Source organism: Haematobia irritans, chromosome 3, assembly GCF_050003625.1.
Source record: "Haematobia irritans isolate KBUSLIRL chromosome 3, ASM5000362v1, whole genome shotgun sequence".
Classification (NCBI taxonomy): domain Eukaryota; kingdom Metazoa; phylum Arthropoda; class Insecta; order Diptera; family Muscidae; genus Haematobia; species Haematobia irritans.
In genome coordinates, this window is record NC_134399.1 from 134,933,819 (window position 1) to 135,077,997 (window position 144,179).

General features: G+C 32.9%; 1 protein-coding gene and 1 long non-coding RNA gene across 3 annotated transcripts; both read right to left on the bottom strand.

Annotated features, from left to right (window-relative positions):
- Positions 1–17,610: 17,610 nt before the first annotated feature.
- LOC142229896 (uncharacterized) lies at positions 17,611–117,221 on the bottom strand. 2 transcript variants are annotated; one of them, XM_075300482.1, is made up of 4 exons: positions 116,758–117,221; positions 20,432–21,676; positions 19,080–20,364; positions 17,611–19,016 (listed from the first exon to the last, which is right to left on the bottom strand). In XM_075300482.1, exons 1-4 carry the CDS (start codon positions 116,758–116,760, stop codon positions 18,472–18,474), a joined length of 3,078 nt encoding a protein of 1,025 aa, XP_075156597.1. In that variant the 5' UTR covers positions 116,761–117,221; the 3' UTR covers positions 17,611–18,471. The 2 variants fall into 2 exon arrangements, with proteins under 2 accessions (XP_075156597.1, XP_075156596.1); XM_075300481.1 differs by having other exon boundaries at positions 17,611–20,364.
- LOC142231653 (uncharacterized) lies at positions 28,501–29,337 on the bottom strand. The gene is made up of 2 exons (XR_012720850.1): positions 29,126–29,337; positions 28,501–29,064 (listed from the first exon to the last, which is right to left on the bottom strand). It is a non-coding gene; the product is annotated as an uncharacterized LOC142231653 (long non-coding RNA).
- Positions 117,222–144,179: the final 26,958 nt, after the last annotated feature.

Below are 144,179 nucleotides of genomic sequence, written 5' to 3' on the forward strand. Positions count from 1 at the left end.
ATTTGCTTCTCTTAGAGGCCTCGCAAGCCAAATCGGGGGATCGGTTTATATGGGGGCTATATATAATTATGGACCGATGTCGACCAATTTTTGCATGGTTATTAGAGACCATATACTAACACCATGTACCAAATTTCAGCCGGATTGGATGAAATTTGTTTCTCTTAGAGGCCTCGCAAGCCAAATCGGGGGATCGGTTTATATGGGGGCTATATATAATTATGGACCGATGTAGACCAATTTTTGCATGGTTGTAAGAGACCATATACTGACACCATGTACCAAATTTCAGCCGGATCGGATGAAATTTGCCTTTCTTAGGGGCCTCGCAAGCCAAATCGGGGGATCGGTTTATATGGGGGCTATATATAATTATGGACCGATGTGGACCAATTTTTGCATGGTTATTAGAGACCATATACTAACACCATGAACCAAATTTCAGCCGGATCGGATGAAATTACCTTCTCTTAGAGGCCTCGCAATCCAAATTTTGGGGTCCATTTGTATGGGGGCTATACGTAAAAGTGGACCGATATGGCCCATTTGCAATACCATCCGACCTACATCAATAACAACTACTTGTGCCAAGTTTCAAGTCGATAGCTTGTTTCGTTCGGAAGTTAGCGTGATTTCAACAGACGGACGGACGGACGGACGGACGGACGGACATGCTCAGATCGACTCAGAATTTCACCACGCCCAGAATATATATACTTTATGTGTTACAAACGGAATGACAAAGTTAATATACCCCCCATCCTATGGTGGTGGGTATAAAAATCTGCCAGAACAATTTCGTTTTATTTTTTGAACAAGTAATACGCTATTTGTCCGTTTTAAGTAAAATTTTAAATTGTGAACATTTAAATCTTACAAAAAATAGAAAATCAATAAAAAGTAAATAACCAATTTAAATAAAATTAAAAATTTCACCATGGTGAATTGAACTGTTTGACTTGCTCACTTCCCTGGAAATTCTATTGAGAAAGTTTTGCATATTACGAGAATTATCAAAATTGTCTAGTATGTAAATGGTCAAATAGAAAGTCGGGCGAGGCCGACTATATCATACCCTAAACCCCCCCCCCCCCCCCCCCCTACTGAATTAGTAAACATAAGCATTTGTGGGGTATCATCGGTATAGGTTTTGGGGTAGCATTGGTATAGGTTTTGGGGTATCATTGGTATGTTATATGTTTTGGAGATTTCCATATTTAAGAACATAAAGGGGGGTACATGTTTATGGGAGTTTTGTCGCAATCTGAGCAGAAATGTTTGATATTAGTAGTTATAGTTTATGTTGCATCTAAAGAGTTAGTATACCACTAATATTGAGTCCATTATTAAAAAAGAGGAAATCGGTCAATTAGTTGTGGGTAATAAATCCAAATTTGTATAAATCGGGCAATATTATTATGTAAGAACTACATGTAAGTCTAAATACGATCAACTAGTACATCAAAATTTGAAATTTGAATAACATTGGTATTATGGCCAAATATGCCAAAATCGAGCTATGCATATATATGGGACCTATATCGAAATCTGAACCTATTTGTATAATATTTTGAATACGATCAGTTAATAAATGAGGCCCCTATGGTCAAAAATAAGGTTATTAGGGCAAATTTTTCAAAATCGGGCGATACATATAAATGGTAGCTATATCTAAATTTGAACCGATTTCGATGACATTTCGCACATACAGTTAGAGCTATAGAAGATTACATTTAGCCAACTTTAAGTACGATCGGTTGGTAAATAAGGGTTTTATGTCCAAATTTGGCAAAATCGGGCGATACATATATATGGGAGCTATATCTAAATCTGAACCGATTTCGATGATTTTTAGCACATATTGTCAGTACCACAAAAGATTATAGTAAGCCAAGTTTGGGCAAGATCGCTTAAAAAATAAGGTTTTTACGGCCAAATTTGGGAAAAAGGGTAATATATATGGGAGCTATATCTAAATCTGAACCGATTTCGATGAAATTATGCAGACAAACTGCTATAACAGTTTTTTTGAATGCAATGTAAATTTGAATGTAAAATTGGTTGTACAAATAATCTCATTACCAATCGAATAACTTCAAATTGATTTTATAATGGATAATTGTCCGCCGCCGAATGGACAAATTTATATCGGCTTACCCGTCGCCGACAAAAATGAGTGGCTTCATTCTCTGTAAATAATGGCAGTAAAAATCTACAGATTTTAGATTTCAAATCAAGGCGTAATTAAATATTTTTCTTGCTAACTTACGTGAGATGTTTAACATACGATTCCTCTAAAACCAAAATAGAAATGGTTCTTATAAATCCATAATCTGATCTAGTCTTCATAGGTAGTATCATTATATTTGTCATTGGGAAGCGTACTGGTTGAACTGCTCTGCCCAAGAGAATAACAAGTTGGCTGATAAGTCCCCGGCCTGACACATAGATGGCGTCGCTAGTATTAAATGCATATTATTTTTATATAGTACCAACCTTCAAATGATTCGTGTCAAAATGTGACGTCTGTAAGTCAATTAGTTTGTGAGATAGAACGTCTTTTGTAAAGCAACTTTTGTTATTGCGAAAAAAATGGAAAAAAGGAATTTCGTGTTTTGATAAAATACTGTTTTCTGAAGGGAAAAAATACGGTGGAAGCAAAAAATTGGCTTGAAAATGAGTTTCCGGACTCTGCCCCAGGGAAATCAACAATAACTGATTGGTATGTAAAATTCAAGCGTGGTGAAATGAGCACGGAGGACGGTGAACGCAGTGGACGCCCGAAAGAGGTGGTTACCGACGAAAACATCAAAAAAGTCCACAAAATGATTTTGAATGGCCCTAAAATGAAGTTGATCGAGATAGCAGAGGTCTTAAAGATATCAAAGGAACGTGTTGATCATATCATTCATCAATATTTGGATATGCGGAAGCTCTGTGGAAAATGGGTGCCGCGCGAGCTCACATTAACCAAAAACGACAACGTGTTGATGATTCTGAGCGGTGTTTGCAGTGGTTAACTCGTAATACACCCGAGTTTTTCCGTCGATATGTGACAATGGATGAAACATGGCTCCATCACTACACTCCTGAGTCCAATCGACAATCAGCTGAGTGGACAGCGACCGGTGAACCGTCTCCGAAGCGTGGAAAGACTCAAAAGTCCGTTGGCAAAGTAATGGCCTCTGTTTTTTTGGGATGCGGATGGAATAATTGCTATCGATTATCTTGAGAAGGAAAAAAACCATCAACAGTGACTATTATATGGGGTTAGTGGAGCGTTTGAAGGTCGAAATCGCGGCAAAACGGCCCCATATGAAGAAGAAAAAAGTGTTGCTCCACCAAGACAACGCACCGTGCCACAAGTCATTGAGAACGATAGCAAAAATTCATGAATTGGGCTTCGAATTGCTTCCCCACCAACCGAATTCTCCAGATCTTGCCCCCAGCGACTTTTTCTTGTTTTCAGACCTCAAAAGGATGCTCGCAGATAAAAAATTTGGCTGCAATGAAGAGGTGATCGCCGAAACTGAGGCCTATTTTGAGGCAAAACCGAAGGAGTACTACCAAAATGGTATCAAAAAATTGGAAGGTCGTTATAATCGTTGTATCGCTCTTGAAGGGAACTATGTTGAATAATAAAAACGAATTTTGACAAAAAATGTGTTTTTCTTTGTTAGGCCGGGGACATATCAAACAACCTGTTTTCTGCCATCAAACCCCCCTGAAATTCTCTATATTGTCAAGTAACCAGCTAAGAGTTTTCAAATGAAACTACTATATTTGATTCATGGTGGTGGGAATTTATGATTCGGCCCGGCCGAACTTGTTTTTTATACCCTCCACCATAGGATGAGGGGTATATTAACTTTGTCATTCCGTTTGTAACACATCGAAATGTTGCTCTAAGACCCCATAAAGTATATATATTCTGGGTCGTGGTGAAATTCTGAGTCGATCTGCATGTCCGTCCATCCGTCTGTTGAAATCACGCTAACTTCCGAACGAAACAAGCTATCTACTTTAAACTTTGCACAAGCAGTTGTTATTGATGTAGGTCGGACGGTATTGAAAATGGGCCATATCGGTCCACTTTTACGTATATAAACGGACCCCCAAATTTGACTTGCGAACCCTCTAAGAGAAGCAAATTTCATCCGATCCGGTTGAAATTTGGTACATGGTGTTAGTATATGGTCTCTAACAACCATGCAAAAATTTGTCCACATCGGTCCATAATTATATATAGCCCCAAAAATATAAACGGACCCCCAAATTTGGCTTGCAGACCCCCTAAGAAAAGCAAATTTCATCCGATCCGGCTGAAATTTGGTACATGGTGTTAGTATATGGTTTCTAACAACCATGCAAAAATTGGTCCACATCGGTCTATAATTATATATAGCCCCAATATAAACCGATCCCCGATTTGGCTTGCGGGCCTCTAAGAGAAGGAAATTTCATCAGATCCGGCGGAAATTTGGTACATGGTGTTAGTATATGGTCTCTAAGAACTATGCAAAAACTGGTTCACATCGGTTCTTTATTATATATAGGCCCCATATAAACCGATCCCCAGATTTGGCTTGCGGGCCTCTAAGAGAAGAAAATTTCATCCGATCTGGAGGAAATTTTGTAAATGGTGTTAGTATATGGTCTCTAACAACTATGCAAAAATTGGTCCACATAGGTCCATAATTATATATAGCCCCCATATAAACCGATCCCCCGATTTGGCTTGCGGAGCCTCTTGGAAGACCAAAATTTATCTGATTCAGTTGATATTTGGTACGTGGTGTTAATATATGGCCTCAAACATCCATGCAAAAATTGGTCGAAATCGGTCCATAATTATATATAGCCCCTATATAAACCGATCCCCAGATTTGACCTCCGGAGCCCCTTGGAAGAGCAAAATTCATCCGATTCGGTTGAAATTTGGTACGTGATGTTAGTATATGGTATCCAACAACTATGCAGGAATTGGTTCATATCAGTCCATAATTATATGTAGCCCCCATATTAACCGATCCCCAGATTTGACCTCCGGTGCCTTTTGGAGAAGCAAAATTCATCCGATCTGGTTGAAATTTGTTACGTGGTAGTAGTATATGATGTTTAACAACATGCCAAAAGTAGTCCATATCAGTCCATAATCATATATAGCCCCCATATAAACCGATCCCTAGATTTGGTTTTGGAGCCTCTTGGAGGAGCAAATTTCATCCTAGTCAGTTGAAATTTGGTACATTGTGCTAGTATATGGCGGTTAACAAACATGCCTAACTAGGTCCATATCGGTCTATAGTTATATATAGCCCTCAGATAAATCGATTCCCAATCACACAAAAATTAGTCCATATCAATAATTGTATATAGCCCCAATATAGCGACCCCCATATTTCAATTCTGGCTCCCTACGTACTGTGCAAAAGTCCAATTCGATTCGTAATTATTTGTAGACTTACCTACACATACCTTTTTTGTCTAATATATACCACGTATGGACTAACTCACAATTTAGAAAACGATTTAAGATACCACAACCCAAGTAATTCGATTGTGGATGACAGTCTTTCGTAGAAGTTTCCACGCAATCCATGGTGGAGGGTATATAAGATTCGGCCTTGTATCAGTGTTGCACATTTTTGTTCGTTTGTAAACGTAAACAGTGTGGTTTGGTTGGTTCACCACAAAATATTGCACCATTTGAATACAACACTTTTTTCTCTAACGAAATCACAATAAAGTTGCATTATTTCCAGAACTCAATTTTAGGATTCATACTGGTTTTTGAAAGTGGTTTTGTGTGAATCGGCCTCTTATTTGTTTTCACTATCCTTGTGACCGGATTCCCAATATCTCGTTTACCTGGCCGATAAAACAGCTAAGTTAATTACTACTTGGTGTATGCTAGACCCAAAGTTTCTATATAAAATAAAAATTGTGACAATATAATTTCGTTTAAATTTTCCAATTTAAGCCTTAAGGTTTTTGTTGTAAAAACAAAAATATCTGCAAAATGTGTTTCCACCTTCCATACCTTCCACTGTTTGTTTTTCATGTCAACATATGTTTTCGACTTTTCTTACATCCACAGCCAATGTCAATAAAATTACCAAAAATCACTTTTGCACTTGACTGCATTTAAGCTTTTGTATCAACACTTCATTGAACGTGGAAAAAAATCCATAAGCCTAAGAAGGAGAAATATATTCGATTATAAACTTTGGGAAAATTGGCTTTAATATGTTTGCTTTTAAAGGACCAAAAATCCTTTCTAACAGAAAAAAATAAATAAACCTTGAATTTTTTTTGTACACGACCTGAAATGAGTTTTAAATCATTTATAGATGACTTTGTGGTTTATGTTAAGCGTAAATGGTTCAAATTGATTGGAATGAAATTACATTTTGGAGAATTAGCTTTTGAATGTGGTTTTCAAAGTTAATTGTTGTTTTGAAATTCTCCATTCGAACTATTGAATCAGTGAGGATACAAAAACAACTCATTCGAGTGGAAATATTTTAAATGTTAACTGAATAGCTGGGTGTCACCAGGGCTAATGAAATGGGGACCACTATGGCCAAAACATTGTAGGTATAAAATGTACGACAACTGGAGGTGGTCAGACTCTGGTTTAATTTTATAGTCGTTCACCTATTCATCAATGATATCTTTATGAATCCATACTTGGCAGGAATGCTTTCTGATCTGGACGCTTTTTTCTTTGGGGAATGGATCCTAACTTACCTGGGAGATTGTTATCCACAAAATGGCCCCAGAGGCGACATATCGAAAAATTGGTTTAGACTCCATAATGTATATATTCTTGGATGTGGTGAAATTTTCAGTTGCCGTAGCAATGTCCGTCCGAATGTCTTTTGCTATCAGGCTATCTTTCGAACGAAATAAGCAACCGGCTTGAATCTTGCCACAAGTAGTTAATATTGATTTAGGTGGAATGATATTACACACACGGTCAGGGCTGTGGAGTCGGAGTCTGAAGATTTTGCTGGAGTCGGAGTCGGAGCCGGAGTCGTAGAAATTTTGCTCGACACCGACTCCGGCGAAACAAACTTTGAAAAACACTTTCTATCTTTGTAACTAAAGAAATATTTCGACAAATTAGATTCCATTAGGGTTTTTAATCGAACAACGAAAAACGAAGTAATGGATTTCAGGTCATTCAAAGTGTATTTATATAGGTGAAATTTCACGGTTATATAAAAAGTAGGTTTTACTAGAATATGGGCTGAATTGATCAATTGTACGTGCCATCTGAGCTGGTCTTTTGGGAGAATGTTTGTTTCATCAAAGCCACTCGAAATTCTTTATATTAAATTAATGACCTCTAATGTCCATAACTGATAGACTATTTATAAATCGATGTTTCACCATTTTATTTCTATAGAAACATTATTCGTAAGAGTCCAGCTATTCCTGTCATCTGTTGTATGGTAGTGGTTTTTTAAAATTCCGCCCGTGCTAATTTTTGGCAGTTTATGTTTCTCTTCTACATCCGACACATTACATTTTTATACCCACCACCATAGATTGGTGACGGGGGTATAATAAGTTTGTTATTCCGTTTGTAACACATCGAAATATCGATTTCCGACTATATAAAGTATATATATTATTGATCAGGGAGAAATTCTATGACGATATAACGATGTCCGTCTGTCTGGCTGTCTGTCTGTCTGTTGTAATCAGGGCTGTGGAGCCGGAGTCGGAGTCGGAGTCGGAGTCTGAAGATTTTGCTGGAGTCGGAGTAGGAGTCGGAGTCGTAAAAATTTTGCTCGACTCCGACTCCGGCTAAACCACATTTTTTAAAACACTTCACATTTTTGTAACTAAACAAATTTTTACGCAAATTAGTTTCCATTGTGTTATTCATTCGATCAGTGTACAGCATGATTATAAATGAAAATCAACTTCCAATTACGTCTATCTTTTTATGTTTCCTAGAATGTTAGACTAGCAGATGGGCTGAATCGATCCATTTTAATGCCCATATCAATTTATTTGAAATATTTCGAACAATCGAAATTATTTTTTTTTTTTATTTTATTTTAAGGCCATATACATATGTGGAATGTTGACAGAAAATTTTTTCAAAGTTGTTTTTTATAGAAAATTTTGTCAAAATGTTATTTCTATAATAAGTTTTGTCAAAATTTTATTTCTATAGCAAATTTTGTCAAATTTTTATTTCTATAAAAATTTATTCAAAATTTTATTACTATAGAAATATTTTTTCTATAGAAAATTTAGTCAAAATTTTATTTCTGTAGAAAATTGAGTCAAAATTTTGTTTCTATAGAATATTTTGCAAAATTTTATTTTATAGAAAATTTTGCAAAATTTTGTTTGTTATACAAATTTTTTTTCAAAATTTTATTTCCATTGATAATTTTATTTCTATAAAAATTTAAGTCAAACTTTTATTTCTATAGAAAATTTTGCCAAAATTTTATAGTAATTGAATTTTTTATTAGAAAATTTGGTCAAAATTTTATTTCTATAGAAAATTTTGCCAAAATTTTATAGTGATATATTTTTTATTAGAAAATTTGGTCAAAATTTTATTTCTATAGAAAATTTAGTCAAAATTTTGTTTCTGTAGAATATTTTGCAGAATTTTAGTTACTACACAAAAATTTTTCTAAAATTGTATTTTTATTGATAATTCTTTCAAAATTTTATTTCTATAAAAAATTTTGCCAGATTTTATTTCTATAGCAAAATTTTATTACTATAGAAATGTTTTTTTTCTATATAAAATTTAGTCAAAATTTTATTTCTATAGAAAATTTAGTCAAAAATTTGTTTCTATAGAATATTTTGCAAAATTTTATTTCTATAGAAAATTTTGCAAAATTTTGTTTGCTACACAAATTTTTTTAATTGTATTTCTATTGATAATTTTTTCAAACTTTTATTTCTATAAAAAATTTTATTTACTAGATAAAAAATTTTCCAAAATTGTATGGTCACAGATACTCACTGCTAAGTCGAAAACATGTAGAAATGACTCAAATTTTCAAATTTTCCAATGAATGAATCATAAATGCATTTTTGCGAAATTGTCTAAACAATTATAAATATTTCCCAAATATTGCCCGAGATTTTGTAGAAGTCTGATTTGAGATTTTATCAAAATGTAGATCTAAATACAAAGTTGTGCCGAGTATATAATAACCCGACTTTAGACTGTCCTTGCATTTTTATTTTTTGTAAAATTGTGTTACGTCCAATAACGTTAAATTTTAATTTTAAGTACATAGATTTTGTAGAAGTATATACAAATTTGTCTAAATCGATTCAGATTCAAATTCATGCATATGGGAATATAAACCTTTATATAGCTCGCAAAAAATTTAAAGGATTTGAGATAGTAACAATAATTTTGGTCCACAAATACATATACTGTTGGTATCTTCTCATATTATGATGGGTATTTATATCATTATTTTATTTATTAAACATTGCCCTAGATTTGAAATATAGAGTTCAATTGGTATCTAATGTGAAATTAAGACATTTTTTTGCACACATAAATATATACGATACTTTATATCGATCCACTTACGGTACCCCCACAATAGAACTACAAATTAGTGGTATTAAAATGAGATTTAGTTATATTACACGGAGTCGACTCCGGAGTCGGAGTCGGAGTCGAGTTGATGAGAAATGCTGGAGTCGGAGTCGGAGTCGAGCAAAATTGGCTCGACTCCACAGCCTTGGTTGTAATCACGCTATAGTCTTCAATAATGAAGCAATCGTGCTGAAATTTTGCACAAACTCGTCTTTTGTCTGCAGGCCGGTCAAGTTCGAAGATGGGCTATATCGGTCCAGGTTTTGATATAATCCCCATATAAACCGACCTCCCGATTTGGGGTCTTGGGCTTATAGAAATCGTAGTTTTTATCCTGAAATTTTAAATCTAGAGTTATTTTATGACCATAAAGAGGTGTGCCAAAAATGGTGAGTATCGGTCCATGTTTTGGTATAGCCCCCATATAGACCGATCTCCCGATTTTACTTCTTGGGCTTATAGAAACCGCAGTTTTTATTTAATTCACCTGAAATTGGAAATCTAGAGGTATTGTAGGACCACAAATACGTGTGCCGAAAATGGTGAGTATCGGTCCATATTTTGGTATAGCCCCCATATAGACCGATTTCCCGATTTTACTTCTTGGGCTTCTAGATTCCGAAGTTTTTATCCTATTTGCCTGAAATTGGAAATCTAGAGGTATTTTTGGGTCATAAAGAGGTATGCCGAAAGTGGTGAGTATCGGTCCATATTTTAGTATAGCCCGCATCAGAACGATCTCCCGATTTAACTCCTTGGGTTTCTAGAAACCGTAGTATTTATCTGATTTGCCTGAAATTGTAAATATTCTGGTATTCTGGTAGGCTAACAAAAACGTGTATCGGATTAAGTTTTTATCGGTCCATTTGGTAATGCCTCCATATAGACCGACTTCACTTCTTGAGGGTGTAGAAGGCGCACTGATTATGAAAATTGCTTCAAACTCAATGTAAAATTTCCAGATTTTACTTCTACAGATTTAAGATTTCAAATCAAGACGTTATTTTATAATTTTCTTGCACACTTACAAGAGATGTTAATGATTCCTCTAAAACTCAAACAAAAATGGTTCTTATAAATCCAGAATCTGATATAGTCCTCATAGGTGAAATCTTTAAATTTATCTTCGGGAAGTGTCCTCAAGTCCTCAAGCCCTCCTGAAATTTCAAAGGAAACCCTAATATTTGGTTCATGGTGGTGGGTATTTAAGATTCGGCCCGGCCGAACTTACTGCTGTATATACTTGTTTAACATCTAAACGTTCTATCCGATTAGCCCGATATTTTGATTTTTGTGTATTTTTATACCCTCCACCATAGGATGGGGGGTATATTAACTTTGTAATTCCGTTTGTAACACATCGAAATATTGCTCTAAGACCCCATGAAGTATATATATTCTGGGTCGTGGTGAAATTCTGAGTCAATCTGAGCATGTCCGTCCGTCTGTTGAAATCACGCTAACTTCCAAACGAAACAAGCTATCGACTTGAAACTTGGCACAAGTAGTTGCTATTGATGTAGGTCGGATGGTATTGCAAATGGGCCATATCGGTCCACTTTTACGTATAGCCACCATATAAACGGACCCACAAATTTGGCTTGCGATTGCTCTAAGAGAAGCAAATTTCATCCGTTCCGGGTGAAATTTGGTACATGGTGTTAGTATATGGTATCTAACAACCATGCAAAAATTGGTCCACATTGGTCCATAATTACATATAGCCCCCATATAAACCGATCCCCCCCATTTGGCTTGCGATTGATCTAAGAGAAGCAAATTTCATCCGATCCGGTTGAAATTTGGTACATGATGTTAGTATATGGTATCTAACAACTATGCAAAAATTGGTCCACATCGGTCCATAATTATATATAGCTCCCATATAAACCGATCCCCCGATTTGGCTTGCGGAGCCTCTAAGAGAAGCAAATTTTATCCGATCCGGTTGAAATTTGGTACATGATGTTAATATATGGTATCTAACAACTATGCAAAAATTGGTCACATCGGTCCATAATTATATATAGCTCCCATATAAACCGATAACCAGATTTGGCTTACGGAGCCTCTTGGAAGACCAAAATTCATCTGATTTAGTTGAAATTTGGTACATGGTGTTAATGTATGGGCTCAAACACCCATGAAAAAATTGGTCGACATCGGTCAATAATTATATATAGGCCCCATATAAACCGATCCCCAGATTTGACTTCCGGAGCCCCTTGGAAGAGCAAAATCCATCCGATTCGGTTGAAATTTGGTACGTGATATTAGTATATGGTATCCAACAACCATGCAGGAATTGGTTCAAATCAATCTATAATTATATATAGCCCCCATATAAACCGATCCCCAGATTTGACTTCTGGTGCCTTTTGGAGAAGCAAAATTCATCCGATCTGGTTGAAATTTGATACGTGGTGGTAGTATATGATATTTAACAACCATGCCAAAAGTGGTCCATATCAGTCCATAATCATATATAGCCCCCATATGAACCGATCCCTAGATCTGGTTTTGGAGCCTCTTGGAGGAACAAATTTCATCCGAGTCAGTTGAAATTTTGCACATTGTGCTAGGTCCATATCGGTCTATAGTTATATATAGCCCTCAGATAAATCGACCCCAATCACACTAAAATTGGTCCATATCAACTTCATAATTCTATATAGCCCCCATATAAGCGACCTCCATATTTCATTTCTAGCTCTCTACGTTGTGCAAAAGTCCATGTCGATTCGTAATTATTTGTAGACTTACCCATACATAACTTTTTTGTCTAATATTAACCACGTATGGACTAAATCGCAATTTAGAAAACGATGTTATGAAGTTTTAAGATACCACACCCCAAGTAACTCGATTGTGGATGACAGTCTTTCGTAGAAGTTTCTACGCAATCCATGGTGGAGGGTACATAAAATTCGGCCTGGCCGAACTTACGGGCGTATATACTTGTATGTCTATTCTATTTTTATTTCAGTTCAGATTTAAATAAATCCTCCCTATATTTGATCTTCCTAACTTGACGAAACTAGCCAATATCGTTTTAAAATCGCCACTGCTAAGTATCAAAAATTGTAAAAGTGCTTCAAATTGTCCTATTCTTCTAATACATATATATCGCCCGAACTGGAGCATGGAGCATTTTATCTTGACTTTGTTTTGAATAAAATATTATTTTTTTTAATAAATCTTGATAAATAACTGATTCAATGAATTTCTATTTTTTTTCTAAAATTCCTAAGTTCTTAGAAAATACAATAAAAACAAGATTATAATGTGCTTAGATATCTTCCATTGTATTTGAACTATGAATACCTTAAAGAAACTCTATATCCTCTAAGTTTGCTTTCGAATAACCTTTAATTATTGATGCCAACCCCTTATTGACATGATGGACATTGTGAATTTTCAGGTGAAAAGATTAAATGGATTTCATCCCTTCCGATTGCAAAAATTAATTTGACTTTGACCTTTGTATGCAATTTGACATTTTAGCATATTTGCTTTCACAAAAAAAAAAACTCTCCATCCCAAATCCAACCCATAGAGTCATGAACCATAAATTATGGTTCGGGTATACCTTTGTACAAGCAATAGAAGGAGATTTATATACACCCACAAAAAGTGAACCCACCATTAGAGAACATGCTGATTTTTTTAGAAATGTTTAAGTATATTATAATGCCATTAGCGGCTTGATGCAGATGTGTTAATACCTTAGGGGAAATTGGTGCAAATTGCCACTGACGGACCTATTACAGAACTGGTACCGGTGCTCCAGGTTGTCACAATTTTTAAATAGTCATAATTTATTTATTTCCATACTTAAAATCTTATTGGATCTACACATTTATTGAAATAGAATTATCAGAATAACTTATTGTTGAACGTATTTAAAGTATTTTAATTTCTGGTGCGGTTCGGATGCCCGAAATTAAATAATTCGTCCAAGACTAGTTAATGAGGATCTGCGTATGGGGTGCTCCTACTAAATTGTTCCAGGACGTATCGTTGGGAATGAGTCCAAGACTTGACCTAAAGTGTAAATTCACCCCCGTCAATGACAAACCCGGTCTTTTTCTTAGATTTTGACCAGAACTGGGACTGGTCCACACTCATCAGGGACTAGCCCTGTACCGGTCCTCTGACTGATCTAGTAAAGTTGAAAAAAAAAAACAAGTAAATACGGCCGTAAGTTCGGCCAGGCCGAATCTTATGTACCCCCCACCATAGATTGCGTAGAAACTTCTACGAAAGACTGTTATACACAATCGAATTACTTGGGTTGTGGTATTTTAAATCGTTTTCTAAATTGTGAGTTAGTCCACACGTGGTATATATTAGTCAAAAAGGTCTGTAAGTCTACAAATAATTACGAATCGATATGGACTTTTGCACGGTACGTAGGGAACCAGAATTGAAATATGGGGGTCGCATATATGGGGGCTTATGTGTAGGGCCATTGAACTTTATACCCAGGTTTTGTTCATAAAATTTTTGAGACATACTTGAAAAAAGTTAAATTTTATTAAGCTGTGGAATATTAAAAAAAAAAAAACAAGTATATACGGCCGTAAGTTCGGCCAGGCCGACTCTTATGTACCCTTCACCATGGATTGCATAGAAACTTGTACTAAAGACTGTCATCCACAATCGAATTACTTGGGTTGTGGTATCTTAAAACTTCTTAACATCGTTTTCTAAATTGTGAGTTAGTCCATATATTAGACAAAAATGGTATGTATAGGTCAGTCTACAAATAAATACGAATCGATATGGACTTTGGCACGGTACGTAGAGAGCCAGAATTGAAATATAAGGGGGTCGCTTATATGGGGGCTATATACAACTTGATATGGACCAGTTTTTTGTGATTGGGGATCGATTTAAATGAGGGCTATATATAACTATAGACCGATATGGACTTAGTTAGGCATGGTTGTTAACGGCCATATACTAGCACAATGTACCAAATTTCAACTGACTCCGATGAAATTTGCTTCTCTTAGAGGATCTGTGGCTCCAAAACCAAATATCGGGATCGGTTTATATGGGGCCTATATATGATTATGGACTGATATGGACCACTTTTGACATGGTTGTTAAATATCATATACTACCACCACCTACCAAATTTCAACCAGATCGGATGAATTTTGCTTCTCCAAAAGGCACCGGAGGTCAAATCTGTGGATCGGTTTATATGGGGGCTATATATAATTATGGACTGATATGAAAAAATTCCTGCATGGTTGTTGGATACCATATATACTAATATCATGTACCAAATTTCAACCGAATCAGATGAATTTTGCTCTTCCAAGGGGCTCCTTAGGTCAAATCTGGGGATCGGTTTATGTGGGGGCTAGATATAATTATGGACTGATTTCGACTAATTTGTGCACGGGTGTTTGAGGCCATATATTAACACCACGTACCAAATTTCAACTCAATCAGATGCATTTTGGTCTTCCAAGAGGCTCCGGAGGTCAAATCTGGTGAGCGGTTTGTATGAGGCTATATATAATTATGGACCGATGTGGACCAATTTTTGCATGTTTGTTAAAGACAACATAGTAACACTGTGTACCAAATTTCGACCGGATCGGATAAAATTTGCTTCTCTTAGAGGCTCCGCAAGCCAAATCTGGGGATCGGTTTATATGGCGGCTATATATAATTATGGATCGATGTGGACCAATTTTTGCATGGTTGTTAGAGATCATATACTTACACCATGTACCAAATTTCGGCCGGATCGGATGAAATTTACTTCTCTTAGAGGATCTGCAAACCAAAATTTGGGGATCCGTTTATATGGGGGCTATACGTAAAAGTGGACCGATATGGCCCATGTGCAATACCATCCGACCTACATCAATAAAAACTACTTGTACCAAGATTCAAGTCGATAGCTTGTTTCGTTCGGAAGTTAGCGTGATTTCAACAGACGGACGGACGGACGGACATGCTTAGATCGACTCAGAATTTCAGCAATATTTCGATGTGTTACAAACGGAATGACAAAGTTAATATACCCCCCCATCCTATGGTGGAGAGTATAAAAATGCTTGATTTATTTAAATTTCAGTTTCGTTTTATTATACCCACCGCCATAGAATGGTGATGGGGGTATAATAAGTTTGTCATTCCGTGTGTAACACATCGAGATATCGATTTCCGACTATATAATGCATATATATTCTTGATCAGGGAGAAATTCTAAGACGTTATAAGCATGTCCGTCTGTCTGTCATAATCACGCTACAGCCTTCAATAATGGCGCTATCGTCCTGAAATTTGGCACAGATTCGTTTTTTCTTTGCAGGCAGGTCAAGTTCGATGGTCTATATTGGTCCAAGTTTTGATATAGTGCCTATATAAACAGATTTCCTAATTTGGGTTCTTGGGCTTATGAAACCAGTAGTTTGTATCCAATTTACCTGAAATTGAAAATCTAGAGGTACTTGAGGACCATAAAAAGGTGTGCCGAAAATGGTGCCCATCGGTCCATGTTTTGGTATAGCCCTCATATAGACCGGTCTCCCGATTTTGCTTCTTGGGCTTCTAGAAACTGTATTTACTATCCGATTTGCCTGAAATTGGAAATCTAGAAGTATTTTGGGACCATAAAGAGGTGTGTCGAAAATGGTCCGTATCGGTCCATGTTTTGGTATAGCCCCCATATAGACCGATCTCCCGATTTTGCTTCTTGGGCGTCTAGAAACTGTATATTCTATCCCATTTGCCTGAAATTGAAAATCGGGAAGTATTTTTGGACCTTAAAGAGGTGTATCAAAAATGGGGTGTATCGGTCCATGTTTTGGTATAGCCTCCATATAGACCGATCTTCCGATTTTATTTCTTGGGCGTCTAGAAACTGTATTTTCTATCCGATTTGTCTGAAATTGGAAATCTAGACGTATTTTAGGACCATAAAGAGGTGTGTCGAAAATGGTCCGTATCGGTCCATGTTTTGGTATAGCCCCCATAAAGACCGATCTCTCGATTTTGCTTCTTGGCGTCTAGAAACGGTATTTTCTCTCCGGTTTGCCTGAAATTGAAAATCGGGAAGTATTTTTGGACCTTAAAGAGGTGTATCAAAAATGGGGTGTATCGGTCCATGTTTTGGTATAGCCTCCATATAGACCGATCTCCCGATTTTACTTCTTCTAGAAACTGTATTTACTATCCGATTTGCCTGAAATTGAAAATCTAGAGGTATAAAAGAAAACACTTCTTTCAGGGTATAACACTGATTATGAAAATTGCTTAAAATTGAAAATAAAATTTGCAGATGTTACTCATCGTATACATTTAAGAAATGTAGGAAAAAATCTACAGATTTAAGATTTCAAATCAAGAGGTTATTTCATCATATACACGATATGTTTATGATTTCTCTAAAACTCAAACAAAATTGGTTCTCATAAATCTGATCTAGTCTTCATAGCTAGAATCGGGTTGAACTGATTTGCTTGGGAGAAAATTTGTTATCAAACCCCCTAAAATTCTATATATTATTAAGAAACCCGCTACGACGAAGAGTTTTCAAAGTAAACTATTATATTTGATTCATGGTGGTGGGTATATAACATAAGTTTCGGCCCGGCCGAACTTACTGCTGTATATATTTGTTTTTTGTTATGTTTATTTATCTCTCCGGATTCTTTACTTTTTATTTTGAGTTTTGTTGTTGTTTTATTTAGAATTGAAGAAGGAATAAAGACCATGATGATGTTAAGCAGTTTTATATACCTTGACATCCGCAATTGATGCCACAATCCAAGTAATTCTATAGATGTCAATGTTTAGTAGAACTTATTAAAAAATCCATTGTGGAGGATATATATATAATTCGACGTGGGCGATCTTACGATAGAATATAATTCTTTCGAAATAAAATTAAATTGGTTTTGGAAATTCTTATTTTTGAGCCTATATATAGACCAAATCATCAATAAAAAAATGCTTGATTTATATAAATTTCAGTTTCGTTTTATTATAATTTTTGTTTAATATTATTTCAAATAAATTAATTATTTATACATATATAAATATACATCTACTGCATATATATAATACAAAAAATGAGCATGATTAAAAATACATAATTGTTGATGGATTTTTACGGTAGTCATTGAGTGTGTTTTGGATGATCCCTGAAGGGATTTATTTTGTTATATGTTAAATTTCTGTGTGTTTTATGTGTTTTTTTATGGTTATTTGTTATTTTATAGTGAAATATTACAAAATTTTAATATACTTTGTATATATATGTGTGTGTGTATGCGATGTAAACTCAAAGGATTTACACAACTAATATACATAATTTATTAAAAATTTTTAACACAATCATTATAGTTATACACAAAATTAATTCATTAAAATGGTGTTTCCTTTTGTGTTGTTGTTTGTTTTTTTTGCAATTTTTGTGGGCAAGGCAATTTAATAAATTATTATTAAAAAAAAAAAAACAATAATTATTAACAATTTATGGCAACTTTAGATAGCATCATTCTTGAATAAGCGGAATATTTTATGAAACAGCTCAATTGTGTGACAATTTTTTAATGGGTCATGAGAGGGATTTTTTTTGTTTTCGTTCAATAATAAATAAAGTAGTTTTTGTTTTTTAAATAATTATCTTAAATTAAATTTAATATTTTTGTTTCATTCGAGTGATGATGGTAATAAATAGTAAAATCCTATAACTAACTAAAAACGAGGAGAGTAACTAGAATCATTAAATGAGTTTATGCTCTAAGTGACTAAAGAGAATTGTGAGGGGAAAAGCATCTTTCAGCTATTCACTCTCTCACTCTCGCTCTCTGCTTATGTTTACTCATTAATACTCATTAATGTTTAGCTTCGTCTTCTTCTTTAACAACTATGGGTTTTAGTTCCTTAACATCGGCAGGGGTTTCTGCGTCTTCGGGTTTCACTCTTACCTCCACCTTTTCTGAGGCCTGTTTGGCTACATCAGGCTCATGAGAATCTTCTTCGTCTTCTGCGGCTCCAGCTAAATCCTCATGAATGTCAATATCAGATCGGGCTTCAGCTTTGTGATTGGGTGGCAAAGGTTGATGTTGGGGTTGAGGTTGTTCAACAGCATTGAGGACAGTTTGTAGTAGATCAGCTGAGAGGATCTCATCATGATTGGAAGAGCTACCACCACCCAATTGTATCTGATAGGAGTGACCAGCATTTTTATTGTTTTGTGAGTTGAGCTGAATCGACTGCGATTGTTGGGCTGAGAGAACATTTAGACCTTCCAAACCGGGTAGACCATCAGTGGGTGTGCCATCGGGTAAGGCAGTAACTTGAGACTTCTGGGAAGCATAGCCTATGTGATCAATATCATTGATACCCGAAGCGGGTGGACCATAACTGTCAGCGAGGCCTGATAAAAATTGAGAATGTTGTTCGGCAACGGGAATACTCTGAGCTATTGATGTGGACTCACCATTAGAAAATTGCTGTTGCTGTTGCTGGTAATTAAATCCTCCACCTACTAAATTGGGGCCATTTCCACAATCATGGAAACGTGGTTGTTGTTCTTGTTGCAAAGGCAAGGCCTGGGGATGAACTATTTGATGACTATATTGGGTAGCACTGAAAGCATTCTCGTATGTAGCCTGAGCATGGGAACTGAACTGAACATCACCTCCTGGACCACTGGTAAATTGTGGATGAGGTCCTGTGGGAGGTAGATATTGTTGTTGAATTCCAGCAGCAGATGGTGGAGGTGGTAAACCTTGGTTTTGTGGAGGGGGTGGGGGAACACCATATTCAATATGGACATTATTTTGTTGTTGTTGCTGCTGTTGTTGTTGATGATGATGGTGGTGGTGTTGGTGATGATGATGTTGTTGTTGACCCTGTTGCACAAACACCTGGGCTGGTTGTTGCACTGGCAATTGTTGTTCAATTATCAATTGAGGCAATTGTTGTTGCTGCTGCTGCTGTGGTGGTACTCCATATTCAATATCCAAATTACTGGGACCAGATTGTGGAATCTCATTTGCCGCCGGTGGAATATAGGTAGGAGCCTGGACATTAGGTTTAACACCAAATTGATCCAAATGTTGGACAGTATTACCTATGGTCTCAATGAGGCCTTGAGGCACTGGAGGTCTGAAGGCAACTGGTTTATTGGGTGGAGCCCCTTGATGGGGTGGGAAATTGGCCACATTTCCAGATTGTTTGCCATATTGAATACCCAAACCAGCTTCAGCATGATGATGAACAAAAGCGGCAGCACTATTAGAGTGAGCAGATATGAAATTTGGTGGTGGTGGTGGACCATAGTTGCCTTGTGGTGGTAATTGTGGAGGAGGTCCATAATTGCCATTTGGTGGGGGTGGTGGTGGTCCATAGTTTCCATTTGGTGGTGGTGGTGGTGGAGGTCCATAATTACCATTTGGTGGTGGTGGTGGTCCATAATTACCTTTAGGTGGTGGTGGAGGTCCATAGTTACCTCTTGGTGGTGGTGGTGGAGGTCCATAATTACCCTTAGGTAGTGCTGGTGGTCCATAGTTGCCATGTGGTATCGCTGGTGGTGGACCATACTTACCATTGGGAGGTGGTGGTGGAGGTCCATAATTTCCACCAGGTCCGGAAACTCCAAAGCTTGTATGATGAGCTGATGACGAACTAGATCCACTGAATTTGGCAGCATGTACTGAACCAGGAGCATATGAATCGGCTGGAGGTTTGCTATATGAATCATCATTAGAACCCAAAGAGAGCTACATGCAAAATAAAAATATAAACAAAATTAGTTTACAGGTGTCCGAAATTTGGAGTCATACAAACCTGTAAAGCTTGAGCTTCCAGTTGACTGATGCCATTATGATGATGATGGAAATCTCCAGCTGGACCAGTTGCTGGTAAAGCCTGTGGTTGAATTTCTTGATGAATGGTATTATCACCATCGAATCCTCCCGATTGTAAGGCTACAGCTACCAATTGTTCATCGGTCAAGCCATCAACACCACCAGATCCAGAAATGCCTAAGGTTACAGTTGAAGAACCGCCGCCGCCTCCACTTGCGATAATACCTGGACCAGTGGTTATATGAGCGGCACCATTACTATTACCAGCCGCAGCACTATACTGAGTCTGTCCAAAAGAGGATGCCGAAGCTGTATGACCAAAACCTTGCGAGACTTGACTATATCCAGACTGGGTATCAATGTGGTTATTCTCTACATAGGCACCAACGGGAGCTGGAATGGGTTTCCAGCCATCACAAGCAGTATGGAATGGGGCTTGGGAACCGGCAATAGAATGCGTATGACCAGAAGCATCAACTTGGATTTGAACTTGTTGTTGCTGTTGTTGGTGATGGAGTTGGTGGTGGTGATTGGATTCGGAAACCTTTTGGAAATTGGGCAATGGTGGTGGCCCATAATTACTTGGTGGTGGACCATACACCTGCTTTGGTGGTCCTTGACTAAGAGGACCCGATGGTGGAGGTCCATACGATGAAGCTGGTTCATGTTCTGGTTTGAAAACTGCAGCTGTTTGAACCAAAGGCAATGCTTGCGGTGGTGGTGGTCCATATTGGGGTTTAGGAGGGCCATATGAAGGTGCTGGTCCATGTTGAATTTTTTGTGGCGGTGGAGGACCATATTGGGGTTTGGGTGGTGGGGGTGGACCGTATTGAGGCTTTGGTGGAGGAGGACCATATTGGGGTTTGGGCGGTGGTGGTGGACCGTATTGTTGTTTAGGTGGTCCATATTGTTGTGATGGCTTGTGAGGAGGTCCATAGAAAGGTTTGGGAACACCAAAATAGGTTTTAATTTGTTCATGCAATGATGAAGAACCACCGCCTCCACCACCATTGCCTCCAATGAAATTCAATTTGGGTGGACCATATTTCAATGCAGGTGGACCATATTCACGGAAAGGCATTTTCTGTGGTACACCATATTCACGATGGGGAAAACGTTGTTGTTGTTGTTGTGGTGGTGGTCCATATGAGGGGGCAGGTTGATTTTGGATAGCCAAAGCAGAGCATGCTAACAGCAGCGTTAGCAGAGGAATTCTATGTGTCATCTGAAAAGAGCAAGAGAGAGAGGAGAGCAAAATTAGATGGTGCTTTTAGCATGTGGGTATTTTCCATGATATTAGGTTAGGTTAGGTTAGGTTAGGTGGCAGCCCGATGTATCAGGCTCACTTAGACTATTCAGTCCATTGTGATACCACATTGGTGAACTTCTCTCTTATCACTGAGTGCTGCCCGATTCCATGTTAAGCTCAATGACAAGGGACCTCCTTTTTATCGCCGAGTCCGAACGGCGTTCCACATTGCAGTGAAACCACTTTGAGAAGTTTTGAAACCCTCAGAAATGTCACCAGCATTACTGAGGTGGGATAATCCACCGCTGAAAAACTTTTTGGTGTTCGGTCGAAGCAGGAATCGAACCCACGACCTTGTGTATGCAAGGCGGGCATGCTAACCATTGCACCACGGTGGCTCCCTTCCATGATATTGGAAATAATAAAAATTGCAAACATATTTCAAAGGACTTTAAGAGCACATGAAGAAAAATGCTAAAAAAAAAAAAGAATAAATATTTGATTCTTAGAATCAAGTACGAAAAACACCAATTTGAGAGAGTCTTAAATGTATCCTTACTTCAATTCTCACCTCTTTGGCTAGGAATCAATACAAAAATAATCATTAGTGTAAAGACAAAATCTTAGGATCCGGACATGATTTTTTTCAGTGTACCAGTAAACCTAACCTAACCTTGCATGATATGTTAAAATTTAAAGAATAGTTCGTAATTATTGGGATATACATGCGAATAGGTATGCAGATTTGTCTACGTGAAAATCCTGGATTGCACCTTTTGTCCGATCATATGAAATTTGATATGTGATGCAAATATTCAGAAAAAATCATAGAAAGATTTTTCCATATCGGTCAATATAATCCCCAACCACGGTTGCCTCTCGTGCCAAAAATAATCTATCAAAATGTGAAAAAAAAAAAAAAAAAATTAGCAAAAATCTACTAAGTTTAAGAAAACAAACGTATTTTAAAGTTAAAATTTTATTGCTATAGAAAATTTTGTCAACATTTAATTTCTGTAGAAATTTTTTTCAAAATTTGATTTCTATAGAAAATGTTGGCAAAATTTTATTTCTATTTAAAATTTTGTCAACATTTTATTTAAATGGACAATTTTGAAAAACTTTTATTTTCATGGACAATTTTGACAAAATTTTATTTATATAGAAATTTTGACAAAATTTTATTTATATAGAAAATTTTGTCAAAATTTTATTTCTAAAAATTTTGTCAAAATTTGATTTCTATAGAAAATTTTGTTTCCATAAAAAACTTTATTTCTATAGTATATTTTCCCAAAATTTTATTTCTATAGTATATATATTTTTTTATTTATTTCTATAGCAAATTTTGTTTCCTTAGAAAGTTTAGTCAAAATTTTATTTCTGTAGTATATTTTACCAAAATTTTATTTCTAGTATATTTTAGTTTATTTATTTCTAAAGAAAGTCTTATCAACATTTTATATTTATAGAAAATGTTGTCAAAATTTTATTTTTATTGAAAATTTTGTCAAAATTTTATTTCTATAGAAAATGTAAAATATATCACCCTGTTATGTATTACAACCCAACAACTATCATATGATTTTAGTACCTACGTGTGAACTCTATATGTTCCATAGATTAAGTTATCGATTTTGTAATCTAAGACTCACTTCTGTAACAACTTTTGTATAGTAAAGTTTCCTTTTTGTTCTCATGTACTTAGTCTGACTTTCATTTATTACATCGATTGCTAACATAGGTTATGGGCCCAGTCATTGCCCATGTGCACATGTAATTTTGATTGAAAGCCTAAGTCGGTTGAGAAGTTATCGTCGAGTAAACTTTGTTGATCGTGATTGTTTGTCCATATTTGTAAAATGGCAAGTTCGGCTCAAATTGAAAAATTAGCTGGAGACAACTATGTGAGTTGGTCGGTCCACATGAGGAGCCTGTTAATCACTTTGGACTACTGGGATGTGGTCGAGAAAATGTGCCCGATGGCAGCAACGGCGGAGGAAAAAGCAGCGTGGAGATCTATTGATTCTAAAGCTTTAGCAACAATTATGTTGGGGATAAAACCATCCGAGTTGATTCACGTCAAGAAATGTAAAACAGCTTTTGAAGCGTGGCATAAGTTGAGTGATACTTATATAGCAAAAAGCCCTGCTAGAAAGGTAAATTTGTTCAAAAAGCTTGTTCGCTTCAAAATCCAAGATTCCATTGGATACCAACAACAATTGAATGAGTTTAGCGCTTTGGTTGAGTCATTAAAGGAGATCGATGTGTCTGTCCCCGATGACTTTATAAGCATTTTGCTGTTGTGCAGTCTTCCAGACGAGTATGAGAGTTTCATTGTAGCGATGGAAAGTAGAGATATAATGCCCTTGTTCGATCAGCTGAAGGTCAAAATATTGGAAGAACACCAACGTCGTGGGGAAAGAGTAGCTGTAAGTGATGAACAAGTATTTGGGGCGAATTCAACACGCAGGTATAAGCATAAGAGCAAACAAAGCAAAGAGAGTGGGGAGCATAGCAGACACAAAAATGTTCGATGTTACGCTTGTGGGAAGAGAGGCCACATTAAGGCGAATTGTAACAATAACAGTGGCAACAACAACAAAGCTATGTTAATGAGTGCTAGATTTAAGAGCAGCTTAAGCCCAAATCACAACGAGTGGATTATTGATAGTGGAGCCTCATCACATATGACAGGTGTTAAAAGTATTTTCTCTTCATTAAGAGAACACAAGCAGAATGTAGAACTGGCATCTGGTGATTATGTACTTGCAGAGGGTATAGGTAATGTAAATATTAAATCGGAGTACACCGACATTATTCTATACAATGTTCTCTTCGTGCCGAAATTAAATGCCAATTTTTTGTCTGTCCACAAAATAATTGAGCATGGACATAGTGTGCAATTTACGAATGAGAAGGTTTATGCAAAAAATAAAGATAACCATATGATTTTTGAAGCCCGTTCTAATGGTGGTATTTTTACAACAACATTTCTTTCAAATGAAAAAGCGATGATGGTAACAGCTGAAAATAAAAATGAAATTTGGCATCGACGATTAGGTCATTTAAATTATAATGACATGGTAAAAATGTACAAAAATGATATGGTACGAGGATTGTCAGTGGATCCAAAAGAAAATATTTCGTGTATGACATGTGCTATGTCAAAGGTCACCATACAACCTTTTCCTAGCTATGGTGAGTGTTTCACAAGAAATCCCTTGGAGCTGGTGCATACGGATATTTGTGGTCCGATGCGTGTGGCGAGCGAAGGTGGATCCAGGTACTTCATAACATTTATGGACGATTATTCCCGTTTTGCTTCCGTGTACTTTTTGAAGCAAAAGTCAGATGCATTTAAGGCATTTCGAGAGTTTCGCTGTGTAGCAGAAAGGCAAACAGGGTTCACGTTGAAAACCATAAGAAGTGACAATGGGTGTGAGTATAAGTCTAATGAATTTCAATTGTACTTATCGTCCGCAGGAATTAGACACCAAATGACCGTTTGTTACACCCCGCAACAAAACGGAACAGCGGAAAGGTTAAACAGAACCTTAGTCGAAATGGTACGGTGTATGTTGCTGGACTCTGGTCTACCACACTCGCTATGGTCTGAAGCCCTGAATACAGCAACTTATCTCAGGAACCGTTGTCCTACAAAAGTTTTGAAAAATAGAACCCCCTATGAGTGCTGGTTCGGTAAAAAGCCTACAGTGGTTCATTTACGGACTTTTGGATGTGATGTTGTGGCGTTGGACAAAAAGCCTGGTCGTTCAAAATTGCAGCCAAAAGGTAAAAAATATGTGTTTGTTGGGTATGCACATCAGTCGAAGGCATATCGTCTTTATGAAAAAGAAAGCAAACGTATAACGATAGCCAGAGATGTCATCTTTTTTGAAAACAATTTCACCTGTGGATCAGCTGATGCCCCCAACAACAACAAAAACAACAATGGTGATGATTGGTTATGCGTAGAAATTAAACCACCTACTCCACCTCCTGACGAATGTCAACCCATGGAAACGTCAGATAATGGAGTGGAAATAAACGATTCTGGTGATAGTGAAACATCCGAGGATGATGTGGTTGTAGTGAGAGAAGGCGAAAAACGAAAAAGAGGCAGACCGAAAAAGGTGAAAACTGGACAAAGAGGACGTCCAAGAAAAGTTTTTGTTGTAGAATCTGAAACAATAAACAAAATAAAAGGAATAAACAATGATCCGAATACGGTTGAGGAGGCGATGGAATCCGAGAGAGCCAATGAATGGCGAAGTGCTATGGAGAAAGAATTTGATTCTCTTTTAAAAAATAAAACTTGGGAACTTGTTGAGAAACCTGAAGGCAAAAACGTAGTTGGATGCAAGTGGGTGTATGTCACCAAAAGAGATCCAAGTGGAGATGTGATCAAACACAAAGCTCGTCTTGTCGCTCAGGGTTACCCCCAAAAATTCAAAGTTGACTATGCTGACACATACTCTCCCGTGGTGAGATTCACAGCTGTTAGAATGTTGCTTGCAATTGCTGCTCAACGAAAACTCTTGGTCAACCATATTGACATTGTTTCTGCATTTTTAAATGGGGATCTACAAGAAGAGGTGTATATGAGACAACCACCCATGTTTGTTGATGAGAAATTCCCCGAACGAGTGTGTAAGCTGAAGAGATCAATATACGGTCTCAAGCAGGCCGGTAGAGATTGGTACCGTAAAATAAATAAAATTTTAATTGATCTAAAATTTGTTCGTACCAAAACCGATAATTGTTTGTACGTGATGGATAAAGGTGATGAAAAGATTTTCTTAGCCCTATATGTCGATGACATATTGCTGTCATGTTCCAACGAAAGCACTTTAAATGAAATAGTGACACATTTGAATAAATATGTGGATGCTATCGACAGAGGACCAGTAAAGTACTATCTAGGAATGGAGATAGAAAGAGATGGCCTTCGTGGACCAATATCTGTCCATCAAAGTACTTTTACGGAAAATTTTCTTCGAGAATGGAAAATGGAAAATTGCAAACCATCACACACACCCTTAGCTGTCGGAACTGTTTTGAACAAATGCTCAAAGGAGAATTGTGAAGGCTACGATGTGAAGAGATATCAATCATTAATTGGGTCGTTGACATATCTTGCTGTAGCTTCGCGCCCGGACATATCACATGCTGTTTCAAAACTTTCGCAGTTTAACAGTCATCCAGAAAAGGAACATTTTGATGCGGCTAAAAACGTGTTGAGATATCTCAAACACAAACCAAAAGGTACGTTGTGTTTTAATTCTACTAATGGTTTGGTTTGTTATACAGATGCCGACTGGGGTTCCAACATAGTGGATCGAAAGTCTTATAGTGGCTTTGTAATATTTCTTGGTGGAGGTCCAATCTCCTGGGAATCGCAAAAACAGAAAATCGTTGCGCTCAGTTCAATGGAAGCTGAATATATTTCGATGTGTCAAGGAACGAAGGAAGTCGTTTATATAAGAAGTCTGTTAGCCGAAATTGGACTTGAAGACTACATCAAAACTCCAACTAAGATCAGATGCGATAACCAGAGTGCCCAATTCATGGTTCAAAATCCAGTTGCTCACAAAAGGAGCAAGCATATCGATATACGATATCACTTTATTAGAGATCGATTTGAAAATCATGATATTGAAATTGAATATGTACCTACGAATGAAAACGTAGCCGATTTATTTACAAAATGTTTGTCCAAAGAAAAACATTTCCAGTTTTGTAAATTGTTAATGTATTAATTTGAATTTAATACGATAGTACTTGGGTTGAGGTAGAGTATGTAAAATATATCACCCTGTTATGTATTACAACCCAACAACTATCATATGATTTTAGTACCTACGTGTGAACTCTATATGTTCCATAGATTAAGTTATCGATTTTGTAATCTAAGACTCACTTCTGTAACAACTTTTGTATAGTAAAGTTTCCTTTTTGTTCTCATGTACTTAGTCTGACTTTCATTTATTACATCGATTGCTAACAGAAAATTTTGTCAAAATTGTATTTCCATAGAAAATTTTGTCAAAATGTTAATTTTGTCAAAATTTTAGAAAATATTGTCAATTTTTGTTTTCTATAGAAATTTTTGCCAAAATGTTATTTCTATAAAAAAATTTTGTCGAAATTTTACTTCCATAGAAAATGTTATCAACATATTATTTCTATAGAAGGTTAAAGTGGCAGCCCGATTCGATTCACCCTCACATAGACTATTCACTCCATTGTGATTTCTGTAGAAAATTTTGTCACAATTTTATTTCCATAGAAAATTTTGTCTAAATTTTATTTCTATAGAAAATTTTGACAAAATTTTAGAAAATCTTGTCAATTTTTGTTTTCTATTGAAATTTTGTCAAAATGTTGTTCCTATTGAATATTTTGCATTTTTTTTATAAAAAATTTTGTCAAAATTATACTTCTATAGAAAACTTGACCAAAATTTTATTTCTTTAGAAAATTGTGTCAACATTTTATATAAGAGAAAATTTTCTTAAAAGTTTACTTCCACACACAGAAAACAAATTTGTTGTGCCAACCAATTTTTTTGCCAACCGATTTATTTGGTCCCATCTACCATCAGAATATAACCGACAATATTTGTTAGAGCAACCAATTCTTGTCTGGCACAACAATACATAAATTGTTTGCATAACTAAAATTTAAACACATTAACACTCTAATTGGTAATCCCAACCAATAACATTTCATTCGTTTGTTGAAACAACTAATTATTTTTTCGGACAACCTTATGAAATTAAGAAACCATCCTTGAATTAAGTTTAATTTATATTTAATTTTATTACATATTAATATTTTTTTGTATTGATTATTAGCTAATAAAAAATCGTCATCTGTAGAACATTTTTGAACTGGAAAAGAAACTTCACAAAATAGCTAGTTGCGATGTTTGCAAACCAATCTGCATAATTTTCAGGCCCAAGGAGGTCCTCGGCCTATAAGAATTCTTCTAAACTTGTTATCTCCGATTTCATAAATCTTATTGGTGGACAATTCTCAAAATATTTTGCTTTTAAAGCCTGAAAGAAAAAAATACCTAACGAAATTTTTGAGTTAATATCCAATTTGGCATGATCGTGGTCTGATGGCAACATTTGTCTAAAAGTACACGCCTTGCATGATTACATATACCATTCGGTTTGAGTCGCAGAAGTAAAGCCAATGTATCAGAAACACCTACAGAGCTTAGAACTGAATGGAAATGTTTCAGTTGCGATACTTATAATTACCGGATCGATTTTCAGCGTGACTCTGAACTCAGGCATGGATCATAAAATGTTGTCGTTACATCGGAAGTCGTCACATTTGTTGAGATATCCCTAGAGGGAAGAAGGTAAAGAGTGAGGAGTATTAATTTAATTTGATGTTTAAGTTACTTACCACTTAAGAATACAGCTACCCAATTTAAAAATATACAAAAAATCTCTCAGACTTGACCACTCTGAAAACCGGCACCTACCAAACGTGGACGGTTTTCTAACTGGACACCTGCCAAATGTGGACAAAAGTTAGACGACCGTTTGTGTCTTCCATTCACTGTATATGTATAACTCACAGCAATCCTTTATGGACAGAATGTTCTCTAAATTGGACTAAACGTCATCAAAATATTGAATTAAAATTTAAATAATTTAAAGTTGATAATTAATTAGGCAAAACACAATATATTTGTTGTTATATATGTATATGTAGTCCATAGCAACCAATTCCCTTTATAACTATCAAATCTGTTAACCCAACCAACTTAGTTGTTAAACAGACCTTCAGTTGGGCATGGAAGCATATTGGCAAAAGAAGTCAGTTAGCACAACGGTGTGCAATAAATTGAAATGGTTGCTTACTTCAATATATAAATAACGACCAATACTTGGTCGTGTGTACCAACTTTCGGTCACACCGCTATTATGTTGGTTATATAAACTATCTAACAAAAGAAATAACTAACAATTATTCCACACAATTAAAAATTGTGAGTCTCCACTATCAAATTGTTGTCGTAATCGAATTCCAACCAATCATTTCTCTGGGTGCATAGAAAATTTTGTCGAGATTTTATTTGTATAGAAAATTTTGACAATTTTTTTTTTCTATAGAAAATTGTCGAGATTTTATTTCTATAGAAAATGTTGTCAAGATTTTATTTCCATAGACAATTTTATCAAAAGTTTATTTCTATAGAAGGTTAAAGTGACAGCCCGATTAGATTCAGGCTCAATTAGATTATTCAGTCCATTGTGATTTATTTAAAAAATTTTGTCAAAATTGTATTTCTTTACAAACCTTGTTATACCCACCACCATAGAATGGTGACGGGGTTATAATAAGTATATATATTCTTGATCAGGGAGAAATTCTAAGACGATATAACGATGTCCGTCTGTCCGTCTGTCTGTCTGTCTGTTGTACTCACGCTACAGTCTTCAATAATGAAGCAATCGTGCTGAAATTTTGCACAAACTCGTCTTTTGTCTGCAGGCAGGTCAAGTTCGAAGATGGGCTATATAGGTCCAGGTTTTGATATAGTCCCCATATAAACCGACCTACCGATTTGGGGTCTTGGGCTTATAGAAATCGTAGTTTTTATTCAATTTGCCTGAAATTTGAAATCTAGAGGACCACAAATACGTGTGCCAAAAATTGTGAGTATCGGTCCACGTTTTGGTATGGTCCCCATATAAAACGACCTCCCGATTTGGGGTCTTGGGCTTATAGAAATCGTAGTTTTTATCCAATTTGCATGAAATTTTAAATCTAGAGGTATTTTATGACCATAAAGTGGTGTGCAGAAAATGGTGAGTATCAGTCCATATTTTGGTATAGCCCCCATATAGACCGATTTCCCGATTTTACTTCTTGGTCTTCTAGAATCCGAAGTTTTTATCCTATTTGCCTGAAATTGGAAATCTAGAGGTATTTTCGGGTCATAAAGAGGTGTGCCGAAAACGGTGAGTATCGGTCCATATTTTAGTATAGCCCCCATAAGAACGATCTCCCGATTTAACTCCTTGGGTTTCTAGAAACCGTAGTTTTTATCTGATTTGCCTGAAATTGTAAATATTCTGGTATTTTAGGCTCACAAAAACGTGTATCGGATTAAGTTTTTATCGGTCCATTTGGTAATGCCTCCATATAGACCGACTTCACAATTTTATTTCCATTGAAATTTTTGTCTAAATTTTATTTCTATAGAAAATTTTGACAAAATTTTAGAAAATCTTGTTAATTTTTGTTTTCTATTGAAAATTTTTAAAAATGTTATTTCTTTAAAAAATTTTATCAAAATTTTATTTCCATAGAAAATTTTGTCAAAATATTATTTCTATAGAAGGTTAAAGTGGCAGCCCGTTTTGATTTAGGCTCACTTAGACTATTCACTCCATTGTGATTTATATAGAAAATGTTGTTAAAATTGTATTTCTATAGAAAAGTGTGTCAGTCAAATTTTTATTTCCACAAAAATTTTGTCAAAATTTTATTTCTATAATTTTTTTTTTTTACATTTTATTTCTTGTTCTGTGTATTATTTTTATTATGATTAGCAGTCACATACAAATTTAACTAAATTCATTCGCGGATAGAAAATTATTTAAAGATTCTAGTTTTAGCATTTCTAGCAAATCTGATGAAAACCAATATATCAATATGTCGGAGAAATAAGATCGGGAAATTGAGTCTGTATAGACACTGTATCAAACATAATGAATATTAAACAAACATAATGAAAATTAAATTCAAAATAACAGACAGACAGTCGAACGGAAAGACATGCAACTATCGGTAGATCGTGCTAGAATTTCACTTTCTAGAATCATATCTGTCGAAAATCGACATTTCTGAAAGGTAGAATATTTTTCTATAAAATAATTATTATTACAACAACAACAAATTCTATAGTCAAAAATGTTTGGGAAGTGTTTAATATTTAATAAAAATTATATAAATTCACTCAATCAATTCACCCCTCCAATTCACATGAATTAAATTTCCTTTCGTGTTGTTGTGCTTTAAATAAAAAAATAAAAAAATAACGTTCAAATAAAGTTTGCATTTTAAGCCTTGTACATTCAATGGGGGAAACCATTGTCAGAGGTATTCATATTACTCTAAGATGTCATGTTTCCATTGAGCTCGTTTTCGCTATACCTGAAACCAAGCACCAACATTGTCAAACTGATATGCTTTAGATGATGTACAGGTATCCTCCGGCTTAAAATCATATTATTCCAGCATATCTTTGCGCCCACATGGAACGGTTTCCTTTTTTCAGGAAGCTATCTATGCATCCAACACACAGTAACAACAGTAGTCAGTCATACATCAGGTATTGTCATAGTAATGGAGGGGAATAAACATATAGACCCATATTTTGTGCCATAGTCACATAGGAGAATAAATGGGTGGCACTTGGTTGTAATATCCAGCTATCCACCAACACATTCGAAAACAAAATGCTGCTCAGTTTTTATTTTTCATGAATGAAAATTAAACATATGATACATGGTAATACCAATGATGCTACTCCAATTCCATATCGTATGTTTCTTGGAAATTTCGTTAGAAATTTTTGACTGAAAGATAGAGCAGGCCTAGGAATGATTTTAACCTGTCATGCGTCACTCTTAACTGTTTTTTTTTTATTCCGAAAAATGTTCCACAATACACGTCCATAATTCAAACAATTCAACGATATTGTTAGCAACCGCCTCCACTTTCATTATCCAGGCAGTCTGTTGTGGTGGCGTGTGGGCAATTCATTCCATCACAAAACAAAGAAGAATCCAAACTGAGGCAATACAAACAATGCTCTACGATGGACAGACAAAACTGATAGACGACAGACGACAAATTCATATCAAACTTTTCACGTAGAAGATCACAAGACAAAGCTTTTCTGACAGTTTGGCTACCGAGTCCACTGTGGTTAAGATGATAAAAAAAAATAATAATAAAAAATATTGCAAATTTTGTAAAATAACAATTTTGGTCCCAAATATTAAAATTTTTATAATTAAATATTTTAGTTTCTAATAACATATTCGAATTAAGAACGGTTACAAAATAACAATTTTGGTCCCGAATATTAAAATTTTTATAATTAAATATTTTAGTTTTTGATATATTCGAACTAAGAACGGTTGTAAATTCAAATGTTTCGGAGTTATTGACAGTTTCAAATTTATACGTTGGCTGTTTACTTTTTATAGCCGAGTCCGAACGGCATTCCACATTGTGGTGAAACCATTTAAAGAAGCTTTGAAGAACTCAGATATGTCACCAGCACTACTGAGAATATTCTTTCAACTACCCCGCCAAAAAGCAGACTTCTGGGGCCATAAAAGTGCATATCGGGCGGAAAATATATATGGGAGCTATATCTAAATCTCAACGGCTTTCTTCCAAAAACACATGACAAAGTCGATGGAATTAAAACTGCGACCTAAACTTTGATTACAAAAATGTGTTCACAGACAGACGAATGGGCGGACGGACAGCCCTGAATATTATTTCCAAAGACATCATGTGTCTATATCGTCTTATTCTGAGTGTTGCAAATATATGGATTAACCCTTAAATGCACAATAACACCGATTTCTTAAAAAACCAACATTTGTATAGCACCATTTTTCCTAAATTTTTGTTTTGTGTTTTTTTTTTGCAAAAATAAGTTTTTTAACAATTTGATTTAGTAGAGATAGAGATATTTTTAAACAACACATTTTGCAGTACTACATTACTTTTATTTCTGGTAAATATTAATTTTTGGTTTTTGAGATTACAGGGAAATACTATAGACATTCCGAAAAAAATATATGTTTTAAAACTGTGTTATGATGTTTTAAATGCAACAAGCTTGATTTCTTACAATTCGGTTAAAACTGTAGGGCGTAAATTTTTTATCTGGTTGTATCCTAAAAGATATAGTGCGCATTAAAGGGTTAAAACTGACACCTAGACTTTAATCACAAAAATGTGTTAACAGAGAGACGGACAGATTTCATCCGATCCGGCTGAAATTTGGTACATGGTGTTGGTATATGGTCTCTAACAACCATTAAAAAATTGGTTCACATCGGTCCATAATTTAATATAGCCCCCATATAAACCAATCCCCAGATTTGGCTTGCGGAGCCTCAAAGAGAATCAAATTTCATTCGATCCGGCTGAAATTTGGTACATCGTGTTGGTGTATGGTCTTTAACAACCATGCAAAGATTGGTCCATATCGGTCCATAATTATATACAAAAACCGATCCCCAGATTTGAACTCCGGATCCTCGTGAAGGAGCAAATTTCATCCGATCCGGTTGAAATTTGCTACGTGGTGTTAGTATATGGTCTCTAACAACCACGCAAAAATTGGTCCACATCGGTCTAAAGTTATATATAGCCGATCCCCAATCAAACAAAAATTGGTACAAATCGGTTCATCTTCATGGTTGCCACCCGAGCCAAAAATAATTTACCAAAATTTTATAACTATACAAAATTTTGTCAAAATTTTATTTCTATAGAAATAAAATTTTGTCAAAATTTTATTTCTATAAAAAATTTTGTTAAAATTTTATTTCAAAAGAATATTTTGTCAAAATTTTATTTCTATAGAAAATTTTATCAAAATTTTATTTGTATAGAAAATTTTGTCAACATTTTATTTCTATAGAAAATTTTGTCAACATTTTATTTCTGTAGAAAATTTTGTTAAAATATTTCTATAGAAAATTTTGTCAAAATTTTTATTTCTGTAGAAAATTTTGTCAAAATTTTTATTTCTGTAGAAAATTTTGTCAACATTTTATTTCTATAGAAAATTTTGTCAAAATTTTATTTCTATAGAAAATTTTGTCAAAATTTTATTTCTATAGAAAATTGTGTCAAAATTTTATTTCTAAAGAAAATTTTGTTAAAATTTTATTTTTATAGACAATTTTGTTAAAATTTTATTTCTATAGAAAATTTTGTCAAAATTTTATTTCTATAGAAAATTTTGTCAAAATTTTATTTCTATAGAAAATTTTGTCAAAATTTTATTTCTATAGAAAATTTTGTCAACATATTTTTTCTATAGATAATTTTGTCAAAATTTTATTTCTATAGAAAATTTTGTCAAAATTTTATTTCTATAGAAAATTTTGTAAAAATTTTATTTCTATAGAAAATGTTGTCAAAATTTTATTTCTATAGAAAATTTTTTCAACATTTTATTTCTATAGAAAATTTTGTCAAAATTTTATTTCTATAGAAAATGTTGTCAAAATTTTATTTCTATAGAAAATTTTGTCAACATTTTATTTCTATAGAAAATTTTGTCAACATTTGATTTCTGTAGAAAATTTTGTCAAAATTTTATTTCTATAGAAAATTGTGTCAAAATTTTTTTTCTAAAGAAAATTTTGTTACAATTTTATTTTTATAGAAAATTTTGTTAAAATTTTATTTCTATAGATAATTTTGTCAACATTTTATTTCTATCGAAAATTTTGTCAAAATTTTATTTCTATAGAAAATGTTGTCCAAATTTTATTTTTATAGAAAATTTTGTCAAAATGTTATTTCTATAGAAAATTTTGTCACGATTTTATTTCTATAGAAAATTTTGCCAAACTTAATTATATACGTATTTAATCGGCCATTTTTTTAGTTTAATATATACCACGTATGTTTTAAGATATCTTGCCATCGGCAAGTGTTACCGCAACCCATGTAATTCGATTGTGGATGACAGTCTTTAGTAGAAGTTTCTACGCAATTCATCGGCCTGGCCGAACTTACGACCGTATATGCTTGTTTTTTATATATATTCTATAAAAATATGATTGTATGAAAAAAAGGTTTGTTTTATTTTTGTGCCTAAGGAAATTTCAATAATTTTACCTATTGAAATCACTGTCCCCTTCATCGGAGTGACATCAAGCATATCACCTTTGGCACCAAAACACTTCGGTGGCAGCTGGTGCTTTTAGTAATAACCACATTGAAACTCATAGATGCTAGGTAGCTAGCTAGGCAGCTACCACCATGCTTGGATGGATGCACGACGAAGACGACGTCAATTTAACAACTTTATTAAAATTCAAAATGTGTGCGAACGTAAACTCATAAGGCTACCCCATACCCATTGAAGCTACCTGCAACATTAGGTGTTTATTGGTATTAGATAGATAGTAAGTCCGGAGTACATTTTTGCTTACACATGCTCATACTATGAAAAGGGTACCAACTTTGTTTTTCTCCATCTAACGCATAAGCTACTCTTTTCCAAGCCTCCTGTTCTAATTCTTCGTGGTAATGATTAAACTTGTACATGCCATCTAAATGAGACCTTCATCCAGCATGTTGTCAACATAGTCAAGTTTTAAAGGAACCCAGTGAAAAATGTGCCGGCCATGAAAAAACAATGAAAATGTGTTTTCTTAGATCCGGAAGTAGTACAAATCGGATCAAAAGCAATGCCATAGTAATGATATTTCAGTAGTTTGGATTTCATTTGAAACTAATTGAAATTAATTTTTCAAATTTTACTACCTTTAACCACCGTTTTCTATACACATTTTGATACAATTTTCTATAGAAATAAAATTTTGACCAACCATTTTTTATAGAAATAAGATTTTGACAAAATTTTCTGTAGAAATAAAATTTTGACAAAATATTTTATAGAAATAAAATTTTGACACAATTTTCTATAGAAATAACATTTTGAAACAATTTTCTATAGAAATAAAATCTCGACAAAATTTTCTATAGAAATACAATTTTGACAAAATTTTCTAAAGAAATAACATCATGACAAAATTTTTTGTAGAAATAAGATTTTGGCAAAATTTTCTATAGAAATAAAATTTTGACATTTTCTATAGAAATAAAATTTTGACAAAATTTTCTATAGAAATAAAATTTTGACAATATTTTCTATAACAATAACATTATAACAAAATTTTCTACAGAAATAAAATTTTGACACAATTTACTAAAGATGTAAAATTTTGACACAATTTTCTATAGAAATAAAATTTTGACAAAACATTCTAAAGAAATAAAATATTGACAAAGTTTTTTTATAGAAATAAAATTTTGATAAAATATTTATATTCTAAAGAAATAAAATTTCCGAATTTATTCTGATAATTGGTTGATGAATTACCCGAATTTATTCTGATAATTGGTTGATAGTTTTGCTGCAAGTAGAGGATGCTGAGGAGGAATGTGGTAATTCCGAAACAGCTGTACATCCAACCATCTTGCAGTCTATAGGGCTTTGCCAAAATAAATTTGACAACAATACCTTTCCTCAGTTGGTTAAGCTACACTTGTAGTTTACTCAATGCATGGTTTTCAGCTGAGATAAAAAACAACAATAATGAAATAAAATTTTGATAAAATTTTCTGAAAAAAATAAAATTGTGACAACAAATTTTTTATAGAAATAAGATTTTGATACAATTTTTACAAAATTTTATATAGACATAAAATTTTTACAAAATTTTCTATAGAAATAAAATTTTGGCAATATTTTCTACAGAAATAAAATTTTCGACAAAAATAAAAGTTTGACAAAATTTTCTAAAGAAATAAAATTATGACAAAATTTTCTATAGAAATACAATTTTGACGAAATTTTCTATAGAAATAAAATTTTTGCAAAATTTTGACACAATTTTCTATAGAAATAAAATTTTGACAAAATATTCTAAAGAAATTAAATTTTGACAATATTTTCTATAGAAATGAAATTTTGACAAAATTTGATATAGAAATAAAATTTTGACAAACATTTTTTAAAGAAATAAGATTTAAAAAAAATTTCTATATGAATAAAATTTTGGCAAAATTGACTACAAAATAAAATTTTCACACAATTTTCGATAGAAATAAAATTTTGACAAAATTTTCTAAGGAAATAAAATTTTGACAAAATTTTCTATAAAAATAAAATTTTGACAAAATTTTCTATAAAAATAAAATTTTGACAAAATTGTCAAAAGAAATAAAATCGTGACAAAATTTTCCATAGAAATAAAATTTTGACAAAATTTTCTATAAAAATAAAATTTTAACAAAATTTTTTATAGAAATACAATTTTGACGAAATTATAGAAATAAAATATTGACAAAATTTTCTATAGAAATAAAATTTTAACAAAATTTTGTAGAAAGTAGATTTTGGCAAAATTTTCTATAGAAAAAAAATTTTGACAAAATTTTCAAGAGAAATAAAATCGCGACAAAATTTTCCAAAGAAATACAATTTTGGAAAATAAAAATATAAAATATAATGAATATTTTATAGAAATAACATTTTCACAAAATTTTCTATAAAAATAAAATTTTAACATAATTTTTTATAGATATACAATTTTGACGAAGTCTTTTATAGAAGTAAAATTTTGACAAAATTTTCTATACATAAAAAATTTTAACAAAATTTTCTATAGAAATAAAATTTTGACAAAATTTTCTATAGAAATAAAATTTTGACAAAATTTTCTATAGAAATAAAATTTTGACAAAATTTTCTATAGAAATAAAATTTTGACAAAATGTTCTGTAGAAATAATTTCTTGACAGAATTTTCTATAGAAATAAAATTTTGACAAAGTTTTCTATATAAATAAAATTTTGACAAAATTGTCTAAAGAAATAAAATTTTGACAAAATTTTCTGAAGAATTAAATTTTGACAAAGTTTTCTATAGAAATAAAATGTTGACAAATTTTTTATAGAAATAAAATATTCATTTTGTTTGTTATTGTTGGCTTCTCTTCAATCGTTATTGTTGTTTTTTTGATCTCAGCTTAAAGCCATGCATTGACTAAACTACAAGTGCAGCTTAACCAACAGAGGAAAAGTATGATTGTCAAATTTATTTGGGCAAAGCCCTATAGACTGCAAGATAGTTGGATGTACAGCTGTTTCGGAATTACCACATTCCTCATCAGCATCCTCTACTTGCAGCAAAACTATCAACCAATTATCAGAATAAATTCGGGTAATTCACTCAACCCAAAGTGAACTACACTTGAACCATCCAACCATCTTGCAGTCTATAGGGCTTTGCCCAAATAAATTTGACAAGCATACTTTTCCTCTGTTGGTTAAACTACACTTGTAGTTTAGTCAATGCATGGCTTTAAGCTGAGATCAAAAAAACAGAAATAAAATATTCTAAAGAAATGAAATTTTAACAAACTTTTCAAAGAAATAAATTTTTGACAAATTTTCTGAAGAAATAAAATTTTGACAAACATTTTATATAAAAATAAAATTTTGATAAAATTTTCTGAAGAGATAAAATGTTGACAAACTTTTCAAAGAAATAACATTTTGACAAAATGTTCTGAAGAAATAAAAGTTTGAGAAATTATTTTTATAGAAATAAGATTTTGACAAATTATTTTTATAGAAATAAGATGTTGACAAAATTTTCTATAGGAATAAAATTTAGGCAAAATTTTCTATAGAAATAAGATTTTGACAAAATTTTCTACAGGAGCAAACTTTAGGTAAAATTGTCTATATTTGTAGAATGTTGACAAAAATTTTTATAGAAATAAAATTTTCACAAAATTTTCTGAAGAAATAAAATGTTGACAAAAAAGCCATTGGTGTTCTGACAAGTACAAGAGCTCAAAGATGCAAAAAATTCTTGGACTAGAATGAGCCAAAAATTGTCTGCGCTTGCACGAGAGTTCCCAGATACCAAATTTGAAAAAAATGTTCAAAACTGAGCAATTTTTTAACAAACAAAATGATCGGATTTACGTACCAAAGAGAACAGCTGAAAATGTAGACCTTCGTATGGGCCGTTAGTCATTTCCCGAATATTATCGGGAACATGTTATTATTGAAGCCCTTGGCAGAAAAACATTTCGGCCGTAGATTACACGCAGAGAAGGAATACGATCACCTCAAACATGTTTTAAGAGCAAAACATTATTTTTAGACGGGGAACATGGAACATGTTTGCTTGGAAAATGTTTGCCGAAATCATGTTTGAGGTGATCATATTCCATCTCTTGGTGCATAGACCTTTCAACAGGACTATGCACACGTCAACCAAGAACGACTTAATGGGCCAAAAGAGCGCAGATCCACTATCGTATAGCATGTGAAAGTTTGATGGTCACAATTTGGGCACAGGTAGCCAATTCGAAAAATCTAAATCGGTTCTAATGGTTAAATTTATTTCCGAAATTTTTGTTTCATCCGTAGGAGTGAGTAAATACTGAACAAAAAAAATAATTAACTAAAAATTCAAACATTACATAAATAAAAAAAAAAACAAAAACCTTAGTTAATTTTAGCATCAGTTTAACAACAGTCTTTTTTTTAGACTACGAAGAATTTTGTTTGCTGGGAATACCCTAGAAGCTATATCTATTCAAACTAGATGACTGTTATCTGCCAGTATGTGGTGGTAGCGTTAACAATGTGTGACAATTTCCATTGATATCACAGAGTTAAGATTGGAAATGCCATGCGAGGAGGGGGGAAAAATATGGTTGTGGTATTGGTACCATCCCGAATAGATGAAATCTTCGATGAAACCTTTGGAATTTTTGAAAAATTCAATATTAGGAAGGGGGTCGATTGAGCTGTGACATTACCAAACTCATAGATGAGGAGAAATTTCTAAGGATATTTCTTTCACAAATTTAAATCTCAATTCAAATGTATGTAAATGTTTTGGGTATACCCTTCACTCTTCATACAAATCTAATTCATAACCGAATGCCAACACCCTCAAAATGGCACATTCGTCATTAGATTGCCTGTGGTACAAATTGTTGCGGTTTTACAAAAGTGCCATTTACTGTTACAATGTTACCTTGCATCACCACTTAAACCACACATCTCAAAACTAAAAATCCTTTTTTGTTTGGTTGTCTTTATTCACACCACTACTGCTACGTCTTCGTAATTGAGATATGGTGTGGCAATAAATTTTGGAACATGCACATATCTTATTTTAGTTAAAAATATATTTTCGAATGTGACGTATTTATGTATTGCGGTTTACATATTAAATGCTTGGGTAGAATCTGCAAAGATGTGACACTAAATTGTTGACATAATGATGAAATATTCAGATTTTAGGGTATATTCAATCTAAAAAAGTAATTGGAGAAAAATTTCAAGAAATTAATTTTAGAGATCATGGCAATTGATTTTACTAGAGTTGGTTCTAGTGTTACAATCAACCAATTTTGCGTACACACAAAAAAAAAATATTTCCTTCCTCCCAAACGAAATTTTAGACAAACAAATATCGTTTCGCATTTGCTTATCGCTGTAAGGAAGTTTGTTTGCAAGAGAGGTGTAGAATTTTTGTGATAAACGTTGATTCTTGTACAGGATGTAAAAACAATGTCATAAAGACTAAATAAACAAATTTTTCTGACTCATTCCATCTTCTCTCACATTTTTCTCGCTTGCACGAGGTTTTTAAGTTCTTACCACCTTTTTCTGTCATATAAACAACGAAGAAGGAAATATTCGATTTTATATTTTTTTTGTAATTTTACCATTCGTCCGAATCGCTGTCAACTGTTTTTATATTTATAAAGCATAGTTTTGGGCGCCTACCAGCGATGTAAAGAAACTTTACTTAACAGAAACCTTTTTTTGGCACCCGTGGAGCATGTCCGCCTTGTATACTAAGGGTCGTGGGTTTAATCCCTGCTTCGCCCCAAGACAAAAAAATGTTTTTTTATTGTTTTGTTAGAGGTTAGATATAGCTCCCATATTTATTTATATCGACATAGCTGAAAAGCCGCCACCGCCGGAGGCAAAAAGTTAGTGCCTGCAGTCGGCGATAAAAATGGGTCGGCTTCATTCTTTGGCCCTCATATATATAATAAATTAGGTGATACAATGAACTTTTTAATCAAACTCAGAAACCGTAAGTAAATAAAAAAGTGATCAACCAATTCTTTACTCAAACAAAAAACACTAACCCCCATTTTCATGAAGTTCCGTTAGTGCTACGTTAGCTAACGAACTTTTAAACCGTGATATCTACATATCTGTCATCTTGCGTATATATTCCAGTTATGTAAGTTAGAAACTTAACTGCTGAAAATTATTCAGTTAAAGTTAACCATTTTTCTTTCTGTTAACTGGCAGTTAAAGCCTAACGGAGCTACATGAAAATGGCCGTAAGTCAGTTAAGAAAGTAATTGAAAATAGTTACGATTTTAATGAAAAAATTAATTGAGATTTGCTATCAATTGCTTAATTTTTTAAATTTATTAAAAAATTAATTAAAATTTCCTAATGATATTAATTAATTTTTTTATCAAATATTTTTTAATGTTGAATTAAAACTGTGATTGATACTATAATTTTCGTGATTGAAGACATTTATATTAAACAAGTATATACGCTCCTTAGGTCGGCCAGGCAGACTTATGTACCTTCCACCATGCATTGAGTAGAAACTTCAGCTTAAGACTATCATCCACAATATAATTCAGTTCTTGACCCGTCGTATGGAATATAGGGAATTGTAAAAATAATTACAAACGCGTATGCGCGGTAAATAGAGAGCCGAATTGAAATATGGTGGTCGCTTTATAAGGGGGCTATATACAATTATGAACCGATATGGATCGATTTTTGTGTGATTGGGGATAGGTTTATCTGGCGATTATATATAACTATAGACCAATAAGGACCAATTTTGGCATGGTTTGTAAAGACCACGTACCAAATTTCAACCAGATCGGATGAAATTCACTCCTCCAAGAGGCTCCGGAGATCAAATCCGTGGATCGGTTTTTATGCGGCTATATATAATTGGACCGATATGGACAAAGACTAAATACTTAGACCACGTACCAAATTTCTACCGGATCAAATGAAATTTACTCCTCCAAGTACCAAATTTCAACCGGATCGAATGAAATTTACTCCTCCAAGAGGCTCCGGAGATCAAATCCGTGGATCGGTTTTTATGCGGGCTATATATAATTGGACAGATATGGACTAAATACTTAGACCACATACCAAATTTCAACCGAATCAAATGCAATTTACTCCTCCAAGAGTCTCCGGAATCAAATCTGGGGATCGGTTTATATGAGGACTATATATAATTATGGACTGATGTGGACCAGTCTTTGCATGGTTGTTAGAGACCATATACTTACACGATGTACCAAATTTCAACCGGATCGGAGGAAGTTTGCTCTTCCAAGGGGCTCCGGAGTTCAAATCTGGGGATCGGTCTATATGGGGGCTATATATTATTATGGACCGATATGGACCAATTTTTGCGTGGTTGTTACAGACCATATACCAACACCATGTACCGAATTTCAACCGGATCGGATGAAATTTGCTTCTCTAAGATGACGTACCAAATTTCAACCCGGATCGGATGAAATTTACTACTCCAAGAGCATCCGGAGATCAACTCCGTGGATCAGTTTTTATGTGGCTATACATAATTGGACCGATATGGACGAATTTTTGCATGGCTTTTAAGACTAAATAATTAGACCACGTACCAAATTTCAACTTGATCAAATGAAATTTACTCCTCCAAGAGTCTCCGGAAATCAAATTTGGAGATCGGTTTATATGGGGACTATATAATTATGGACCGATATGGACCAATTTTTGCTTGATTGATGCAGACCATATACTAACACTACGTACCAAATTTCAACCGGATCGGATGAATTTTGCTCCTTCAATAGGCTCCGGAGGTCAAATCTGGGAATCGGTTTATATGGGGGCTATATATAATTATGGACCAATTTTTGCGTGGGTGTTAAAGGTCATAAACTAACACTACGTACCAAATTTCAAACGGATTGGATGAATTTTGCTCCTCCAATAGGCTCCGGAGGTCAAATCTGAGGATCGGTTTGTATGGGGGCTATACATACTCATCAACAAAATTTGGAAGTTCTTCTCAAGGCACAACTTTAAAAGAACTTCCAAAAATGCTCTCCCAAAGATGTTCTTTATTTTAACTGCACAGGAAGTTCATTTGAGTTAATTTCTTTATAAGTCGTTTTTTCATATTTTTAATGGGAAATTTATATTTTGTGTCTCAAATAGATTAAAAACAGATTAAGAATAAATAAAATGGTACAAATTATTTAAATTTAGTCGAAAAAGATGCTAAATCCTTTTGTAGAAAATTTTCGAATTTTTGAAAATATTTCATCACAAACGTTCCAGACAAGCGTTAAATGCATTAAAAATTATAAAAAAATTTTAAAAATTATTTATTTGTCAAAATATCACAAAATTTCTTAATTCACATCCAAAACACTGAATTCGCCTCACATTTTAAGAGGTGATGCAAATTCAGTGCAGCGGCTGTTGAAATGGTGGACATCGGTCCTATGACAAGCCCGTGTTAAATTCATCGCTTCTGCGTCAATTTGACACCACTTCCGGATCAAAAAAGAACATTTTCACTACTTTTTTGGCGACGCTTTTTTTGCTGGGTTATTATGGACCGATATGAACCAATTATTGCATGGGTGTTAGAGGTCATAAACTAGCATCAGCCGGATCGGATGAAATTTACTTTTCTAAGAGGCTGCGGAAGCCAAATCTAGAGGTCGGTTTATATGGGGGCTATACGTAAAAGTGGTCCGCTATGGCCCATTTGCAATACCTACATCAATAACAACTACTTATGTCAAGTTTCAAGTCGATAGCTTGTTTCGTTCGAAAGTGGTTCAACAGACGGATATGCTTAGATCGACTCAGGATTTCACCACGACCCATAATATATATATTTTATAGGGTCTTAGAGCAATATTTCGACGTGTTACAAACGGAATGACAAATTTAATTGGAGTTTTTTAAAATTTTTCATTCCGTTTGTTACACTATGGTGGAGAGTATACAAATTCATTGGATCAATAAATTTCGTGATTGAATCAGAGTTTTTTTGTGTGTGTTATTTGTATCATGCTGCAATTAATAAAATATTTCAATTAAATTATTCTAAAATAATACAAAACTTTCTTTCATACACAGAAAAAAATTAATTTCGTGATTGAACCAGAAAAAAAAATTTTTTGTGTGTAGGGGATTCCTCTTTTTTCCGTTATAACCTAATACATGGAGATATGCGAGCTGCATATGTGAAAAATAATGCGGTTGTTGTTTTCACTTCGCTTCTCTGCTTTATGTTAATATTCTAATTAATTTTTGTATATTAAAAACTAATTTTGCAAATGTACATTTCTAAATTGGATTTTTCACTTCACAGCATTTGACATTTCACCGTTAAGGTCACGGTAATTTATATAACGTCGTGTCCTTTCATTGATATAAATTCATAGATAAGAAAAATAAAATTGCATATTAAATTGGGTAAATGGTATTAAAAAATATTTTGTTGTTGAAAAAAAAATTTTTTTTGTAGCATCTAAATATGTACTTAGGATATGGCCAAGGACATATGTCGAAAATAAATGAAGGACTTATTTATTAATACCAAAATATCTAGAATAATGAGTTTGGGAGGAAATAGTAAAGTCAAATCAGTGCAATGGTTAATATGCCTGTTTTATATACAAATAACGATGGGGGAAAATTTTTGAGCTGTTTGTCCAATGACATTTCTGAGCGATTGGAAAAATTTCATAGTGGTTTCAGGTATACCACCAACTGAACCAACTGGATAAACTTTTATCATTGAGTTAAATATTGAATAGTGTAACATTAAATGATAGGAGAGAACTTCATCAGCCATAAAATCTCATCATTATTATTTCAGAATATCTAAGAAATTAAGACTAAATTTGAATAGACTTTTGTAAACAAATACAGTAGAGGACAAAAGTATCTTGACCTCTATGCTATCTTACGAGTATCTATTTTTTGGTGTTCTCTAGCCCATGACTGTATATTCAAAAATGCAAGGCTTTGCTTCTCTTATGTTCTGTTAATGTGCTTTGCTAATGATAAAAGTACCAATAACTCCCATCTTCTTATGGGAATTCATTGAATTGATGACATTTTAATTAGGGGAATTTGATTTTGTATACAAACGAATATTTCATTGATACAATGCGAAAGAAATATAAGTTGTGAATTGCAAAGCATAAGAGAATTTATGTTGCAGGTCGGATGCAATGAGTGAATTCATTGTATATTCTGTATGCATACCTATGTTCTTATACAATAATAAAATTACTAATTATTATTTTGAATTAAGCATATTGAATACCTTGAGAGAATACTTTGATCATTTGAAGAATTTCTTTCAATATACCATAAAATGTGATTGATTCAATTGACAAATAGATTCGAAATGAGGGAAACAATTTGCAGATGATATTGCAATCGTTTTGAAGGAAAGTTTCTAGGAAATAGTATTTCAAAGATTATAATAGTAGGTAAAAAAACTTTCGATTTATTACTATAAAAATTTTTCAAAAGACGATTTTTATACCCTCCACCATAGGATGGGGGTATATTAACTTTGTCATTCCGTTTGTAACACATCGAAATATTGCTCTAAGACCCTATAAAGTATATATATATATATATATATATATATATATATATATATATATATATATATATATATATATATATATATATATATATATATATATATATATATATATATATATATATATATATATATATATATATATATATATATATATATATATATATATATATATATATATATATATATATATATATATATATATATATATATATATATATATATATATATATATATATATATATTCTGGGTCGTGGTGAAATTCTGAGTCGATCTGAGCATGTCCGTCCGTCTGTTGAAATCACGCTAACTTCCGAACGAAACAACGAAACGTGAAACTTGGCACAAGTAGTTGTTATTGATGTAGGTCGGACGGTATCGAAAATGGGCCATATCGGTCCACTTTTACGTATAGCCCCCATATAAACGGACCCCCAAATTTGGCTTGCAGGCCCTCTAAGAGGAGCAAATTTCATCCGATCCGGCTTAAATTTGGTACAAGGTGTAAGTATATGATCTCTAACAACCACGCAAAAATTGGTCCACATCGGTCCATAATTATATATAGCCCCCATATAAACCGATCCCACGATTTGGCTTTCGGAGCCTCTAAGATAAGCAAATTTCATCCGAACCGGCTGAAATATGGTACATGGTGTTAGTATATGGTCTTTATCAACCATGCAAAAATTGGTCCACATCGGTCCCTAATTTATATAGCCCCAATATAAACCGATCCCCCGATTTGGCTTGCCGAGCCTCTTAGAGAAGCAAATTTCATCCGATTCGGTTTAAATTTGGTAGGTGTTGTTAGTATATGATCTCTAACAACCACGCAAAAATTGGTCCACATCGGTCCCTAATTATATATAGCCCCCATATAAACCGATCCCCAGATTTGGCTTGCGAAGCCTCTAAGAGAAGAAACTTTCATCCGATCTGGCTGAAATTTGGTACATGCTCTTAGTATATGGTCTCTAACAACTATGCAGAAATTGGTCCACATCGGTCAATAATTATATATAGCCCCCATATAAACCGATCCCCGGATTTGGCTTCCCGAGCCTATAAGAGAAGCAAATTTCATCCGATTCGGCTGACATTTGGTACATAGTGTTGGTATATGGTCTCTAACAACCATGCAAAAATTGGTCCATATCGGTCCATAATCATATATGGCCCCCATATATACCGATCCCCAGATTTGACTTGCGGAGCCTCTTAGAGAAGCAAATTTCATCCGATTCGGTTTAAATTTGGTAGGTAGTGTTAGTATATGGTATCTAACAACCATGCAAAAATTAGTCCATATCCGTTCATAATTATATATAGTCCCCATATAAACCGATCCCCAGATTTGACTTGCAGAGCATCTTAGAGAAGCAAATTTCATCCGATCCGGTTGAAATTTGGTACGTGGTGTTAGTATATGGTCTCCAACAACCATGCAAAAGTTGGTCCATATCGGTCCTTAATTATATATAGGCCCCATATAAACCGATCCCAAGATTTGATTTGCGTAGCCTCTTACAGAAGTAAATTTCATCCGATCCGGTTGAAATTTGGTAGGTGGTGTTAGTATATGGTCTCTAACAACCATGCAAAAATTGGTCCATATAGGCCCCATAAAACCCGATCCCTAGATTTGACCTGCGGAGCCTCTTGGACGAGAAAAATTCATCCGATCCGGTTGAAATTTGGTACGAGCTGTAAGAATATGGTATTTAACAACTATACAAAAATTGGTTCATATCGTTTCATAATTATATATAGCCCCCATATAAACCGATCCCCAGATTTGAACTCCGGAGCGTCTTGGAAGGGCAAAGTTCATCCGATCCGGTTGAAATTTGGTACGTGGTGTTAGTATATGGTCTCTAACAACCATGCATAAATTGGTCCATATGGGTTCATAATTATATATAGCCCCTTATAAATCGATCCCCAAATTTGATTTCCGGAACCTCTTGGAGGAGCAAAATTCATCCGACTCGGTTGAAATTTGGTACATTAAGCTAGCATATGGCCGCTAACAACCATGCAAAAATTGGTCCATATCGCCAAAAATGAACTACCAACATTTGATTTCTATAGAAAATTTTGTCAAAATTTTATTATGATACAAAATTTTGTCAAGATTTTGTTTCTATAGAAAATTTTGTCACAATTTTATTACGATACAAAATTTTGTCAAGATTTTATTTCTATAGAAAATTTTGTCAAAATTTTATTTCTATAGAAAATTTTGTCAAAATTTTATTTCTATAGAAAATTTTGTCCAAATTTTATTTGTATAGAAAATGTTGTCAAACTGAATTATCTACGTATTTAATCGGCCTTTTTTTTTTGTTTAGTATATATCCCGTATGGACTGACTTACAATTTTCCATGGTGGAGGGTACATTAGATTCGGCCTGGCAGAACTTACGACCGTATATACTTGTATTTTTTTTTTACTTTTTTATTGATTTTATATTATTTTTTGCGAAATTTAATTGTTCAAAACTTAAATTTTCACTTAAAACTTCCTGATTTTGTACTTTGTGAGACATGTCCATTGAAAATGAAAAAAAACTTCATGGGGGATCCCGGGATGCGCTTTAAAAGAAATGTTTGTGAACTTGTCCAAATGGACTGCATCGAAAGTAGAAAAAATTTGATGGGGGATTCCACGATGCGCTTTAAAAGAAATGTTTGTGGAAAAACTTCCAATTTTTTTGCTGGACTGTGATATGGAGTTAGTGAGCATAAACTAGGACGCAGCCACTAACCCAACTAACTCAACCTCACTATCCCTAATTGAAGCAATTAAAAATTGGACACCATAATTTTGTAACTAATGACAAGAAATTTGTTTTGTATGTAACCGCGTCGTTCCCAAAAAACGATAGGTTTCCAGAGACCAGCCATTTTGATTAGATTTTTTTTAGTCTTTTAATCATCTCTAATGAACTTTGCTGAATATTTTATGTGTAGTTCAGATTGCCTTTTTGCCTGAAGTTCTTCATTTTATATATTTATATATTTATTTATTCATTATCATAATTAAAATTGATAACTTAAAAAAAAGTTTGATGGCGATGACAACTAAGGTCTTAAGCTCTTCTTCATTTGTGATATCACAATGCTTTTTCGGGTACGATGTTTAACCCACAATTACTTAATCTAACTTTGATACTGACCACAATTGTTGGCATTCCAATGGCCTACATTATTCTCTGATGTCTTTAAGATGATAACTTAATTTTAATTTCTTTTGTTTACTTTTTATTTTTATGTACACACATCTGTCGTATTAAATAACTGGCTGGTTGATATCGAAATTATTTCCACTTGTATTTATGCCAAACACGAACTCCCCTATTTGGCACGAATTACAAGACCTACATGAGCGGACAATTCAGATCGAATCAATAAAATACAAACAATTATGTGATTATAACAAAAAAAAAAAAAAACATAAGGAAGAAATACAAGCAAAAAAATCGCCAAAATGTTTATACGCAGGAAAAAAAAAGTAAACTGTTTTATGAGAAAAATTAACAACACTCAAAAAATACTGTGTAGTTAAAATATTAAATAAATTTTAATAAAAATAAAAATTTACCCAATTAATCTTTAATTAATACACAAACCAATCACATAAATCATTGAAAATAATGGACTTCTCAATTAGATTACAGATCAATATATTATCTAGAGGTTACACTGATAGAAAAAATTTTCGTTATATTAACGAAATGTGTCATTGAAATGAGCCAATGAAACAAATTCGTTAATGCAACGAAATTTTTCGTTATTAACGTAACGTTTCGTATTTTTAACGTATATTTTCATTGTATTAATGCAAATGTTTTGCTATATCAATGAAAAATGTTCGTTGGCTTAATTTTAATAAAATTTTCTTTGTGTGTAAGTATATTTTAAGGTTTCATTTTTTCGTTACAGAAACTTTTCTATAATCTATGCCAAAATTATGCATATATATGATAAAACTTTGAAACCCCGTTTCAGCTTGTATACCGGCTTATAAACTTGTGGATGAATAGTCAAAACAAAAAGTAACAGCAAAGTAAGACTTATAAAATATAACAAAAAACACAAAAAATCGAAATTGTTAATATATCATATTTATGCCGTTGATTAAAATCCCCAGTCACTGATTTAAAATGCAATTGCACATAATAAATTATGGTGGGAGGATTTTAAAATGGGCAAAAGAAAAAAAACTAAATGTCATTACCATTGAAGAATAATAATGATGTGAGTAGGTTATAAATAAATATTAGAGATTTTCCCCCCCTTACATATACTCAAAGCCATAGATGACTTCAACTGCTCTTTTAGAGTATTATTTATGAGTGAGTTTTTCTAGTATCAAAATCACATACAAATTAAGTTTATTTCATAGACATTTTAGGGTACGATATGCTTATGTGTATGAAGAAAATATAATTACATATTGGCGTGAAATATGCTAATGTTATTAAAAACGAAAATTCAATTAAATGTTAATTATTGATTATTATTTTTTTTAAATTACATTTTAAAACACAATTGGAATATAATTATGACATATTGTTCTTGTAATTGATTGTTGTTAAAGAGGCTACCATATTGTTATCGAAAAGACTACCAATAAATGTATTTGGCAATTTTTGCAATGACTGAACATTTTTACAAAATTTTCTACAGAAATAAAATTTTGACAAAATTTTCTATAGAAAAACAATTTTGATAAAATTTTTTATAGAAATAGAATTTTGACCAAATTTTCTGTAGAAATAAAATTTTGACAAAATTTTCTATAAAAATAAAATTTTGACAAAATTTTATATTAAAATTAAATTTTGACAAAATTATGCATAGAAATACAGTTTTGACAAAATTATCTATTGAAATAAAATTTTGATAAAATTTTCTATAGAAATAAAATGTTTACAAAATTTTCTATAGAACTAAAATTTTGACAACATTTTCTATAGAAATAAAATTTTGACAAAATTTTCTATAGAAATAAAATATTGATAAAATCTTCTACAGAAAATAAATTTTGACAAAATTTAAAATAAACTTTTTGTTGTTTTGATCTCAGCTTTAAAACCATTGCGTTGATTAAACTAAAAGAGTAGCTTAACCAACAGTGGAAAACAGTGTTTGTCAAATTTAGGCAGTTCAGGCAGTTCATTAAACCCAAGAATGAACCACACTTCAACCTTCCGAAAAAAGGTTTTGCATGATAGCCGGATTATGCCGAAATAAATTCGTACAAACATTTCTCTTTTCCTATGCCACTGTCAAATCATCGATTTGAGTGCAGTTGGCTGGGTTTATTTTGAGCGTGCTTCCTCCTTTTTATTCGTTTTGTTTTGTTATTGTTGCTTTTGTTCTTTAAGCATTGTTGTTGCTTTTTGATTTCAGCTTAAAAGTAGAGGATGCTGATGAGGAATGTGGTAATTCCGAAACGTGCGTCCATCCAACCATCTTGCAGTCTATACGGCTTTGCCCAAAAAAATTTGACAAACATTCTTTTCGTCAGTTGGTTAAGCTACACTTGTAATTTAGTCAATGCATGGTTTTAAGCTGAAATCAAAAAACAACAACAATAAAATTTTCTATAAAAATAAAATCTCGACAAAGTTTTCTATAGAAATAAAATGTTGACAACGTTTTCTATAGAACTAAAATTTTGACAAAATTTTGTACAGAAATAAAATTTTGACAAAATTTTCTATTGAAATAAAATTTTTACAAAATTTTCAATAGAAATAACAATTTGACAAAATATTCAATAAAAATAAAATTTTGACAACATTTTCTTTAAAAATAGAATTTTGACAACATTTTCTATAGAAATAAAATTTTTTACAGAAAAAAAATTTAAAAAAATTTTCTATAGAAATAAAATTTTCTTGAAAAATAAAATCTCGACAAAATTTTCTATAGAAATAAAATGTTGACAACGTTTTCTATAGAAATAAAATTTAGACAAAATTTTGTATAGAAGTAAAATTTTAACAAAATTTTCAATTGAAATAAAATTTTTACAAAATTTTCGATACAAATAAAATTTTGACAAAATTTTCGATAGAAATAAAATTTTGACAAAATTTTCTGCAGAAATAAAATTTTGACAACATTTACCATAGAAATCAAATCTTGATAAAATTTTCTATAGGAATAAAATTTTGATAATATTTTCTATAGACATAAAATTTTGCCAAAATTTTCTATAGAAATAAAATTTTGACAAAATTTTCTATATAAATAAAATTTTGATAAAATTTTCTATATAAATAAAATTTTGATAAAATTTTCTATAAAAGTAAAATCTCGACAAAGTTTTCTATAGAAATAAAATTTTGACAAAATTTCCTATTGAAATAAAATTTTGACAAAATTTTCTATAGAAATAAAATTTTGACAAAATTTTCTACAGAAATAAAATTTTGACAATATTTACTATAGGAATAAAATTTCACAAAATTTTCTATAGAAATAAAATTTCACAAAATTTTCTATAGAAATAAAATCTTGACAAATTTTTCTATAGAAAAAAAATTTGACAAATTTTTTGATAAAATTTTCTATAGAAATAAAATTTTGACAAAATTTTCTATAGAAATAAAATTTTGACAAAATTTTCTGTAGAAATAAAATGTTGACAAAATTTTCTATAGAAATTAAATGTTAATAAAACTTTCTATAAAAATAAAGCCTCGAGAAAATATTCTATAGAAATAAAATTTTGACAAAATGTTGTACAGGAATAAAATTTTGAGAAAATTTTCTATAGAAATACAATTTAGAAAAAAAAAATTCTATAAAAATAAAATTTTTATAAAATGTTCCATAGAAATAAAATTTTGGCAAAATTTCCTATAGAAACAAATTTTTGACAAAATTTTCTATAGAAATAAAATGTTGACAAAATTTTCTATAGAAACAAAATTTTGACAAAATTTTCTATAGAAACAAATTTTTTACAAAATTTTCTATAAAAATAAAATTTTGATAAAATTTTCTATAGAAATAAAATTTTGACAAAATTTTCTATAGAAAAAAAATTTTGACAAAATTTTCTACAGAAGTAAAATTTTGACAAAATTTTCTATAGAAATAAAATTTTGACAAAATTTTATATAGAAATAATATTTCACAAAATTTTCTATAGAAATAAAATTTTGACTAATTTTTCTATAGAAATAAAATTTGTTGTTGTTTTTTATTGCAGCTTAAAACCATACATTGACTAAACTACAAGTGTAGCTTAACCAACAGAGGAAAAGAATGTTTGTCAAATTTTATTTGGGCAAAGCCCTATAGACTGCAAGATGGTTGGATGGACGCACGTTTCGGAATTACCACATTCCTCATCAGCATCCTCTACTTGCAGCAAAACTATCAACCAATTATCAGAATAAATTCAGGCAGTTTATTAAACCCAACAAAAACCACACTTGAACCCTCCGAAAAAAGGTTTTACATTGATAGCCGGCTTATGCCGAAATAAATTCGAAACAAACATATCTCTTTTTCCTATGCCACTGTCAAATCATCGATTTGAATTCACATGGCTGGGTTTATTTTGAGCGTGCCTCCTCTTCTTTTTCCATTTGTTTTGTTTTGTTATTGTTGGTTTTGTTCTTTAAGCATTGTTGTTGTTTTTTATTGCAGCTTAAAACCATACATTGACTAAACTACAAGTGTAGCTTAAGCTACACTTGTAGTTTAGTTGGTTAAGCTACACTTGTAGTTTAGTCAATGTATGGTTTTAAGCTGCAATAAAAAACAACAACAATGCTTAAAGAACAAAACCAACAATAACAAAACAAAACAAATGGAAATAAAATTTTGACAAAATTTTCTATTGAAATAAAATTTTGACAAAATTTTCTATAAAAATAAAATTTTGATAAAATTTTCTATAGAAATAAAATTTTGACAAAATTTTATATAAAAATAAAATTTTCTATAAAAATAAAATTTTGAAAAAATATTCTATAGAAATAAAGTTTTGACAACATTTTCTATAGAAATAAAATTTTGACAAAATTTTCTATAGAAATAAAATTTTGACAAAATTTTCTATAGAAATAACATTGTGACAAAATTTTCTATAGAAGTAAAATTTTGACAAAACTTTCTATAGAAATAATATTTTGAAAAAATTTTCTATGGAAATAAAAGTTTGGCAAAAATTTCCAGAAAATTTTCTATAGAAGTAAAATTTTAACAAAATTTTCTGTAGAAGTAAAATTTTCACAAAATTTTCAATAGAAGTAAAATTTTGACAAAATTTTCTATGGAAATAAAATTTTCACGGATTCGCCCACGGACGTTCGTGAACGGCTTTCGTTTTTCTTTAACAATGAAAAGTCTTTAAATAATCGTTGGACATTGTTATGGCAACTCCGTCGGTGGTGCAATGTGCTAATCAGAGATGGTCTGTATCAAACTTTTTTAGGTTTGCGACTGTCGCAAAGTTGTAAACGTCGTAAACGTCACATACGCGTCGTAAATGTAGAAAAAGTAACAAAAGTCGCAAACTGAAAATACTTTAGTCGCGTCAGCTAGGCGGCGAATTCGATGATATCCAAGACGATAGGTTAGGTTAGGTGGCAGCCCGATGTATCAGGCTCACTTAGACTATTCAGTCCATTGTGATACCACATTGGTGAACTTCTCTCTTATCACTGAGTGCTGCCCGATTCCATGTTAAGCTCAATGACAAGGGACCTCCTTTTTATAGCCGAGTCCGAACGGCGTTCCACATTGCAGTGAAACCACTTAGAGAAGCTTTGAAACCCTCAGAAATGTCACCAGCATTACTGAGGTGGGATAATCCACCGCTAAAAAACTTTTTGGTGTTCGGTCGTAGCAGGAATCGAACCCACGACCTTGTGTATGCAAGGCGGGCATGCTAACCATTGCACCACGGTGGCTCCCATCCAAGACGATTGTATGTGCGAAGAAGTTTCAATTCTTAGGTATGTTCACAATTTTCGGTTTTAGTCCCCACATTTTCCCTATTGCCTTTTGCACGAGTACAGGGTAACCGTGGATTTTCTCGTCCTTTCTTGGCTTTAAGTTCAGTCTCCTGTCCAATATAACCCCAATGTATTTTGCACACTCACCAACGGGACTTTCGATACCACCTAAGAAAATAGGCTTGAACATGGGAAAACTTTCACAAATTTCTGCAGAAACTCACAGCGAATGCTGTCAAACTAAATTAAAAAATGTTCCGGATTTCTTCGATTCAAAATTTGGTTTTCTACAGTAGGTTTACGACTTTTGCAACATACGTATTATACCGTCGCAAATGTATGTCGCAAAAGTCACAGTTTGTGACAGGCCAACCCTGGTGCTAATGCGTATGGAGCAGACAATCCAGGTTCGAGTCACGTTTTTTTTTATAAATTCGTATAAATTCGTAATTCGTAACTATTACGTTAGTAGATCATGAACACTGGTAGCCACTGTAATGGTTTATGGAATAAAAATTCTTTGCCATTTCAAACTTCTCTGAAATATTGCAATAACTTTGGATCTATTATTCATATTCCCTTAAGTAACTTTTGAAAATTTTTGTAATAATTTGCTTACTTTTTCACACAGTTCTTCAGGTTCACTGATTGAAAAATAATTTTTGTAGCATTTGCTTGAGAATAATTGCATTTCGTTTTTTGTGGCCCAAAATGAGTGAGCTTGCACTCATTCAGTACTTTAACTTCATGTCTGTACTAAAATGTTTCATAGCAATTGTTACAGGCTACTTTTGTGTGGAGTTGTCTTTTGTAATTGTCGGTCTTAATAAAACCAGCAACAGCTGCTGTTGCTGGCGTTGCTTTTGAAGGTTCATTGTGATATTGCAAATGCCAGAGTGTTGACTTTATTTGACTTTTCATTGTAGAAGGACAGACAGACAGAGAGACGTAAGGAGGATTACAGAGACATATGCCGGTACCGGCATACTATATTGTTATTGCAACCACTTCTACTTGTGCTGTTGCTGCTGTATGCTGTTGGTGATGATGAATTTTGAGACATTGATGGGTGAAAGTTTTTGTCTTTAGTTTGCCTTAATTTTTTGTTTTTTTACTTCATCTAGGTGTAGTTTTTTGCAATTTGTATATCTACAACTCAGCACTCAATTTCAAATTTGAGTGGGATTTTTTGAGCCTATTCTCTAATATTTGTTCAAACATTTATGATTTTGTATACGTAAGTTTGTCTTGTTACTATGCAGATTTGCTGGCATGTTATTTATTTTTCAAAATGGAATATTTGCATTTTTATTGCAATATCTCAAATTTAGCCATTTGTACAAATGTATTTTCATTCAAACATGGGAATAATGCAATATATTTGTTATTGCAATGGCAAGAGCAATTAAGGAAAAAAAATAAAATAAAGCTATATTACTTTTGAGAGTTTGAATATTTGTCATATAAGTCATTTATATAGTGTTATTGAGAATACAATATTGTAGGACATGAAGAGACTATGATATGTTATATCACTGCAAATTACTAAAAAAAAACCAAAAAGAATATAAAAAAAAATTTTTTTGATAAAATTTTTTTAGGTTTTTTCTTCGGATTGTTAGATTTTATAAAACCATTAAGATTTGTATTTTTGTATGGATTCGAAATAACACAATTTATGACTTTTTAAAAGTATTGATAAAATTTTTAATTGATTTGAAACGTAAGGAATTATTGAGCGTATAATTGTGGAATATTTTTCAAAACATGGCCAATTATATGATATACAAGTTCAATATGTTCGGAAGGAGAACAACAACTATTTCCATCCCCTAAACATACTGAGACGATAGATGTTAACATTGGCTTACGAGTACTTGGAAAATTTCTCTTGGAGCCTATATCCTTTATCATTCTGGGAGCCCAATTTTCATTGTCATAAAATTTAGTCAAAACGTTTAATTTACACAGAACAAATATTGTAGTGAGACCTAAGATTTCTTCTACTTAAAATCCAAATGCGAAATTTGTTCAGCTTAGAAGACGAATTGACCAAGTTTCTATCTTATCCAGAACTCGATAAACATAAAGTCAATTTGACCTCATAGTTAGGTTAGGTTAAAGTGGCAGCCCGATTTATTATCGCGCTCACTTAGACTATTCAATCAATTGTGAGCTCATAGTTAAGTGATTTTCCTAAAAAAAATAATATTTTTAAATTAACGAAATTTTCCTTCTATTAAGGTCTCATTAATAATTCTGAAAAATTCTTCAAAATTAATGAAATAGTCTTACAATTTTTAGATTTCATCAATCATAACTACAAAGCAAACAAGTATATACAGCACTAAGTTCGACCGGGCCGAATCTTAAATACCCACCACCTTGAACCAAATATTAGGGTTTCCTTTGAAATTTCAGGAGGGCTTGAGGACTTGAGGACACTTCCCGAAGATAAATTTAATGATTTCACCTATGAGGACTATATCAGATTCTGAATTTATAAGAACCATTTTGTTTCAGTTTTAGCGGAATCATTAACATCTCTTGTAAGTGTGCAAGAAAATTATAAAATAACGTCTTGATTTGAAATCTTAAATCTGTAGAAGTAAAATCTGGAAATTTTACATTGAGTTTCAAGTAATTTTCATAATCAGTGCGCCTTATACACCCTCAAGAAGTGAAGTCGGTGTATATGGAGGCATTACCAAATGGACCGATAAAAACTTAATCCGATACACGTTTTTGTGAGCCTAAAATACCAAAATATTTACAACTGCAGGCAAATCAGATAAAAACTATGGAATCTAGAAGCCCAAGAAATAAAATCGGGAAATCGGTCTATATGGGGGCTATACCAAAATATGGACCGATACTCACAATTTTCGGCACACCTCTTTATGGTCCTAAAATACCTCTAGATTTCCAATTTCAGACAAATTGGATAAAAACTACGATTTCTATAAGCCCAAGACCCAAATCGGGAGGTCGTTTTATATGGGGACCATACCAAAACATGGACCGATACTCACAATTTTTGGCACACGTATTTGTGGTCCTACAATACCTCTCGATTTCCAATTTCAAGTAAATTGAATAAAAACTGCGGTTTCTATAAGCCCAAGAAGTAAAATCGGGAGATCGGTCTATATGGGAGCTATACCAAAATATGGACCGATACTCACAATTTTTGGCACACGTATTTGTGGTTCTACAATACCTCTAGATTTCCAATTTCAGGTAAATTGAATAAAAACTGCGGTTTCTATAAGCCCAAGAAGTAAAATCGGGAGATCGGTCTATATGGGGGCTATACCAAAACATGGACCGATACTCACCATTTTTGGCACACCTTTTTATGGTCATAAAATACCTCTAGATTTCAAATTTCAGGCAAATTGGATAAATACTACGATTTCTATAAGCCCAAGACCCCAAATCGGGAGGTCGGTTTATATGGGGACTATATCAAAACCTGGATCGATATAACCCATCTTCGAACTTGACCTGCCTGCAGACAAAAGACGAGTTTGTGCAAAATTTCAGCACGATTGCTTCATTATTGAAGACTGTAGCGTGATTACAACAGACAGACAGACAGACAGACGGACAGACGGACAGACGGACATCGTTATATCGTCTTAGAATTTCTCCCTGATCAAGAATATGTATACTTTATATAGTCGGAAATCGATATTTCGATGTGTTACAAACGGAATGACAAACTTATTATACCCCCGTCACCATTCTATGGTATGAAAATGGAAACATTTAAATCTGAAGCAAATTTAAGGAAACTTCGCAAAAGTTTATTTATGATTTATCGCTCGATATATATGTATTAGAAGTTTAGGAAAATTAGAGTCATTTTTACAACTTTTCGACTAAGCAGTGGCGATTTTAAAGGAAAATTTTGGTATTTTGACCATTTTTGTCGAAATCAGAAAAACATATATATGGGAGCTATATCTAAATCCGAACCGATTTCAAATAAATCTGGCACGCATAGCTACAATGCTAATTCTACTCCCTGTGCAAAATTTCAACTAAATCGGAGCAAAAAATTGGCCTCTGTGGTCATATGAGTGTAAATCGGGCGAAAGCTATATATGGGAGCTATATCTAAATCTGAACCGATTTCAACCAAATTTGGCACGCATAGCTATAATGCTAATTCTACTCCCTGTGCAAAATTTCAACTAAATCGGAGCAAAAAATTGGCCTCTGTAGTCATATGAGTGTAAATCGGGTGAAAGCTATATATGGGAGCTATATCTAAATCTGAACCGATTTCAACCAAATTTGGCACGCATAGCTACAATGCTAATTCTACTCCCTGTGCAAAATTTCAATTAAATCGGAGTAAAAGATTGGCCTCTGTGGTCATATGAGTGTAAATCGGGCGAAAGCTATATATGGGAGCTATATCTAAATCTGAACCGATTTCAATAAAATTTGGCACACTTGACTACACTACTAATTGTACTCCTTGTGCAAAATTTCAACCAAATTGGCGTAAAACTCTGGCTTCTGGGACCGTATTAGTCGATATCGGGCGAAAGATATATACGGGAGCTATATCTATATCTGAACCGATATCAATAAAATTTGGCACACTTGACTATAGTACTAATTGTTCTTCTTGTGCAAAATTTTAAGCAAATTAGGGTAAAACTCTGGCTTCTGGGGCCATATAAGTCCACATCGGGCGAAATATATATGGGAGCTGTATCTAAATCTGAACTGATTTCTTCCAAAATCAATAGGGTTCTATTTTGAGCCAAGACACATATTTGTGCCAAATTTGAAGTCGATTGGACTAAAACTTCGACCTAGACTTTGATTACAAAAATGTGTTCACGGACAGACGGACAGACGGACATGGCTATATCGACTCAGAAGCCCACCCTGAGCATTTTTGCCAAAGACACCATGTGTCTATCTCGTCTCCTTCTGGGTGTTGCAAACATATGCACTAACTTATAATACCCTGTTCCACAGTGTGACGCAGGGTATAATGATAGTATAATGTAATAATTTCAGAAGGGAGCCACCGTGGTGCAATGGTTAGCATGCGCTCCTTGCATACACAAGGTCGTGAGTTCGATTCCTGCTTCGACCGAACACCAAGGTGGATTATCCCACCTCTGTAATGCTAGTGACATTTTTGAGGGTTTCAAAGCTTCTCTAAGTGGTTTCACTGCAATGTGGAACGCCGTTCGGACTCGGCTTTAAAAAGGAGGTCCCTTGTCATTGAGCTTAACATGGAATCGGGCAGCACTCAGTGATAAGAGAGAAGTTCACCAAAGTGGTATCACAATGGACTGAATAGTCTAAATGAGCCTGATGCATCGGGCTGCCACCTAACCTAACCCAATAATTTCAGAAGCAACATTACTAATCTGTTAGGCTTATTCAACTATGCCACCTGGTGCCTTTTCTTTCACCAATAAAAACTATCACAACAATGTCTTCAGAAAATATTTTTCTTTTGTTTCAATCACAATTCCCCATACACCTGTAACATAAACTCAATTATACATTGTATCGCATATACAATAAAAATTCAATCAAATTCAAATTAGTTTGTAACAAGCCCCAAAAGAGACTGAATGACATTTATGTGAATACTGAAAAAATATCAATAAAATGAAGAGAAAAAACTATAAAATCTTCAATAAAAAACCAATAAATTCAATTAAAAATTCATTTGCTTTTCATCTAAGTTTTTAAGAAACCCATTTGAATAGAAATGAGATGGATAAAGTAAAAGACTAGGCTTACCACTCCAGAAAAATAAAAAAAGGCTTTAAAAACTGTAAACAACAGGTTGCCGGCGTTTTTTTTTTTTTTTTTTTTTTTTTTTTTTAACCGGGTACACTGACATTGACTGACAAAAAGACAATAAGAAACAAAGTCAGCTTTGTTTTTGATTCACAAAGAAATATTCCAAAATCCTACCAAAACTTGAAAATGTAACAGGCGTTAAATTATAGACTATCCAGACTCTATAGCCAGCCAATGACCAAAACCAGAAATTGTTAATGTTTAATAGGCGCTTTGGGGCGACGTTTGACGTTTGCCAGTCAGGTCGATTGTTACATTGGAAATTGAATGAATTGATCTGTTTTGGGTTTTCGTTAATCGTCATGCATGTCTGTCTTCGTGATCTTTTATGTGCTCTTTTTCTCATTTCAAACACGTTCGATCATTATAGGGATGACATGCATGAATATTGTGAATTTGAGTGAATGTGTTTATGCAGGAAAATCCAAGGCTTAAGAATTTCCAAAAATTTTTGAAGAATCGAATAGAAAATCGGTTAATTGAAAATTTGCATATACCAGACATCGATGTGTGGATTTTCGATAATAGAAGAGTTAAATTTTAAATATACTCAAAAACAAGTGAACCCTACACGCAAAAAAATAATTCTTTCCTCCCAAACGAAATTTTAGACAAAAAAAGTTCGTTTCTCATTTGCTTTTCGCTGTATTCTCTTCCAGGATGTAAAAACAATTTCATAAAGATTAACTAAAAAAACGCATTGTTTTCTTGCTAATTGCATTTTCCCTCACATCTTTCTCATTTCCACGAGGTTTTTTATAAATTTTTAACATTTTTTTTACCTTTCGCCTGGACGGAGAATCGAACTGCGGACCATGTACTTTGTAAGCCAACACACTAACCACTGAGCTATGAACCTGTTATGGTCATCAATAGATAATTATCCATACAAGTTATAAATATTTATATAGCATATCTTGCGGCGCCCACGAACCGAATAAACAAAGTTTATTTAACAGAAACAAACATTTAGTTTGGCACCGTGGAGCAGTGGTTGCTACGTCCGATTTGCATGCCAATGGTCGTGGGTTCGATCCCTGCTTCGACCAAAGTTTTTTTTTTACATATATTCCAGATATATTCGGAAGATTCCGAAAAAATGTTCAATATTACATTGTACTATATTAAATTTTGAACTGTAAATGTGTCTTATTAAAGACCTAAATCAGAAAAGTACTGTGTTTGATATAAACGAAATGGACCGTGCTGTTGTTTCAAAAATAACTTTTTTATTGAAAAAATAAACATTTTGTAACAAACGAATTTTGTTGGTAATAAAAGTTTAAAATTTTCGAAGCAATTCAAAAAACTCTAACAAAATAAACATGTTTTCGGTACACGTTTTCCAAACGTTTTTTTTTTCTTTGCGTGTATATTTCACTAATGCAGATTTAATTCTATTTTAGTTTATGGAACTATTACGTTTTAAGAATGTTTCCATGACTTTGATAATTTTTTGCGTACGTTACACTAATAGAAAAGTTTTCGTTATATTAACGAAATGTGTCGTTAAAAGTCAGCCAATGAAACAAATTCGTTGATACAACGAAAATTTTCGTTATTATAACGAATATTTTCATTCTATTAATGAAATTGTTTCGTTATATCAATGAAAATTTTTCGTTGGCTGAATTTTAATGAAATTTTCTTTGTGTGTAGTTAAATTTCACAACTAAAACAGAGGAAAAAATTATACACAAATTAAGCACAAAAATTAACTAAATTCGTGTCTCCCACAAAATAGTTCAGAATTCCTTAAAATGTGTAAATTTTACCAATAATGAGACTATCTTGAACTTCGTATGGCACTAAAGACATTTTTGCAACTTTGAACACCATTTTTTCGTTCAAATTACGAAATTTTCTATATTAAGTGAATTTATCGAAAATTATTTATTTTGACGTATTTTATACCCTTCACCACTACTGTGGTACAGGGTATAATAAGTTTGTGCATTTGTATGTAACACCGAGAAGGAATAGTCCCAGACCCTTTAGTATACCGATCGGCTTAGAATTAAATTCTGAGTCAATTTAGCGATGTTCGCCTGTCAGTCTGTCTGTTCGTCTGTCTGTTGATGTATTTTTGTGTGCAAAGTCCAGCTCGCAGTTTAAGTCCGATCGTCCTCAAATTTGGCAAATACGATCCCTATTAATTTTGGAAAAAATCGGTTCAGATTTAGAAATAGCTGCCATATATATTTATAACCGATCTGGTCATAAATGACGTATGTATCAACCGATCTTCTTCTTTTAATTTCGTATAATTGAATATTTTATGAGTCTCGTAAATTTTGCAGAATATCGGTTCAGATTCAGATATAGCTCTCAATATTGCTTTCGCCCGATTTACACTCCTATGGCCCCAGAGGCCAATCTTTTGTCCGATTTACGAGAAATTTTTCACAGGGAGTAGTATTAACATTATAAATATGCGTATCGAATTTGGTTGAAATCGGTTCAGATATAGATATAGCTGCAATATATAGCTTTCGCCCGATTTACACTCCTATGGCCCCAGAGGCCAATTTTTAGTTCCGAGTTACGTGAAATTTTGGACAGGAAGTAGAATTAATATTATAAATATGCGTACCGAATTTGGTTCAAATCGGTTCAGATTTAGACATAGCTCCCATATATAGCTTTCGCCGATTTACACTCCTAACATTATAAATATACATACCGAATTTGGTTGAAATCGGTTCAGATTTAGATATAGCTCCCATATATAGGATTCACCCGAAGTACACTCCTATGGCCCCAGAGGCCAAAGTTTTACTCCGAGTTACGTGAAATTTTACACAGGGAGTAGAATTAACATTATAAATGTGCATACCGAATTTGGTTGAAATCGGTTCAGATTTATATATATAGCTGTCATCCGATTTAAAGTCATATGGCAACGGTAGATCAAAATTCCCCACCAATTTACTTAAAATTGTGCACAAGGAATGGAAATAAAATTTTTACTATGCATGGCAAATTTAGTTGAAATTGGTTCAGATTTAATTATATCTGCCATATATATCTTTCGTCCGATATACGCACTTATATGGCTCCAGAGGTCAAAATTTCACTCCGATTTACTTGAAGTTTTGCACAGAGAGTAGTACTAACATACATAACATATCTCAAATTTGGTCAAATTCTGTTCAGATTTCGATATAACTCCTATATATCTTTTGCCCGATTTAGATTCATATGACCACGGAAGCCAAAGTCTCATTTCGAACATTTTGAAGTTTTGCACTGAGAGTTCAATTAAAATTTTAGCAATGTTTGCCAAATTTGATCATATTGGCTCAAAATTAGACAAAGCCCCCTATATATATGTTGTTCCGATTTTGGCAAATATGACCAAAATTCCCACATGTTCCTTGTAAAATCGTCACTTTTAAGTTGAAAACTCGCAAAAATGATTCAAATTCACCTATACTCTAATTCGTATATATCGACCTATAAATCATAAATGCAGATTTGCGAAATTTTTGCAATTTAAATATATCCAATATTTCTTTTACTAACTGTGGTCCGTCCCGGTCATTAACCAATCTAAATTTTGATTCTAGACATTTTGTGAAAATTTAAAAAATGTCCAAATCGGTTCAAATTAATATATTTGTATATGGGAATATAAACCTTTTTAGAGCTCCTAACAAATTTGAAGCTGTTAAGATGGTATCAAAAATGTTGGTATACATAGTGGTGAAGGGTATAATATAGTCGGTCCCGCCCGACTTTATACTTTCCTTACTTGTTCTTTTTTTGAAATTGGCGTGACATCTACATTTCTAATACAGTTTAGTTTAAATTTTCTAAAATGAATCTATTTTTTCCAAAATCAACTAAAACTTTATTTCGTGGTGTTTTTCCAGTGTAAAAATATTTACGACTATTTTAATTGATTGAAGTCTTCGATAAGATCTTCTCAGAAATTTCAAAATGCCAATTTTTAGATTTCGCTATATTTCCCTATTCATCTCAATTGTCATCCCTATTTTGTGTTTTGACCATATTGTGATCGCATGTCTGCAAATAGTTTATCTTGTCGCCTTATTAACGTTTCCATGTTTTACTTTAACCACATGAACTGCCAGTCTGCCACACCGCTGTACGGTTGGACGGACATAGATTTAAGTGTCTCTGTGATTGTCCGATTGCAGCTTGAGGCCACAGAGGCGTGCCATTTATCAGCTCCCGTTTAATAATGTTAACTAATACTAATGAGAGGGTATTTTCTTGTCTTAGCTGCGTTTGTTATACAAACTATTTGGATAATTGTAGCTATGCAATGAATGTTAAATGATGATCCAAATTGAAATGTATTTAACCGGCTGAGGGAGAGATTATAACATTTCGATAGATTTTAGTATGAATGCATTTGTTATACAATGGTTTGCAGGAAGATGGAAGTGGAAATTGATTTTCTCTTGATTTTTAAAGAATTACGAGAAGAAGAAGTTAGAATGTTGGCCTTTAGTAAAATAAAAATGTTTACTTGCATTAAAATATTATGACCTTTCTTTTGGGATTTTGGTATTGATTTCAAGACAAAGGAGATATCTGGCTTTAACCCTTTGACTACCAATGTCCACTATAAAGAATATTCGAAACCGACATCAAACTCTGAATCCCCACTTACTTTAGATTTATTACACGATATTATATTCAAGTAAAGGCTATAATCCAAATACGATATAAATACAAAAAAAAAAAACAAACAAACAAACGATCCCCAGATTTTGATTGCGCAGCTTGTTAGAGTAACAAAGTTCATCCGATCCGGTTGAAATTTTTGAACGTGGTGTTGGTATAGGGTTTCTAACAACCATGCAAAACTTCATCCATATCGGTCTATTTATATATATTTCCCACATATAAACCGATCCCCAGATTTGAACTCCGGAGCCTCTTGGAGTAGCAAACTTCATCCGATCCGGTTGAAATTTGGTACGTGGTGTTAGTATATGGTCTCTAACACCCAAGCAAAAATTCGTTCATATCGGTCCATAATTATATGTAGCCGATCCCCAATCATACAAAAAAAACATTTTGTCATAATTTTATTTCTATAGAACATTTTGTCAAAATTTTATTTCTATAGAAAATTTTGTCAAAATTTTGTTTACAGAATATTTTGTCAAAATTTTATTTATAATTTTACTTCAAATAATTATATATAGCCGATCTCCAATCATACAAAAATTGGTCCATATGGGTTCAAAATTATGGTTGCCACTTGAGCCAAAAATAATCTACCAAGATTTTATTTCTATAGAAAATTTTGTCAAAATTTTATTCCTATAGAAAATTTTGTCAAAATTTTATTTCTATAGAAAATTTTGTCAAAATTTTATTTCTATAGAAAATTTTGTCAAAATTTTATTTCTATAGAAAATTTTGTTAAAATTTTATTTCTATATAAAATCTTGTCAAATTATGTACGCATTTAATCGGCTTTTTTTTTTTGTTTAATATATACCCCGTATGGACTAGCTTACAATTTAGGAGACGGTTTTAAGAAGTTTTAAGATACCTTGCCATCGGCAAGTGTTACCGCATCCCAAGTAACATAATTTGATTGTGGACGACGATCTTTAGAAGTTTCTACGCAATCCATGGTGGAGGGTACACAGGATTTGGCTTGGCCGAACTTACGGTCGTATATACTTTTTATCCATTTGAAACCAAAAAAGTTAAAATTACCCATTAAAAATATGAAAAAAGTGATATAAAAACAAGTATATACGGCCGTAAGTTCGGCCAGGCCGAAGCTTATGTACCCTCCACCATGGATTGCGTAGAAACTACTGAAGACTGTCATCCACAATCGAATTACATGGGTTGCGGTAACACTTGCCGATGGCAAGGTATCTTAAAACTTCCTAACACCGCCTTCTAAATTACAAGGTAGTCCATACGTAGTATATATTAAACAAAAAAGGCCGATTAAATACGTATATAATTAAGTTTAAAGTTTCTATAGAAATAAAATTTTGACAACATTTTCTATAGAAATAAAATTTTGACAAAATTTTCTATAGAAGTAAAATTTTGACAAAATTTTCTATAGAAATAAACTTTTGACAAAATTTTCCATAGAAATTACATTTTGACAATGTTTTCCATAAAAATAAAATTTTGGTAGATTATTTTTGGCTCGAGTGGCAATTTTTGTGTGATTGGGGATCGGCTATATATAACAATAGACCGATATGGACCAATTTTGGCATGGATATTAGCGGCCTTATACTAACACCACGTTGCAAATTTCAACCGGATCGGATGAATTTTGCTCCTCCAAGAGGCTCCGGAGGACAAATCTGGGAATCGATTTATATGGGGGCTATATATAATTATGGACCGATATGGACCAATGTTTGCATGGTCATTAGAGAACATATACCAATACCATGTACCAAATTTCAGCCGGATCGGATGAAATTTGCTTCTCTTAGAGGCTCCGCAAGCCAAATCGGGGGATCGGTTTATATGGGGGCTATATATAATTATATATATATACTAACACAATGTACCAAATTTCAGCCGGATCGAATGAAATTTGCTTCTCTTAGAGCGATCGCTAGCCAAATTTGGGGGTCCGTTTATATGGGGGCTATACGTAAAAGTGGACCGATATGGACCAATTTTTGCATGGTTGTTAGATACCATATACTAACACAATGTACCAAATTTCAGCCGAATCGGATGAAATTTGCTTCTCTTAGAGCGATCGCAAGCCAAATTTGGGGGTCCGTTTATATGGGGGCTATACGTAAAAGTGGACCGATATGGCCCATTTGCAATACCATCCGACCTACATCACTAACAACTACTTGTGCCAAGTTTCAAGTCTATAGCTTGTTTCGTTCGGAAGTTAGCGTGATTTCAACAGACGGACGGACGGACACGCTCAGATCGACTCAGAATTTCACCACGACCCAGAATATATATACTTTATGGGGTCTTAGAGCAATATTTCGATGTGTTACAAACGGAATGACAAAGTTAATATACCCCCATCCTATGGTGGAGGGTATAAAAAACTAATTTAAAAGAACTTCTTGTCTAGTTAAAAAAAGAAATATCTTTGGGAGGACATTTTTGGAAGTGCTTTTACAGTTTTGCGTTTAGAAGAACTTTCAAATTATTTTGCTGGGATCAGCAATATAGTTTATTTAAACTTTTCTAAAACCTTGCTTTATTAAATTAACAAAAATTTCCTTCCTGGTGGGTTTTTTTTTTTTTTTTGAGTGTAGTTTCCCGACAGGTTAGGTTAGCTGGCAGCCCGATGTATCAGGCTCACTTAGACTATTGTGTCCATTGTGATACCACAGTGGTGAATTTCTCTCTTATCACTGAGTGTTGCCCGATTCCATGTTAAGCTCAAAGGCAAGGGATCTCCTTTTTATAGCCGAGTCCGAACGGCGTTCCACATTGCAGTGAAAGCACTTAGAGAAACTTTGAAACACTCAGAAATATCACCAGCATTACTGAGGTGGGATAATCCACCGCTGAAAAACTTTTTCGTGTTCGGTCGAAGCAGGAATCGAACCCACGAACTTGTGTATGCAAGGCGGGCATGCTAACCATTGCACCACGGTGGCTCCTTTGCCTACAGGAATAATTACTGTCCGGCTATCGACAGTCGCCATTATTGTGTTTACATACTAATGGTGAGAAATATGAGTCATATCGATTTATCTTTTTATTTGGAATATAACAGAAAATATATTCTGTAGCTTCGATTAAAAAAATGAAAAAAAAACATAGTTTCTTTACTCCCCCTTCCCCTCATTACACATTGAAGTACATGAAATTTTACTATAATCTAGTTATAAAAATAAAAATCTATTTAATATTCTTTACAAATGGATTGAGTCAATATGACCTTTACGATCTACATTAAATTTACTTTACCAAAAATATAAACAATTCCATGAAAATTTACCTTGCTCAACATCAACGACAGTTACATGCATTTAAACCTCAGACCTTTGTTTTCATTTAACTTGGCTTATTAAACAATATAATATAAAATGTTGTTAATACTTGTGTACATACCATAGAGACTAAAGTTAAAAAATTAATTCACAACACAAGGTATAATCAAAGAAAAAACTGCTGTTTACATACCTGAAAAGAAAGGAGAGAAAAACCATTGGTTAATAAATTATACAAAAGTAGGAATAAGTATAAAAAAGACAAACAATTTCTAATTAGATAATCAATATTCATTAAAATCGCTGCAGTGTTACATCAAGCCTTTCCCTTGTATTCCAACTGAACAAATAATCCCCCGCCTTTCCACACCCGAAGGGCTATTTTATGGAATAATTATAAGAAGTTACCCAACAAATTGAACGAAGTACCACCTACGGATATGAAATAAAACTGTGAAAGAGTCTCACATCGTTTATGGAGTGACAAAGGGGTGTTGGAGCATTGGGTGCAGGCGATTGGAAAACCATGGTACATTGCTAATTGAAAAAGGGGTTGTTTGTTAACCCATTTGGTTGGTTTATTCAAATACTTTGTGATAAGGGATATTTAAAATTAATTTTAAAATCATTTTTTTTTTAAGAGGAGTGAATAAGTACACGTTCTATTGGCATCAGAGCACATCATAGACATACTGGCAAGGGAGGATAATTAAAATCGTTAGTACATATTTCAAAAAGATTTATAGATTAAGGGCTATTTTCTTCATGTCTATTTAGATTCAGATTATATCGGCTTTAATAGCCACGGATGATAGAAGGGTTCATTTAATAGCATTAATGGTTGATGTTAAGCATAAAGAGGAGAGACATGATATAATTTATATGCTTTCAGCATCTATTGAAAATATTACAAAAAAAAAGTGAGTAAGGGAGGCTAAACCATGGGCTTCTAGGAAACTCTACACCTATGCTATATTAGAAAGAGGAATAGAGTTGGAGATTGGAATTGGAAAACTGGATGAAAATTGTAGTACTTAAAAACTCAAGAAATAAAATCGTTAAATCGGTCTATACGGGAATTATACCAAAACATGGATCGACATTTCGCATATTTGGCTCAAATTTTTGAGTGGTCAAAATACATCTACATTTCCAATTTCAAGCAAATCACATAAAACTGACGGTGACTATGAGATCAAGAAGAAAAATTTGATTCAATCGCGAAATTAATTGATCCAAATACGTTTTTAATTAGAATTACTTTAGTCACAAAAATGATAGTATCAATCACAGTATTAATTGGAAATTAAAAATATTCTTGATTGCTAAAATAATTGATTTTTTTCTACACTTAATCGATTCAATGAAAAATTTAATTGATTTTTGTTACAAAACTCAGTTAATTTTTTTTTAATTTATGGAACAACTTTTTTAACGTATATAAAAAAGTTGTTCAACACATATTGGTCTAGGGCTTCATGTAGCCCCCTATAAATTGATAACCAATTTAATTTATTTAGTATCTACACACCGCAAATATTATCCAATCCGGTTCATGCCTTTTTTATTTTATTTTTTTTTTTAGTAATTTATTTTTTAGCAATTTTTGCCAACATTTTTTTTATATAGAAAATTTTGTCAAAATTTTATTTCTATAGAAAATTTTGTCAAAATTTTATTTCTATAGAAAATTTTATCAACATTTTATATCTCTAGAAAATGTTGTCAAAATTTTATTTCTATCGAAAATTTTGCCAACATTTTATATATCTAGAAAATATTGTCAAAATTTTATTTCTATAGAAAATTTTGCCAAAATTTTTTTTCTATAGAAAATTTTGCCAAAATTTTATTTCTATAAAACAATTTTGTCAAAATTGTATTTCTATAGAAAATTTTGTCAAAATTCTATTTCTATAGAAAATTTTGTCAAAATTTTATATCTATAGAAAATTTTGTCAAAAATTTTATTTCTATAGAAAATTTTGTCAAAAACTTTATTTCTACAGAAAATTTTGTCAAAAACTTTATTTCTACAGAAAATTTGCTCAACATTTTTTTCTATAAAAAATTTTGTCAAAATTTTTATTTTATAGAAAATTTTGTAAAAATTGTATTTCTATAGAAAAAAGTTTTGTCAATATTTCATTTTCATAGAAAATTTTGTAAAAATGTTTGCTATAGAAAATTTTGTAAATTTTTTTTTATAGAAAATTTTGTCAAAATTTTATTTTTATAGAAAACTTGGCTAATATTTTATTTCTTAAGAAAATTTTTATCAATATTTCATTTCTATAGAAAATTTTGTAAAAATCTTTTGTTTTAATTTCTTCACAATTTTATTTCTAAAGAAAAGTTTGTCAAAATTTTTATTTCTATATAAAAAATTTTGACAAAATTTAATTTTTATATAAAATTTTGTCACAATTTAATTTCTATAGAAAATTTTGTCAAAATTTTATTTCTATAGAAAATATTGTCAAAATTTTATTTCTATAGAAAATTTTGTCAAAATTTTATTTCTATAGAAAATTTTGTCAAAATTTTATTTCTATACAAATTTTTTTCAAAATTTTATTTCTATAGATAATTTTTTTCAAAATTTTATTTCTATAGAAAATTTTGTCAAAATTTTATTTCTATATAAAAAATTTTGTCAAACTTTTATTTCTATAGAAAATTTTGTCAATATTTTATTTCTATAGAAAATTTTGTCAAAATTTTATTTCTATAAAAATTTGTCAAAATTTTATTTTTATAGAAAACTTGACTAATATTTTATTTCTTCAGAAAAGTTTTGTCAATATTTCATTTCTATAGAAAATTTTGTAAAAATCTTTTGTTTTAATTTCTTCACAATTTTATTTCTAAAGAAAAGTTTGTCAAAATTTTTATTTCTATATAAAAAATTTTGTCAAAATTTTATTTTTATACAAAATTTTGTCAATATTTTATTTATATAGAAAATTTTGTCAACATTTTATTTCTGTAGGAAATTTTGTCAAATTTTTTTTTTCTATAAAAAAATTTTGTCAAAATTTTATTTCTATTATTGTCCTAATTATATTTCTGTAGCAAACTTTGTCAAAATTTTATTACTATAGAAAATTTTGTCAATATTTTATCTATAGAAAATTTTGTCAAACTGTTTTTCTATAGAAAATGTTGTCAAAGTTTCATTTCTATAGAAACTTTTGTTAAAATTTTATTTCTATAGAAACTTTTGTAAAATTTTATTTCTATGGAAACTTTGGTCAAAATTTTATTTCTGTAGAATTTTTTTCAATATGTTATTTCAATAGACAATTTTGTCAAAATTTTATTTCTATAGAGAATTTTGTCCAAATTATATCTCTATAGAAAACTTTGTCCAAATTATATTTCTATAGAGAATTTTGTCAAAATTTTATTTCTATGGAAAACTTTGTCAAAATTTTATTACTATAGAAAATTTTGTCAACATTTTATTTCTATAGAAAATTTTGTCAAAATTTTATTTCTATAGAAAATTTTGTCAAAATTTTATTTTTATATAGAAAATTTTATCAACATTTTATTTCTTTAGAAACTTTTGTTAAAATTTGATTTCTATAGAAAATTTTGTCATCGTTTGATTTCTATGAAAAATTTTGTCAAAATTTTATTTCAATAGAAAATTTTGTCAACATTTTATTTCTATAGAGAATTTTGTCCAAATTATATTTCTATAGAAAACTTTGTCCAAATTATATTTCTATAGAGAATTTTGTCAAAATTTTCTTGGAAAACTTTGTCATTATTTTATCTATAGAAAATTTTGTCGAACTGTTTTTCTATAGAAAATGTTGTCAACATTTTATTTCTATAGAAACTTTTGTACTGTTTTTCTATAGAAAATGTTGTCAACATTTTATTTCTATAGAAACTTTTGTAAAATTTTATTTCTATGGAAACTTTGGTCAAAATTTTATTTCTGTAGAAAATTTTTTCAATAGAAAATTTTCTCAAAATTTTAATTCTATAGAAAATTTTGTCCAAATTATATTTCTATAGAACATTTTGCCAACATTTGATATCTCTAGAAAATATTGTCAAAATTTTATTTCTATAGAAAATTTTGTGAAAATTTTTTGAAAATTTTGTAATTTGTCATTTTATTTCTATAGAAAATTTTGTCATCATTTTTTTTTGTATAGAAAATTTTGTCAAATTTTTTTTTTTCTATAGAAAATTTTGTCAAAATTTTATTTTTATATAGAAAATTTTATCAACTTTTTATTTCTTTAGAAACTTTTGTTAAAATTTGATTTCTATAGAAAATTTTGTCAAAATTTTATTTCAATAGAAAATTTTGTCAAAATTTTATTTCTATAGAAAATTTTGCCAAAATTTTATTTCTATAGAAAATTTTGACAAAATTTTATTTCTATAGAAAATTTTGTTAAAATATGATTTCAATAGAAAATTTTGTCAACATTTTATTTCTATAGACAATTTTGCCAACATTTTATATCTCTAGAAAATATTGTCAATAATTTATTTCTATATAAAATTTCGTCAAATTTTATGCCTATAGAAAATTTTGTCCAAATTTTATATCTATAGAAAATTTAGTCAAAATTCTATTTCTGTAGAAATTTTTTTTCAGAATTTTATTTCTATATAAAATTATGTTAAAATTTTATTTCTGTATGCAAAATCTACCAAAACATAAAGAATTCTACCAATCACCAAACAGTTAAAAATCTATTATTTGTGGTCTATTCTACAAACTGTGACAACTGTGCAAAGAAGCCATAACTTTCATCCCAGAGTGAGATATTGAACATGATAGTGTATTTTTCGTCAATATTTTAATACCATTTTAACTTGGTGAGCAACAAATTGTCTTTGGTGATTGTGCACCAGGCAAGACCTAATCCAAGTGAAGAAATTTCCAACCATCAGCTTGTTGCAGCTTAACATTTCATATATTTTTCACTTTTTTTTTATAAGGATATTCTTCATTAAAAATTAATTTCCTAAAACACTTAGAATTCATGTGAGGCATAGTGAATCTATAAAAAGCGTTTTCTTTAGCTTAATTTTTATTACACTGCCATCCCAACCAAAAAATATCTTAGGAATTCTTCAAATTAAATACAGATTATCAAAGAATCTAACCTTCCATGCCGATCCTTATAATTTAAAAAAAACAAATATTTTTCCTAAAAAAGTCCATCTACCAAGCGGCTGGTAGAAAGAGATATTTAATATATTTTCATATTGTTACCACAAATTTTACTAACCGTAAAGAGAATGAAAAAAATGTCCTCAATTTCTTACAAAACATCCATATGATGAAAAGATGAAAACAATGTACCCGAAAAGCTCTTTCATTGACAAGAAAGTAATCAAAAAGTCAATTTAAGTTAATTTCACCTGTGTGGAATATTAAAGGAATTTCAGAAAAAAAAGCCCAGGGACTAGCGACAATATTATAAAAACTGTCGAAATCCAACAATAATGGCCAAAAATAAGAATAGTCTGGCGAAAAAGAAAAATGCGATAAAATGTAAAGTTTTCGTTTTTGTCATCCATGTTTGGAGTTTTTTTATATATTTTATTTTCATATATTAAATTACAAATTACAAATTAAATAAATAAAGGTGAAAAATGCGATGAATAAAATGGGGCTCTTTCTTTATCATACAAACAGTAAATATTGAAAGTAAAAGTGTATGTCTACTGCTGGTTGGACTGTTTACCTGATGGCTAGCTAGTTGGTTGGCTTGCTGTCTGGAATGTATATTTTGCTGCTGGTGATAGTCATGGAAAGGCAATAAGAAGAGTATTGCTTAACACTTTCGTAATAAACCGACCCGGTCTGAGATGTACTGGCACATTCAGTCTGGATATCAAGATAAACACTCAAAACATGGGGGACTTGTTTAACGCTTTTCTACCAGAATGTGTTATAATCAGCAGACGAAAGATATGAGAAATAATAATCAATTGAGAGTTATACTCTCTTATTCTCTGTTATTAAATGTAAATTCTCACTGTTTGATTGAAGAGAGATGACTGATGGAGATCGTTCATTCAAAGAGAATGGATATTGAATATATAAGAAAATTGAGCCAATAAAATGCATTTCCTTTAATTTCAGAACAATAGGTTAATTGAGAATTCCTACTTTATATGGGAAAAAAGTAATTGAACTGAGTCTAAATTTCTGAATAAACGCAAAGTATCCCAGCGAAACTCTCATTAGCAAAAAATTTTAAGTATCAAGGATAAAATTTGGTTAGCTATTAAGGTGGGTATTAAGTTCGCCATTTTGCACAATTACTAAGCCATTTTAATGAATACAAACTATATGAAAAGTTGTTTTAGGCTATTCCCCATCAAGTTATAACAAAATTTGCAACAAACAAATATTTTTTTACTGATTTATTTTTGATTTTTGCAGTTAAAATCGAACTTAATACCCACCTTCAGTACTACTTAGATTTTTCTACTGTCGCAAGGGCATTTTCAATGAGGAAATAATATCTTTGCAGAGTTGCCAAGAGCTAAATGGTAAGCGGGAACGACATATCAGTTTGCGGAAAAGGAACGTGTTAGACTCCATGTATTGTAAGCCATTATTCGCAAGCATAAGGCATTGCTGGGGATATGGTACAACTGCTCGTGGTAAGCAGTATTTCACTTCAACTACGAATTTAATTGATCCAAGTGATTTTTAATTTAACCACCATCTTTTAAAAATTTAAAATTTTTTTGGTTCCATTTAACAAATTAATTACAATAAGAAATTGTTTGATTGATTTTATTTTAATTATTTTTTTTTGTTTTTGATTTTTTAAAATTCTATTGAAATTTAAATTGAAAACATTTTGGTGATATGTTTTTGTGTGTAGTCTTTGATGGGGTATTGTAGAAAAATCTATAAAATGAGGCAAATACGTAGCTCATATTAATTATAACCATGGATTGGTAGACTAGTGGTAGACATAAAAATTTAGATATCGGTTTCAATGTTTTCACATCATGTAAAAACTGAACTGATATTAACTACTAAGGCATACTTCTTTTATGGTCTAAAATATTCAAAATGAATTCAGGAAATTGGAATGAAACTTGCTTAGGGGGTATACAAAAATCGACTTTTAGGATGTTTTCCATCAAAAATGTAGGCCAAAATTGACTTTTAACAAAAAAAGTCGAAATGTCGGTTTTGACTTAAAATGGACTTGTGGTGCAAATATTTTAATTGTAAGTCCGAGGATGTGTGTAGAGGAAATATTTAATTGCAATTATTATCAGGCGTGTAAGATTTAACTATTAATTGCAATAAAGTAATGTGAGGACCTAGGTTCGAGTCTCGTATTGAACATTTTTATACCCTCCACCATAGGAGGGTTATAGGGGGTATATTGACTATGTCATTCCGTTTGTAACACGTCGAAATATTGCTCTAAGACCCCAAAACCTATATATATTCTGGGTCGTGGTGAAATTCTGAGTCGATCTAAGCATGTCCGTCCGTCCGCCTGTTGAAATCACGCTAACTTCCGAACGAAACAAGCTATCGACTTGAAACTTGGCACAAGTAGTTGCTATTGATGTAGGTCGGAAGGTATTGCCAATGGGCCATATCGGACCACTACCACGTATAGCCCCCATATAAACCAACCCTCAGAGTTGGTTTGCGGAGCCTCTTGGAGGAGCAAAATTCATCCGATCCGGTTGAAATTTGGTACATGGTGTTTGTATATGCTCTATAACAACCATGCAAAAATTGGTCCACATCGGTCCATAATTATATGTAGCCTCCATATAAACCTATACGCAAATTTAGCTTGCGGAGCCTCTAAGCGATGCAAATTTCATCCGATCCGGCTGAAATTTACTACGTGGTGTAGGTATATAGTCTTCAAAAAGTATGCAAAAATTGGTCCACATCGGTCCATAATTATATATAGCCCCCATATAAACCGATCTAGCGATTTGGCTTGCCGAGCCTCTAAGAAAAGCAAGAACATCGGTCCATAATTATATATAGCCCCCATATAACCCGATCTAGCGATTTCGCTTGCGGAGCCTCTAAGAAAAGCAAATTTCATCCGATCCGGCTGAAATTTGGTGGTACATGGTATTAGTATATTATCTCTAACAACCATACAAAAATTGGTCCACATCGGTCCATAATTATATGTAGCCCCCATATAAACCGATCCCCATATTTGAACTCCGGAGCCCCTTGGAAGAGCAAAATTCACCCGATCCGGTTGAAAATTGGTACGTGGTGAAATTTGGTACATTGCGCTAGTATATGGCCGCTAACAACCATGCCAAAATTGGTCCATATCGGTCCAAAAATAATCTAACAAAATTTTATTTCTACAGAAAATTTTGTCAAAATTTTATTATTCTATAAAATTTTGTCAAAATTTTATTTCTATAGAAAATTTTGTCAAAATTTTATTTCTATAGAAAATTTTGTTAAAATTTTATTTCCGTAGAAAATTTTGTCAAAATGTTATTTCTGTAGAAAATTTTGTCAAAATTTTATTTCTGTAGAAAATTTTGTCAAAATTTTATTTCTGTAGAAAATTTTGTCAAAATTTTATTTTTATAGAAAATTTTGTCAAAATTTTATTATCATAGAAAATTTTGACAAAATTTTATTTTCATAGAAAATTTTGACATAATTTTATTTCTATAGAAAATTTTGTCAAAATTTTATTACTATAGAAAATTTTGTCAAAATTTTATTTCTATAGAAAATTTTGTCAAAATTTTATTTCTGTATAAAATTTTGTTAAAATTTTATTTCTGTAGAAAATTTTGTCAAAATTTTATTTCTGTAGAAAATTTTGTCAAACTGAATTATATACGTATTTAATCGGTTTGTTTTTGTTTAATATATACCCCGTATGGACTAACTTATATTTGAGAAGACGGTGTTAAGAAGTTTTAAGATACCTTGCCATCGGCAATTGTTGCCGCAACCCAAGTAATTCGATTGTGGATGACAGTCTTTAGTACAAGTTTCTATGCAATCCATGGTGAAGGGTACATAAGATTCGGCCTGGCCGGACTATTATACTTATATACTTGTTTTTAATCATTATTACACTGAAACAAAGCATGCTCGGTTCCAAAGATTTTGTCTTTGCTTGATTCTTGGAGACACATTTTAATTCTATATTTTTTTTCAAAAATTGTCTTCATGTGCTATCAATATCCATTAAAGACGTTCTAACGACTTAAATTTTCAAATTTAGGCTGAACTACAAGTAAATATTATGCTGTTTCTTTAAAATAAAGTGTTAAAAAATCTCTTATTTTTAAATGCATTTAAGCTTTGTAACCAAGGTGCATAACAAATATAAAGACGGTTTTTATTAATTTTGGAGATTTTGTCAGAAAAATTAAATCCATGTTGACGTTAGTAAAACGAAATTTTCTTTCATGTTAGGATACCCAATTTTAAGTCGGATCACTTAACTGTAAGGACAAATGACTTCATTGACAAGTTTATTGACTTTTGGACAAGGAAAACAAAAACTTTATTTCAATGAAATGCGTCTTCTATGCCAAGCAAAAATCGTATTCGGATTTTAAAGACATGAAATCTTTAACCTCATGACAATATTTATTTCATTGTATTGTTATTTCTATTTTATTTTAGTTAACATTTTTTTTATTAACTCTTTAAATACGAAAAATTGGAAAAATCTATTTTTCATATTTTTCTATAAATTTTTCATTATTATACCCACCGGATGGGGGTATAATACGGTATACCGGTATGAAGTGAGCGTCAAGATACAAATGTATCGATAGGGAACATTTGTTGTGAATGAGCCCTTATGTTTTTTGTTTGTTTTCTATGACGTCTGTGAAAAATATTTAGCATACATCAAGTCGTTGAACAGACAACATCATATTTTTTCATTGTGTTAAAAATGTCGAATTTTGTACAAGAAATTGATGAATATTTTTTGTTTTCATTTGAAGAAGAGTGCTGCAGAAACGCATCGAGGTATATGATCATGATCTATCAGAAGCAACATGCAAAAGATGGTTTCAACGGTTCAGAAATAATGATTTTGATGTGAAAAATTAAGAATAAGGAATACCACCAAAAAAGACCTGATCAGTGATCAGTGTGAAATTCTAAAACGATCTGATCATGTTCGTCTATCTGAGGATATCGTACTGATTTTTTTGTTTTTTTGTCAGCAGACAGGCCAAGTTCGAAGATGGGCTATATCAGCCCATGTTTAGATATATCCCCCATATAAACCGATCCCACGATTTGACATCTTGAGCATATGGACACCGGTACTTTCAACCGATATTACTGAAATTGAAAATGTAGAGATGTTTAGGTCAATAAATTAGTATATATAGGTTCATGTTTAGATGTAACCCCCACATCAAATAATTTTTTAATTAAACATTTTAAAATTTTAAATTATTGAATTGAATAGAAAAGATTGCAAAATTATTTTCTAGAAGTGTTGTAGAAGAATATTTTACAATCGGTACCGACCACAGTAAGCTCTTTTTATACCCTGCGCCACACTGTGGAACAGGGTATTATAATTTAGTGCATATGTTTGCAACACCCAGAAGGAGACGAGATAGACACATGGTGTCTTTGGCAAAAATGCTCAGGGTGGGCTCCTGAGTCGATATAGCCATGTCGGTCTGTCCGTGAACACATTTTTGTAATCAAAGTCTAGGTCGCAGTTTTAGTCCAATCAACTTCAAATTTGGCACAAGCATTTGTTTTGGCTCAGAATAGAACCCTATTGATTTTGGAAGAAATCGGTTCAGATTTAGATATAGCTCCCATATATATATATTTCGCCCCATATGGACTTATATGGCCCCAGAAGCCAGAGTTTTACCCTAATGCCAAATTTTATTGAAATCGGTTCAAAATTAGATATAGATCCCATATATATGTTTCACCCGATATGGACTAATACGGTCCCAGAAGCCAGAGTATTACCCCAATTTATTTGAAATTTTGCACTAGGAGTACAATTAGTAGTGTAGTCAAATGTGCCAAATTTTATTGAAATCGGTTCAGATTTAGATATATCTCCCATATATAGCCTTCGCCCGATTCACACTCATATGACCACAGAAGGAAATTTTTAACTCCGATTTGGTTGAAATTTTGCACAGGGAGTAGAATTAGCATTGTAGCTATGCGTGCCAAATTTGGTTGCAATCGGTTCAGATTTAGATATAGCTCCCATATATATCGTTCGCCCGATTTACACTCATATGACCACAGAGGCCAATTTTTAACTCCGATTTAGTTGAAATTTTGCACAGGGAGTAGAATACGCATTGTAGCTATGCATGCCAAATTTGGTTGAAATCGGTTCAGATTTAGATATAGCTCCCATATATATCGTTCGCCCGATTAACACTCATATGACCACAGAGGCCAATTTTTTGCTCCGATTTGGTCGAAATTTTGCACAGGGAGTAGAATTAGCATTGTAGATATGCGTGCCAAATTTGGTTGAAATCGGTTAAGATTTAGATATATCTCCCATATATAGCTTTCTCCCGATTTACACTCATATGACCACAGAGGCCAATTTTTAACTCCGATTTAGTTGAAATTTTGCACAGGGAGTAGAATTAGCATTGTAGCTATGGGTGCCAAATTTGGTTGAAATCGGTTCAGATTTAGATATATTTCCCATATATAGCTTTCGCCCGATTTACACTCTTACACTGCTTAGTCGAAAAGTTGTAAAAATGACTCTAATTTTCCTAAACTTCTAATAAATATATATCGAGCGATAAATCATAAATAAATTTTTGCGAAGTTGCCTTGAAATTGCTTCAGATTTAAATGTTTCCCATATTTTTTTACTAACATTATGTTCCACCCTAGTGCATTAGCCGACTTAAATTTTGAGTCTATAGATTTTGTAGAAGTCTATCAAATTCTGTCCAGATCGAGTGATATTTAAATGTATGTTATGGGGACAAACCTTTATATGTAGCACCCAACACATTTGATGGATGTGATATGGTATCGAAAATTTAGATCTACAAAGTGGTGCAGGGTACAATATAGTCGGCCCCGCCCGTCTTTAGACTTTCCTTACTTGTTATTCATTCATTACTGTAAACAATGTCTTGAGCATGGACTCATCATCATTATCACCTTTTATCCTCATTTCTTTAATATCCCCGATTTTCTCTGGTAGCTTATATCAAGACAGGTTATTCAGTATTTTTTTTTTGCCACGTCTTTGTACATCTTTACTTTATTACCGGAGTATTTTTTTTCTTTTTTGCAAAGGAAACAAAAAAACACCCAAGACATATTTTCCTTCGTAGAAAAGCAGAAAAAAGAAGAGTATATATATGAAGAAAGTTCACAAGTAAAGAAGACAAACTCTGTGTGAGTTTTTTTTCTTCTTTCATTGTGAATGAATCAAAGGAAGCTGGGATACGAAAAATAAATTGCTTTTGGGGTCTGTGTTGTAAGTTAGTGGCCAGCCAGTAAACAAGCCAACAAACAACAATGATAACATGACCAACAATTGTGGCTTAAAGGTGTTCGTTCCCATTGTTGTATGGTGGTGGTGGTGGTTGGTAGTGACAATACTGCTGCATCATCTTCTTCATTTAGCCAGCTTTTGAATGCTTCCGTTTTCGTATTCGAAGTTTAATGGAATTCCAATTGGTATTAACCACAAAAATAAATTTTAAAATTTTGCGACAGACCAAGACATGGGTAACTGTTTGAGGGGTCTTCTCCACCTCTCTCTCTCTCATTCTATCCACTGCCAGATGAAATCGAAAGTAAAATTAAATAACAAGAAAAATATTTTTGCCTTCAATGACATTACATAATAGCTGGATATCAAGCGGGTCTTGGGGTATTTTATTAAGTCACATTTTTCCAAAACAATATTGGGCCCAAAAAAAAAACAACAACAAAAAGCAAGCCCCCATGGCAAAAACTGGGCAGGTGAATGTTTATCAAAAGCATCCGTTTTGTTATCTTTTTGTGAAGATGACCATTTCTTGTTTATCATCTTTTCTTTGGGCCATCAGAGTAATGCAATCTCTGGTAAGGAAATGAAAGTAAATTAGCTTTGAATACCAAATGTTTTGATGCGCATTTTATAGGTGAATTATCACGAAGGTCCATCCGTTCAATGTTAACGGTTTGATTTGAAATATTTTATGCAAATAAAAAATAACAAAAAAATATGATTTTATATTAAAGTTGTTTTTTTTTTGCAAATCTATATGAAATTATCGTGGGGAAGTTACGCAAAAAAAACGCTAATTTAATAAAACGGTTAATTTAGTTAATTTCTAAAACATTTTTTTTGCATTTACATATAAATGTCGCAATTTTAACGGAAATGAAAACGTATGCAAACCACGTTGGCTTCTATGCCATTCACGGCTATTTTCATATAGCACCGTTAACGGCACTAAATAAATATTGACCTAATAAAAAAGATTATTCATCCATAATTTTGGGAGACGCAATTTACACAATATTACAAGAACACAGATTTCTCCGAAAAATATATATTTTATGTCAAATGTTAAAAAGTTCATAGCAAATAGCACATTTTTATACCCTCCACCATAGGATGGGGGCATATTAACTTTGTCATTCCGTTTGTAACACATCGAAATATTGCTCTAAGACCCCATAAAGTATATATATTCAGGGTCGTGGTGAAATTCTGAGTCGATCTAAGCATGTCCGTTGGTCCGTCTGTTGAAATCACGATAACTTCCGAACGAAACAAACTATCAACTTGAAACTTGGCACAAGTAGTTGTTATTGATGTAGGTCGGATGGTATTGCAAATGGGCCATATTGAACCACTCTTACGTATAGCCCCCATATAAGCCGACCCCATGATTTGGCTTGCGAAGGCTCTTAGAGAAGCAAATTTCATCCGAGCCGGTTGAAATTTGGTACGTGGTGTTAGTATATGGTCTCTAAAAACCATGCAAAAATTGATCCGTATCGGTGCATAATTATATATAGCCCCCTTATAAACCGACCGCCAGATTTGAACTCCGGAGCCTTTTGGAGGAGCAAAATTCATCCGATCTGGTTGAAATTTGTTACGTGGTGTACGTATATCGTCTCTAACAACTATGCAAAAATTGGTCCATATCGGTTCATAATTATATATAGCCACCATATAAATCGATTCCCATATTTGGCCTCCGGATCCTCTCTGAAGAGCAAATTTCATCCAAGCCGGTTGAAATTTGGTACGTGGTGTCCGTATATAGTCAAAAACAACCATGCAAAAATTTGTCCATATCAGTTCATAATTATATATAGGGAGTTTTCTGGGCACAAGGAAGAACGCAATTGAATTTGGAAGAAATCGGATCAAATTTAGGTATAGCTCTCATATATATGTATCGCCCGATTTCGACAAATGGGGTCACGTTGCGCTTTATTTCAAACGGTTCGTCACCAAATTTGGTACAAAGTAATATTTTTCATCGCCCTACATGTTTGCAAAATTTCATCCAAATCGGTTCAGATTTAGATATAGCTCATATATATATATATATGTATAGCCGATTTTCCCAAATTTGGCCACAAAACCCTTTTTTATCAACCGATCTTACTCAAAGTTGGCTAAATGTAATCCTCTACAGCACTTAATATATGTGCAAAAAATCATCGAAATCGGTTCAGATTTAGCTATAGCTCCCATATATATGTACCGTCCGACTTTTCTAAATTTGGCCATAGAACCCTTATTTATTAACCGATCTTACTCAAAGTTGGCTAGATCCAGTCCTCTAGCAAAATTTCATCGAAATGCAAAATTTCATCGAAATCGGTTCAGATGTAGATATAGCTCCCATATATGTATCGCCCGATTTTGAAAAATTCGCCCCTAATAACTTTATGTTTGACCATACAGGCCTCATTTCTTAACTGATTTGACTCAAATTTGTCACAAGGTAACCTTTTGTGGTATTAATTACACCCGCAAAATATTATGCAAATTGGTTCATATTTAGATATAGCTTTCATATATATGCATCACTCGATTTTCCCAAATTTGACCGTAGTACTCTTATTTATTAACCAATGTTACTCAAATTTCAAATTTTGATGTACTAGCCGATCGTATTTATACGTACTTGTAGCTCTTACATAAGAATATTGCTCGATTTTTACAAATTTGGATATATTACCCACACTAATTGAACGATTTTCTCTTTTTTTCAATAATGGGCTCAATATTAGTGGCATACTAACTCCGTAGGTGCAATATCAACTACAGCCAGTGTTGCTAGAAGTAGGGGAAATTTCCTATATGTAGGGTTTTTCTAATATTTAGCGTCTTGTAGGGACGTAGGGCCACAATGTAGGGACATTTTCACTCAACACAATTTGTAATAATTTTTACATTTTGATGGCTCTAGAAGAGGAAATTAGAAGTCGGCAAGGCTTGATCTTTAACAATGTGTGGTAACAACAGTTACCACTCGTGCCAAAAAGAAAATCTAACAAAACTTGAAGATTACCACAAATATACCAAAGAAATATTTCTATAGAAATTTTTGTCAAAACTTTATTCCTGTAGAAAATTTTTTCAATATTTTATTTCTATAGAAAATTTTGTCAACATTTTATTTCTATAGAAATTTTTTTCACGATATTATTTCTATAAAATTTTTTCTCAAAATGTTATTTCTATGGAATTTTTTCTCAAAATTGTATTTCTGTAGAATTTAAAATCTAACAAAATTTGAAGATTACCACAAATTACCACAAATTTACCAAACAAATATTTCGATAGAAATTTTTGTCAAAACTTTATTCCTGTAGAAAATGTTGTCAACATTTTATTTCTATAGAAAATTTTGTCAAAATTGTATGTCTATAGAAATTTTTTCAAAATATTATTTCTATAAAAATTTTCTCAAAATTTTATTTCTATGGAATTTTTTCTCAAAGTTTTATTTCTATAGAATTTATTGTGAAAATTTTAGTTTTATAGAGATTTAACAAAAAAAAAAAAAAAAAATACTATTTTGGGTAGAATTCTACCAACTGTGGCAACCGTGGTGGTAATACAAATTTATATTCTAAGTTATATACGTTGCATATTCATGTTTTAAGATAATAAAGTACTTATAACGATTTTTGTTTTGTAAAATTTGTTTACATTTTAACGAAAAATATTGTAGGGAAAATTGTTTGGGAATGAATGGGAAAGTAGGGAACTTTTTTTGTCCTTGTAGGTTAAACCGAACATTTTCCCTGGCAACACTGACTATGAGCTATAGTCAGATTGATACAAAGCACCCATAAACATGTACCCCTTAATTTTCTTAAATATGCAACAGCGGTTTATCTCTCAGACCTATATCAATGTTCCCCCACAAATGCTTATGTTTACTAATTCAGTAAGGGTGGTTTAGGGCATGATATGGTCGGCCCCGTCCGACTTTCTACTTTACTTACACCCAGAGAAGGAATATGATCACCTCAAACATGTTTTAAGAGCAAAATGTTATTTTTGGGTGGTGACCATGTAACATGGATTTCGCAACCATGTTTTTTTCTCGGAAATCATGTATCTGATTTCGATATTATTTCTATAAAAAATTTTCTCAAAATGTTATTTCTATGGTATTTTTTCTCAAAATTGTATTTCTGTAAATTTAAAATCTAACAAAATTTGAAGATTACCACAAATTACCACAAATTTACCAAACAAATAATTCGATAGAAATATTTGTCAAAACTTTATTCCTGTAGAAAATGTTGTCAACATTTTATTTCTATAGAAAATTTTGTCAAACTTGTATGTCTACAGAAATTTTTTCAAAATATTATTTCCATAAAAATTTTCTCAAAATTTTATTTCTATGGAATTTTTTCTCAAAGTTTTATTTCTATAGAATTTATTGTGAAAATTTTAGTTTTATAGAGATTTAAAAAAAAAAAACAAGTATATACGGCCGTAAGTTCGGCCAGGCCGAAGCTTATGTACCCTCCATCATGGATTGCGTAGAAACTTCATCTAAACACTGCCATCCACAATCGAATTACTTAAGTTGCGGTAACGTTTGCCGATGGCAAGGTATCTTAAAACCTCCTAACACCATCTTCTAAATTGTATGTAAGTCCATACGTGGTATATATTAAATCAAAAAAGATCGATCCAACACGTATATAATTCAGTTTGACAAAGAAGACATAAAATTTTGACAAAATTTTCTACAGAAATAAAATTTTAACAAAATTTTCTATAGAAATAAAAATTTTGACAAAATTTTCTATAGAAAAAAAATTTTGACAAAAATTTCTACAGAAATAAAATTTTAACAAAATTTTCTATAGAAATAAACTTTTGACAAAATTTTCTATAGAAATAAAATCTTGGTAGATTATTTTTGGCTCTAGTGGCAACCATGATTATGAACCGAATAAAATTTGCACAAAATTTTCTATAGAAATAAAATTTTGACAAAATTTTCTATAGAAATAAAATTTTGACAATGATGAAAATTTTATTATGAACCGAATAAAATTTTAACAAAATTTTCTCTAGAAATACAATTTTGACAAAATTTTCCATAGAAATAAAATTTTGACAAAATTTTCTATAGGAATAAAATTTTGGTAGTTTATTTTTGGCTCTAGTGGCAACCATGATTATGAACCGATATGGACCAATTTTTGTGTGATTGGACCAATTTTGGTATGGTTGTTAGCGACCATATACTAACACCACGTGCCTAATTTGAACCGGATCGGATGAATTTTTCTCCTCCAAGAGGCTCCGGAGGTCAAATCTGGAGAATGTTTTATATGGGGGCCATATATAATTATGGACCGATATGGACCAATTCTGGCACAGTTGTTAAAGATCATACACTAACACCATGTTACAAATTACAACCGGATTGGATGAAATTTGCTTCTCTTGGAGACTTCGCAAGCCAAATCTGGGGATCGGTTTATATGGGGGCTATATATAATTATGAACCGATGTGGACCAATTTTTGCATGGTTGTTAGAGACCATATACCAATATCATGTACCAAATTTCAGGCGGATCGGATGAAATTTGCTTCTCTTTGAGGCTCCGCAACCCAAATCTGGGGATCGGTTTATATGGGCGCCATATATAATTATGGACCGATGTGGACCAATTTTTGCACGGTTGTTAGAGACCATATACCAATACCATGTACCAAATTTCAGCCGGATCGGATGCAATTTGCTCTTCTTTGAGGCTCCGCAAGCCAAATCTGGGGATCGGTTTATATGGGGGCTATATATAATTATGGACCGATGTGGACCAATTTTTGCATGATTGTTAGAGACCATATACCAACACCATGTACCAAATTTCAGCCAGATCGGATGAAATATGCTTCTCTTAGAGGCTCCACAAGCCAAATCTGGGGATCGGTTTATATGGGGGCTACATATAATTATGGACCGATGTGAACCAATTTTTGCATGGTTGTTAGAGACCATATACCAACATAATGTACCAAATTTCAGCCGGATCGGATGAAATTTTCTTCTCTTTGAGGCTCCGCAAGCCAAATCTGGGGATCGGTTTATATGGGGGCTATATATAATTATGGACCGATGTGAACCAATTTTTGCATGGTTGTTAGAGACCATATACCAACACCATATACCAAATTTCAGCTAGATCGGATGAAATATGCTTCTGTTAGAGGCTCCACAAGCCAAATCTGAGGGTCCCTTTATATGGGGGCTATACGTAAAAGTGGACCGATATGGCCCATTTTCAATACAATCCGACCTACATCGATAACAACTACTTGTGCCAAGTTTCAAGTCGATAGCTTGTTTCGTTCGGAAGTTAGCGTGATTTCAACAGACGGACGGACGAACGGACATGCTTAGATCGTCTCAGAATTTCACCACGACCCAGAATATATATACTTTATGGGGTCTTAGAGCAATATTTCGATGTGTTACAAACGGAATGACAAAGTTAATATACCCCCATCCTATGATGGAGGGTATAAAAATACTATTTTGGGTAGAATTCTACCAACGGTGGCAACCGTGGTGGTAATACAAATTTATATTCTAAGTTATATACGTTGCATATTCATGTTTTAAGATAATAAAGTACTTATACCGATTTTTGTTTTGTAAAATTTGTTTACATTTTAACGAAAAATATTGTAGGGAAAATTGTTTGGGAATGAATGGGAAAGTAGGGAACTTTTTTTGTCCTTGTAGGTTAAACCGAACATTTTCCCTGGCAACACTGACTATGAGCTATAGTCAGATTGATACAAAGCACCCATAAACATGTACCCCTTAATTTTCTTAAATATGCAACAGCGGTTTATCTCTCAGACCTATATCAATGTTACCCCACAAATGCTTATGTTTACTAATTCAGTAAGGGTGGTTTAGGGCATGATATGGTCGGCCCCGTCCGACTTTCTACTTTACTTACACCCAGAGAAGGAATATGATCACCTCAAACATGTTTTAAGAGCAAAATGTTATTTTTGGGTGGTGACCATGTAACATGGATTTCGCAACCATGTTTTTTTCTCGGAAATCATGTATCTGATTTCGATATTATTTCTATAAAAAATTTTCTCAAAATGTTATTTCTATGGTATTTTTTCTCAAAATTGTATTTCTGTAAATTTAAAATCTAACAAAATTTGAAGATTACCACAAATTACCACAAATTTACCAAACAAATAATTCGATAGAAATATTTGTCAAAACTTTATTCCTGTAGAAAATGTTGTCAACATTTTATTTCTATAGAAAATTTTGTCAAACTTGTATGTCTACAGAAATTTTTTCAAAATATTATTTCCATAAAAATTTTCTCAAAATTTTATTTCTATGGAATTTTTTCTCAAAGTTTTATTTCTATAGAATTTATTGTGAAAATTTTAGTTTTATAGAGATTTAAAAAAAAAAAAACAAGTATATACGGCCGTAAGTTCGGCCAGGCCGAAGCTTATGTACCCTCCATCATGGATTGCGTAGAAACTTCATCTAAACACTGCCATCCACAATCGAATTACTTAAGTTGCGGTAACGTTTGCCGATGGCAAGGTATCTTAAAACCTCCTAACACCATCTTCTAAATTGTATGTAAGTCCATACGTGGTATATATTAAATCAAAAAAGATCGATCCAACACGTATATAATTCAGTTTGACAAAGAAGACATAAAATTTTGACAAAATTTTCTACAGAAATAAAATTTTAACAAAATTTTCTATAGAAATAAAAATTTTGACAAAATTTTCTATAGAAAAAAAATTTTGACAAAAATTTCTACAGAAATAAAATTTTAACAAAATTTTCTATAGAAATAAACTTTTGACAAAATTTTCTATAGAAATAAAATCTTGGTAGATTATTTTTGGCTCTAGTGGCAACCATGATTATGAACCGAATAAAATTTGCACAAAATTTTCTATAGAAATAAAATTTTGACAAAATTTTCTATAGAAATAAAATTTTGACAATGATGAAAATTTTATTATGAACCGAATAAAATTTTAACAAAATTTTCTCTAGAAATACAATTTTGACAAAATTTTCCATAGAAATAAAATTTTGACAAAATTTTCTATAGGAATAAAATTTTGGTAGTTTATTTTTGGCTCTAGTGGCAACCATGATTATGAACCGATATGGACCAATTTTTGTGTGATTGGACCAATTTTGGTATGGTTGTTAGCGACCATATACTAACACCACGTGCCTAATTTGAACCGGATCGGATGAATTTTTCTCCTCCAAGAGGCTCCGGAGGTCAAATCTGGAGAATGTTTTATATGGGGGCCATATATAATTATGGACCGATATGGACCAATTCTGGCACAGTTGTTAAAGATCATACACTAACACCATGTTACAAATTACAACCGGATTGGATGAAATTTGCTTCTCTTGGAGACTTCGCAAGCCAAATCTGGGGATCGGTTTATATGGGGGCTATATATAATTATGAACCGATGTGGACCAATTTTTGCATGGTTGTTAGAGACCATATACCAATATCATGTACCAAATTTCAGGCGGATCGGATGAAATTTGCTTCTCTTTGAGGCTCCGCAACCCAAATCTGGGGATCGGTTTATATGGGCGCCATATATAATTATGGACCGATGTGGACCAATTTTTGCACGGTTGTTAGAGACCATATACCAATACCATGTACCAAATTTCAGCCGGATCGGATGCAATTTGCTCTTCTTTGAGGCTCCGCAAGCCAAATCTGGGGATCGGTTTATATGGGGGCTATATATAATTATGGACCGATGTGGACCAATTTTTGCATGATTGTTAGAGACCATATACCAACACCATGTACCAAATTTCAGCCAGATCGGATGAAATATGCTTCTCTTAGAGGCTCCACAAGCCAAATCTGGGGATCGGTTTATATGGGGGCTACATATAATTATGGACCGATGTGAACCAATTTTTGCATGGTTGTTAGAGACCATATACCAACATAATGTACCAAATTTCAGCCGGATCGGATGAAATTTTCTTCTCTTTGAGGCTCCGCAAGCCAAATCTGGGGATCGGTTTATATGGGGGCTATATATAATTATGGACCGATGTGAACCAATTTTTGCATGGTTGTTAGAGACCATATACCAACACCATATACCAAATTTCAGCTAGATCGGATGAAATATGCTTCTGTTAGAGGCTCCACAAGCCAAATCTGAGGGTCCCTTTATATGGGGGCTATACGTAAAAGTGGACCGATATGGCCCATTTTCAATACAATCCGACCTACATCGATAACAACTACTTGTGCCAAGTTTCAAGTCGATAGCTTGTTTCGTTCGGAAGTTAGCGTGATTTCAACAGACGGACGGACGAACGGACATGCTTAGATCGTCTCAGAATTTCACCACGACCCAGAATATATATACTTTATGGGGTCTTAGAGCAATATTTCGATGTGTTACAAACGGAATGACAAAGTTAATATACCCCCATCCTATGATGGAGGGTATAAAAATACTATTTTGGGTAGAATTCTACCAACGGTGGCAACCGTGGTGGTAATACAAATTTATATTCTAAGTTATATACGTTGCATATTCATGTTTTAAGATAATAAAGTACTTATACCGATTTTTGTTTTGTAAAATTTGTTTACATTTTAACGAAAAATATTGTAGGGAAAATTGTTTGGGAATGAATGGGAAAGTAGGGAACTTTTTTTGTCCTTGTAGGTTAAACCGAACATTTTCCCTGGCAACACTGACTATGAGCTATAGTCAGATTGATACAAAGCACCCATAAACATGTACCCCTTAATTTTCTTAAATATGCAACAGCGGTTTATCTCTCAGACCTATATCAATGTTACCCCACAAATGCTTATGTTTACTAATTCAGTAAGGGTGGTTTAGGGCATGATATGGTCGGCCCCGTCCGACTTTCTACTTTACTTACACCCAGAGAAGGAATATGATCACCTCAAACATGTTTTAAGAGCAAAATGTTATTTTTGGGTGGTGACCATGTAACATGGATTTCGCAACCATGTTTTTTTCTCGGAAATCATGTATCTGATTTCGGCAAGCAGGTTATATTTGACGAGAAAATAGCATTTTAGTGACAAACATGTTACATGGTCACCATACAAAAATAATATTTTGCTCTTGAAACATGTTTGAGGTGATCATATCCCTTCTCTGCGTGTACTTGTTTTTATTAAACTTTTATTTTCTTAATTTTTATAATTTTAAACACTTTTTCATTCGGCACGAGGGTTGAACCAGGGTTTGTTGGCACCATAACATAACGCATTAGCACACTTAAGCACTAATGGTATGAACACGAAGCGACGAAACGTTAATTGAAATGTTTTAACATGACACAAAAGCATAACATTGGAACTACTTCTCGAAATGTTCTGTATTAGTAGGAATGAAAAAATAAATAACACAGGTTCAATGCTCACCAGATGCAAATTTGTTTACCATATATTTTCCAAAAATTTTTTACATCGTAGTAAAACATAAAAAATGTTTTTTTTTTGTCGAAATTTTTTGAAATGTTTTTTTTTTTTTTTTGAAATATTTTTTCCAATTAAACTCAATTACAAAAATGAAAATTTTCTTCCTAAAAGACCTTCCATGGAAGTGAAGAAGTTAACAGGTACAGTTTCAAATTCTCGCAGGCGTAAACATTTTATTTTTTTCTACTTTTTTTTAATTTTCTATTCTTTTTTGATACATGTAATTGCCCAAAATTAGAATTTTGACTTTAAACGCTAATTGCGTATTTTCTAAGACTAGTCCAAAGGAATTTTATCGGAAGTGTGAAAACAAAACTTGACGGAGGATCCCGGAATGCTTTTAAAACGAAATGTTTGAGGGACAACTTCCAAAAATTTTTGGTGGGCATCTGTCGCCCGTGTTACACTCATATAAGCGATTTATGTCCAAATACATGATTTAATTTAAGATCTCCAATGGAAGTGAGAAAGTCAACAGGCACAGGTTCAAATCCCCGCAGGTGCGAAATTTTTAATTTTATTTTTATTGTTTTACTTTTTTGTTGATTTTATTTTATTTTTTAGCGATCCTTAATTATCCAAAATTTTGACTTTAAACCGCTAATTGCGTATTTTCCAAGACTGGCCTAAAAGAACTTCATCCGAAGTGGAAAAAAAAACGTGAAGAATGATCCCGGGATGCTTTTAAATAGAAATGTTTGTGGAACAGCTTCAAAATTTTTTTGCCGGGTATCTATCGCCCGAATTATACACAATCACTACACTTCGAGACCTATGTTTTAATCCAAAGATTTTTCTTGTTAGCCTTATATTGTAACAAGATTTATGCCTAAATCCATGATTTTATAAATAATTATTATTCGAACTTTATGGACAAAGAAGCTTATGGCAAACCCCATTTAACTTTTTTCCTAATCAGACAAATACTACATACCAAAGAGTTTTCAAATTAAATAACATTTTCAAAAATGTATTCCTTTGCCGATTTCATGGGTCATATTTAATTGTCTAATTAATAACTTTAACCTCTCTGCATAATCAAAAATCGACTTACAATAAAAACCCCACATAATTGTATAGTCTTTCAACAGATAATCCATTATTTATAATAATGCAAATTTTGAATTCAATCATATATGGCAACCAAAAGAAAAAATTTCTTTGTAAAAGTATACACCCATATTCACCAAAATGCTCGCCTTCCAAAAAAAAAAAAAACACACACACACACACACACATACAAAAACAAAAAAAAAAAACAATGAATAAAAATCGAAAATTGCAAATAATGAATTTTATTCATAGTCAGAGCAATGGAATTTATATAAGCATCATGTGACATAAAAAGTGAAATTTTGCTTTGTCTTGATGCTATGTCTCAAAAATAAAGGCCATAATACAATAATCGGGCTAATTTTTTTTTAGGTTAATGCTAAAAAACTGTTGAATGAATATTTTCAATAATTAACAAATAAATACAATACAATATCTTCAGTCGGCTTTATCTACCGCAGATACAATAATAACGCGCCCTAAAAAGAAAGTTATCCGAGAGTATGTTAAACTCAACTAAATAAATATGGCAATGTTCAAACTCCAACAAACACGTCACAACTGATAGCTATCACACCTGTAATACTAGCAGATATTCAATAGCAAGTATTTCTGTTTTTTTTTTCGTCGTCTGATAGATATGAAAACAAAAAGAGATGCCGCTTTAGGATTTTGGGGAACATTGGCGTGTACACCAAAAACAAAAAAAAAAAAGTTCTATCATAAGCCCACAAGTTCAATGTCTTTAAATATATATATATGCCATTTTTGCAGGCATTAAAAAGATATTGGCCTAGTACACCCAGAGAAGGAATATGATCACCTCAAACATGTTTTAAGAGCAAAATGTTATTTTTGGGTGGTGACCATGTAACATGGTTTTCGCAACCATGTTATTTTCTCCGAAATTATGTATCTGATTTCGGCAAGCAGGTTATATTTGACGAGAAAATAACATTTTAGTGACAAACCTATTACATGGTCACCATACAAAAATAATATTTTGCTCTTGAAACATGTGATCATATTCCTTCTCTGCGTGTATGCAAATAATGCAACCTAAATTTTAGGGCATGCAATTTACACAGTCTTAGGAACAAATTTCTTTAAAATAAAGAAAATTACCTTTTTTTAAATTTCTTTAGATGAACAGAAATATGGCATATTTGGATTAAAGGCAAAAAATCTTCAAATATAGACTAATATTTGAAATTTTTTGAAAATATTCATCTTTTGTACAAAGTTTTTTTTTTGAAATTAAGAAAACTGTTTTTTACATTAAAACAAATTGTAGCCCAATATGAAAAATTAGCCAACCCTAATTTTACGACCCGCAATTTATACATTAGTAAGAACAAATTTCTTTAAATTAACAAAAAAAATCCAATTGAAGGAAAGTTCATCCTCTTTGAAATTTATGTCCCTCCGAGGAGGTCGCACGACAAATTTTCTGTAAAGTAAAAAAATATATTTTCGATTTGAAGTAATAATCTTTAAATCAACGGGGATATAGTATCTTTGGTTAATGATAAAAAAGCTTCAAATATTGACTAATAATTATTTTGAGTATTTGGCATGTTTTATTAATTTTTTTTTTATGAAGAAAACAATTTTATACACTTAAAAAAATATTGGCCTATTATGAATGATTATGCAACCTAAATTGTAGAAACCCCAATTTCTTTAAATTAAAGAAATTTTAATTAAAAGAAAATTATTATCTTTACTTTAAATAAATAAGATAAAACACAAATCTTTAAAATTTACGTTGAAATTTTGAGAAAATTTTCCGTAAAGTAAAGAAACATAAGAAAAAATCATTAAATCAACTGGAGATATCCAGTCTTTGATTAAAGATAAGAAGCTTCAAATATAGACGAACACTTAATTTGAAGATCGTTTATCTTTCGTTTAAAAATTTTTGTAATCGAGAAAACATTTTTTTTTGGATTTTGTAAACTGACATTTATTTGCATGTGAATAGGTTTGTTAATATATCGTAAGAAGAGAATGACAATTCTAAAATTAGACGTGTATCCTAAATTTAATCTTATTGGAACGAGATTTAAAGCTAGATAGCTCCTTAAAAATGTATTAATCTTAAAGAAACCACATCTGTGGCTCGGAACCAATACCAAAATCCTGAAGAGAAGTTTAAAATCAATTTGTATACCCTGCGCAACACCGTGGAATAGGAAGACAAAATAACTAGACACACGATGTCTTTGGAAATAAAGTTCAGAACCGACCCCTAAATAGATCTTGACATACTCGTGTGTCCGTCCGTTCGTCTGTCTGTGAACACATTTTTGTAATAAACTTCTGGGTCGTAGTTTTAGTGCAATCAAAATTTTATTTCTATAAAAAATTTTGTCAAAATTTTATTTCTATAGAAAATGTTGTCAACATTTTACTTCTATAGAAAATTTTGTCCAAATTTTATTTGTATAGAATTGTTTATCAAAATTTTATTTTTATAGAAAATTTTGCAAAAATTTTATTTCCAAAGAAAATTTTGTCAAAATTTTATTTCTATAGAAAAATTTGACAAAATTTACAGAATTTTATTTCTATAGAAAATTTTGTCAAAATTTTATTTCTATAGAATTGTTTATCAAAATTTCATTTTTATAGAAAATTTTGCCAAAATTTTATTTCCAAAGAAAATTTTGTCAAAATTTTATTTCTATAGGAAAATTTTACAAAATTGACAGAATTTTATTTCTATAGAAAATTTTGTTAAAATTTAATTTCTATATATATATATTTTGTCAAAATTTTATTTCTATAGAAGACTTTGTCAAAATTTTATTTTTATAAAAAATTGTATCAAAATTTTATTTCTGTAGAAAAATTTGACAAAATTGACAGAATTTTATTTCAATAGAAAATTTTGTTAAAATGTTATTTCTATTGAAATGTTTGTCAAAATTTTATTTCTATAGAATTGTTTATCAAAATTTTATGTCTAAAGAAAATTGTTTCAAAATTATATTTCTATAGAAAATTTTGTCAAGATTGGAAAAACTGACTTATTTTTTAATTTTTTTTTTTTTTTTAAATTGGAATCTTCGATAAATTTCTTTTGTTTTTCTTCTCACTGGCATCTCTAGCTTAGGTGATGAATGTAACAAAGTTGTCTCGGTCTCTTCGAAAATCCTAATCTTCAATGCCATTGCAAAGACAGCCTATATGCATAAATTACTTAACGAAGAAATCTCAAGTCCTCAGCCTACTCCAAGCGTCTCGTTTGATTGGATTGATGATTGGTATGCCAGCCGCAGACGAAAGAGATCTTCAATGGTTTTTAGGTACTAAATTACCAAGCACTCTAATCATGGCAAGCAGAAATTGTCTTTATTTGCATTTCTTATTGATTTTCAAAATTCACAGTATGGTGTCAATGTGGCCTATTTTTGTTTTTTTGTTTTTGTTTTCGTTTTTTTTTGGGTTTTTAAAGAAAAGATAAAGAAAGAAATAGTTTTCAATAAGAAAAGTACAGAAAATTAAATTTTACGAAAATTAAATTCGAACATTTTCTGGGAACATTTTCTCAAGGCCATGCAAGAATGGAAATATTTTTTGTTTAAATTGTAATGGAAATTTTGTTTGTTCATTTTTGTAATGGAAATATTTTATTTATAATGGAGCTTAACAACATTTTAAAAACAAGTATAAATTTTTTTGGAAAATTAACGAAAATTTATTATATATAATTACTTTTTTTTTGCAATTCGCAAAAATGTCTTTTTTATTATTATAAAAAAATTTATTTTTATAGAAAATGTTGCCAATATTTTATTTCTATAGAAAATTTTGTCAAAATTTTATTTCTGTAGAAAATTTTGTCAAAATTTTATTTCTATAGAAAATTTTGTAAAAATTTTATTTCTATAGAAAATTTTGTCAAAATTTTATTTCTATAGAACATTTTGTCAAAATTTTACTTCTATAGAAATTTTGTCAAAATTCTATTTCCATTTGTAGAGTTTGTAAGGCTTGAGGCCATGTACTAATGAAACAAAATAAAATCTTAGTTTTTTTATAGTGTTTTATTTTTGTTTTCTTTCCAATATTTCGAACACCATCGATGTCCGTTTTCAGGGAAATTCATTTTGAAACTGGTGGTCCTGTTGTGACTTGCTCGCCACTACGTTTGAATTTTCTTTCTTTAGAAAATTTTGTCAAAATTTTATTTCTGTAGAAAATTTTGTCAAAATTTTATTTCTATGGAAAATTTTGTAAAAATTTTATTTCTATAGAAAATTTTGTCAAAATTTTATTTCTATTAAAAATTGTGTCAAAGTTTTATTTCTATTAAAAATTTTGTCAAAACTGTATTTCTATAGAAAATTTTGTCAAAATTTTATTTCTATAGAAAATTTTGTCAAAAATTTAATTTCTATAGAAAATTTTGTCAAAATTGTATTTCTATAGAAAATTTTGTCAAAATTGTATTTCTATATACACATTTTTCAAAACTTTATTTTTTTAGAAAACTGTGTCAAAATTGTATTTCTATAGAAAATGTTTTCAAACTTTTATTTCTATAAAAAAATTGACAAAATTTTATTTCTACAGAAACTTTTGTCAATTTTTTTTTTATAATAAATTTTGTCAAAATTTTATTTCTATTGAAAATTCTGTCAACATTTTATTTCTATAGAAAATTTTGTCACAATGTTATTTCTATAGAAAATTTTATCAAAATTTTATTTCTATAGAAAATTTTTATCAAAATTTTATTTCTGTAGAAAATTTTATAAAAATTTTATTTCTATAGAAAATTTTACAAAAGTTTTATTTCTATAGAAAATTTAAAATTTAAAATTTTTTAATTACAAAATTTTTTGTCAAAATTTTATGTCTATAGAAAATTTTATTTCTATAGAAAATTGTCAAAATTTTATTACTGTAGAAAATTTTGTCAAAATTTTATTACTGTAGAAAATTTTGTCAAAATTTTATTTCTATAGAAAATTTTGTCAAGACTTTATTTCTATAGAAAATTTTGCCAAAATTTTATTTCTATAGAAAATTATGTCAAAATTTTATTTCAATAGAAAATTTTGTCAAAATTTTATTTCTATAGAAAATTTTATTACTGTAGAAAATTTTGTCAAAATTTTATTACTGTAGAAAATTTTGTCAAAATTTTATTTCTATAGAAAATTTTGTCAAGACTTTATTTCTATAGAAAATTTTGCCAAAATTTTATTTCTATAGAAAATTATGTCAAAATTTTATTTCAATAGAAAATTTTGTCAAAATTTTATTTCTATAGAAAATTTTGTCAAAATTTTATTTCTATAGAAAATTTTGTCAAAATTTTATTTCTATAGAAAATTTTGTCAAAATTGTATTTCTGTAGAAAATTTTGTCAACATTTTATTTCTATAGAAAATTTTGTCCAAATTTTATTTCTATAGAACATTTTGTCAAGATTGTATTTCTGTAGAAAATTTTGTCAACATTTTATTTCTATAGAAAATTTTGTCCAAATTTTATTTCTATAGAGAATTTTCTCAACACTTTATTTCTATAAAAAAAAATTTATTTCTATAGAAAATTTTGTTTCCATAGAAAATATTTATCAAAATTTTGTTGCTATAGTAATTTTTATCAAAATTTTATTTCTATAGTAGATTTTTATCAAAATTTTATTTCTATAGAAAATTTTGTCAAAATTTTATTTCTATAGAAAATTGTGTCAAAATTTTATTTCTATAGAAAATTTTGTTAAAATTTTATTTCTACAGAAAAGTTTGTCAAAATTTTATTTCTATAGAAAATTTTGTCAAAATTTTATTTCTATAGAAAATTTTATCAAAATTTTATTTCTATAGAAAATTTTTATCACAATTTTATTTCTATAGAAAATTTTATAAAAGTTTTATTTCTATAGAAAAATTTAACAAAATATTATTTCTATAGACAATTTTGTCGGAATTTTATTACTATAGAGAATTTATTACTATAGAAAAATTTTAGTTCTATAAAATTGTTTTTTTTTTTCAAAATTTTATGTCTATAGAAAATTTTATTTCTATAGAAAATTGTCAAAATTTTATTACTATAGAAAATTTTATCAAAATTTTATTTCTATAAAAAATTTTATTTCTATAGGAATTTTTTTCAAAATTTTATTTCTATAGAAAATTTTGTCAAAATTATATTTCTACGGAAAATTTTGTCAAAATTTTATTTCTATAGAAAATTATGTCAACATTTTATTTCATATTCAGAAAATATATATTCAGAAAATTTTGTCAAAAGCTAATTTCTATAGAAAATTTTGTCAAAATTTGTTTAAAAAATTTTGTTTATAAAAAATTTTGTGAAATGTTATTCCTATTTATTCCAGAATCATGAAGAATTCTACCAATCTGGTTTGGTTTGATATTATGCTACCAACTATGGTCATCGTGATTCTAACACTATATTCTGTGGAATAATCACATGATATGGAGCTGATAGTTGAAATTGGAGATAGCAAGCACAATTATGATTCCAATGGTTAGCATTGGTAGCCATGGCTACCCTATCCTGGCCGTTTTATAACTCCTTCTTTCTTTTATTTTCCTCTTTCGGAAAATGATCTTAAATACTTTTGTTTCCTCATTAAAGTATCCTTATATTGTTATTTCTCGTTAAATGGTGAAGACATTGCCATTTTATCTCAAGAGAATTTTCTCCTAAAAGAAAATGTTTAAACTTTTTATCCGCTCCCTTTCACTGCCCCACCAAAGTACTTACTCAAATGCCTCATTAACTGTCCTTTGGCAAAGCAAAAAAAAAAAATGGAGAAACAAGAACGGAAAAAGACAATATCAAATATAATTCAAAAAATATCCATGAAAGAATACATGTCGCTTGTCATGCTTTCGTATATTAAACAAAAATAAATCTCCATAAATTTGCTCCATCCTTGGGGTATCAGAAAAAAAACGCGAATGACAAGGAAACCAACAAAAATAATAAGAAGCTGAGAAAAAATCGTCTAATTGAATAAAAATAGGATTAAAAGCGTTTGAAAAAAAAAACAGAAAAAAGAAGAGAAGCAGCAAATTAAAGAAAAACAAAACTAATTAGAAGACTTTAGGGTTTGTTTACTTTTAAACGTGTACACTTTAGAAAAAATAGTATTTTTTTGTAATAGTTGGCAATTAGTCGGTCTGTAAATATGTTCTAATCAATGCAGGCCAAGTGAGTCGAGCCGAATTTTCTTTAACTGATGTGTTAGTTAATTTATTAAAATTATATTTATCGGATCACACATATCCAGTGTTGCCGTTGTGCCAATAAGTGAAAAATTTCATGCTTTTTTCAGGTGGTGGCAATTTTCTACCTCTAAATAATTTATATTTTTGTCGTAATTTTTACATATTTGTGCCGACGAAATCAGATGAAATTTTCCTTTTTATAGAGAATCGGTTTATATGGGGAGGTAAATGTAGTCTGATATTGGTCATTTGTAATACCATGTGACCTACATCAATAACAACTACATGTTGAAGTGGATTGTTTGCTTCGTTCACAAGTTAGTGTGATTTTGATAGACGGACGGACAGACATCGCTAGATCGACTCGGAATTTAACCATGACCCAGACTTTATGCGATCTGATACCAATATTTCGAATTGTAAAATTTTCTATATTTGGGAGGCATCGTGGTGCAATGGTTAGCATGCCCGCCTTGCATACACAGGGTCGTGGGTTCGAACCCAGTTTCGACCAAACACTGAGATGGAATGGATTATCCTATCTCCGTAGTGCTGTTGACCTTTCTGAGTGTTTCACATCTTCTATAAGGGGTTTCACTGCAATTTGGAACGCCGTTCGGACTCGGCTATAAAAAGAAGGTCCCTTGTCATTGAGCTTAACATAGAATGGGGCTGCACTCAGTGATAAGAGAGAAGTTCACCGCTGTGGTATTACAATGAACTGAATATTCTAAGTGATCCTGATATATCGGGCAGCCGCTATACCTAACCTAACCCAGGAACACCCCAACAAAATTGGAAGTTGTTCTAAAGGGACAACTTTAAAAGCTCTTCCAAAAATGTCCTCCAAAAGATGTTCTTAATTTTAACTACACAGAAAGTTCTTTTAATTTAATTTTTATAGCTCGACTTTTTCATATTTTGAATTTTTTCAAATAATTTTTAGCCTATATACCGATATACCGGTATGAAGTGAGCGTCATGATACAAATGTCTCGATAGGGAACATTCTTTGTGAACAAGCCCTAATTTTTTATACCCACCACAATAGAATGGTGACGGGGGTATAATAAGTTTGTCATTCCGTTTGTAACATATGGAAATATCGATTTCCGACTATATACAGTATATATTCTTGATCAGGGAGAAATTCTAAGACGATATAAGCATGTCCGTCTGTCCGTCAGTCTGTCTGTTATAATCACGCTACAGCCTTCAATAATGGAGCTATCGTCCTGAAATTTGGCACAGGTTCGTCTTTTGTTTGCAGGCAGGTCAAGTTCGAAGAAGGGCTATATCGGTCCAAGTTTTGATATAGTCCCCATATAAACCGACCTCCCGATTCGGGGTATTGGGTTTATAGAAATCGAACTTTTTATCCAATTTGCCTGAAATTTGAAATCTAGAGGTATTTTATGACCATAAAGAGGTGTGCCAAAAATGGTGAGTATCGATCCATGTTTCGGTATAGCGCCCATATGGACCGATTTCCCGATTTTGTTTTTGGGCGTCTAGAAAGTGTATTTTCTATCCGATTTGCCTGAAATTGGAAATCTAGAGGTATTCTAGGGCCATAAAGAGGTGTGCCGAAAATAGGGGTGTATCGGTCCATGTTTTGATATAGCCCCCGTATAGACCGGTTTCCCGATTTTATTTCTTGGGCTTCTAGAATCCGTAGTTTTAATCCAATGTACCTGAAATTTGAAACCTAGAGGTACTCTAGAAGCCTAAAGACGAGAGCACCGGTCCATGTTTTGATATAGCCACCATATAGACCAATACCCCGAGTTTACTCCTTGGTCTTCTAGAATCCGTAATTTTTACCCAATTTGCCTCAAACCGGATATCTAAAAGTATTCTAGGACCTTAAAGAGATGTGCCGAAAATGGTGAGTATAGGTCCATGTATTGATATAGCCCCCATATAGACCGATCTCCCGATTTTACTTCTTGAGCTTTTAGAATCCGTATTTTTTACCCAATTGGCCTGAAATTTAAAATCTAGAGGTATTCTAGGAAAATAAAGAGATGTGCCGAAAATTGTGAGTATCAGACCATGTTTTGATATAGCCCCCATATAAAACGATCTCCCGATTTTACTTCTTGGGCTTCTAGAATACGTAGTTTTTACCCAATTTGTCTGAAATTGGAAATCTAGAGGTATTCTAGGAAAGTAAGGAGATGTGCCGAAAATGGTGATTATCGGTCGATGTTTTGATATAGCTCCCATATAGGCCGATCCCCCGATTTTATTTCTTGGGCTTCAAGAAGTTTTTACCCAATTTGTCTGAAATTGGAAATCTAGAGGTATTCTAGGAAAGTAAGGAGGAAAGTCAGGCGTTTGGAATACTATTTAGTTAAAATTTTCTAAAAATTATCAAAACTTTCTAAAATTAACCAAAATTTTTCTTCCCTGTGGGTTCACAGTTTTTTCAGTGTGTGTAAGAAAAAAAATACCAAAAGTAAGATTTCATCATGCCACTCTACCCACTTAGCCACAAAAAGGACAATTTTAGAAACTTTCAAAGATGAAGATACAAAATACCCAAAGTCTAACAAATAAACAGTGTTAAAAGTACTAGCCAGAAAAACAACATGGGAAAACTTTCAATTACTTATTTGTTATTTAATGAAAGGCTTCATAGTCCTCACACTTTTACCCACCGTCCGTCCGTCCATCCATCCATCCGCTTTCCGTTTCAACTTCTATGTTCAATTGTTTTCAATGAGGCATTTCTCTAATGAGCCATTGCTGCCGCCAATAGTCCTTAAGACCAATCGTAGCTGATCACTGTAAAAAAGCTGGTGTTTTTATATGTTTTTTCTCCCTGAGCTTGGTCAAGGCGCAAAAGAAAGGACAAACATAATTAAGACTTATTTTTTGTTTGAAGGTCCTCTATTTGGAAATTATTTAAGTGTATATGGAATTCCTTCAACACTTTATCATAGACAGCAACTGGAAGAGATCTAATTAAAGGATTCATGATTTGGGGGAAATACTTCGCATGTTGATGTTTTAATTAGAGCATAGATTTTTATACCCTCCACCATAGGATGGGGGGTATATTAACATTGTCATTCCGTTTGTAACACATCGAAATATTGCTCTAAGACCCCATAAAGTATATATATTCTGGGTCGTGGTGAAATTCTGAGTCGATCTAAGCATGTCCGTCCGTCCGTCTGCTAAAATCACGCAAACTGCCGAACGAAACAAGCTATCGACTGGAAACTTGGCACAAGTAGTTACTATTGATGTAGGTCGGATGGTATTGCAAATGGGCCATATCTGTCCACTTTTACGTATAGCCCCCATATAAAAGGATCCTCAGATTTGGCTTGCGGAGCCTCTTGGAGTAGCAAAATTCATCCGATCCGGTTGAAATTTGGTACATGGTGTTGGTATATGGTCTTTAACAACCATGCAAACATTGGTCTACATCGGTCCATAATAATATATAGCCCCCATATAAACCGATCCCAAGATTTGGCTTGCGGAGCCTCAAAGAGAAGCATATTTCATCCGATCTGGCTGAAATTTGGTACATGGTGTTGGTATATGGTCTCTAACAACTATGCTAAAATAGGTCCACATCGGTCCACAATTATATATAGCTATATATAGCCCCCATATAAACCGATGGCTTGCGGAGCCTCAAAGAGAAGCAAATTTCATCCGATCCGGCTGAAATTTGGTACATGATGTTGGTATATGGTCTCTAACAACCATGCATAAATTGGTCCACATCGGTCCATAATTATATATAGCCCATATAAACCGATCTCCAGATTTGGCTTGCGAAGCCTCAAAGAGGAGCAAATTTCATCCGATCCGGCTGAAATTTGGTACATGGTATTGGTATATGGTCTCTAACAACCGTGCAAAAATTGGTCCACATCCGTCCATAATTATATATGGCACCCATATAAACCGATCCCCAGATTTGGGTTGCGGAGCCTCAAAGAGAAGCAAATTTCATCCGATCCGCCTGAAATTTGGTACATGATATTGGTATATGGTCTCTAACAACCATGCAAAAATTGGTCCACATCGGTTCATAATTATATATAGCCCCCATATAAACCGATCCCCAGATTTGGCTTGCGAAGTCTCCAAGAGAAGCAAATTTCATCCAATCCGGAACATGGTGTTAGTATATGATCTTTAACAACCGTGCCAGAATTGGTCCATATCGGTCCATAATTATATATAGCCCCATATAAAACATTCTTCAGATTTGACCTCCGGAGCCTCTTGGAGGAGCAAAATTCATCCGATCCGGTTCAAATTAGGCACGTGGTGTTAGTATGTGGTCGCTAACAACCATACCAAAATTGGTCCAATCACACAAAAATTGGTCCATATCGGTTCATAATCATGGTTGCCACTAGAGCCAAAAATAATCTACCAAAATTTTATTTCTATAGAAAATTTTGTCAAAATTTTATTTCTACAAAAAATAATCTACCAAAATTTTATTTCTAGAGAAAATTTTGTTAACATTTTATTCGGTTCATAATAAAATTTTCATCATTGTCAAAATTTTATTTCTATAGAAAATTTTGTTCAAATTTTATTCGGTTCATAATCATGGTTGCCACTCGAGCCAAAAATAATCTACCAAGATTTTATTTCTATAGAAAATTTTGTCAAAAGTTTATTTCTATAGAAAATTTTGTTAAAATTTTATTTTTGTAGAAATTTTTGTCAAAATTTTCTTTCTATAGAAAATTTTGTCAAAATTTTTATTTCTATAGAAAATTTTGTGAAAATTTTATTTCTATAGAAAATTTTGTTAAAATTTTATTTCTGTAGAAAATGTTGTCAACATTTTATGTCTACTTTATCAAACTGAATTATATACGTATTGGATCGATCTTTTTTGATTTAATATATACCACGTATGGACTTACATACAATTTACCGGCAAGCGTTACCACAACTCAAGTAATTCGATTGTGGATGGCAGTGTTTAGAAGAAGTTTCTACGCAATCCATTGTGGAGGGTACATAAGCTTCGGCCTGGCCGAACTTACGGTCGTATATACTTGTCATTTTTGTTTTCATTTTCTTTGTTAATTGTGTCAATACAACTTTGTTTATGTGATTAATTTTCTGATATAGATATGCTAGAACATATCCCTCACTATGAGGAATGCAAAACGAAATTGAAGTGGTAACCATCCATCCAATTTCACTTACATAAAAATGTTTTCTGACTTTTCACAAAATTCTTTCCAAAAGTCCCATTAGAATTTCTAAGCATTTGAATTTTCCTATACATTTTTTATGTGTTAATATGCCAATACAGTTCACTTGGTCGGTGGTTGCTTGGGCCAAGAATCCTTTTACTTCCAACATTCCACAACTATTATGGAAGGGGGGTGGAAGGGGTTCTAAAACTTTTTCATAACTACAAGTATTTCTATCTGATAGCATTGTCGTCTTTCTTTCGTTTGGGGTTTTTTTTTCCAACATTTACTACTTCTTCGTGTTAAAGAAAGAAATTATTTTTCATTTACTGCAATTAGTGCAAAAATATATGCTGTTAAACTTTGCCGGCTATACGACTATGTACCACGCATCAATGCATAGTCGGAGAGATGAACGGAGGGACAGACATACAGACAAGCGAACGGAAGAAAACTTTACGTCCTCTATAAGGTTGAGAAGAATGAGAGAAAAAAATGAGAACTCCTCAGAAGGGGAAGTGAATTCCAATGTACACTTTCGTTTTTTGGTTTTGTTTTCAGAAAGGAATTGAGGATATATGGGAAAGTGCGTTTCATGGTTTCTGAATGAGATGCGTGGTTGCCATATTGTTCCAAAATATCCTTGAAAAGGGAAAGTTGACGATGTAACATATGTGTATACGTTTTTTGATAGGTCTAATAGCTCCCTATTAGTTTTTTCATAAGTCACTATTTTTAATGCATATCAAAGATGATTTTCTAGAGATGGCATCAATTTTAACTTCCGAAAAAGTTGTTTTGGAGTGATATATAAAATACTTAACTTTAAACAATTTTTAAGTTAAGTTTAATTTTTAGTCTATTTTATTCAGTTCAAAAGATCTAATGGCTTCATTCATATTATCCCAGTAAACAAAAATGAAAGTCCTTTTGTCATTTTAGCTTAACAAGAAGTTCTTTTGAGATGATATATAAAAATCCTTTCTTTTTAACTTTTTTTTATACCCTACACTGAAAAAAAGCATACTCGGTTCCAAAGATTTTGTCTTTACTTTAAAAAATTTGGTATTGATTCCGAGCCAAAGAAGCGGAGAATACAAGTAAGGATACTTTTAAGACACAATTCTCTTTTAAATTTAGGTTTTGTGTACTTGCTTCTAGGAAGCAAATTTTAATTTTTCGCTTTATCAGCTTTTTTTCTTCATATGCTATCAAAGTCCTTTAAAAACGAGTTAACCGCAACTTTATTTTCCAAATTAGGACTCGACTTCCAGTAGAAATTATGCTATATTTGAAGTGAAAAACTTCTTTAAAATAAAGTTTTGAAAAACATGTCCTATAATTGAACGATTTTTTGCTTTGTAGTCAAGATGCAAAAAGACAACAAATTTAAAGACAATTTCATTAAATTTAAAGAATTTTTCTGAATTATTAAAGTCAAGTTGACCTTAGCCTATAAATTTTTTCTTTCATGTTAAGATACCCATTTTTAAGTCAAATCACTTAATTATAAGGACAATACGACTTCATTGAAAAGTTTATCGACTTTTGGACAAGGAAAATAACTTTATTTTAGAGAAATGCGTCTTATATGCTAAGCAAAATTTATAATCGTATTTTAAAGACATGAAATCTTTGACCTCACGACAATATTTTTTTTAGTGTACGCCATATTGTGGAATAGGGTATTATAAGTTAGTGCATATGTTTGCAACACCCAGCAAAATATGAGATAGCCACATGGTGTCTTTGGCAATAATGCTCAAGATAGCCCCTTGCCACTCGTGCCAAAAATAATCTATCAAAATTTGAAGAAAAAAAATTTTTTTTTTAAATCTACCAAATTTATAAAAAAAGATCGTTACATTGAAGTTTTTGATAAAATTTTTGTGGTTACTACACTGAAAAAACAGTGAACCCACCAGAAAGAACATTTTCGGTTAATTTTAGAAAATTTTGAATATTTGTAGAAAATTTTAACTAAACAGTATTACAAGCGTTGGCATCACGCGGATGTCATAAAAATAAGTAAATATTTTTCGACAAATTCAAGAACATTTATTAGTCATAACTAAGTTGTTTCACTTGTTAAAGAAAGTTTTGTAGTTTAAAGGAAAAACATGGGGTTCAAAATTGCAAGAATGTCTTTAGTGACATACGAAGTTCATGATGGACGCATTTTTGGTAAAATTTACAAATTTAAAGAAATTCTGAATTTAGTTAATATTTAGCTTCATTTGAGTATATTTTTTCTCGCATTTAGTTAATTTAACTAACGTACACAAAAAATTATTAGAGTAAAGAAAACTTTCTCCAAACATAATAATTCCATGAACTAAAATAAAGTTAAATTGGCTTTAGTGAAATAGAGAGTTCACTTTTTTTTGAGGGTATGAAATACTCTTATACCCTTCACCACTACTGTGGTACTCGGTATAATAAGTTTGTGCATTTGTGCATTTTCCGACAAGGAAAAGTCATAGACCCATCTTTTAGTCGATTTAGCGATGTCCATCTGTCTGTCTGTTGATGTATTTTTGTGTGAAAAGTCCAGCTCGCAGTTTAAGTCCGATCGTCCTCAAATTTGGCAGAGAGCCCTTTTCGGCTCCAAGACGATCCCTATTGATTTTGCAAAAAAATCGGTTCAGATTTAGATATAGCTGTCATATATATATATTTATAACCGATCTGGTCATATTTAAATGACGTATTTATCAACCGATCTTCTTCCAATTTCGTATAATCGAATATTTTGTGAGTCTCGTAAATTTTGCAAAATATCAGTCAAATCGGTTCAGATTCAGATAGAGCGCTCATATATAGTTTTCGCCCGATTTGCAATCCTATGACCCCAGAGGCCAATTTTTTGTTCCGATTTAAGTGAAATTTTGCACAGGGGGTAGAATTAACATTATAAATATGCGTACCGAATTTGTTTGAAATCGGTTCAGATATAGATATAGCTGCCATATATAGCTTTCTCCCGATTTACACTCCTATGGCCCCAGAGGCCAATTTTTAGTTCCGAGTTACGTGAAATTTTGCACAGGAAGTAGAATTAACATTATAAATGTGCGTAACGAATTTGGTTGAAATCCCATATATAGGTTTCGCCTATTTACACTCCAAAGAGGCCAAATATTTATCCCGAGTTGCGTAAAATTTTGCACAAAGAGTCAATAACAGCTACGTAGCCCTGTGGATAGTGTGTTGCCTCACAAATTTTATGGTCCGCGATTCGATTCTCCGTCCAGGCGAAAGGAAAAATTTTAAAAATTTATAAAATCTAATAATTTATTCTACATTTTTTGTATTACAGAAAAAGTTGCTAAGAACTAAAAAAAAAACTGTGGAAGTGAGAAAAATGTGAGAGAAAATGCAATTAGCCAGAAAAGATTTTTTGAGTTAGTCTTTATGAAAGAATAAACGTTTATCACAAAAAAGTATATACTTTTCTTCCAAAGAAACTTCCTTACCGCGAAAAGCAAACGAGAAACGATCTTTGTTTGTCTAAAATTTCGTTCGGGAGGAAAGAATTTTTTGGCATGTTCAAAAGTGAATCAAAAGAACCTCCTGGGTAGTTTATATAAAAAACTTCTTTGGGAAGACATTTTTGGAAATTATGATATATGAGTAATAAATATATATCGCCCTATAAACCATAAAATCACTTTTTTAAAATTTGGCATACAAATTTTGGCTTTAGCTTTAAATATTTCCCATATTTACCCATCAGCATTGTGTTCCGCCCAGGGCATTAGCTGATTTAAATTTTAAATCTGGAGGTTATGTAGAAATTGAAAAAAATTTACCAAATCGATTCAGATTTTAATATAGGTATATGAAAATACTAAAGCTTTATATATAGTACCCAAGAAATTTAAAAATGGTGATCTACAAAATGGTAAAGTCGGTCCCGCCCGATTTTAGACTTTCCTTAAGTTATTGTAATAAATTTTCTGAATTTTTCTACATATAAAACCCGGCAAGGGTAAATAAACTAAATTTCCAAAAAACTGAGGGGATATATAAAACTGCGTTGCTTAGTGGACTTATGGTTGCCAGATTGTTTCATAAATATTTTTACTCGTTATACATAAATATGCTTGCCGAAAACGCATAATATTCGGCAAACATTTTATATGTTCCCCGTCCTAAAAAAAGTATTATTAGAAATGTCAACCTTCTAATATCGCAAAATTAGCAACAACAAAAAAATGAATAAAATAATAAAGCCAACTTTTATTGCAAAACCATCTAATCCGACAACATTGATTGCCATTTCAGCCCCAAGCTGTTATTGTTGTACACTACCTCACTTTTGCAGCATGCGGTGGCAATAGTTACACCCCAGTTTACTTAACTACTTAGCAGAGTATTTGCCAAGGATTACAAGGATAATGAATGTAGACGCATAATGTCTGTTATATGTGTGCCAGTGGCATGTAGCCCTTCTATCTATCTTTCCTTTGGTGCGTCGTTTTTAGTGTTTTTTTTTTTTTTTGTTTCGTCTTTACTTTCAACAGGACTAAGTAGTACTTGGTTTTTCTTTGATATACAAGCAAATGCATCCGTTTACAATCTTGCCATTGTTTTTTTTTTTTTTTTTTTTGCAATGCTCTTTTTTTCTGCTGCTGGTCTTGTAATAAATATAATTTCCTCTAGATATCTTTTTAACTTGCACAAGAACACAATTGAGAAAATATGAGAGAGGGGTAAAAATAAAACGGCAACAGCAGATATTTTGTTGCACGGAAAACTAGTGCACAAATGAGAGGAATTACAAAGCATTAAGTTGATAATCTGCTTTAACTATGTAAACAAATAAACTTTTTAAATTTGCCAGCAGAATTAGTATAATGCTTAAAAACCCCTAAATAAAATATTTTAATTTATTATAATTTTTATACCCTCCACCATAGGATGGGGGCATATTAACTTTGTCATTCCGTTTGTCACACATCGAAATATTGCCCTAAGAGCCCATAAAGTATATATACACGCAAAGAAAAAAAACGTTTGGAAAACGTGTACCGAAAACGTTTTTCTTTTGTTAGAGTTTTTTGAAGTGCTTCGAAAATTTTAAACTTTTATCACCAAAAAAATTCGTTTGTTACAAAATTTTTATTTTTTCAATAAAAAAAGTTATTTTTGAAATAACAAATCAGTCCATTTCGTTTATATCAAACACTGTTCTTTTCTGACTTTAGGTCTTTAGTAAGACACATTTTACAGTTCAAAATTTAATATAGTACAATGTAATGTTGAACATTTTTTCGGAATCTTCCGAATATATCTGGAATATATGTAAAAAAAAAACAAAAGCAAAAAAAAAACTTTGGCCGAAGCAGGGATCGAACCCACGACCTTTGGCATGAGAGTCGGACGTAGCTACCACTGCACCACGGTGCCAAACTAAATGTTTTTTCCGGTAAATAAACTTTGTTTATTCGGTTCGTGGGCGCCGCAAGCTATGCTATATAAATATAACTTATATGGATATTTATCTATTGATGACCATAGCAGGTACATAGCTCAGTGGTTAGTGTGTTGGCTTACAATGTGCATGGTCCGCGGTTCGATTCTCCGTCCAGGCGAAAGGTAAAAAAAATTTTAAAAATTTATAAAATCGTATAATTTCTTCAACATTGTTGGTATTACAGGAAAAGGTGTTAAGAACTAAAAATCCTCGTGGATGTGAGAAAGATATGGGGGACAATGCAATTAGCAAGAAAATAATGTTTTTTTTTGAGCTAGTCTTTATGAAATTGTTTTTACATCCTGGAAAAGAATAAACGTTTATCACAAAAAGTATATACTTTTCTTCCAAATACACTTCCTTACAGCGAAAAGCAAATGAGAAACGAACTTTGTTTGTCTAAAATTTCGTTTGGGAGGAAAGAATTATTTTTTTGCGTGTATCCTGGGTCGTGGTGAAATTCTGAGTCGATCTAAGCATCCGTCCGTCTGTTGAAAACACGCTTCCCAACTTCCGAACGAAACAAGCTATCGACTTAAAACTTGGCACGAGTAGTTTTTATTGATGTAGGTCGGATGGTAATGCAAATGGGCCATATCGGTCCACTTTTACGTATAGCCCCCATATAAACGGACCCCCAGATTTGGCTTGCGGAGCTGAAATTTGGTACATGGTGTTAGTATATGGTCTCTAACAACCATGCAAAACTTGGTCCACATCGGTCCATATTTATATAAAGCCCCCATATTAACCGATCCCCCAATTTAGCTTGCGGAGCCTCTAAGAGAAGCAAATTTCATCCGATCCGGTTGAAATTTGGTACGTGGTGTTAGTATATGGTCTCTAACAACCATGCAAGAATTGGTCCATATCGGTCCATAATTATATATAGCCCCATATAAATCGATCCCCAGATTTGTCCTCCGGAGCCTCTTGGAGGAGCAAAATTCATCCGATCCGGTTGAAATTTGGAACATGGTGTTAGAATGTGGTCTCTAACAAACACGCAAGAATTGGTACATATCGGTCCATAATTATATATAGCCCCCATATAAACCGTTTCCCAGATTTGATCTCCGGAGCCTCTTGGAGGAGCAAAATTCATCCGATCCGGTTGAAATTTGCAACGTGGTGTTAGTATAAGGCTGCTAATAAACATGCCAAAATTGGTCCATATCGGTCTATAGTTATATATAGCCGATCTCCAATCACACAAAAATTGGTCCATATCGGTTCATAATCATGGTTGCCACTCGAGCCAAAAATAATCTACCAAAATTTTATTTCTATAGAAAATTTTGTCAAAATTTTATTTCTATAGAAAATTTTGTCAAAATTTTAATTCTATAGAAAATTTTGACAAAATTTTATTTCTATAGAAAATTTTGTCAAAATTTTATTTCTATGGAAAATTTTTTCCAAATTTTATTTCTATAGAAAATGTTGTCCATGTTGTCAAAATTCTACTTCTATAGAAAATGTTGTCAAAATTTTATTTTGTCAAAATTTTATTTCTATAGAAACTTTAAACCTAATTATATACGTATTTAATCGGCCCTTTTGTAGTTTACTATATATACCACGTATGGAATATGTGGTATATATTACGTTGTTAGGAAGTTTTAAGATACCTTGCCATCGGCTTCAGTAGAAGTTTCTACGCAGTCCATGGTGGAGGGTACATAAGCTTCGGTCTGGCCGAACTTACGGCCGTATACACTTGTTTTTTACTAACATTGTGTTCCACCCTAGTGCATTAGCCGACTTAAATTTTGAGTCTATATATTTTGTAGAAGTCTATCAAATTCTGTCCAAATCGAGTGATATTTAAATGTATGTAGTTGGGACAAACCTTTATATATAGCACTCAACACATTTGCCGGATGTGATATGGTATCGAAAATTTAGATCTACAAAGTGGTGCAGGATATAATATAGTCGGCCCCGCCCGACTTTAGACTTTTCTTACTTGTTTTTAATAATTCTGCAACTATTGAACGGATAACTTTTGAACGGATAAACATAAGTTTTTCTGTGTGTGAAAGCTGAGGTGTTTTCCTCTAAGTTTGCAAATTTGTGGGTCCCTAGTGGGTCCACGGGCTGATCTGTAGGCGTTGAAATTTGGTGCACCATAGAATGGGCGTATTTGTCATTCCGTTTGTAACACATCGAAATATTGGTCAAAGTTAGGTTAGACTAGGTTAGGTGGCAGCCCGATGTATCAGGCTCACTTAGACTATGCAGTCCATTGTGATACCACATTGGTGAACTTCTCTCTTATCACTGAGTGCTGCCCGATTCCATGTTAAGCTCAATGACAAGGGACCTCCTTTTTATAGCCGAGTCCGAACGGCGTTCCACATTGCAGTGAAACCACTTAGAGAAGCTTTGAAAACCTCAGAAATGTCACCAGCATTACTGAGGTGGGATAATCCACCGCTGAAAAACGTTTTGGTGTTCGGTCGAAGCAGGAATCGAACCCACGACCTTGTGTATGCAAGGCGGGCATGCTAACCATTGCACCACGGTGGCTCTATATTGGTCTAAGTCCCCATAAAGTATATATATATTCTGGATCGTGGTGAAATTCTAAGTAGAGGTGTGCACGTGCGTAATATTTTACTCACGCTCACGCACACTCACGACAGAAAAATCTTACTCACGTACACTCACCCACGATATTGTTTAGTAGGACTCACGCACACTCACGAAAAGAAAATTTGTACTCACGCACGAAATGTCGTGACTCACGAAAAGTACCCTGACTCACGAAAAATATCATGACTCACGGAAAATTCACGACAATTTCGTGTCACGTGCACACCTCTAAGTCGATCTAGCTATGGTCCATATATGTCGATAATTATATATAGCCCCCATATAAACCGATCCTCAGATTTGACCTTTGGAGCCTCTTGGAGGAGCAAATTTCGTCCGATTTGGTTAAAATGTTGTACCTTATATTGGTATATGGTCGCTAACAACCATGCCAAGTGGGGTCCATAACGGTCCAGAGTTATATATATCATTCAGATAAAGCGATCCCCAGATTTGACGTCTTCTAAGATAAGAAAATATCTTTTAATCTTGCTAAAATTCGGTACTAATAACACAAAACTTGGACCATATAGGTTTATAATTGTATATAGTACCCATATAAACCGACCCCCATATTTCACTACTGCCTCTCTTTTACCACCCAAAAATTCATACCGGTCGTGAACTGAATTATATATGTGTATACCCTTCACCACTACTGTGGTACAGGGTATAATAAGTTTGTGCATTTGTATGTAACGCCAAGAAGGAAAAGTCTGAGACCCATCGTTTAGTATACCGATCGTCTTAGAATTAAATTCTGAGTCGATTTAGCGACTCTGTCTGTCGGTCCGTCTGTCTGTCTGTTGATGTATTTTTGTGTGCAAAGTACAGCTCGCAGTTTTAGTCCGATTGTCCTAAAATTTGGTATAGGGTCCTGTTTCGGCTTAAAGACGATCCCTATTGATTTTGGAAAAAATCGGTTCAGATTTAGATATAGCTGCCATATATATTTTTCACCGATCTGGTCATAATTGGTGTGTATATCAACCAATGTTCCTCAAATTCCGTACATCCGAATATTTTATGAGTCTCGAAAAACTTGCAAAATATCATCCAAATCGGTTCAGATTTAGATATAGCTTCCATATATAGCTTTCGCCCGATTTACACTCATTTGCCCACAGAGGCCAATTTTTTGCTCCGATTTAGTTGAAATTTTGCACAGGGAGTAGAATTAGCATTATAGCTATGCGTGTCCAATTTGGTGGAAATCGGTTCAGATTTAGATATAGCTCCCATATATAGCTATCGCCCGATTTACACTCAAATGACCACAGAGGCCAATTTTTTGCTTCGATTTGAAATTTTGAAATTTTTGCTCCGATTTAGTTGAAATTTTGCACAGGGAGTAGAATTATCATTATAGCTATGCGTGTCCAATTTGGTGGAAATCGGTTCAGATTTAGATATAGCTCCCATATATAGCTATCGCCCGATTTACACTCAAATGACCACAGAGGCCAATTTTTTGCTTCGATTTAGTTGAAATTTTGCACAGAGAGTAGAATTAGCATTGTAGCTATGTGTTCCAAATTTGGTTGAAATCGGTTCAGATTTAGATATAGCTCCCATATATAGCTTTCGCCCGATTTACACTCATATGACCACAGTGGCCAATCTTTTACTCCGATTTAATTGACATTTTGCACAGGGAGTAGAATTAGCATTGTAGCTATGCGTGCCAAATTTGGTTGAAATCGGTTCAGATTGAGATATAGCTCCCATATATAGCTTTCGCCCGATTTACACTCATATGACCACAGAGGCCAATTTTTTGCTCCGATTTAGTTGAAATTTTGCGCAGGGAGTATAATTAGCATTGTAGCTATGCGTACCAAATCTGGTTGAAATCGGTTCAGATTTAGATATAGCTCCCATATATGATTTCGACAAAAATGGTCAAAATACCAACATTTTCCTTGTAAAATCGCCACTGCTTAGTCGAAAATGATTCTAGTTTTCCTAAACTTCTAATACATATATATCGAGCGATAAATCATAAATAAACTTTTGCGAAGTTTCCTTAAAATTGCTTGATTTAAATGTTTCCCATATTTTTTTTTAATAACATTGTATTCCACTCTAGTGCATTAGCCGACTTAAATTTTGATTCTATAGATTTTGTAGAAGTCTTTCAAATCCTGTCCAGATTGAGTGATATTTAAATGTATGTATTTGGGACAAACCTTTATATATAGCCCCCAACACATTTGACGGATGTGATATGGTATCGAAAATTTAGATCTACAAAGTGGTGCAGGGTATAACATAGTCGGCCTCTCCCGACTGTAGACTTTCCTTACTTGTTTTTTTTTTCGTGTGTAACAACTGTAAAATTTTCAAAACAAAATTTTGTTTTTAATTACAAACTCAGAGACTTAGTTTTTTGTAGTTTTTCTTAAGTGTAACATTTAATCGGCTATTGTTGACTTTAATTCCTGCTAACTTGTTTCATTATAGAAATTAATTTCATCAACGAATTGGTTTAAAATTTCGAAGTATTTTGGATATATTTTAATCTTATAAAATTTTCAATTGCTTTGCATATTTATTGGGTTTGTTCTATGTCTTAAATTGCATTGTGACTGCAAAACCCTTTGGATTATCATTTAAGGCTTTAGGTTTTTGATCTCAAACAATTTTCAGTTTTTGTTTTTTATTTTTTAAACAAAAGATGTGAAATTTAGATAAATCACTTATGGATGAAATTCCTTGCAATTTAAAAGATTTTAATTCAAATATCTTAAGTACATTCAAGATAAGAGAATAAAAACCATTAAGGATATTTCTTTAGAGACTCTTTTTTTCTAGTTTCTTTTTTCCAGACTTAAATTTTCATAGAATTTTAAAATCTTTAGATAACTTTAAGGGTATTATATCTTTTGGTTTTTGTTTTCTGTTATATAACTAAGGAAAATTTCTTTGCGATTTGACACCAAAGGATAATCCCATTTCTCACACTTTGTCACATGCACACACACATACACACAGGCACACACTTATATACATATACAAGCACACTTTTATAGTCATATTTGACTGGAATCGTTTTAGATTTTTCTGTTTGTTTTTTAGATATTCGTAAAAGATATTAAATACTATGTTGTTGTTTTTTTTTTTTTTTTGTAAACTTTGCATACCATTCAGAGAGAAAAATTGCACAGTATATAATCGCACAAAAAAACACTGTTAATCCTTTGAGCTTTTCTATGGATGGCCGTTATATTAGAACAGGAGCTTGGTATGCAGCCAACCGGAGACAAGGATGTCGATGATGTTGATGTTGCTGATGTCCTATTTTACTTTGGGCAGCGTAGCGTACAAACTTCCGATTTAGTAGGAAAAATAAAAAGGAAATACAAACGAATAGCTAGTACAAGCGGAAGCAGATATACGAAGTATTTATTCCGATTTTTTTTTTTGTTTTGTTCGTAATGTATAGCTTTTTTGTTTAAAAATTCGTTATACCAAAGAGTTGAAATTTTAATCGTACTTTTTTTGGGAATTAAATATTTTAGTCTGTTTTTTTGCTTCAATAAAAAAAGCCCGTTCGCGACTTTTTTTTTGTAAGTAAGACGGCCTTTACGTACGACCGTCACTTGCCGCTTTTGAATATTAAATGCTGACTCCCAGATGCTAACGGTTACTAATATAACCCCTTAAACTAGCGCCAAAAGTCTTCGTCTCACTATGGCAAACGGAAGATCACATGCATGCCAGATAGTCATTCAGCCATTGAGCTAGCCAGACCATTGCTGAAATTTTGGTCTTTTAGCCATTGCATGCCAAACTCACAAAAGAGATCTCTTCTGTCTTTCATTTTGGGGGAGAGTGTCGTTATTTGGTTTTTGTGAAATAATGCAAATAAAACTGAAAGTGTTTTTGTGTGGCATTGCTGTTTTGTACACCATGACAATGACTTTAGCAAACACAATTTTCCTGCAGATGAAGAAGTTGGAGAAGGGGGAAGCCGTAGTAAATCCAACAACAGTCACAAATCATTACTGTGCCATGATCTTGCCTGCCACCACCAATCATCGTATGAATCTGTTTGTAGGTTCGGGCCATGTGTGTAGCCCAGAGAAAAAGTGAGAGTGTTACCAAGAAAGTCACTAAAGATTACAACCTGTTTGTGGGCATGCAAATTTACAATTCATATGAATAAAGTGCGCCATGCGCAACTACATTCACACAGAGGTGAATAAAGTTGAAGGTATCTTCACACAAGCTAGAGTTGAACATTGCACATTGAGTCAACTGATTCACCTTTAAAATACTCACCATACAACTTTACTCAGCAAACGCACAAGCAATAACCTTACACAATATTATATTTACTTTGTTGTTCGGAATTTACGAAAACAAAGTACTCAATGCTCTTATAAAAAATACTCTCATTTATGTTTTACTCTCTGACCGATATTGTTAAACTCTTTTGGCCAACCATTTAATTTCGCTTTCATTTGAATCATTATCATCTTCAGATGATGGCAGATGACCGACACGTTTTCTCCGAATTCCACTGAGCATAACGTTCTCACTCTCTCTTTCTCTATCTCTCTTACCACAACGTCTTATAATATTGATTTCTCCCTCTCCCCGAGAAAAAAACGAGTTTGGTTTAGTACTTGTTCATTTTACTGTTGTGACTTGTGCATTCCCCAGTTTATTTTGGCTAGTCAGTTGATCATGCGCTCTAAGCACCAAACTGTCGATGGTTTAAAGGCGGCTGTATGTAGTTATGGCACTTTTTACGTTAATACCTCGAAATATATTAGGGTTAATAAAAAGTTTGGAATTTACTAAACATCGGCAGCAGACATACATATGTTAGAAACTGGGTTAATGTTTTACTCGATTTAAATAAGTGGATTGAAGATGTATTTATGGAATCGTTTTAATCGATAAACATAAATCAGTGTTTGATTAATATCATATTTTTTTGGGGAATATTGCTATTTTATTCTGCCTATTAAAAAAATAATTTTCAGTTAGTGTGGGAATATATCCAAATTTGTAAAAATCGAGCAACATATTTCAGCAAGAGCTTTATATAAGTCTAAATAAGATCGACTACTACATCAAAATTTGAGTACCATTGGTTAATAAATAAGAATATTATGATCAAATTTGAGAAAATCGTGCGATACATATATATGGAAGCTATATCTAATGGAGATTTCGTTTGGGGAAAAAAATGTTACATACAAATGGTACAACAGTTTATGGTGTTACCATAGTGTTGCCGAAACCCTTGCAATGACAACACCGTTTGCGTGTGACAAGGAACAAAAAAGGTGCAACACTGATATAGAATCAAAACAAAAGAAATTTGGCGGAAATATTTCGATTATTATTAACAACTATTATTGGAATCTCGACTAACACTCAAATTTTTCTTGAACTAAGGGAAATTGTTAAAACTTTTGATTTTATATATTTTTAATGATCTTACTTCTTCTTCAGAGTACAAATTAATTACATCCTCAACAAGGTTTTTAACTCGCCGTTGGTCATGTCGTCCAAGCAATGATGTTGTAACTTATTCATCGTCGTCAGAAGAACTACTATCCTATAGCGCATCTACAATGGTGCTGGCAAAAAAAAAAACACATTTGCTTTTTGCATTTTGCTATTATATTAAAAATATTTAATATCAAATTTTGTTGTCGAGGCACTAAACAATTGATATGCTTCTTCTTGATAAATTAATCAGCAGTGTTGAAGAAATTGAAAAGCAACCACAATACACGCGTCACGAACTTTCTTTTGTATTTGCAACAACGCTATTATTTAGATCGAAGAATAAAAGCGTCTTCAACATCTGATGGCTCTTGCGATGGGTAACACCTCCTCAATCGAAAGTGCATATTTTGGATAGGCTGCACTGAATTTTCCAATCGAAGAAAAATTTTAAATTATAAAGGGTGATACGGTCAAAATTTGCTCAATATAAACTTGACGTATTTCTTTCAATTTTGCATTTAAAAAACCTGAACACCCCTCATTTTGAAGGTGTGTGTGTGTAGACTGTTGCTCCTATTTTGATTTTGGAATTCACTCTTCAGTTGTCAAAATGCCGTTCAAGCAAGAAGAGCAGCGTATCAAAATTTTGCTAACGCATCGCGAAAATCCGAGCTACTCGCACGCAAAGCTGGCAAAATCGCTAAAAGTTGTCAAATCAACCGTTACAAATGTAATTAAAGTGTTTGTCGATAGCCAGGAAGTCTGGATCGGGGGGAAATCGAAAACCGGAAGCCGCTGAGACGACAAAGAGAGTTGCCGGTAGTTTCAAGCGAAACCCTAACCTCTCTCTCCGAGATGCCGCAAATAAGCTGGGTGTATCGTCTACAACCGTGCAAAAAAAAACTAGCCGGACTATTGACTTACAAGAAGGTTGTGACCAGGGTTGGCCTGTCACAAACTGTGACTTTTGCGACATACATTTGCGACGGTATAATACGTATGTCGCAAAAGTCGTAAACCTACTGTAGAAAACCAAATTTTGAATAGAAGAAATCCTGAATATTTTTTAATTTAGTTTGACAGCATTCGCTGTGAGTTTCTGCAGAAATTTGTGAAAGTTTTCCCATGGTCAAGCCTATTTTCTTAGGTGGTATCGAAATTCCCGTTGGTGAGTGTGCAAAATACCTTGGGGTTATATTGGACAGGAGACTGAACTTAAAGCTAAGAAAGGACGAGAAAATCCACGGTTACCCTGTACTCGTGCAAAAGGCAATAGGGAACTGGGGGAATAAAACCGAAAATTGTGAACATTCCTAAGAATTGAAACTTCTTCGCACATACCATCGTCTTGGATATCATCGTATTCGCTGCCTAGCTGACGCGACTAAAGTATTTTCAGTTTGCGACTTTTGTTACTTTTTCTACATTTACGACGCGTATGTGACGTTTACGACGTTTACAACTTTGCGACAGTCGCAAACCTAAAAAAGTTTGATACAGACCATCTCTGGTTGTGACCCCAAATCGCGATGATGAACAAAATACGACGGCCAAAGCGCTTCCCCGAGGCTGTACACGACGATGCTGACGAAGTTTGACTGCGTGGTAATGGACGACGAAACCTACGTCAAAGCCGACTACAAGCAGCTTCCGGGACAGGAGTTTTATACGGCAAAAGGAAGGGGAAAGGTAGCAGATATTTTCAAGCACATAAAACTGTCAAAGTTCGCAAAGAAATATCTGGTTTGGAAAGCCATCTGTACCTGTGGCTTGAAAAGCAGCATTTTCATAGCTTCCGGGACTGTCAACCAAGAAATTTACGTGAAAGAGTGTTTGAATAAACGTCTGCTGCCTTTCCTGAAGAAACACGGTTGTTCCGTACTGTTTTGGCCGGATTTGGCATCTTGCCATTACGGTAAAAAGGCCATGGAGTGGTACGCCGCCAACAACGTGCAGGTGGTTCCCAAGGACAAGAACCCTCCCAACACGCCAGAGCTCCTCCCAATTGAGAAATACTGGGCTATTGTCAAGCGGAACCTAAAGAATACCAAAAAAACTGCTAAGGACTAGCAGCAGTTCAAGGCAAACTGGCTTTCTGCGGCGAAGAAGGTGGACAAGGTGGCTGTACAAAATCTGATGGCAGGTGTCAAGCGTGAGGCCCGGCAATTCAGATTTGGAAAAGTGAAAGCCTAACTGAATAGTTTTCCTGAATTTTATACTAATTGAACTTGAAAAAGAAATTTAATTTGATTTTTTAAATAAACGATTTCACCGATTTACACGCGTTTTCCCTTGACCAAATTTTGACCGTATCACCCTTTATAAGATAACATTTTGCCAACTGTGAGTATGATCGATTAATAAATAAGAGTTTTATGGCTAAATTTGAGAAAAACGAGCGATGTGTGTATCGATATGTGGGAGCTATATCTAAATCTAAATTGATTTCGGTGATATCTTACACACTTAAGGGTTTGTGAATTAAATTACTTTGTGCAAAAGTTCAAGAGGTTCGGTTAGTAATGTCGACCCATTTATATAAATTAGGCGATACATATATGGAAGCTATAGATAAATTTAATCCCATCGCAAATTCAATAGCATTTGCCCTTGAGGTAAAAAAAAAAGACAAGTAAAGAAAGTCTAAAGTCGGGCGGAGCCGACCTGCACCACATTGTAGTTCCACATTTTCGATAGCATATCAAATCCGTTCAATGTTTTGGGTGCTATATTTAAATATGACCTAATCTAGACAAAACTTATTAGAGTGCTAAAAAAGTTATAGACTTTAAATATAAGTCGGCCAATGACCTGGAGTGGAACACAGTGTTGGTAAAAAAATCTGAGAAACATTTAAATCTGAACCAATTTTGAGACAACTTTCCAAAAGTGTATTTATGATTTATCGACTGATATATACACTCAAAAAAAAATAGTTTACTTAGATCCAAAGATTTTGACCTTCTCTTAAGGATTTTGGTTTTGATTCCGAGCCAAATTCCAAAAAAAAAATTAAAAAAAAAAACAGGTATATACGGCCGTAAGTTCGGCTAGGCCGAAGCTTATGTACCCTCCACCATGGATTGCGTAGAAACTTCTACTCAAAACTATCATCCACAATCGAATTACTTGGGTGTCGGTAACACTTGCCGATGGCAAGGTATCTTAAAACTTTTTAACACAGTCTTCTAAATTGCAAGGTAGTACGTGGCATATATCAAACTAAAAAAATGTGGGGATCAGTTTATATGGGGGTTGTATATAATTATGGACCGATGTGGACCAATTTTTGCATGTTTGTTCGAGACCATAAACCTATACCATGTACCAAATTTCAGCCGGATCGGATGAAATTTGGTTCTCTTAGAGGCTCCGCAAGCCAAATCTGGGGATCGGTTTATATGTGGGCTATATATAATTATGGACCAATTTTTGCATGTTTGTTAAAGACTATATACTAGCACTATGTACCAAATTTGAGCCGGATCGGATTAAATTTGCTTCTCTTAGAGGCTCCGCAAGCCAAATCTGGTGATCGGTTTATATAGGGGCTACATATAATTATTGACTGATTTGGACCAATTTTTGCACGGTTGTGAGAGACCATGTACAAATACCATGTACCAAATTTCAACCGGATCGGATGAATTTTGCTCCTCCAAGAGGCTCTACAAGCAAAATTTGAGCGTCGGTTTATATGGGGGCTATACGTAAAAGTGGACTGATATGGCCCATTTTCCGACCTACATCAATAACAACTACTTGTGCCAAATTTCAAGTCGATAGCTTGTTTCGTTAGGAAGTTAGCGTGATTTCAATAGACGGACGGACATACTTAGATCGACTCAGAATTTCACTACGACCCAGAATATATATACTTTATGGGGTCTTAGAGCAATATTTCGAGGTGTTACAAATGGAATGACAAAGTTAACATAACCCCCCATCCTATGGTGGAAGGTATAACAAACCAAATATGCTAAATCCTCCAAAATAGGTCACAGCCTATATTTTAATATTTCTTATCTTAAAACTAAACATTCAATATTACAGTTAATTTAAGGACGATTTCTTTAAATCAAACATGTGTTTCTTTATTTTAAGAAAAATTTTCCTTAGTTCAAAGACATGCGACTTTCGGAGGGAAGCAAATTTACACAATTGTTGTCTTAAAATTAATGAAGTAAATATTACAAACTTTTTATACCCTCCACCATAGGATGGGGGTATATTAACTTTGTCATTCCGTTTGAAACAAATCGAAATATTGCTCTAAGACCCCATAAAGTATATATATTCTGGGTCGTGGTGAAATTCTGAGTCGATCTGAGCATGTCCGTCCGCCCGTCTGTTGAAATCACGCTAACTTCCGAACGAAACAAGCTATCGACTTGAAACTTGGCACAAGTAGTTGTTCTTGATGTAGGTCGGATGGTATTGCAAATGGGCCATATCGGTCCACTTTTACGTATAGCCCCCATATAAACGGACCCCCAAATTTGGCTTTCGAAGCCTCTAAGAGAAGCAAATTTCATCCGATCCGGCTGAAATTTGGTACATGGTGTTAGTATATGGTATCTAACAACCATGCAAAAATTGGTCTACATCGGTCCATAATTATATATAGCCCCCATATAAACCGATCCCCCGATTTGGCTTGCGAGGCCTCTAAAAGAAGCAAATTTCATCCGATCCGGCTGAAATTTGGTACTTGGTGTTAGTATATGGTCTCTAACAACCATGCCAAAATTGGTCCACATCGGTCCATAATTATATATAGCCCCCATATAAACCGATCCCCCGATTTGGCTTGCGAGGCCTCTAAAAGAAGCAAATTTTATCCGATCCGGCTGAAATTTGGTACATGGTGTTAGTATATGGTCTCTAACAACCATGTAAAAATTGGTCCACATCGGTCCATAATTATATATAGCCCCCATATAAACCGATCCGCCGATTTGGCTTGCGAGTCCTATAAGAGAAGCAAATTTTATCCGATCCGGCTGAAATTTGGTACATGGTGTTAGTATATGGTCTCTAACGACCATGCAAAAATTGGTCCACATCGGTCCATTAATTATATATAGGCCCCATATAAACAGATTCCCAGATTTGACCTCCAGAGCCCCTTGGAAGAGCAAAATTCTTTCCATTCGGTTCAAATTTGGTACGTGATGTTAGTATATGGTATCCAACAACCATGCAGGAATTGGTTCCTATCAGCCCATAATTATATATAGCTCCCATATAAACCGATCCCCAGATTTGACCTACGGTGCCTTTTGGAGAAGCAAAATTCATCCGATCTGCTTGAAATTTGGTACGTGGTGATCGTATATGATATTTAACAACCATGCCAAAAGTGGTCCATAATCATATATAGCCCGATATAAACCGACCCCGAGATTTGGTTTTGGAGCCTCTTGGAGGAGCAAATTTCATCCGAGTGAGTTGAAATTTGGTACATTGTGCTAGTATATGGTCGTTAACAACCATGCCTAACTAGGTCCATATTGGTCTATAGTTATATATATCCCTCAGATAAATCGATTTCCAATCACACAAAAATTGGTCCATATCAAGTTCATAATTGTATATAGCCCCCATATAAGCGACTCCCATATTTCAATTCTGGCTCTCTACGTACCGTGCAAAAAGTCCATATCGATTCGAAATTATTTGTAGACTTACCTATACATAACTTTTTTGTCTAATATATACCACGTATGGACTAACTCACAATTTAGAAAACGATGTTAAGAATTTTTAAGATACCACAATCCAAGTATTTCGATTGTGAATGACAGTCTTTCGGAGAAGTTTCTACGCAATCCATGGTGGAGGGTACATAAGATTCGGCCTGGCCGAACTTACGGCCGTATATACTTGTTTTTAATTAAAATGTCATTATTTCAAAGAACTATGTCCTTAATATTTTGTAAATTGCGCATCCTAAAATTAAGGATACATAATCTTTAATAATCACGTAAATATTTTTATGTATTTGAAGTATAGGCAAATTGGAGTCATTTTTACAAGTTTTAGATTTAGGCGATTTTGCAAGGAAAATGTGGGTATTTTGGACAATTTTGCCCAAATAGGAAAAACATATATATGGAAGCTATATCTGAACCGATTTCAACCAAATTTGACATATATAGTTACTATTTTAATTCTACTCCCTGTTCAAAATTTAATTTAAATCGTATTAGAACTTTGACCTCTATGGTCATATGACGGCGAAAAATATATATGGGAGCTATATGTAAAACTGAACCGATTTCAACCAAATTTGACACGTTTAGCTACAATATTAATTCTACTCCAGTGTAAAATTTAAAGCAAATTAGGTCAAAACTATGGGGTCATATAAGTGCATATCGGGCGAAAGATATATATGAGAGCTATATCTAAATCTGAATCGATTTCTTCCAAAATCAACAGCGTTTTATTCTGACTCAAAATACATATTTGTGCCAAATTTGAAGTCGATTGGTCTAAAATTGCGGCCTTGGCAGACAGACGGACGAACATGGCTAGATCGACGTCTGAACATTGTGGCACAGGGTACAAAGGCCTTGTACCAAATGAATGCGGCCGGAGTCCTGGGAACAATAAAATATGGGAAATATTTATAGCTGAAGCCATTTTTGCAATTTCCCAAAACTTAATTTAATATTTATAGGCCAATATAAATATGTCTTAGAGGTATAGGTATATTTGAATCGTGATAGATAGGTTGACTACAATATGGAGAAACAATCGCTGAAATTGTATGAACAAGTTGGCTATTCTGGCCATATTTGTCTAAATCAGAAGGACATATATATGGGGGCTTTACCTAAATCTAAATCGATTTGGATCAAATTCGACACACTTGAATAGATTTTCTTTAGAAATTTCCCGGATCTGAACTCTGGGGTTATGTCAAAACATGGACCTATCTGTCTCGAACTAGACCCGCGATAACTTCATTATTGAAGGCTGTAACGTTATTAGACAGACACCTAGTTAGACGTACGAACATCATTGGATCTATCACCATTCTGGTAATGGTGCGTATATAAAAAACAAGTAAGTAAAGTAGAAAGTCGGGCGGGTCCGACTATACCCTAAACCACCATTACAGAATTAGTAATCATAAGCATTTGTGGGGTAACATATAGGTCTGGGAGATAAACCGCAGTTGCATATTTAAGAAAATTAAGGGGTACATGTCTATGGGTGCTTTGTGTCAATCTGACTATAGCTCATAGTCAATGTTGCCACGGAAAATGTTCGGTTTACTCTACAAGGACAAAAAAAGTTTCCTACTTTCCCATACATTCCCAAACAATTTTCCCTACTATATTTTTCGTTAAATTTAAAAAAGTACTTTAGTACTTTATTATCTTAAAACTTGAATATGCAACGTATATAACTTAGAATATAAATTTGTATTACGACCACGGTTGCCACAGTTGGTAGATTTCTATCCAAATTAGTAATCTTTTTTGTTAAATCTTTATAAAAATAAAATTTTTGAAAAAGTTTCTATAAACAAATTTTTGTGAGAAATTTTTCTATAGAAATAAAATTTTGAGACAAAATTCCACAGAAATAAAATTTTGAGAAAATTTTTTATAGAAATAATATTTTGAAAAAAATTTCTATAGAAATACAATTTTGGCAAAATGTTCTATAGAAATAAAATGTTGACAAAATTTTATACAGGAATAAAGTTTACCACACATTGCTAAAGATCAAGCCTTGCCGGCTTCTAATTTCCCCCTCTAGAGCCACCAAAATGTAAAAATTATTACAAATTGTGTTGAGTGAAAATGTCCTACATTGTGGCCCTACGTCCCTACAAGACGCTAAATATTAGAAAAACCCTACATATAGGGAATTTCCCCTACTTCTAGCAACACTGGCTGTGTTGATATTGCACCTACGGAGTTAGTATGCCACTAATATTGAGCCCATTATTAAAAAAGAGAAAATCGCCCAATTAGTGTTATTACCCACACACAAATTTGTAAAAATCGAGCAATATTCTTATGTAAGAGCTACAAGTACGTATAAGTACGATCGGCTAGTACATCAAAATTTGAAATTTGAGTAACATTGGTTAATAAATAAGAGTACTATGGCCAAATTTGGGAAAATCGAGCGATGCATATATATGGAAGCTATATCTAAATCTGAACCGATTTCGATGATTTTTTGCACATATAGTTAGTGCTATAGAAGACTACATTTAGTCAAATTTGGGTAAGATCGGTTGATAAATAAGGGTTTTATAGCCAAATTTATAAAAATCGGGCGGTACATATATATGGGAGCTATAGCTAAATATGAACCGATTTGGATGAAATTTTGCTGACTTGAAGGGCGATGGAAAAAATTACCTTTTGCCAAATTTGGTGACGATCCGTTTGCATAATATTTTGCGGGTTTGATTAATACCACAAAAGGTTACCTTGTGCAAGATTTGAGTAAGATCAGTTAAGAAATGAGGCCTGTATGGTCAAACATAAGGTTATTGGGGGCGAATTTTTCAAAATCGGGTGGTACATATATGGGAGCTATATTTACATGTGAACCGATTTCGATGAAATTTTGCACATATAGTTAGTACTATAGAGGACTGGATCTAGCCAACTTTTAGTAAGATCGGTTAATAAATAAGGGTTCTATGGCCAAATTTGGGAAAATCGGGCTATACATATATATGGGAGCTATATCTTAATCTAAACCGATTTCGATGATTTTTTGCACATATAGTTAGTGCTATAGAAGACTACATTTAGTCAAATTTGGGTAAGATCGGTTGATAAATAAGGGTTTTATAGCCAAATTTATAAAAATCGGGCGATACATATATATGAGAGCTATATCTAAATCTGAACCGATTTGGATGAAATTTTGCTGACTTGAAGGGCGAAAAAATTACCTTTTGCCAAATTTGGTGACGATCCGTTTGAAAAAACGCGCATCGTTACCCCATTTGTCGAAATCGGGCGATACATATATATGGGAGCTATATCTAAATTTGATCCGATTTCTTCCAAATTCAATAGCGTTCGTCCTTGTGCCCAAAAAACTCCATGTACCAAATTTCATCAAAATCGGTTAATAATTGCGACCGGAATCTTCTGAACAACAAATACATGGACAGACGGACGGACGGACGGACACCAAGCGCTACAACGACTCAGGAGGTGATTCTGAGTCGATCGGTATATATTTTATGGGGTCTAAAATCAATATTTCTGGTAGGCACATTTTTTGGCCGATCAAACTTATTATACCCTGACCACTATGTGGTTTAGGGTATAAAAATAATCCAGTAGAATCATATACACTACAATACAATATGTTGTCGTTGGCAATCGGTCATGAATAACATTCGTTGGTCGCATGAAGCCTCATATCACATCTATGCAACTCTAATATAACCCTTTGTGTTGGCAATATTTTTTAATCCACTTTATTCAAATCCATATCATCCATATATGACTTCAAACTACATCTCATAAGTCTATAGAAGGTGAAGTAAGTATTGCTTCTTCAATTAAACGCTTTCGTAATAGACTCTTATGCAAAATACTAAAAATATGGATAATTTACTTGATACAATCTCTTACATACATTAAGACGGCCAAAAAGTCTTAATGTATGCATTTGGTATTTTTCCATGCATTGTTTAGATTATGGTGGGACAATTATGGGAAGATTCCAAACAAATACTGTATTAGTGAGCCACAGTCACAAGAAACAATAATCAAATGGCATAACATGATATTCGAATCGTGATTATCCTCCTCCTCCTCTTCTAACCAACTAAGGCTGGGAAAAATGCCATCATCACTTTTGCTTTCCAGAAATAATCCCAAGACTGCACTCTTAATAGCCAGACACCGAACATTCCAAATGCATCCACTTTCAACTTGAAAGCCGACATAATTTCAAGTTTCTGCCAATGGTTGAACATAGTTGCTTGCATCAATAGACGCTTCTCTCCACTCCTATATTACCATGGCAATTCGCCCGAGTAGTCGGTCATTTATGATCGTGGGGAGTTATTATTATGATTTTCTTAATAGCAGTAGCTTTTATGACCTCTTATTAAACTGGTCTTTCAGAGAAAATATGAGAAAAAAAAACAAACAAAAACAGTAATGCTTAAGGGTTATTGAATGAGCGCTAGTCATTGGACCCCAATAATTAAAATCTTCCAAAAGAGTAGTTTGAATTCTGAAATTGGTCTGAAATTAGCGATAATGTTGGTGATATTAACGTAATATAATACCAAAAAAAAAAAATCACCAAAATATTTCCAATTAAAAAATTGATTGAAGTTGAAAAATTTTTTCAATTAATAAATTAATTGATACAAATAATGTTGTAATCAGGATAGAAACATTAAGCCAATGATTGATTATTTTAAAATTTTTAATTAAAAAATAATTGATACAATTAACTTTTTAATTAAACTCTAAAGACAAAGTCAGTTAAAACAAGTATATACTGCCGAATGTTCGGCCAGGCCGAATCTTATGTACCCTCCACCATGGATTGCGTAGAAACTTCTACTAAAGACGGTCATCCACAATTAAATTACTTTGGTTTCGGCCGATGGCAAGGCATCTTAAAACTTCTTCAAATCATCTTCTAAATGGTAAGTTAGTCCATGCGGGATATATAGTAGACAAAAGAAAGGTGGATAAATACGTATATATTGAATTATTGGCCGGTATATGTTATATAGGGAGCAAGTAATTACGAACCGATATGAACTTTTGTGCGGTAATTATAGAGCCAGAATGGAAATGTGGGTGTCGCTTTATATGTGGGTGTCGCTTTACAATTGTGAACACGAGTCTACCAAAAATGACAGATTTTTTTAATGTTTGGTAGAGTGGTAGAATTTTTGATGTTTTCGAAGATTTTGCAAACTATTCCTCTCCAGCTATGAAAAGCTTCATAAATTTTCTATAGAAATAACATTTTGACAAAATTTTCTAGAGAAATAAAATTCTGACAAAATTTTCTATAGAAATAAAATTTTGACAAAATTTTCTATAGAAATAAATTTTTGCAAAATTTTGTATAGAATCTATACTGTGACAAAATTTTCTGTAGAAATAAAATTTTGACAAAATTTTCTATAGATATATAAAATTTTGACAAAATTTTCTATGGCAATAAAATTTTGGTAGATTACTTTTGGCTCGACTGGCAATCGTGATTTTTCTGTGATTGTGGATCGGTTTATTTGGTGGATATATATAATATAGATCGATACGGACCAATTTTGGCATGGTTGTTAGCGGCGATATATTTACACCAAATTGTTCCAAATTTCAAACGGATCGGATGAATTTTGCTCCTCAAAGAGGTTCCGGAGGTCAAATCTGGGGAACATATTATATGGGGACTACATATAATTATAGACCGATGTGGAACAATTTTTGCATGGTTGTCAGAGACCATAAGCTAACACCACGTACCAAATTTCAACCGAATCGGATGAATTTTGCTCCTCTAAGAGGTTCCGGAGGTCAAATCTGGGGAATATATTATATGGGGACTACATATAATTATGGACCGATGTGGAACAATTTTTGCATGGTTGTTAGAGACCATAAGCTAACACCACGTACCAAATTTCAACCGAATCGGATGAATTTTGCTCCTCCAAGAGGTTCCGGAGATCAAATCTGGGGATCGATTTATATGGGGCTATATATAATTATGCACCGAAGTGGACCATTTTTTCCGTGGTTGTTAGATACCATATACTAACACCAAGTACCAATTTCAACTGGATCGGATGAATTTTGCTTCTTTTTGAGGCTCTGCAAGCCAAATCTGGGGATGGGTTTATGGGGGCTATATATAATTATGGACCGATGTGGACCAATTTTTGCATGGTTATTAGAGACCATATACGAATACCATGTACTAGATTTCAGGCAGATCGGATGAAATTTGCTACTCTTTGAGGCTCCGAAACCAAATCTTGGGATCGGGTTATATGGGGGCTATATATAATTATGGACCGATGTGGACCAATTCTTGCATGGTTGTTAGAGACCATATACCAATACCACCCAGCAAACAAAGCGTCGCCAAAAAACTAATGAAAATGTTCTTTTTGGATTCGGAAGTGGTGCAAAATTGACGCAGAAGCGATGAATTTAACATGGACTTGTCATAGGACGGAAGTCCTCATTTCAACAGCCGATGCATTGAATTTGCATCACTACTTTAGGTGTGATCCGAATTCAATGTTTTGGATGTAAATTAAAAAATTCTGTGATATTTTGTCAAATAAATAATTTTTATAATTTTTTATAATTTTAATGGATTCTCACGCTTACCGGAAACGTTTGACCTCAAATATTTTCAAAAATTCACAATTTTTTCAGATTGGATTTAGCATTTTTGTCGACAAAATTTAAATGATTGGTACCATTTTATGAAGTCGTACCATGTTTTTAACCTATTTGAAACAAAAAAAGTTAAAATTGTCCATTAAAAGTATGAAAAAACCTGGGTATTTAAAATAAATAACATCATTGGGAGTGCATCTTCTGGAAGTGCTTTTAAAGTTGTGCCTTTAGAAGAACTTCCAAAATTTTTTGCTGGGCATGTACTAAATTTCAGGCAGATCGGATGATGATTTCAGGATATTCTTAGTGGCTCCGCAAGCCAAATCTGGGGTCCGCTTATATGGGGGCTATACGTAAAAGTGATCCGATACGATTGATTCGTTCGGAAGTTAGCGTGATTTCAACAGACGGACGGGCGGACTTGCTTAGATCGACTCAGAATTTCACCACGACCCAGAATATATATACTCTATGGGGTCTGAGAGCAATATTTCGATGTGTTACAAACGGAATGACAACGCTAATATACCCCCCATCCTATGGTGGAGGGTATAAAAGATATGGATTTTTTTAATTAAAAATTTATTTCAAACAATTAATTTTTTATTTTTTAATCAAGCTCTCATATATATGTATCGCCCTATTTTCCCAAATTTTGCCACAAAACTCTTATTTATCAAACGATCTCACTGAAAGTTGGCTAAATGTAATCTTCTATAGCACTAACTATATGTGCCAAAAATCATGAAAATCGGTTCAGATTTAGCTATAGCTCCCCGATATATGTACCGCCCGATTTTTCTAAATTTGGCTATAAAACCCTTATTTATCAACCGATCTTACTCAAAGTTGGCCAAATGTAATAATCCAAAGCACTAACTATATGTGCAAAAAAAATCATCGAAATCGGTTCAGATTTAGCTTTAGCTCCCATATATATGTACCGCCCGATTTTCCCAAATTTGGCCATTGAACCCTTATTTATTAACCAATCTTATTCAAAGTTTTCTAGATCCAGTCTTCTATAGTACTAACGGTATGTGCATCAGTCCTACATCGGTTCAGATGTAGATATAGCTCCCAATCATGTATTGCAGGATTTTGAAAAATTTGCCCCCAATAACCTTATGTTTGACCATAGAGGCCTCATTTCTTAACTGATCTTACTCAAATTTTGCACAAGTTAACCTATTGTGGTAAAGGGTGATACGGTCAAAATTTCGTCAATATAAACTTGACGTATTTCTTTCAATTTTGCATTTAAAAACCTGAACACCCCTCATTTTTAAGGTGTGTGTGTAAAATGTTGCTCCTATTTTGATTTTGGAATTCACTCTTCAGTTGTTAAAATGCCGTCCAAGCAAGAAGAGCAGCGTATCAAAATTTTGCTCGCTCATCGCGAAAATCCGAGCTACTCGCACGCAAAGCAGGCAAAATCTCTAAAAGTTGCCAAATCAACCGTTACAAATGTAATTAAAGTGTTTGGGGAACGTTTGTCGACAGCCAGGAAGTCTGGATCGGTGGGAAATCGAAAACCGGAAGCCGCTGAAACGACAAAGAGAGTTGCCGGTAGTTTCAAGCGAAACCCTAACCTCTCTCTCCGAGATGCCGCAAATAAGCTGGGTGTATCGTGTACAACCGTGCATCGAGCCAAAAAACGAGCCGGACTATCGACTTACAAGAAGGCAGTGACTACAAATCGCGATGATAAACAAAATACGACGGCCAAGGCGCGATCCCGGAGGCTGTACACGACGGTGCTGACGAAGTTTGACTGCGTGGTAATGGACGACGAAACCTACGTCAAAGCCGACTACAAGCAGCTTCCGGGACAGGAGTTTTATACGGCAAAAGGAAGGGGAAAGGTAGCAGATATTTTCAAGCACATAAAACTGTCAAAGTTCGCAAAGAAATATCTGGTTTGGCAAGCCATCTGTACCTGTGACTTGAAAAGCAGCATTTTCATAGCTTCCGGGACTGTCAACCAAGAAATTTACGTGAAAGAGTGTTTGAATAAACGTCTGCTGCCTTTCCTGAAGAAACACGGTTGTTCCGTACTGTTTTGGCCGGATTTGGCATCTTGCCATTACGGTAAAAAGGCCATGGAGTGGTACGCCGCCAACAACGTGCAGGTGGTTCTCAAGGATAAGAACCCTCCCAACACGCCAGAGCTCCGCCCAATTGGGAAATACTGGGCTATTGTCAAGCGGAACCTAAAGAAGACCAAAAAGCTGCTAAAGACGAGCAGCAGTTGAAGGCAAACTGGCTTTCTGCGGCGAAGAAGGTGGACAAGGTGGCTGTACAAAATCTGATGGTAGGTGTCAAGCGTGAGGCCCGGCAATTCGGATTTGGAAAAGCGAAAGCCTAACTGAATATTTTTCCTGAATTTTATACTAATTGAACTTGAAAAAGAAATTTAATTTGATTTTTTAAATAAACGATTTCACTGACTTACACGCGTTTTCCCTTGACCAAATTTTGACCGTATCACCCTTTATTAATCAAACATGCAAAATATTATGCAAATTGGTTCAGATTTACATATAGCTTCCATATATATGCATCGCTCGATTTTCCCAAATTTGGCCATAATACTCTTATTTATCAACCAAGGTTACTCAAATTTCAAATTTTGATGTACTAGCCGATCGTATTTATACGTACTTGTAGCTTTTACATAAGAATATTGCTCGATTTGGATTTATTACCTACACTAATTGAGCGATTTTCTCTTTTCTAATAATGGGCTCAATATTAGTGGCATACTAACCCCGTAGGTGCAATATCAACTACAGCCAGTGTTGCTAGAAGTATGGAAAATTCCCTATATGTAGGTTTTTTCTAATATTTATCGTCTTGTAGGATGTAGAGCCACAATGTAGGGACATTTTCACTCAACACAATTTTTAATAACTTTTACATTTTGGTGGCTCTAGAGAAGAAAATTAGAAGTCGGCAAGGCTTGATCTTTAACAATGTGTGGTAACAACAGTTACCACTTACACAAAATTTTAAAATTACCACAAATTATCACAAATCTACCAAACAAGTATTTCTATAGAAATTTTTGTGAAAACTTTATTCCTGTAGAAAATGTTGTCAACATTTTATTTCTATAGAAAATTTTGTCAAAATTTTATTTCTATAGAATTTTTTTCAAAATATTATTTCTATAAAAATTTTGTCAAAATTGTATCTCTATAGAAATTTCTTTCAAAATATTATTTCTATAAATGTTCTCAAAATGTTATTTCTATGGAATTTTTTCTCAAAATTTTATTTTATAGAATTTATTATCAAAATTTTATTTCTATAGAAACTTTTCTCAACAAAATTTCTATAGAGATTTAACAAAAAAAAATTACTTTTTTTGGTAGAATTCTACCAACTGTGGCAACCGTGGTGGTAATACAAATTTATTTTCTAGGTTATATACGGTGCATTTTCATGTTTTAAGATAATAAAGTACTTAGAACCATTTTTGTTTTGTAAAATTTGTTTAAATTTAAGGAAAATATTGTAGGGAATTGAGACAAAGCATCCATAAACATGTACCCCTTAATTTTCTTAAATATACAACTGCGGTTTATCTCCCAGACCTATATTAATGTTACCCCACAAATGCTTATAATTACCAATTCAGTAAGAGTGGTTTAGGGTATGATATTGTCGGCCACGCCCGATTTTCTACTTTACTTACTTGTTATACCCTTCACCACTACTGTGGTACAGGGTATAATAAGTTTGTGTAACGCCAAGAAGGAGTAATCATAGACCAACCTTTTAGTATACGGATCGGCTTAGAATTAAATTCTGAGTCGATTTAGCGATGTCCGTCTGTCTGTCTGTCCGTCTGTCTGTCTGTCTGTCTGTTGATGTATTTTTGTGTGCAAAGTACAGCTCGCAGTTTTAGTCCGATTGTCCTAAAATTTGGTACAGGGTCCTGTTTCGGCTCAAAGATGATCCCTGTTGATTTTGGAAAAAATCGGTTCAGATTTAGATATAGCTGCCATATATATTTTTCACCGATCTGGTCATAATTGGCGTGTATATCAACCGATCTTCCTCAAATTCCGTACATCCGAATATTTTATGGGCCTCGAAAAACTTGCAAAATATCAGCCAAATCGGTTCAGATTTAGATATAGCTCCCATATATAGCTTTCGCCCGATTTTGCTCCGATTTAGTTTAAATTTTGCACAGGGAGTAGAATTAGCATTGTAGCTATGCGTGCCAAATTTGGTTGAAATCGGTTCAGGTTTACATATATCTCCCATATATAGCTTTCGCCCGATTTACACTCATATGGCCACAGAGACCAATTTTTTGCTCCGATTTAGTTGAAATTTTGCACAGGGAGTAGAATTAGCATTGTAGCTAAGCGTGCCAAATTTGGTTGAAATCGGTTCAGATTTAGATATATCTCTCATATATAGCTTTCTCCCGATTTACACTCATATGACCACAGAGGCCAATTTTTAACTCCGATTTAGTTGAAATTTTGCACAGAGAGTAGAACTAGCATTGTTGCTATGCGTGCCAAATTTGGTTGAAATCGGTTCAGATTTAGATATAGCTCCCATATATATGTTTTTCTGATTTCGACAAAAATGGTCAAAATACCAACATTTTCCTTGTAATATCGCCACTGCTTAGTCGAAAAGTTGTAAAAATTACTTAAATTTTCCTAAACTTCTAATACATATATATCGAGCGATAAATCATAAATAAACTTTTTCGAAGTTTCCTTAAAATTGCTTCAGATTTAAATGTTTCACATATTTATACCCTTCACCACTACTGTGGTACAGGGTATAATAAGTTTGTGCATTTGTATGTAACGCCAAGAAGGAGTAATCATAGACCAACCTTTTAGTATACGGATCGGCTTAGAATTAAATTCTGAGTCGATTTAGCGATGTCCGTCTGTCTGTCCGTCCGTCTGTCTGTCCGTCTGTCTGTCCGTCTGTCTGTCCGTCTGTCTGTCTGTTGATGTATTTTTGTGTGCAAAGTACAGCTCGCAGTTTTAGTCCGATTGTCCTAAAATTTGGTATAGGGTCCTGTTTCGGCTCAAAGACGATCCCTATTGATTTTGGAAAAAATCGGTACAGATTTAGATATAGCTGCCATATATATTTTTCACCGATCTGGTCATAATTGGCGTGTATATCAACCGATCTTCCTCAACTTCCGTACATCCGAATATTTTATGAGTCTCGAAAAACTTGCAGAATATCAGCAAAATCGGTTCAGATTTAGATATAGCTCCCATATATAGCTTTCGCCCGATTTACACTCATTTGCCCACAGAGGCCAATTTTTTGCTCCGATTTAGTTGAAATTTTGCATAGGGAGTAGAATTAGCGTTGTAACTATGCGTGTCAAATTTGCTTGAAATCGGTTCAGATTTGGATATATCTCCCATATAAAGCTTTCGCCTGATTTACACTCATATGACCACAGAGGCCAATTTTTAACTCCGATTTAGTTGAAATTTTGCACAGGGAGTAGAATTAGCATTGTAGCTATGCGTGCCAAATTTGGTTGAAATCGGTTCAGATTTAGATATAGCTCCCATATATATGTTTTTCTGATTTCGACAAAAATGGTCAAAATACCAACATTTTCCTTGTAAAATCGCCACTGCTTAGTCGAAAAGTTGTAAAAATGACTCTAATTTTCCTAAACTTCTAATACATATATATCGGGCGATAAATCATAAATAAACTTTTTCGAAGTTTCCTTAAAATTGCTTCAGATTTAAACGTTTCCCATATTTTTTTTACTAACATTGTGTTCCACCCTAGTGCATTAGCCGACTTAAATTTTGAGTCTATAGATTTTGTAGAAGTCTTTCAAATTCTTCCAGATCGAGTGATATTTAAATGTATGTATTTGGGACAAACCTTTATATATAGCCCCCAACACATTTGACGGATGTGATATGGTATCGAAAATTTAGATCTACAAAGTGGTGCAGGGTATAATATAGTCGGCCCCGCCCGACTTTAGACTTTTTTTACTAACATTGTGTTCCACCCTAGTGCATTAGCCGACTTAAATTTTGAGTCTATAGATTTTGTAGAAGTCTATCAAATTCTTCCAGATCGAGTGATATTTAAATGTATGTATTTGGGACAAACCTTTATATATAGCCCCCAACACATTTGACGGATGTGATATGGTATCGAAAATTTAGATCTACAAAGTGGTGCAGGGTATAATATAGTCGGCCCCGCCCGACTTTAGACTTTCCTTACTTGTTTTAATAATGGAAGCAATATTAGTGGCATACAAACTCTGTAGGTTCAGAATCAATAGCTCCTAATATCAGACATTTCTGTTCAGATTGTGATAAAACTCCCATAACTATGTACCCCTTAATGTTCTTACATATGGAAATGCGGTTTATCTCCCAAACCTATACCATTGATACCCCACAAACAATGTTTACTAATTCAGTAGTGGTGGTTTAGGGTATGATATTGTCGGCCCCGGCCGACTTTCTACTTTACTCACTTGTTTAAACTTACATTTATTTGTATATGAATAGCTTTGTTAATTTATTGTAAAAAGAGAATGACAATTCGGTAAATTCGATCCCAATTTTAATTTTATGTAGCCTACACTCGAAAAAATTTAATAATAATAAGAGAACCCTCTATTTCACTAAAGCCAATTTAACTTTATTTTAGTTCATGGAATTATTGTGTTTGGAGTAAGTTCCTTTTCTCTAATAATTTCATGCGTACGTTAGTTAAATTTTTATACCCTCCATCATAGGATGGGGGTATATTAACTTTGTCATTCCGTTTGTAACACATCGAAATATTGCTCTAAGACCCAATAAAGTATATATATTCTGGGTCGTGGTGAAATTCTGAGTCGATCTAAGCATGTCCGTCCGTCCGTCCGTTGAAATCACGCTATCTTCCGAACGAAACAAGCTATCGACTTGAAACTTGGCACAAGTAGTTGTTATCGATGTAGGTCGGACGGTATTGAAAATGGGTCATATCGGTCCACTTTTACGTATAGCCCCCATATAAAGGGACCCTCAGATTTGGCTTGTGGAGCCTCTAACAGAAGCGTATTTCATCCGATCCGGCTGAAATTTGGTACATGGTGTTGGTATATGGTCTCTAACAACCGTGCAAAAATTGGTTCACATCGGTGCATAATTACATATAGCCCCCATATAAACCGATCCCCAGATTTGGCTTGCGGAGCCTCAGAGAGAAGAAAATTTCATCCGATCCGGCTGAAATTTGGTACATGATGTTGGTATATGGTCTCTAACAACCATGCAAAAATTGGTCCATATCGGTCCTTAATTATATATAGCCCCCATATAAACCGATCCCCAGATTTGGTTTGTAGAGCCTCTAAGAGAAGCATATTTCATCCGATCCGGCTGAAATTTGGTACATGGTGTTGGTATATGGTCTCTAACAATCTTGCAAAAATCGGTCCACATCGGTCCATAATTATATATAGCCCCCATATAAACCGATCCCCAGATTTGGCTTGCGTAGCCTCAAAGAGAAGCAAATTTCATCCGATCCGGCTGAAATTTGGTACATGATGTTGGTATATGGTCTCTAACAACCGTGCAAAAATTGGTCCACATCGGTCCATAATTATATATGTAGACCCCATATAAACCGATCTCCAGATTTGGCTTGCGAAGCCTCAAAGAGAAGCAAATTGCATCCGATCCGGCTGAAATTTGGTATATGGTATTGGAATATGGTCTCTAACAACCGTGCAAAAATTGGTCCACATCCATATAAACCGATCCCCAGATTTGGGTTGCTGAGCTATGATCTTTAACATATATGATATTTAACAACCGTGCCAGAATTGGTCCATATCGGTCCATAATTATATATAGCCCCCATACAAAACGTTTTCCAGATTTGTCCTCCGGAGCCTCTTGGAAGAGCAAAATTCATCCGATCCGGTTCAAATTAGGAACGTGGTGTTAGTATATGGTCGCTAACAACCATACCAAAATTGGTCCAATCACACAAAAATTGGTCCATATCGGTTCATAATCATGGTTGCCACTCGAGCCAAAAATAATCTACCAAGATTTTATTTCTATAGAAAATTTTGTCAAAAGTTTATTTCTATAGAAAATTTTGTTAAAATTTTATTTCTGTAGAAAATTTTGTCAAAATTTTATGTCTACTTTGTCAAACTGAATTATATACGTATTGGATCGATCTTTTTTGATTTAATATATACCACGTATGGACTTACATACAATTTAGAAGATGGTGTTAGGAGGTTTTAAGATACCTTGCCATCGGCAAGCGTTACCGCAACTTAAGTAATTCGATTCTGGATGGCAGTGTTTAGAAGAAGTTTCTACGCAATCCATGATGGAGGGTACATAAGCTTCGGCCTGGCCGAACTTACGGCCGTATATACTTGTTTTTTATTGGTTCAACAACTTTTTTTTTAAATTGATACAAAAATCAATCACAAAAATTAATTATATCAATTAATTGTTTGGTGATTGATACTAGCATTTCTTTGATTGAAGACATTTCATTATAAAAATTAATTGGATCAATTAAATTCGTGATTTAAGACAAAAAATATTTTTTTGTGTGCATAAAGATATACTAAATTCGTACTTCTTACAAAAAAGTTATTATTATTTCTTAAAATTTGTAAATTTTACTACAAATGTAATCCTGTTGAAAATAATCTAAATTTTCAAAAATTAGCCAACATTTTTCTTCGTGGTGGGTTCACTGTGTTTTCATTGCATATTTAAAGGCAGATATCTCCATACAAAATGTCATTATTTTAAAGAAGTCGCATCTTTGGCACGGAGTCAATACCAAAATCATTAAAAAAGTGGTCAAAATCTCTGAATTCAAGTGCATTTTTTTGAGTGTGGTGGTGTGTATTTAAAGCCTATATTGTTTTTTTATACCCTCCACCATAGGATGGGGGTATATTAACTTTGTCATTCCGTTTTTAACACATCGAAATATTGCACTAAGACCCCATAAAGTATATATATTCTGGCTCGTGGTGAAATTCTGAGTCGATCTGAGCATGTCCGTCCGTCCGTCTGTTGAAATCACGCTAAATTCCGAACGAAACAAGCTATCGACTTGAAACTTGGCACAAGTAGTTGCTATTGATGTAGGTCGGACGGTATTGCAAATGGGCCATATCGGTCCACTTTTACTTATAGCCCCCATATAAACGGACGCCCAAATTTGGCTTGCGATCGCTCTAAGAGAAGCAAACTTCATCCGATCTGGCTGAAATTTGGTACATGGTGTAAGTATATGGTGTCTAACAACCATGCAAAAATTGGTCCATATCGGTCCACTTTTACGTATAGCCCCCATATAAACGGACCCCCAAATTTGGCTTGCGATTGCTCTAAGAGAAGCAAATTTCATCCGATCCGGCTGAAATTTGGTACATGGTGTTAGTATATGGTCTCTAACAACCATGCAAAAATTGGTCCATATCGGTCCACTTTTACGTATAGCCCCCATATAAACGGACCCCCAAATTTGGCTTGCGATTGCTCTAAGAGAAGCAAATTTCATCCGATCCGGCTGAAATTTGGTACATGGTGTTAGTATATGGTATCTAACAACCATGCAGAAATTGGTCCACATCGGTCCATAATTATGTATAGCCTCCATATAAACCGATCCCCCGATTTGGCCTCTAAGAGAAGCAAATTTCATCCGATCCGCCTGAAATTTGGTACATGGTGTTGGTATATGTTCTCTAATGACCATGCAAAAGTTGGTCCACATCGGCCCATAATTATATATAGCCCCCATATAAACCGATCCCCAGATTTGACCTCCGAAGCCTCTTAGAGGTGTTCCGATTGAAATTTGGTACGTGGTGTTAGCATATTTTCTCAAACAACCATGTCAAAATTGGTCCATATCGATCCATAATTATATATAGCCCCCATATAAGCCGGTCCCCAGATTTGACCTCCGGAGCCTCTTAGAGCAGAAAAATTCATCCGATCCGGTTGAAATTTGAAACGTGGTGTTAGTATATGGTATCCAATAACCATGCAGGAATTGGTCCATATCGGTCCATAATTATATAAAGCCCCCATATAAATCGATCCCCAGATTTGGCTTGCGGAGCCTCTAAGAGAAGCAAATTTCATCCGATCCGGTTGAAATTTGGTACGTGGTGTCAGCATATGATATCGGTTCATAATTATGGTTGCCACTCGAGCCAAAAATAATTTTCCAAAATTTTATTTCTATAGAAAATTTTGTTAAAATTTTATTTCTATAGAAAATTTTTGTTAAGATTTTATTTCTATAGAAAATCTTGTCAAAATTTTTATTTCTATAGAAACTTTTTTCAAATTTTATTTCTATAGATTTTTTTTGTTCCAAATTTTACTTCTATAGAAATTGTTGTCAAAATTTTATTTCTATAGAACATTTTTGTTAAAATTTTATTTCTATAGAAAAGTTTGTTAAAATTTTATTTCTATAGAAAATTTAGTCAAAATTTTATTTCTATAAACAATTTTGTTAAAATTTTATTTCTATAGAAAAGTTTGTTAAAATTTTATTTCTGCAGAAAATTTTATCAAAATTTTCTTTCTATAGAAAATTTTGTGAAAATTTTGTTTCTATAGAAAATTTTGTTAAATTTTTTTTATGTCTATAGAAAATTTTGTCAAACTGAATTATATACGTATTTGATCGATCTTTTTTGATTTAATATAACCACGTATGGACTTACATACAATTTAGAAGACTTGCTATCGGCAAGCGTTACCGCAACTTAAGTAATTTGATTGTGGATGGCAGTGTTTAGAAGAAGTTTCTACGCAATCCATGGTGGACGGTACATAAGCTTCGGCCTGGCCGTACATACTTGTTTTTTTTTTTTAAATTTTTTTTAATTAATATTTAATTTGGTTTATATTGACAGAACTAAGAAACTTAAACATCCTTAATACTGGATTATTAACTCCTTAATTTTATCTATATAATTTAAAAGAGGCAAAATAAATGTATGGACAACTTGTATAACCCATTCGGTATTCCTGGCCACATACAGTGGGTGGTGGCTTAGTGTGTGTTACTGGTTTTTCTGGTTAATCGTGGATTTTGTTTTTCTGCACACTTCTTGCAATTTTCCATTGGTATTAGACGATGTTCATCTCTTAGGATTGGTATTTATGAACACACTTCGAGTGGTTCGGCGTAACTTGTTTTTACCGGATTTTATGTCCATTTTATTTTGTGTGGTGTCATCATCATTATTGCCATGATGATTATGGTCATGACCAATGCTTTAGCCGATGTAACAACAAAACTCAAGCATTTTCCAATTGTTTTTCTTGTATTACGATTGAATAACTTTTGGCCTTATCGAGCCAGCCTTAGTCTTCATCAGCACAATGATGGTGAGGATATTGAGGATATGCTTCGTCATTTTGGGTTTGTTGTCTTATTTAATATTTTTTCTTTATTTTTGGTTGTTGTCTTTTTATGAACTCTTCTGGTTTTGTTCTATAGGTCTACAAATTAGTGTTTGTGGTTGTTGCCAGTTGATTTCTTTTGAGGGTTACGGTCACAGTATACTTTTTATGTACGATGTTTTTTTTTTTTTTTCATTTTGTGGTAACAAAGAAAATTTTAGATTTCTTAATAAATGATAATGTTTTTGGGGAACCCTCTATAGATATCCACATTGAAATTCGTATCATGTTGACTTTGCATGGGTTAACTAAGACCTTGATATTAAGATTTGTGTTTTTTTTTTTTTCTTTTTTGCAAATCATATAACGAGAACTAATTTGACACAAAAATTATGATTTACTTGTTATTATTTGAAAATCTTTATGAATACATAAAATCCCACTTAACACCCACCAGGGAAGAAAAAAAATGAATTTTTGAAATTTAAAACCAAATTATATAAGAAAACTCAATATGATAAAAACAAGTATATATAGAGTTGAAGCTCGGTTTTACGAAAGGAAATTTTATATTGAGATTTTTAATTAAAATTTTTGTTTTTTTTTTAATTCATAAGAACTTGGCAAAATTAACGTAGCTACATGTTTGTATAGAATTTTACTTAAAATACTCATGAACCATGTTCCAATATTCGAATTCGCAAAATTTTCGTTTTGCGATATTTTCTAATTGTAAAACTTATTGACTTCGAATTTGGCATAAGAGTTCTATATAATGAAAAGTTTAAGTTGAAATTGGATTTAAGTCCCAGTATATTATGACATATTCATCGCAAGAAAACTAACCCCCCTGTTCTGCTTTACGAATTCGCAAAACGCAAATTTTTCCACTTACTTTATGTTTCGAACTACAATTATTGAAAAAACGAGAATTGTTAAACACTATTCTTTCACTGAAAAAAAAAACGCGTGGCCGGTTTCAAAAATGTTTCTTTACTTTAACAATTGTGGTATTGATTCCGAACCAAAGAAGCGGAGTATACAAGTAAGGATACTTTTAAGACACAGTTCTCTTTTAAATTTAGGTTTTGTGTGCTTGCTTCTAGGAAGCAAATTTTAATTTTTAGTTTTTTCAGCTTTTTTTCTTTTTTTTGTCAAAATTTTATTTCTATAGAAAAAAAAAATTTAATTTAATTTCTATAGAAAGTCTTGTCAAAATTTTATTTCTATAGAAAATTTTGCAAAAATGTTATTCCAGTAGAA

What these genes read in the sequence shown, in the direction of transcription:
- LOC142229896 (XM_075300481.1), bottom strand. An exon ending in TGGAAGCTCAAGCTTTACAG is followed by an intron (nt 20,365 to 20,431) that starts GTTTGTATGACT and finishes TTTTGCATGTAG; the next exon opens with CTCTCTTTGGGTTCTAATGA.